The sequence below is a fragment of the Anabas testudineus genome, chromosome 21 (genome assembly GCF_900324465.2).
Source record: "Anabas testudineus chromosome 21, fAnaTes1.2, whole genome shotgun sequence".
NCBI classification, from domain to species: domain Eukaryota; kingdom Metazoa; phylum Chordata; class Actinopteri; order Anabantiformes; family Anabantidae; genus Anabas; species Anabas testudineus.
The window spans coordinates 14,313,191-14,431,714 of record NC_046629.1 but is presented as its reverse complement, the minus strand read 5'-3'; the positions used below and the strand labels follow the sequence as shown (position 1 = coordinate 14,431,714).

The 118,524-nt window shown below is 40.8% G+C and overlaps 11 protein-coding genes across 20 annotated transcripts; 7 read left to right on the top strand and 4 right to left on the bottom strand.

Moving 5' to 3' along the window:
• Window positions 1-559: 559 nt before the first annotated feature.
• On the top strand, window positions 560-10,190 carry trpm2 (transient receptor potential cation channel, subfamily M, member 2). The gene is made up of 27 exons (XM_026376567.1): window positions 560-729; window positions 1,036-1,204; window positions 1,291-1,471; window positions 1,593-1,759; window positions 1,857-2,037; window positions 2,144-2,205; window positions 2,287-2,487; window positions 3,130-3,232; window positions 3,908-4,029; window positions 4,252-4,630; window positions 4,825-4,943; window positions 5,036-5,165; window positions 5,262-5,407; window positions 5,564-5,676; window positions 6,121-6,219; window positions 6,461-6,686; window positions 6,858-6,976; window positions 7,058-7,190; window positions 7,358-7,529; window positions 7,669-7,849; window positions 7,945-8,126; window positions 8,480-8,612; window positions 8,966-9,053; window positions 9,264-9,348; window positions 9,437-9,594; window positions 9,681-10,029; window positions 10,119-10,190. The coding sequence occupies exons 1-26, from the start codon at window positions 560-562 to the stop codon at window positions 9,792-9,794; spliced, it is 3,933 nt and encodes a 1,310-aa protein (XP_026232352.1). The 3' UTR covers window positions 9,795-10,029; window positions 10,119-10,190.
• Window positions 10,191-10,307: 117 nt separating this feature from the next.
• On the top strand, window positions 10,308-11,700 carry LOC113173189 (transient receptor potential cation channel subfamily M member 2-like). Its single transcript, XM_026376569.1, has 3 exons — window positions 10,308-10,559; window positions 10,726-10,842; window positions 10,990-11,700. The coding sequence occupies exons 1-3, from the start codon at window positions 10,506-10,508 to the stop codon at window positions 11,101-11,103; spliced, it is 285 nt and encodes a 94-aa protein (XP_026232354.1). The 5' UTR covers window positions 10,308-10,505; the 3' UTR covers window positions 11,104-11,700.
• Window positions 11,701-14,549: 2,849 nt separating this feature from the next.
• si:ch211-45c16.2 (mitogen-activated protein kinase kinase kinase 13) lies at window positions 14,550-41,036 on the top strand. Of its 4 annotated transcripts, none has more exons than XM_026376445.2 (15): window positions 14,550-14,622; window positions 22,486-22,564; window positions 31,639-32,351; window positions 32,951-33,134; window positions 33,263-33,454; window positions 34,114-34,272; window positions 34,387-34,545; window positions 35,043-35,151; window positions 35,347-35,456; window positions 35,616-35,732; window positions 36,090-36,233; window positions 36,320-37,067; window positions 37,164-37,234; window positions 37,394-37,685; window positions 37,798-41,036. In XM_026376445.2, exons 3-15 carry the CDS (start codon window positions 31,709-31,711, stop codon window positions 37,897-37,899), a joined length of 3,030 nt encoding a protein of 1,009 aa, XP_026232230.1. In that variant the 5' UTR covers window positions 14,550-14,622; window positions 22,486-22,564; window positions 31,639-31,708; the 3' UTR covers window positions 37,900-41,036. The 4 variants fall into 4 exon arrangements, with proteins under 4 accessions (XP_026232230.1, XP_026232231.1, XP_026232232.1 ...); XM_026376446.2 differs by lacking the exon at window positions 14,550-14,622 and adding an exon at window positions 20,114-20,245; XM_026376447.2 differs by lacking the exon at window positions 14,550-14,622 and adding an exon at window positions 21,529-21,548.
• Window positions 41,037-42,076: 1,040 nt separating this feature from the next.
• pfkla (phosphofructokinase, liver a) lies at window positions 42,077-50,679 on the top strand. The gene is made up of 22 exons (XM_026376229.1): window positions 42,077-42,334; window positions 43,230-43,303; window positions 43,451-43,528; window positions 44,444-44,633; window positions 44,779-44,944; window positions 45,509-45,553; window positions 45,646-45,754; window positions 45,846-45,941; window positions 46,106-46,198; window positions 46,715-46,840; window positions 47,046-47,110; window positions 47,259-47,322; window positions 47,423-47,569; window positions 47,649-47,719; window positions 47,983-48,070; window positions 48,168-48,320; window positions 48,812-48,976; window positions 49,070-49,131; window positions 49,250-49,361; window positions 49,502-49,601; window positions 49,701-49,806; window positions 49,904-50,679. Exons 1-22 carry the CDS (start codon window positions 42,250-42,252, stop codon window positions 50,049-50,051), a joined length of 2,343 nt encoding a protein of 780 aa, XP_026232014.1. The 5' UTR covers window positions 42,077-42,249; the 3' UTR covers window positions 50,052-50,679.
• Window positions 50,680-50,819: 140 nt separating this feature from the next.
• On the bottom strand, window positions 50,820-54,547 carry LOC113173014. 3 transcript variants are annotated; one of them, XM_026376230.1, is made up of 14 exons: window positions 54,139-54,543; window positions 53,834-53,890; window positions 53,552-53,678; window positions 53,337-53,426; window positions 53,050-53,237; window positions 52,917-52,959; window positions 52,712-52,823; window positions 52,407-52,530; window positions 52,212-52,282; window positions 51,627-51,832; window positions 51,408-51,543; window positions 51,295-51,336; window positions 51,178-51,205; window positions 50,820-51,105 (listed from the first exon to the last, which is right to left on the bottom strand). In XM_026376230.1, exons 1-14 carry the CDS (start codon window positions 54,188-54,190, stop codon window positions 50,981-50,983), a joined length of 1,401 nt encoding a protein of 466 aa, XP_026232015.1. In that variant the 5' UTR covers window positions 54,191-54,543; the 3' UTR covers window positions 50,820-50,980. The 3 variants fall into 3 exon arrangements, with proteins under 3 accessions (XP_026232015.1, XP_026232016.1, XP_026232017.1); XM_026376231.1 differs by lacking the exon at window positions 51,295-51,336 and having other exon boundaries at window positions 54,139-54,547; XM_026376232.1 differs by lacking the exons at window positions 53,050-53,237; window positions 53,337-53,426; window positions 53,552-53,678 and having other exon boundaries at window positions 54,139-54,546.
• A 336-nt stretch (window positions 54,548-54,883) lies between these two features.
• tmem169b (transmembrane protein 169b) lies at window positions 54,884-58,556 on the top strand. Its single transcript, XM_026375803.2, has 3 exons — window positions 54,884-55,013; window positions 55,545-55,963; window positions 56,196-58,556. The coding sequence occupies exons 2-3, from the start codon at window positions 55,690-55,692 to the stop codon at window positions 56,828-56,830; spliced, it is 909 nt and encodes a 302-aa protein (XP_026231588.1). The 5' UTR covers window positions 54,884-55,013; window positions 55,545-55,689; the 3' UTR covers window positions 56,831-58,556.
• Window positions 58,557-59,425: 869 nt separating this feature from the next.
• xrcc5 (X-ray repair complementing defective repair in Chinese hamster cells 5) lies at window positions 59,426-66,825 on the top strand. 2 transcript variants are annotated; one of them, XM_026376374.1, is made up of 22 exons: window positions 59,446-59,491; window positions 59,621-59,679; window positions 59,826-59,939; window positions 60,240-60,423; window positions 61,015-61,063; window positions 61,174-61,296; window positions 61,727-61,906; window positions 62,078-62,192; window positions 62,609-62,747; window positions 62,831-62,943; window positions 63,034-63,096; window positions 63,188-63,325; window positions 63,413-63,500; window positions 64,128-64,258; window positions 64,462-64,658; window positions 64,925-65,015; window positions 65,150-65,219; window positions 65,353-65,462; window positions 65,742-65,838; window positions 66,015-66,082; window positions 66,186-66,260; window positions 66,404-66,825. In XM_026376374.1, exons 2-22 carry the CDS (start codon window positions 59,656-59,658, stop codon window positions 66,416-66,418), a joined length of 2,184 nt encoding a protein of 727 aa, XP_026232159.1. In that variant the 5' UTR covers window positions 59,446-59,491; window positions 59,621-59,655; the 3' UTR covers window positions 66,419-66,825. The 2 variants fall into 2 exon arrangements, with proteins under 2 accessions (XP_026232160.1, XP_026232159.1); XM_026376375.1 differs by lacking the exon at window positions 59,621-59,679 and having other exon boundaries at window positions 59,426-59,491.
• On the bottom strand, window positions 66,771-75,552 carry LOC113173085 (collagen alpha-2(VI) chain-like). The gene is given in 29 exon segments (XM_026376373.1): window positions 66,771-67,588; window positions 67,691-67,729; window positions 67,879-68,334; window positions 68,641-68,793; window positions 68,908-68,953; window positions 69,032-69,067; window positions 69,175-69,222; window positions 69,224-69,238; window positions 69,462-69,560; window positions 69,638-69,688; window positions 69,771-69,833; window positions 69,959-70,021; window positions 70,320-70,382; window positions 70,789-70,851; window positions 70,950-70,985; window positions 71,130-71,183; window positions 71,267-71,329; window positions 72,067-72,129; window positions 72,349-72,402; window positions 72,497-72,541; window positions 72,656-72,682; window positions 72,790-72,816; window positions 72,912-72,956; window positions 73,044-73,097; window positions 73,206-73,271; window positions 73,376-73,396; window positions 73,494-74,104; window positions 74,399-74,576; window positions 75,429-75,552. Coding segments are annotated over 28 exon segments (3,129 nt in total). The 5' UTR covers window positions 74,565-74,576; window positions 75,429-75,552; the 3' UTR covers window positions 66,771-66,986.
• A 5,004-nt stretch (window positions 75,553-80,556) lies between these two features.
• Window positions 80,557-92,636, bottom strand: march4 (membrane-associated ring finger (C3HC4) 4). The gene is made up of 6 exons (XM_026376472.1): window positions 92,471-92,636; window positions 90,484-90,843; window positions 89,388-90,114; window positions 83,946-84,101; window positions 82,717-82,909; window positions 80,557-81,113 (listed from the first exon to the last, which is right to left on the bottom strand). The coding sequence occupies exons 3-6, from the start codon at window positions 89,877-89,879 to the stop codon at window positions 80,701-80,703; spliced, it is 1,254 nt and encodes a 417-aa protein (XP_026232257.1). The 5' UTR covers window positions 89,880-90,114; window positions 90,484-90,843; window positions 92,471-92,636; the 3' UTR covers window positions 80,557-80,700.
• A 48-nt stretch (window positions 92,637-92,684) lies between these two features.
• On the top strand, window positions 92,685-101,728 carry smarcal1 (SWI/SNF related, matrix associated, actin dependent regulator of chromatin, subfamily a-like 1). 3 transcript variants are annotated; one of them, XM_026376468.1, is made up of 17 exons: window positions 92,685-93,444; window positions 93,537-93,885; window positions 94,388-94,438; window positions 94,558-94,818; window positions 94,916-94,966; window positions 95,053-95,236; window positions 95,414-95,564; window positions 96,353-96,514; window positions 96,630-96,695; window positions 97,609-97,749; window positions 98,248-98,466; window positions 99,248-99,318; window positions 99,521-99,623; window positions 99,751-99,933; window positions 100,244-100,344; window positions 100,565-100,661; window positions 100,757-101,726. In XM_026376468.1, exons 1-17 carry the CDS (start codon window positions 93,085-93,087, stop codon window positions 100,943-100,945), a joined length of 2,739 nt encoding a protein of 912 aa, XP_026232253.1. In that variant the 5' UTR covers window positions 92,685-93,084; the 3' UTR covers window positions 100,946-101,726. The 3 variants fall into 3 exon arrangements, with proteins under 3 accessions (XP_026232253.1, XP_026232251.1, XP_026232254.1); XM_026376466.1 differs by having other exon boundaries at window positions 100,565-101,728; XM_026376469.1 differs by lacking the exon at window positions 100,757-101,726 and having other exon boundaries at window positions 100,537-100,655.
• An 86-nt stretch (window positions 101,729-101,814) lies between these two features.
• On the bottom strand, window positions 101,815-110,303 carry nme9 (NME/NM23 family member 9). Of its 2 annotated transcripts, none has more exons than XM_026376470.1 (17): window positions 110,165-110,303; window positions 109,987-110,044; window positions 109,649-109,752; window positions 109,486-109,557; window positions 108,378-108,494; window positions 107,916-107,997; window positions 107,662-107,744; window positions 107,474-107,566; window positions 106,669-106,823; window positions 106,140-106,336; window positions 105,721-105,865; window positions 105,506-105,613; window positions 105,026-105,177; window positions 104,782-104,926; window positions 103,562-103,824; window positions 103,122-103,211; window positions 101,815-101,950 (listed from the first exon to the last, which is right to left on the bottom strand). In XM_026376470.1, exons 1-17 carry the CDS (start codon window positions 110,195-110,197, stop codon window positions 101,880-101,882), a joined length of 1,968 nt encoding a protein of 655 aa, XP_026232255.1. In that variant the 5' UTR covers window positions 110,198-110,303; the 3' UTR covers window positions 101,815-101,879. The 2 variants fall into 2 exon arrangements, with proteins under 2 accessions (XP_026232255.1, XP_026232256.1); XM_026376471.1 differs by having other exon boundaries at window positions 103,122-103,205.
• Between the last annotated feature and the right edge of the window lie 8,221 nt (window positions 110,304-118,524).

The following is a 118,524-nucleotide window of genomic DNA, read 5'->3' as shown; positions in this document are numbered from 1 at the left end:
AGTTTGTGGAGCCTGTGAAGCTGACAGAAGAACAAAACAGGGTTCAGTGCTTCTTTTGGCCATAGGGAACGGTTTCAGACACATGGTGAGAAGATATACTTACTGCCCAAAGGACTTTTAGGAGAAACATGAGCAGTGTTTGAAATTGTAAATCATTCAAACAACAGACATGAGGTGTTGATTTTGCATGAGAGAGGAGTCTAAAAATCTTTATATGAATAGTTAATAACTACAGTATTGTGGTGCAACCAATCATTTCAGTCTCCTGATGCACTGATGATGAGCTCCGCTGCTCTTTTTCCTTCTTTTCCTGCTGCTGTCTCAGAATAAGTGTGTTGTGTAATTACTCTGCTCTCAGTAATGCGATAATCGATCCAGAGCTGGTTCCTTTCTGTCTCATCACTGCGAGGTTTAGTTTGGGTTTCAGCAGGCTGCTCAGCTTGAGCTCTCCACTGTGACATCACAGCACCGCCCGCAGAGGCTCCCGTCTCCTCTCACGCTCTCAGTACTCAGCCTGAGGCAGAGCTGTCCAGCGCAGCTACCGCAGAATCCCTTTAGGATGGGGGAATCTGAGGCCGAGTCAAGTCTGGTTCATACTCTGGCGATCCATTCAGCCAGACCCTCTAAGCACCTTTCTTTTTCCCCTTCTTTCCAGCGCTGTGCCTTCTCCTCGTGGGTAAGGGAGAACATCTGCAAGAAGGAATGTTGCTTCTTTGACAAAGATGTCAGGTAGGCTGAGTTGCGCTGTGGTTTGTTATTGAAAGGCTCTGCAGTGATTTTAGTCGTTGCTGCTGTGCAGTGATACAGAAATACTGTGATACTGATACTGATGCTGATGCAAGGCGAGGCTCTGCGGTAAATTGCTGTGAGGGCAGTTGGATGATAACTGAATCTATTTGTCACTTCCAGTAGCACTTAGCTCAAACTGTCTCATAAACTAACACTTGTCATATGTCCTTAAAGTGGCACACACACACACACATACACAAAATCAACAAGACCGCAAATACTAATACATGTTTGTTTCTCCTCCAGAGAGGATGTATGTAAGTGTGGTCATTTAAAAACTGATCATGCGGCTGAAGCCATCAAGCCAGAGGACTACACAGGGAAGTCGTGGGACAAACACAGACATGTTCGGGAGGTGCCCACGGATGCTTTCGGAGACATCCACTTTGGTGGTTTGGGACAAAGGACGGGCAAGGTGAAACAATCCTTTCTCTCCACAATACCTTAAGTGCATTTAAGCGTGTGCCTGTGTGTCTTTATCCTCACACTTTCCGTTCGCAGTATGCACGAGTGTCCACGGACACCGACCCTGAAGTTCTGTACAACTTACTAACGGAACAGTGGAAACTTTCTCCTCCCAACCTGCTGATCTCAGTAACTGGAGGAGCCAAGAATTTCTATCTCAAGGCTCGTCTCAAGAACATGTTCCACAGAGGTCTTATCAAAGTGGCCCAGACTACAGGTTAGCCAGACGGAGAGGGGTGTTTGTGTGTGTGTTTATGTATGTTTCCAAAAATCAAAACACAAAATCAGACCACTTTACCGTAGATGATAGTTTATAACACATACTGTGTTTTCTGCAGGTGCGTGGATCATCACAGGCGGTACCCACGTAGGTGTGATGAAGCATGTGGGGCATGCTGTGAGGGACTACGCCCTGAGCAGCAGCTCCATGCAGGGTCAGGTTGTAGCTATTGGAGTGGCAACATGGGGAGTAATTCACAACAGGGACACACTCATGTCTCCAGAGGTACAACGTGTAACATGCCTCTTTCATGTAACAAGACTCCTCGTCTGGCCTTGTTGTGACTTCTTCCTCCCATCTTCCCCCTCCGCCTTTTCTGCAGGGTTGTTTCCCAGCTCATTATTCAATGGACAACACCAACCAGGGCCGACTGTCTTTACTTGATAACAACCACACTCACTTTCTGCTCGTGGATGATGGGACCCAAGGACTCTACGGTGTGGAGATTGAGCTGCGTGGCCGTCTGGAGAGATGCATTACCAGAAAGCATCTTGGAAACAAAGGTGCAGTCACTGCAAATGCACCAGGCCATTATAGAATAAGGTCTCAAATCCGCTTCTTCCTAGCTAATTGGATTTTAATATTGATTTTTGATTTTCTAACCTCCAGAAAGTGGCTTGACCATCCCCGCGGTGTGTGTGGTTTTGGATGGCGGACCGGGCACTCTGAATGTGAGTCATCTTCTTCTTTCTCTCTGTCTTTGTCGGTCTTTACTGAGTTTTTTTTTTGTGTGTGTGTGTTTCTTCCTTCAGACCATGTACAATGCCATGCTGAATGGTACACCGTGTGTGGTCTTGGATGGTTCCGGGAGAATAGCAGACGTGGTTGCTCAGGTGGCAGGAATGCCAGTGACGCGGGTCACTATCTCCCTAATCCACCAGCTGATGAAAAAGTTCTTTGGCCAAGAATACGAGACCTTTGATGACCTCAAAATCCTAAAGTGGACCAAAATGGTTTGTGAATAGACTGAAGACTTTTATGCTCATTTCTTAGCTATGAGAACTGTGAGGCAACCATTGGACATTGTAGATCGGTCCTTGAAATCAATCCAGTAATAGTCCATTAAATAATTGTAATTATAATCTAGATTTTTATATAAATTAAACAAAAGTTACAGTGTGTTAGTGAGCTTTCAGGTGCTGATACCTGGGTTTTGGTACCTTTAGACAGAACTGGACCAGCAGTTTCAACATAACTGTACTTTCACATTCACTGTACAGACATGAGGGTAAAGTTGAGTTTCTCATCTACATTAACTCACCTCCAGTAGAGGTAATGAGCATACATTTCGAAATGTCGAACCTCTACTTTAAGACAAAGTTATCTCTCTCTCTCTTTCTGTGTATTGCAGTAGGAAATGAGGCAACGTGGATCTTAACAAATTCATAGAAATGTAATCACATCACCCGATCTTGGATTCCCTTCACAGGATGCCAGTTAGTTTTCTGTTTTCTGACAAATTGTGCTGATTACAGTAAGGCTAAATTAGGTTTAGCCACCAAACACAGCTCTAAACTCTTGACCTCATGTTAGCAGCCTGGCTGGCAAAGTTTGATGGGAAACTTTGGCCACAGCCTGTTTGTTTTCCGTTACAGATTCAGGACATCATCAGGATGTCGCACTTGCTGACAGTATTCAGGGTTAGTGAAGACAATCACAGTGACATGGATGTGGCCATTCTTCAAGCACTTCTTAAAGGTAGGAATACGATTTCCTGGCACTGAGAATAAGACAGACAGGTAGTACCAGATCCTAGCGAGCATAATGTTGCCTCTCAGAAAGGCAAAATCTCAATCTAGTGATTGCTTTTTCTCACAGGAACACAATGATATCTATGATTGATCCATTTAGAAATTTACAATGCTTCTTGCAAAATGAGTCCGACCCATGATGGTTTAGAGAAAGAGTTGTGAAATCCACTTAGACCAAGCTTAATTCGTTTTTATAAAAAAAACACACTGAGTCTAAAGTGCAAAGTATTTGCTTAATACTGCCAGTGATGATCAATCATTCAAGCTAAACTGCTTTGCTTTCCCCTTTGTTTCCATTAGTGAACTCCACTGCAGTAGTTTAAATACATTTCCAGGCAGCTGTCCTGCCCACTCAGCTAATGTTAGACATCCACACAAATGCTGTGGCCACAAACTGCATTTGATCTGCATCTGTGTGTTTTTTCCAAGTCTTGGTCCATGGTGTAGACCAATAATTAATAGAGGGAAAATACATCAGAAAGGTTTTTCCTTTTTTATTTGGTGGTTTGTTAAGGCGACAAAAGAAGGTATTTAATAGCATCTGCCTGAGCTGTGGAGAACTGAGATTGTAATTATATATACGACATACAGTAATTGCTGTCAATGTAAACTCTGCCCTCAGCTTCAAGGACCAGCGAGTCACTGGGAGTTGAGTACTGGAAGAGGCAGTTGGAGTTGGCTATTGCCTGGAACCGAGTGGACATAGCGAAGACGGAGATCTTCACTGAGGAAAGTCAGTGGAAGGTGGGTTTGCTTGTGCACAATTACACAAACACCAGCAACAATCTGTCCCCGCTTCCCATCCTTTTCAAAACAGTAGACTGACTGGGGAGACAAGGAAAGGGATCTTTAATTTAATTTCACTATCCTGAAAAACCTGAATCCTTTCAATTCAATCAAAGCTAGTAAAACAGCACTCGTAAACCGGATGGTGTCCTGTTCCTCTATCTTGTTATTATCCTCTAGTCCAGTGACCTCCACAGGGCCATGTTCTCGGCTCTGGTTGGCAACAAGCCTCAGTTTGTGAGTCTGCTGGTGGAGAACGGTGTGAGTTTGAGGGATTTCCTGCAGGACGAGCAAACTCTGTGTGAGCTCTACAGACAGCTCCCCAGCTGCTTCTTTCTTCACAAGCTGGCCAAGCGGGTGCACGGGTCTAACCGCAGCAGAAAGCAAAAGTTCAGCATCGGGGCTCAAGGTCACTCGGGGCGAGCGGAAATGATCACCATGAGTCACGTGTCTGATGAGGTGCGCCACCTACTGGGCAGTTTCACCCAGCACCTCTACCCTCACTCCCCAGTGACGCAGCAGTTCAACATGACTACGGACAACGTATCCGTATCAGTGAGTATTATCCAGCATCTATTCATCAAACCAGAGCTGTGGCGAAGTGTATTTGAACTTTCATGAATGGAAATACAATTTGCAGGATGCATAAATGATGGACAAATTGGGCATCATCAAAGTATCAAAAGGTATTTCTGAAATCTGAAATGCAATATAACAGTTTTCTTCTACCCTAGATGTCTAAAAATCAGGCAGGTTCTCAAGCTCCACTGAAGGCTCATGATGCTGAAGCACAGAGGGACCCAGGCACAGACCTCTTCCTTTGGGCTGTCGTTCAGAGCAGCAGAGAGCTGGCTGAAATTGCCTGGGAACAGGTGCCGAAAACACTTTTTATGTGGTGTATGTGGCGTGTGAACGTGGCCCCGCGCAGCTTTCTGTATCTGTCTTGGTTTCTGTGTGTGCACAGTGTAGAGACTGCACATGTGGCGCTCTGGCTGCCAGCAAGATCCTGAAAAAAATGGCCGACGAAGGAAGTGACGTAGATGAGGCAGCGGAGATGAAAGAGCTCGCCGCTCACTATGAGAAACACGCCATTGGTACCACAAGCATGATTTCAAATGTCACGATTTTTACACAGCATTTAGCTTTATTGTGTATCTTTGTGTGCGTCTGTGTGTGTGTGCACACGCCAGGTGTGTTCACTGAGTGCCATAACAGTGATGAGGAGCGGGCTGAAAAGCTGCTGGTTCGCGTGTCACCATTTTGGGGAAGGACAACATGCCTGAGGTTCGCTCTGGAGGCTGATGATGAAAACTTCGTAGCTCACTCAGGTGTTCAGGTAGAACAACCTTCAAGGTTTTCTTTAGCTTGATCATTTTTGCCCCCAATCAGTGAATTGCACTTGATAAATGTAACTTTCATTTAGATTAATATATGATTTACTGCTATATGAATGTTAATTGACCCATTAATTGGCTGCTGACGTGTCTTCCAGGCTCTTCTGACTCGGACATGGTGTGGTCAGCTTTCGGTGGACAACCCTGTGTGGAGAGTGATGATCTGCATTGTGTTCTTCCCTCTTATCTACACTGGCTTTCTGGTTTTCAGGTCTGTCTTATTAGCTGTAAAATGATGAGCGGTGATTGTTATAGTAAAGTACTTTTCCAAAGAAAACCAAGCCCACATTCTATATTCGGATTTATTGTTTCCAGATATCTGTGTGGTCAATAATTCAAATTCCCTGTTGTAGAACAGCAGAGATTTGAAGCCCTCAAAATGTTCACATATTAACCTACCTTAGAGTGGTTTTATTATATTTGAAAGGCTTTTTATGTTCCTTTTAATTGCAAGAATAAAACTCATCTACGTCATAAGGATGTTTTGGCATTGCAAAGTCCATAACTACTCACTTAAGTTTCACATTTGTAATTCATTATATATTATAAAAGCTAAAAGCGAATGTTATCCCAATTCACATACATATTTACATATTTGTGCTACTGTCTGTACCACTCATGTAGTGAGAGTCAGCAATGTTGTTGTTCCCCCTAGACGCGATGAAGCCATCCAGAGAGAAACTGAGAAGAGCGAGAAAATAAAGACAGTGGAGACTGCGACAGGAAGTTCCCTTCGAACAAATCAACGCTCCCCGTAAGTACACATGCACACACGAGCTGACCCCGTTCACTGAAAAACCTGGATTCCTTCTTACTGTGTCATCACCTCTTGAGTACAGGAGACAGTATAGAAGAGTTTATAGACCACAGACTGTCTCCAGCAGGTCAGTTAGGAGAAAACAAGACATACGAGTCACTCAAGAAAAAAAAAAAAGGAAGAGTTTAACGTAACAACATGAAACTGCTTTTAATTCCAGTGACATTTCTGTCCACAGTAACCCCGGCAGGCAGCAGCACCTGAAGCCTCTGGGCAGGTGGTCCAGACTGGTCTGCCTCTACAGCTCTCCACAGGTCAAGTTTTACCTGAATATCGTGTCGTACTTCGCCTTCCTCTTATTGTTTGCTGTGGTGCTGATGATAGACTTCCAGCCTACACCGTCCCCAGGGGAGATGCTGCTCTACATATGGTTGCTCTCTCTGGTGTTTGAGGAAGTCAGACAGGTGAGAGACACACGTACACGTCTTGAATCAATGCAGTACTGGCTAACAAATATGAACTAAAGCAATAAGCTCAAACTTTAACAGATGTTTACATTGTCACTATATACACTTTCTATGACTTTATTACGTTTGACTCTTTTACATAGTAATTTGTCTTTTCTCTCATCTCAGCTGTTTCATGATCCTGATGGCTTCGGCTTTCATAAGAAAGTCAAGATGTACATTAATGAATTGTGGAACATTTTAGATGTTCTGTCCATCACCCTATTTATTATTGGCCTTGTGTTTAGGTAAGTCCCTTCCTTCCGGGACGACCACTTCAGGCCCCTCCACCTGCTGATCAATCAATTAATCATGGTTTTCTGCTTCAGACTGACATCTGAACTGTTCTATGCTGGTAAAATCGTCCTCTGCATTGACTTTGTGGTCTTCTGCCTGCGTCTCATGGCCATCTTCACCATCAGTCGAACCCTGGGGCCCAAAATCATCATAGTCAAGAGGATGGTGAGAGGGTTACACACAGCACAGATGTAATGAATGCTAACCTGATGTAATGTAGGAACAACAACAGAGCACAAAATGCCTTCATTTATCAGAAATAAAAGGTTTATGCCTCAGTGGATCGCCATCTGGTGTGTGCTGATGAGATGTACAAAACAACTCATTTCCAGATGATGGATATGTTCTTCTTCATGTTCCTGCTGAGTATCTGGGTGGTGGCGTATGGCGTGGCTAAACAAGGCATCCTCATCGAAAATGAAAGCCGGCTGGACTGGATTGTCCGCGGGGTGGTTTATCAGCCATATCTCGTCATATTTGGGACTTTTCCTACCGATATTGATAGTGAGTGAATAATGAGATTAATATTGCTTTGACTGAAGTTTAAACTGTTGTATTTTTCTCAGGTCATTATTTGTAAGGATGTCATGACATTAAACATTTATTTAATTTTACCACTAAAAAAACTCTTTACCTTTTGCAGAGACTACTTTTGACATAACCTCCTGCAGCATCAATGGCACCGATCCTCTGAAGCCCAAGTGTCCTATGCTAGATGAAAACCAAACACCAGTCTTCCCTGAGTGGCTCACCATCATTATGATTTGTGTTTACTTGCTCTTTGCCAACATACTGCTCCTAAACCTGCTTATAGCTATTTTCAAGTAAGTTCCCTTTACCATCATTTTATCTGTGTGAGATTCTCCTGATGAGTTATTGATGTTTCACCAGTCTATCCTCTGTTTGCTGTTTTCCACAGCTTTACCTTCCAGGAAGTGCAGGACAACACAGACAGAATATGGAAGTTTCAAAGATATGAGCTAATTAAGGAGTATTACAGCCGTCCTGCACTTCCTCCACCTTTTTGCATCCTCAGCCATCTTTACCTCTTTGTCAGGAAGATGACGCTGTGCGGGACATCCACCATGTCTAGAGAGTTCAGTAAGTCTTTCGAACTATTTATTTTTGCCTTTGCTGAAAGAGGATTTCATAATTGTGCACACTGCACGTTGTCTCTTTTAGCTTGATCACTTTTCATACAGTCATCATTCTTACTGGTTTTACACTGCAATAGTGTTTTTATAAGTTCCTTATAAAAAATCTGGTCCTTGGAGATGTAATAATGTCAGGTGTATTCCAAAACCTGCGTTGTTTTCATTGTTCCATCTGGAATAAGCAGAGATGTTATCTCCAGACTCTTCAAAGATGGTCTCTGGCCTCACATGTTAATCTTAATTGTATGTGTTTCTGTGTCTATGGGAACATGATGCTAAACATGTGGTACTATCCTACAGAAAACAAGCTTCCTCAGACAGAGGAAGAGGAGCTTTTGTCCTGGGAAGCTTTGATGAAGGACAAATACCTGCTGTCCTCACAGATGGAGCAAAGCCAGAACATGGAGCGTCACATCCTAGACACAGCCCAAAAGTAAAAAGTTTTTTTTTATTATATCATTATTATTATTATTATTATTATTATTTGTTTTTTTATTATTTATTATTACTGACCATATTAATGACACGTGTCGTATGTTACATCATTTCTATCTGAAGTCCTTAAGCTGGTGCAGTGCACACAGTGTAATACAATATTATTAGAGTTACATTCCTATTCGACTCTCAGCAACTTTTACCAAATATCTCAAACTAACTTGAGAAGTTTTTAAGGTCTCATGAGGTTCAGATTTTACTGTGATTAAATATAGCAACAATATGGCATCAAACACTCTGGAAGTGATGTCCAAACAAACCACACACTGTGTCCACTGTTATTTTCCTCAGGGTTACCACCATATCCGATCGACTGGAGAGGGAAGACGAGGCGCTCTCTGCTGCCATGGTGAAAAGACTGGCCCGACTGGAGGAACAGGTTGTGACCTGATTCTTTGAGTTATCACTAAGGATGCACCTCTGTCTGTAACATTCACAATTTGCTATGGGAGCAAAGCAAAGCACGATGCAGAGAAGTGATGACGCGCTTCTCGATGCCCCCATTATTTTCCAGAGGTCTCCTGTTATAAATCGCACATCTTTAACTTTAAATAAACAGTTACCACCTACTTTTATTTGGTCCTATCAGGTCGTCCAATCAACCAAAGCCCTGCAGTGGATTATGGACAGTCTGAAATCTAAGGGGCTTGCTACCAAAGAAGCACCATCAATGAGTGAGCAACCTTCCTTCTTCATTATTATTAATTTTTATAAATGTTTGGCTTCAATTTATAATTCACTCACTCCTGCACTCATTTGTAGTCTTCCCTGCAGCGCCAACTAAAACGGAGGAGACCTCTGACACCTTAAAAACTACATCAGAGAAAGAGGACGGATTCCACGTGAATGCCCGTCAGTTGCAATATCCAGGCAGCAAGCTCACGCGCTTCCCCGTGCCCGAGGAGAAGGTGTCATGGGAGGTATTTCACATCACCATCTGCTGTTCCTCAGGACCTCACCGTCTGAAACGACAGTCTGTTTTCACATCCTCTTTTTGTTTTTTCAGGTCAAATTCAGCTCATACATGCCGACATATTATTCTTCTGAAGACAATGGGGACCATGCGGATGGGTTTGTGTTCATTATAGGAAATTTCTGCATAATGTTCTGTCGCTATTAGGTGTAGTATTTATTTTATACAGTAACTTTCATTCAATCCATCCTGAATCAGTCCACAGAAAACAAATGCTCATAAGTGATCCTGCTTTTAAAATATCGTAACATAAACAGAAACTACAGTACAAAACAGCCTTTCAGACGACACCCACTATCTAAATCAAAGATAAGCTACGTCCTTAAATTTCATTTCTTCTTTCTATCCGCAGATCACAATCAGAAACCTCAGATAATTACAGGTATGACACCAGATAAGATGGCATCAAATGGCACTAACCGTAACCTTACAAGCATGTCTTGATGTCTGATACGAGTCTTCTTTCATTAGAAACCCAGGAGGGAGGACAGGCATTAGGGGACAGGGTGCACTCGGTCAACTGGGTCCAAATCTGCATTTAGACCTTGTGCTGACGCGGTAGGTCTCAGCTGCTTACAAAGCATTTTAAAAGGTTATTTAACTACAACTGGATGAGAACTTGATGTGAGACTTTGATATTAGGTGGCGAGACAGCACAAGATCAGTTCTGGAGTTCTTGGCAGTTTGGGACGAAAGCCAGGGAACCTTGACTTTACCTGGAGTGAGTCCGGCTGTTTGTTCACTTCATGGGTTTATTACTGTTGGACCAGTTCTTTAAAACACAGTTTTGTTGTTATTTGAAACTGTCAGGGACCTGTCCAGTCTGCTGATCACCTGCCCGTGACTCTTCAGAAAACCATGGGAAAGACACTGTATGAAAAATTAAATGCAAAAGTTTCAGAGGGAACAAAGGTAAGTCCGTTCAGCCTTTAGGTTTGAGCTTTAATGTTCCTAGATGGGCATTATAGTTTACAGACTATACAAGCAATGCTGTGCATAGCAACAATACATTTCATCATCAAACCACTAGTAAATAGAACATAGAAAATAATTTGATCATTGTGTGACTGTGATTTAGGTGCTTGAGGGTTATGTGGATGACTGCAGGAACACAGATAATGCCTGGGTGGAAACCACTGTCCTAAACATCCACCTGGACAGAACGCACCAGGTGATGGCGGACATCAATAGTACGGTGAGAAAATGATTTTATTATACAAACATTATTTTACGGTTACACAAAGAACTGAAGAACTGGACTGAATCATTTCAGGTCACGATTCCCCCAAAAGAAAATATAAAATTCCCAATTAGTGTGATGCAATCATCTCCTTGTTGACAGGTGAGCAGCCATGTCTTTCTTCGGTGGATAGAAGTGAGCAGCAAAACAAGACTTAGCTCAGACCAAAGAGACTCTCTGCAGCGGGTTGCTGAGCTGCACAACAGGAAGTTCTGATTTTCCCACATTGCTGTAAACATGCCTCCTCACACCTGTTTAATGGGGCCTTATGTAAATGCTGACATTGATTGATTTTGTTGCACTGAATGCACTTGTGCAAAACGCCTAAAGACAAGACACTTGTAAATCTATAATGTATTCATGCTATGAATCATATTTATGCCTCTGGGCTGGCGATAGCCAGGGCCGGTCAAAGGTCAATTGGAGTCAGTGATGAACTGATTAGTTTTTGGTGGCCAAAGGTCAAAGGCCAAGGTTGTAGTGAGCTCACCTTCATCTAAAACCTATAAACTGATATATGAGGAATATGTTGAGGGAACTTTCATGAACTTTTCTACAACTGTCCACTTGGACTTTATGATGAACTGATTGAATGTTAAGGTCACTGTGACCTCATGTGTGTCGTACGTCAATGCCATATCTCAGAAACAGTTGAATGAATGAATTTCAATTAATCTGTAACAGACATCTACTGGGAGCTATTAGAAAATGAGCTTAGACCAGACATTACTGGTTAACAGAGGTAAACAACCACAATGCAGTAAATCTCGTTAACACTTACAGTTGTGGTACTTCATACTTCTGCATTGTAGCCTTTCAGTTTCAGTAGTACTGTTGTACTTCATACTTGACTATATATATATATATATATATATATGTATATATACATGTATGCATGTGTGTGTGTGTGTGTGTGTGTGTGTGTGTGTGTGTGTGTGTGTGTGTGTGTGTGCACGTTGGATGCGCCGTTATGTGCCAAAGTCCATATGTATTGACATGAAAACATACGAATGCAAATCATTATCTCATAAACAGTACATTGTTACAGATACAAATGCCCACGTTATACTCGCTTCTAGTATACATTATCATGATGAACTGCTCAGGACCATACTGCAGAGTACTGGGATTGTTTTTGGTATATTTGCAGCTAACATCACTGTGAATGAAAGACTCTGACTTGCAATAGGTTATTTTCAACTTTTTGGCACTGTTGCTTGTATTTACATTTTGAAGTTGCTTTCCACTCCTGAACACTTGACCTGTTTTTATTTCCCTGTATGTCAAGGTGTTGGTCTGTGTTGCAGTTTGTGTTGGTGAGACTTTATAGAATCACTCTTTGCCTTTATAGTAATTAAAAAAGTTTTTTTTTCTATCACACAGTGTCGTGATCGCATGTGTTCTTCGAATTTGTCCTGCTCAGACATTTGAGAATGATTTAGCTCTAATGTTAACCTGTGTTCATTTTGGACAGGGTTTGTTTTTCTCCTGCAGACGAGCGCGCAGCTCTGCTTCAGTTTCGGAGCAGCCTGTGAGAGCGCTCATTGGTTCAGGCACAAGTGGCCAGACAGAGGAGTATCGGTTTCACACCCTCTTCATTCCCCTCATGTTTATGCTCCATCGGAGAAATCAGTTATCCCGATGACAAACAAATAAATTAATTCATTAATAAATTAGCATTTCCATGTTGGCAGTGTGCAAAAACACCCAAACTATAGTCTACAGGGTGATGATCTTCTTTTTACAGCTATGCGATTTATGGAATGACTCAATGCACTGATTGCCAAGTTTCTGTGGGCACACACTGGAGTGAATGTTTTTAACTGTAAACATTAAACATATACTTGATGTCCTCTTTATTTCTGACGTTGTGTCTCTATTATTCGTGTCCCCCGGTGGCACAGCGCCACTCAAAAGCGCCGAGAGCTATTTTTAACCACGGCGCCAGAGAGAAGGCAAAAACGAAGATCTCCCACTCTGCTCTGATTTCATGATCTCACGCGGTTTTAGTGCAGAGATTTGGTTAGCAACAAATTTAAGATGGTGATAAAGCAAAATGATTTAGTACCAAACAATTCGTTTATTTAACCTATGTGGAGACGCCACAGTTTGCTTCAATGACAGAACACATGCAACGTGGGACAGATTCAAACTTACTGTATGTAAACCTTTTTAATCAGTTCAGTTCAGCTCGGTTCATCTATATAGAACCAAAAGTCACATTGAAGCATGTAATGCAATGCAATGCAATGTAAGCTTTACGTACTGCTAATTTAAAATTTGAAACCTGACAGTCAATGGTGATTTACTGCATATTTTGATTTATATTTATTTATCATATCTCAGTTTTCCGTTGTCATGGTGCGGTTTGCCTACTGAGGCAACTATAGTTTATGTTCAGTGACAAGACAATAAGCAGTGGCTTGGAAATATGGACCGCCTGTTGTTGCACTACGCAGATAGTAGAGGCCATTGGTAATCTATCTACTAGGGTAATCAGAGGGCTATGATCCATTATACCTGTAGATATGTACATCATCTATATGTCATGTTATTTAGATGTAAGGGCTATTAACCATTGTACACACTTGTGAAATAATTATATATTTATTATAAATATTTTTTTAAAGTAAAAAATCTATCATTTTTGTGTAACAAAACAATCTACAAATGGAGACACTTTGGGACTGTGGCTACTCTACCAAGAAGTGGGTGGCCAGTCAAAATGACCCCAAGAGCACAACAAATACTCATCAGTGAGGTAAAGAAACAACATGAAATGACAGCCAAAGATCTGGAGACATCATTGGAACTGGCTAACATCTGTGTTCATGAGTCTACAGTAGGTGAAACATTGAACAAGCAGGGTGTCTATGGCAGGAGACCGTGATGGGAGCTGCTACTTACTGAAAAGAACATTGCTGCACGCCTGACGTTTGCCAAAGAGCACACTGACACTCCACAGCAGTATTGGCTAAATGTTTTGTGGAGTGATGAAACTAAATTGAACTATTTGGAAAGAACACACAGCACTACATTTGGAGCAAAAAAGGGCACTGCATATCATCATAAAAACATCATCCCAATTGAAAAGTATAGTGGAGGAAACATCATGATTTGGGCCTGATTTGCTGCATCAGGACCTGCCCAGCTTGCAGTGATTGAGGGGAAGATGGAAAAAGTGTATCAGACAATTCTTCAGGATAATGTGAGAATGTCTGTACGTCAGTTGAAACTATGTAGAAGTTGGGTGATGCTACAGTTATTGCTGCCAAGGGGTTCACATACGTTAACCACCAGCACTGTGAGGTTTTTATGGTTGTTCTCAATAAAGACATTAAAAGATCTGATTTTTTTTTTGTGTCAAAATTTTAGGCACATTACATTTGTCAATACTCTTGACTTAGATGAAGTTCAGATCACAATTTATGACACAGTAATGCAGAAAACCATGAAATTCCAAAACAAAGTAGCAGAAAGTAGAAAAAACTTGTTTGACAACAGGCTCCTCGCCCACTATAACAGATAGAGAGCCTGGCCCCTTTTTTTTTTCTGAGTCTGCAGGAGCCATCTCTTCTCTAGACGATCTTCGAGGCGTTTACAGGTGAACGGACCACGGCGTCCGGAAGTGACGTTGACGCTCACAAGACTGAACCATTATATTGGACAGTAAATAGATGAACCGAGGGAGAGAGCAGGCAGACGTCAGTGCGGGGCTTCAAGCGACATACTACGGTAATATTCCGCGTTTTCCGCGACATTTATGTGTTGAAATCTCTCTACGGGTGCGTAGTTTGTCTGCGTGGTTTCGTGCGGTTGCGGGATGAAGCTGTCAGTGAGCTGCGGTGCTCGGCGGAGGCTTTAACACGACGCTGGACGAGTGTTCACACTGTTTATGAATGAGTCCTCAGCCACGGACCAGCAAGCTAAAACCAAAGCTGAACCTTCAGCACCTTTTAAACAGCACATTTTAATTAGGTCCAGGTTTTAAAAGGCTGCTATTTATTTATTTATTATGTAACCGAGTGGACAGGTCTTATTGAATAGTGCTCTAGAAAAAGACTCCTGTGTGTTTGAACCAGGAGAAGGAGGAAATTACAGGCTGCTCCAGGAGAGGAGGCTAAATTATAGTGGTTGGTGAAGAAATGTTTGTTTTTGTCTTACTGTGAGAATGGGCTTTTTGTTGGGTTAACTTACGATTTTTGACTACGTGGCTAAAAGAGGGGACAGGTTTTTTTGTCTTCTGACAATAAAACACACATGCACATGATGCCTGCTATATGCTCAGTTTATAACCTAATGTAGTCAAACACAACAGACCTGCAGTAAAGCTTCACAAAGATGGTAAAGTTCACTTTCTGTGACTCTTCCAGATAAAATCTTCGGTTAAACTGTTAATTAAATGTCAATATTAGAGCTGCAGCAAGAATTGAAATATATGTTTTTACATCCTCATCCTATGTAAAAGGTGACGTGACCTTTGATGTGGGCATTTTATAGACAAAGCAACTGAGAAAATAATCTGCAATGATTATTTATATCTTGTGGTTTTGGGGTGATGTGCTGTGGCCATTATGTTTCTTCCTCCAGTCAGATGTGGGACAGGTAACATTTCACCCTGCACGCTGTCTGTGAACAGTGGCCATCTGACGCAAATCAGAGACGATCATTTGTCCATCTTTCACGAAGACTTGCTGTCACAACAGTGTTATGACTCAGCTGTGTTTCACGTCTGTCTCGCGTACTCCGACAGCAGACGGCAGTCGAAAGCGTTGCATGTGGGATCGGTGGATGCTGTGCCCTGTCACGGCAGCAGCATTGTGTTCCACCCTCATTGTGCTGAGTGGGACTTTTCCAGTAAGTGTCCACGTGTGTCACTAATGGCTTTGCCTCTTTGGCAACCGCCGCTGCACGCCTGTGGTGCAGTTACTGGTCACACTCGGCACCATTCGGCCAAATGTAGTCCTGCGCTATCACACTCGGGTGCGCTTTGTGTTCTTTGGCACAAAGACACAACAACAGGTTTACAGCAAACATGGGCAGCTACACATGTGGGTTCCTTAACATATTTGTTATGTACTGAGAATTCCTTAAATAATAGAAGAGCACTGACTCTGACCCCAGGCTGAATTTCACTCACCAAATAAATCATGTTGAAAAGGATTGATGGAGAGCCATAGAGCTTCTACTACTACATGTACTGTATGTCAGCCACACTGTGACACTGGATGACATGCTCCTTTATTACCACAAACATGGATACTGTTTATTTTGGCTCCATCCCGTATACACAGAGCTGGGGGGGGTGGTCCTGATGCTGGTGTAGAGACAGCAAACTGTATTTATGTAATTGACATGTGTAGCACCAGCATCAGTGTAGCCATGCATCTGGTCTGATCTCTTTAATCCCGGCTCTGGTGGCTCAGCTTGTGCGTTCACATTTACACAGATCAAGCTTGTCGCGGTGTTTCGCAAGATGAAACGCATAAAGTTTTCATTTGTCAAGTTTTGATGTTTTTGCAAAAAAGTGCACTGGTAAAGTGTCTCCTCTATCATTCCACATCCCTGTACCAAAGCTATAAAAATGCCCCAAACGACCCCCCCAAAAAATAAGTATCTCTCCGTTGCAGTGTAAAACATGAAATATATGTGTGTTTTTATGTGCTTAGGTGACATTATGAATGCCTACCAGCTGTTAAAAATAGACTTCATGAGGTTTTTGTGCTGAGTGTTCACATTACTTGCAGCGCTGCCATTGAAGGGCAGTTGAGTGGAAAAAGCCAAACGACAAATGCTGAAGGAGGCTAAAGGATGGATGTGAAAACATGAACGTGTTGGCCGCCTTCCTTTCTTCTTTCTCTCTCTCAATCTCCTCTCACGTGCTCACCCGCTCTCTTCTTCTCCTCCTCCCTCGGGCCTCTCATCCTTTCTTTTCTTTCTGACTGACATTTCTGTAATGACACTGAGCTCCACATGCCAGGCCTCCGTCGCATCCGCAGCTTACCGTGCACCACACGCAGGCCCAGCTTGTAACACCGAGATCCCGGTTGACTCGCCTCACATCTATATCGGACCACTAAATGCCAATAATGGCAACTCAGCTAACTTAGGAGAGTGAGCATCTCCCATCTTCCAGGCTCCTGTGTTCGTTTGCCACAGTTGCATTTGCCAAGGGGTTTATTGGACACTTTCAGACGCTCTGCTGCTCAGCCAGTTTGAGGATTGAGATTCTGTGGGTTAAGCCCTGCATCTCTTTATAGTTTGGGCAGGGGTATTACAGTTGTCACTGTGAGGAGGTTAGATTAACGCTGCAATGTTGAACCCCAAGACTTTGTTGCTAATGTTACACAGGCTTTACTTGGCATTTGCAGGTCATTTTAGGTCCACAGTCATCATATTGAGACTAGGGTTTAGGTTTTAAATGTGGCCAAACACCAGTTTACATGAGAAAGTGGGATCACAATGCAGCTTATTTTCTAGACGGCCATCTACAGGTAGTTTGAGTGAACCGAATGCATGCAATTTCACATGGCTTTAAATGTATTTCTATCTTGTGATGCGTCTGCCAGCTGAGTTTCTATAATTACCACAGCCTGCAGCGTCTCATGGGGAGCATATTAACACACACGAGTGGAGCAGCAACAATCATAGCACATGCAACTCATACAAGCTCTGTGTGTCAAGCTGTGTGTGTGTGTGTGTGGGGTTGCTTGTTTGTGTCTGCAGTACCAGACCTCTAATATATGCATCTATGTCACAGTATTATGTGTTTCTGTGTATCTATAAGCAATATTTAGTGTAACAGTGGTGATTTACTGTAAATTTACTGATTTAAATCAGTCATGTGATAAACAAGATAAACTTTATCTTGACTAATAACAGGCTTAATTAAGATTCAATTGATTAAGATTCTGATTGATGACACTATTGTCACTTACAGTTTGTGCTCGGCCCTGCCAGCCTTCTGGTGTCTTTGTACATCTGTGACCTCGCATATTTGGAGGTCAGAGGTCAAGGAGGCGGCCAAGTGTATGTGAACATGACATCGCAGCTTGTGTTTGTCTCCCCCCACTTTTGTAATTCTCTTAAATGAAATAATTAGAAGCCAGAAAACTGGAGAGCTTTCATAATGTTATCTAAGACCGGCTGCTGTGTTCTGCTTTATGGCTCTGCACGCAATCCCATAAATCACGCTCCGGATTACCAGGTGCGCAGAGTTAGGAGGGAGGACAGCGTAACCAGGCTTTCTGTTTGCTGCTCCTGCATTCGACTCTGAAGTTGTGATACAGAGAGAATTAGTGTCGATGGACTGTTGTTGTGGTGCGGGCAGAATCCTCTGGGAGCGTTGAACAGTCATTGTTATGTAATTTCCTCTGAGCACGGATTGGTGAGGCTGTGGGTTGTTGTTGGGCTCAGCGTGGTAATCACACAGGCATTATCTATCTCACAGAATCAGTGGTTGTTGTGCGCCTGCCTTTGTCAAATGCACAAGAGGTTGTCCATTGTGCGTGAAATCAGCATACTCAGAAATATCACTGGATATCAGCACTGACCTCCTGATTTGATTTGATTTAATTTAATTTGATGTGTTTTGTTTTTGAATCAAGTCCAGTCTCGATTCAGTTCAGGTTGATTAAAGCTAAATATCAAATTATTGACAAACAGTATAACTTTTATATAATAAATAGCATGTAAAACCTTCATTTTGCTCCCAGTCAGGTGAACCCTGACTTCTGGAAGTATCTCGCCAAGACACATTGTGCCAATAACAGACATAGATCCAATCCCAATGACTGAGCAAGGCTTTTGATGACAGTTGAATTGCTCTGCACACTGTGTACAAGTTTATGACATTCATTGAGTTAGAGGTTTCTAGTTTAATTTGTTCTGCAGAGACTATAACTGTAGTCACGCCTAACCTGTGTATAGTAAATTATGGTTCCGTACAAATATAAATATGGTTATTTGCATTATGGCATTTTAAATTCTTTTTTAAAATCCTGATAATACACATTTACATGTACGAGTACAATTTGTAGACACATTTATTTTTGTACACATTTATCTAGAAAATTTGTTTTCATGTCAAAACATGGCAAAATACTCAAATTGTAAATTTTGTCTAAGCATGAATTGTTGCATGAGATTACTTATAAAAACTAGTCTAAACTGGCAACACTTTCCCTATTTTTGCAGATTTTCAAACATGGAAAAGAAAACTTAAAATACGTATAGATCTATCCCCAAACTCTCTCTCTGTTCAGAAACGTACAAATCAGCTTCTTTTTTTTTTAATTAAGTGGTAGAGGAGAGCTTGATGTGGTGGCATTGTTATACTACTGTAAATACTTCTTCCTCTAGTGACTGTATCATCATTTCACAGGCTGCCGTATCATAGCCACATACCTGGCATGTCAGCATACTGGAGGACTGAGCAGGCCTCCATGGAAGTCTTTATTTATTTGTCAGTAATCATAGCTGAGTGTGTGGACCAGTGTGTCTGTCCCTGAGTGCCGCATGTGATAGCAGATTGGAAAGGTAAACCACTGTAAGCTTATGTGTGCGATGGTGCTTTGTCTCTTATTAATGCGGGGGACACAAGAGCTGTCAGTGCTGCTGTTCCGCTGCTGGTGAAATAGTAATGAGTGTGTATAACTGAGCTGAGCCAGTGTGGTTTACAGCTCCGCTGCACATGGAGTTGAGGCCAGGGCACATGGAGCAGTGACCGGCATCAGGTGCTTCAGGTCTGTGTGCCCTGTGATGGGGACACAACAGGACGCTTGGGCCACAGCTGGATTAAAACTAACCGAGGTCAGACTCTTTTAATATCTTTGATTTCGAAGTGATTAAAGATCTGGTCTGAGATTGATTTAACCACATAACAAGACTGGAATGGCAGTTTGTAATCTTATTTATTGATCGAGGAGCTTGGAAAAGGTAAATGTAAATAGTTGTTTGGAGCTGTCTGTCATGGAAACCAGTGCAAATTTGCAGCTCAAAATGTAGAATTGATTGAAAATTAATTTGAATTTGTCCTAAAGTGTTTGGATTACCTACAGGTTCGGATTTCTTTGATAGAAAATAATCAATTTCTGTTGGTTCTGTGCACTTTCTAGTTTAAATGACACATTTGTTTTGTGTTGCTGGACACAATTGTTGCTGGACACAATTGTGACTGGATGGTTATTGGTGATCACTTTCATGACAGGCACTGGTATGGTTAACCATACAACACGTCTTTGACCTGCACACTGCAAATAAACATAGTTTGGAGGAAACCAAGGCACAGCATAAGGGCAGAGTAAACTAAATCTGGCAGATGGTCGGCTCAGCAGAGGTGTGTTGAGAGCGCTTACATGTGAGTTATTTCTGTTTTGTTTTGTCATTATAGCTAAATAACTGTTTAGGAGCTCTCATTTAATTACGTACAGGAAAGCTGCTTTTTCCCTCTTTGGTTGCCAGATATTCTGCATTGCAAGGCAGTTGCTACCTGAGCAAGCAGTGATTAAAGTACAAACTGAAATGCTCAGATTTCAGCTGTTCTGCTTGTCACGCCTCCAAGATATTTGAAACTTTTAATTAAAGTTAAATGAATTTAATTCTCCTCAGCAGAATTTGGTACATGGAGGAATTCCAAAGAGAAAATTGAAAGAGAGAGAAAGGTCTGTTTGACATTATAAATTCAGTTGGATACACAATGTATGTTTGTGAAGCCTTTAGTATTTTCTCTATTTCTTTATAAATATGACCTAAAACATTGTTCTTAACATACTTATTCCAATTGTCAATCAACAAAGGAGACATAAAATGGCACTTACTTACTTCAGTAACTTAGTGTACGAGTACATATTTCCAGTAACTGTTTATCATCCCAAAACAACTTGAGCTCAGGGAAGTTGCTTAAGGTTTCTTTTTTTTATAGGATTAAAGACGGGACTTTTAACTTTGCCGTTCCAAAATATTGCATTTCTTCTGCCTCAACAATTCTTTGGTAGGACCAGTTGTATGTTTAAGGTTGTTGTCTTGCTGCATGATCTAGCTTGAGTTAAAGTTCTCAAATGGATACCGTCACATTTTCCTGCAGGATTTGCTTTACAACTCAGAATTCATAGCTCCCTTTATGACGGCACACCGGTAAAGCGGCAACGCAGACCCACGCCATGATATTTCTACCACGTTTCGTAGATGGCTCGTAAACACTGATATCAGTCATTGCAGGAGAAGTCTAGACATTACTCTGTGGTTCCTTGTGATCTCCCTGACAGTAGAGAAAATCTAAATTTTGTGATGAGTCAAAAACACATTCAACAACTTTTTTATGTAGCGTTACATTTTTATAGAGGCATTTTAGTTTGTATTAGGATGTCTCATACACAGAAATAATCATTTCTCCACTAGTCTGAAAGCTGATTAAATTAATCTTCGTAATACTCTGTATCCCGTGTTTTTATATTGTCACACTTGATGTTGGGGGTTTGCTGTAGTGGCTTTGACAGTTTTTCATTTCTATTTAAGAATAGTTCAGTTGGATTTATTACTGGTTTGTTTTTGTAATACTATGTGGCTTTGCTTGTTTCCACGTGAGCACACAGGCTCGTGATCTGCTGACCTTTGGAATTTGGACTATAGAGCAGAGCTTGATGTTCTCGCTAAGCAAACAGGTCAGATATTTGAATTCCAAGCTCCCAAGGTTATCTATATCTAATGTCACTCTGTGCGAGTATTTATTCAGAGCTCTATTTTTGGCAATCCCCCTGCTGTGTTTTTTCTGTATACAGTGCACATATTTGCAGGAGTGTGTGAGACATGGTAAGAATAACTACTCCCACTCTTGTCTCTTGTTCTCTTTGGGGTCAGAGTTATTCTTGACACTGTGTAAATTCAGGACTTTGCATCACAAAGGTGTAGTTTTAACATATCTTACAAGCAGACGGCACTCTCAACATTCCCTACTGTCATTTCCATTAATGCTAGCATCCTCAGCCATCTGCACCATGACTCATTTGACTGTCATTTCACGCCATTTATAGGCAGTGTTTAGACGCCTCCGCCTCAGCTTTGCCCCGGGTTGCCAGACCTCCTCCTCTGGCAATGTCCCCTGCCAGGGTGCGGCTTGAGGATGGAGATTGAACAAAGCGGCTCCAATATCCCAACCCCCTCACTTCCCATGCATCATTACCGTCCTGCTACTCAACCCCCACCAATCATCTCTCCCAGAGGTCTGAAATCAAAGACTGGGGTGGAGCATCTGTTCCCTAAGTCTTTCCTCGCACCCACAGACCCTCCCTCTCAATCAGTCTGTTTTGATACCCCCACTGGTAGTAGTCAGTCTCATTCCCTGCCGGTATCTCTCACACACACACACACACACTGTATACTATACTGTTGCACCCTCTTTCCTCCACAGTCTTTCGATTTTCTGGTGACTCAACCATTCAGTCTGTTTCTTAATTTAACCTTAAAAATATAGCAGATGGCAACACCTTAGCTAGCGCTGAATCATCTTTATATGTTGATGTCTTCAGTCTTCACAGTGTTTAACATGTCAATCACTCATGTGATCTCTTTCCTCTGCTCTGCGTGTGTATATGTTTGCAGGCGAAAAGCAAGATAGAGCCAAACCTGAGTCCAGATCAGACTCTGAGGACCTGTGAGATGCTCAGAAACCACCTGACAGGTCAGTACACATGCACACATGGACACATAAGCACATTTAAAAGGTGCTGAAAAGTTGAGTGACTGAAGAAACGTATAGTTTATAGTTTATCACTATCACAGTGACGGGTGATAGTGATTGATATTACCATTGGCCATGTACTATATGTATGAGTAGCTGGATATGACCTCTGTTAATCTGTTTGGTCTTTTTGAAGAAGTTACATATGCAGTGGAAATGCAGGTCACTAGACAAATTAGATTTTATGTGCTGTAAAGTAAATAATTTTCTATCTTCTTCTATCTAAGAAGGTCTAAAGGGTTTATATGTCGCAACTAACTAACCAACTGACTTAAAGGTATTCTGTTAATAGAAATAATAAAGATGTCTGAGCTCCGTTGTAGGTTAGTCATTAAAAAGAACAATTTGTTGGTTGCCACAAATATCATGTTATTTATATTATTACAGTAAGTTACAACTCATAAATAGTGCCTTGTATCTTGCACCGTGCATGTCCATCACTCCAGAGAAGACACATTTTGTACTGCCTCTGAATGTGACTACCAGATATGTCAAGCTAAGATATGTGGTACAATAATCTAAAGAAAGCTGAGACCCACTTGTGTTCAAGTTGACACATGACATGTTTTGTCACAATTGAATAGCTCATGCTAGAATATGGAAAGAACTGATTGCTGATTTATTACAAAGGGATTTTCTCCTGTGCAGAAACAGTCTGTCCTACTTACAGAGACACCACCGCAGCTTAACCTGCTGTTCCCAGCTGGCGCTGCTTTGAAATATCCCCCAAACCCGCCCCCCTCTCCTCTTTTCTCCTCTTCCCTTCATCTCACTCTGCCCCTCCTCTGTAAGTCTGTGCCGAAAGCTCCACCCCTGCTGCATCCATCCCTCCCCTCCCCTGCTCTTTGAGCTGCGTCGTCTCTGCGTCAGACAGCTCCATTCATGAAAAGTGTGACGTGAGCAGGTTTGCAGCGACCCGATGACGCTGTCGCCCACCCACTCACAGCACAGGTGCTGCGGGAGTTAGAGGAATTTCCGACAGTCTCCAGCCTCCGTCTCCCTCTGTCCCTGGGTTTCTTGCAGTTTTTTTTTTTTTTAGCATCCCGACCATTAGCTCGCTCTTTCTCCTTCAGCTTCTTTTTCTATCTCTGCCTCAGAGCTGAGAGAGGACCATGAATGTGAGCTCTGTCCGCTGTGAGTAATCTGCTAATGCTGTGTCTTTGCAGCAGTGTGATGTGGACATACTTGTCCTGCTCGTGTGTATTATTTGTCTCCGGTGTTTGGCAGTTCATCATCTGTTGTACATGTCTGCGAGGAAACATTATCATGTCTGTGCATGCATTTGTGCTGTTTGCATGTGGATCAACTGACGTTTGTTCAGTAACAGTGCTGCAGGAGTGTGTTGAGTGGCCACGCGTCGGTGCATGTAGGATCTATTTTAGGCTCAGCCATGATGCTTCTGTTCCTTTTTGATGCAGCACTTCTCTGTGCCCTCTGAAGGACAGGTTGAGATGTAGGTAAAGGTATAGACCAGCAGAGCCCAGCCTCCGCGTCTTCATTTGGCAACAAAATGAGACAAGCACAGCCTCTGAGGCATCATAACCCTGGTGGTCAGAGATGACAGACTTTCTAGGTCACACGTGTATTGTGCACAGCCACGGGCAGTTTATTACGTGCACGTACAAAAATCACATTCACCGTGCGTTCACGTTCTCTAAGTTACAGTATCTCTGCCAAATTCATTCTCTGCATTCCCTCTGCTTGCCTCATCATCTATGACTTTTCTCCCCTCACTTTCCATCCTCATCCATCTCTTTATTCAGTCAACAGCAGGAAAACTCTGTGTGCCCACCTCTGTCCTCTGCTACTAAGCATGTTTATGTAACTGCACAGGATGAGTAGCCGGTAGCCGGGCTTTGGAGGAGGAGGTGGGGCGGAGGAGTTGAGAGCTATGTCCTTCCATCCTTTTTGCATAGTGTGTAAAAAAAATGGCTGCATATTTATGTCCAAGAGGACTTTGCCATTTGCGTTTTCACTGGAGTGGCTGACTTTAGCTGGTTTAATATTTAGATGTACATGAGGTACATGTTGTGGTTATTTTAAGAGCAGGGATGAGATGAAGCTAGTAGCTAATAGAAGCACTAATGTGTATTGATTCTTTGGCAGTGGCTGTGGCGGTCTGTCTTCAAGCAGGAGAAATAACAGTACAACACCCACTTCGACTCATTAGACGCACATGCTCCAATCTTTGCATTGTAGCTCTCTGCATTTTCATATTGCAGCCATTAAAATTGTGTCAGTCACAGCCAGTCTCCTGCAATATGTGTGCTTGTCTGTTGTGTCACTTTTTGTGTATCTGTGTCTCTTCTCAGTTCTTGTTGTTGGCAAGCCGGCTAGGCCGTCCCTATTAAAGAAGTACAAGGGGGATTGTTGTGGCAGCAGCTGCTCAGTGTGCAGTGTTGAGTGTGTGCGTTTGTGCGCTGCTGTCTCCTGGCCGTGCAGGGTAGACAGGCCCAGTTCACATGGAGCCGGCTCCTCTTGTGTCCTTTGTTGTCGCTCTGGGAGTCTTTCTCATTGGAGCGTGGTTGGTACAGTATCGTGCCGTAAGCAGCCCCAGCAGCAGCCGCAGAATAGCAATTTCTCCTTCTCCTTTTTGTCTCTCTTCTTTTTTTCTCTCTCTGTAACAAATTTGCCTCCATATCTCTCTCATTCACAGCCCTTCATGTCCTTTTTCTGTCTCCCTAATCTCCTTTTCCTACTCTGCTTTTCTTTGAGCTATTATTTCCATCTGCTGTCTCCTTGGCCCCACCGTCCCTCTGTGTCTGTTTGCATTCATCATCTGTCTGGATGGATCTGGTTAGTACTCGTAAATAGAGCTCTGTAAAGCTTTATCATTAAACATCACTAAGGTACAAAGAGTCCGCTTGAGTGAAGAGGCTGATATTAAAGCTTTGTGAGCTTTTCAAGAGAGACTATTCGGGATTGCTGCAGATTTTAGGAGGCTGTGTGTCCTGGTTGCAGTGCTGGCTGCAGATTCACTGCGAGGTTGGGAAAATTAAGCTGGAGGGAGAGTGTGTGACGTGTCGATGGCGCACACTCTTTTCCTCACTTAGTTATTTTCTCCAGTTCTGGCTGTTACCGGCTAAGACTATTTGAGGCACAAATTATGTGTGTGTGTGCTTGGAGTGCTAATGATTGTCATCAATATTAACCCTCTATATGAATTTTACTGCATCCCTAGTGCAGAAAGTTGATGTAATCAGTTGTAATGAGCTGGTTTGAATTTGGTTTGTTGAACTCACTGTAAAACTGGGAAACACACAGTCAGAGATTGTGGTTTTGGACTTCAGAAGTGTTTTTACACGTTTTCATCCTCCTGTCAGCTCTCTCTGACAGTTTCATTCATCCACCTGAGCAGCACCACCTCCTCCTACTCCTGTAATGTCTTCAAACAACAAACCACGTATATCCGCATGATCCCACCTGGCACTTTCCCTGTGGCTTCGGCTGCAGCTTTGACCTTGTTCCTACTTGCCCAGCAGGCCGATGGGTGTGCAGGGATTAATGTTCTGTGGCCTGCTTTCCCCTCCAGCTACCACCAGGTATTTGAGTCAGTCCCAGGTGAGTCACCAGAGGGAACCAGAATATGAAGAAAGAGGGATTATAATGAAATACTAGCAATGTGACAGCAGGACAGATGCCTGAACACTAGGCCAGAATTTGTTTATTTTCCTTTCTGTCACAGCGCCTGCACCAGCAGATTATTACTTACACCCACCTATGCCAGGCTGTCCAATCCCCTCTGGCAGGACTGGCAGGATGGTTTAGGTTTAGCTGACTTAGACATCGCCCCACATCCTGACAATCAAATCAGGACGGGGTGGCTATGTTGGCAGAGTCATATTTCCGAGGTCTCTGAGTTTGATGTTCGTAATTTTATTTTAGCTACAGTGCCAAGAATGAAAGCTTTTCAGAATACTGTTTACACACACAGAGAACACCTGCCGTGAAAGTGCATAGTCTGCATTGACAAGGGGAACAAGTACAGATACCAGAGTGCAACTGTTCAACTGTGACCCAGAATAACAGACGGTCACATGTGCAGTTCAGACCATAGAGACTCCCGAGCTGCTGATGATAAGAGACTTTGTGTTTGTGTGGTCTCTTTTGATTTTATACTCTAAACTTTCCTGCTCAGTGGAGAAGTGCAGCTCTTGCACCGTTGAAGCTAAAGAAAGAGGGATTATAATGCTTGAACTATAATGTTTGAGCAAGGAGATCTGAAGCGGTGGAAAACGGTCTGTAACAGGTAGTTATTTTTTCTCCAATGAGCTCTTGAGCATGAAGCTATGGAATATAGTTTCTGTGAAAAGGTTTTATAATTCTACTGTTAAGGCACCTTCAAATAATACAATATTTAGTACAATCAATAAACATTAAACAATGTACTGTAATACATGCAAATAACTATTTAAGATATCTTAATCTCTCTTCACTTTGAAAATAGTCAAGATAATTATGTGTTTATTTAACAACCCATTTTGCCTTCCCTCTCTGACAAGCTTCAGGCGTCTGGGTCTTTCCAAACCTAAGTGTTGGATGAGAGTGAGTGTGACTCGTAGCAGAAGGTCAGGATGGATGCTGTGTTGACATGGTAACGTGAGAAGGATGAAGTGGGATAGAGGCTAAATTGGTTCTTTGTTGGTGGCGCAGCTGTCACCTAAAGGGAGGTTCCCCCTATGGAGCCCAGCAGGGAGTCCCTTAATGAGGAGCAGGATGATGGAGAGACAGATGATTCTGCTGCTGTTACTGTGAATCTGAGCATGAATACGTTGCACACGTCTGTCTGTTGACCGGTCCAGCTGGCTGAAAAGTGCAGTGTGTTGAAACACAAGACTAGACTACAGTTTTGCCGTTTGCTGAGTAGCACACAAAAAACTGCCTTCCCCAGTGCATTGCTGGGAGTAGTGGGATTACGAGAGACATGCCCCAGGCCTGTGTGTGTGTGTGTGTGTGTGTGTGTGTGTGTGTGTGTGTGTGTGTGTGTGTGTGCGTGGGCGGAGGGGGTTGGCGGGGTGGGGTAAGCATGTGTTTTCTCTAAACCTGATCCTCCTGCATCACCAGCTGCCATGTACACACATACAGACTGGTACAGTAACAGAATCAGTGAGATCTGTCTCTCCCAACGCTGCTCTGCTCCTTTAAGTGTGAAAAGTGGTGCTTGCCATAATGCATTCTGCTATTGGCCACTGACATTAGGACTCCTTTAGAGAGGCAAGAAATGAAAGGAAGTGCGTAGAGGATGTATGGAGGGGGAGGGCTAAATAGAGTCTGTGTTTGTACAAGCTTGTCTCTAGAGCCCTGTAGAGGGATTAAAGGATCAGCCCCTGATAATTTCTCTCTCTTGCTAGTGCTCGCTCTCTCTCTCTCTCTCTCTCTCTCTCTCTCTCTCTTCCTCTTTCTTCATTTCACCCATTCTGCTAAATATCTGCAATGTGTCCTCAGAAGCTATATCTATTTTATACAATTTCACATAGGGGATCAATAAAGTGTCATTATACATGCAACACGATGTTCTTTAACATCAGTGGAGTGGTCAGTTCGTCCTTTTGCCCAGTCACTTTCGGAAAGTCCTGTAAATGAAACCTTGGGTCCTTCTTTATTAAGCACTGACATTATTCATGGGATTCTATGCCCGTAGTGATCTTCCATTAGAGTTTAATGGGAAAGTGTGAGAAGTCCGTTGTCTGCGCTTGGTGTCCGATATAGACTCAGTCCACCTGTTAGGAAATTTTGTAGAGATGCTACAAATGGATGAAAATGGGAAAAGGTTCAAAGGCATCAGATTTTCTGTCAGGTTGTGCTGTGCTGGTTATTGCTCAGGCAAGATCATTTGAGTTTTAGTTGGGATTTAGAGGTTACTGTGCATGTTTCCATCCAGCCAAACACATCCACCCGCTGCGGCCCACGTCAGAAGCCCAGCTCTGAGAATCGTCCGTGGGATGGAATTACAGCGGGGGCCTCTACTCGTGCAGCTCGATTGTCTCGGCTGTGGAACGGACGGATTTATTGGATACCTGAGAGAGCATTCTCTCCTTCCCCTGCACTCTCAGCAACCTGCTTAGAGACAGGCCTGCATTATAGATGAGCTTCTGGCAGGCACCACACTCTCACAGCACTCAGGTTACCCCCAGTAGAGGCACACAGATACAGTACATGCATTTGCACAAAGATGGAAGCCGCATTTGTGTGGATGTATGTAACTGAACATCTCTGCTTTGAGTCCTGTCACGATGCCTGCCACCTGCCTCTCTCTTTTGAGATTATTACTGATCTTTACTTTAGATCCAAATATCAAAAGATGTCAAATTAACAAATGATTACAAGCAAAAGTGTGAGGTTCTGAAGCCTGGGATATGGTTGCATAGCCTTGCAGCACATTAGCTGCAATGTTATCTTCATCAGAAGGATCAGGATATTGGACTTAGGACATTGTGCTTTGATCTCTACCTAGTAGAAGGGCTGTGCATTCATGCCAGCACTTGCCGCAGAGGGCAACATAAACAAAGTGTTTTGATTGGACTTCCACGTAACACAACGCCAGCTCACTGCTCTGCTGCTCTGTCTCTTCCTTTGCGGACTTTGATCCCCTGTTCCCGACTGTACACACTGTACAACCTCTCATTATTTCCCTCTCTCTATGTCCCACACTTCTTCTTTTCTACTGCATCCTCAAACTTGATTGGATTGCTGAGGTTATGTCCTCATGGTTTACAGGGGGAAAAAAATTCAAGTGTCATTTAAACAGCAATTGATTCAGTGCTTTGTGCTGCTTTTTTGCCAAGATTGGTAAAGAAGCACAGTCAGACTGTGGATAAATGGCCATCTGTCTGTCTGAAAACAGTGCGTGCTACACTTGCAACAAATTAAAGCCCTCGTGTGTAGGATTGGAGCATTTCTGACTTTGGCAACTCCTGGTGACAGTGTTGAAAAGGGCTGTGGCAGATATCATCGCTCGCTGATACACCACCCCAAGCAAAGAATAGTAGCAGAACAAATAGAGAACAGCATGTGTCTTTAATATGAGAAACACAGCCGCTGTCGTTTATTTGGACTCAATGCAACATAACCATTCTGTTGCCTTGAGTACTCACTTTAGCACCAAGTGTGTACTAATTCACATCTGAAAATAGTTCAGCAAATGTACAACCTACTGCTGTGTGAATAACAGTAACTAACATTTACAGTGCCACTGGCAAGAAAACATCAAGACATCATTGGATTTTTGCACTGAGATGTAAAATATGAATTTGGGAACATTTAATTTTGCTGCAAGACAGTTGTGTGAGAATTATTTAGAGAAGAAAATAGCTGCTGGAACAGTCTTTGTGATGGCTTGGCCAACTCAATCACCAGATCCCCATCAAGCTGGTGTGGGAAAAGCTAGACTGAAAAGTTCAGGAACACGGCCCAACCAGCACAACAGAACTTTAGGAAGTTCTGCAGAAATCCTGGGAGGAAATCACACCTTAATTTCTGCAAAAACTGAACAGTAGAATATCATAAATCTGTTGGCCAGCTGTTACTGCTGACGGTGTTTTTTCTCCTTGATTAAACCAAAGTTTTACGTGCACATTTGATTTGACCATTATTCTGCATCCAGATATGTTTGAAGACTAATTGTCGATCATTTTTGTGATTAATTTACAACCATTTGAAAACATAATGGGAACCTTTGTGACATTGACTAATCCCTTGGTTGGTGTAAGTTTTGTACATAATGTTCGGAATAGAGCTGCAGAATAATGCCAATCTTATTCCTTTTAATGTTGATAAGTTGTGTGTTGTGGTATTCAGTCGTCATATTATATATATTTATATATATATTTCTTTTTCTCTGCTGTTTGTTGGTGATGAACTGCTAATGTCAACATACTAATAATGAGATTTCTTACTGTGTTATGATTAAACATGGAGGTTCATGCTTGATCTTGGGATCGGTATGCATGACAAAAGGATATTTGCGCTGTCAACCACATTTCATGGTCAGCGACAGTAGTCGAACCACTTGTTATCACATGATCACACTTGCACACTCACATGATGACACCTGATCCTGATAAAATAAAGAGTGTGAGATGCGGTTGGTAGTTCAGGAGAAAATATAGTAGGCGAACTTAAGCTCAGACTTGCAGTGGTGACATTTAGGTTTGCATGATGACGTTTAGGCAAATTTATCAGAGATTTCGATCTACTGTGTGAGCTTTCTTTTAATATCTTTCAATGCATTTGGTCATTTTAGGCAATGTTATTAGTCAATGACTTGATTTTTTAATAATATAGAATTGACTAGAATTGAAAATTCAAATTTACTTTCCATAAAGTTTACTATATTACAATTTATATCAATATACCAATACTCATATACCAACACTGAATTACACATGTTATGATAGAGATTCTTACCTGCACCACCTGCTCCTGGTTGCAGTGATATGCCATAACCTTTGCGTTTAGATGTGTCCCTCTTAGAAAGATGTGTCCCCTCTTTGACTTTCAGACGGATTAAAATTGAATATATTCTTTCTTGGAGATTGAGTTAATGAAGAAAAGAGTCACTGTTTTCTGAATGATTGTTATGGGTCTGTGTTACCAGCAGTTAACCAGTGAGAATGGTTTGTGTGTGCCAGATGTTTCGCTTATAGCAGTCCAAATACACAGCAAGACCTGTAATCCCTGCTATACTGCTACACAGAGGTCATTGTAAAGCTCCATTAGAGTGTGTGTGTGTGTGTGTGTGTGTGTGTGTGTGTGTGTGTGTGTGTGTGTGTGTGTGTGTGTGTGTTATATTTTAGCTCTCCAACACTGTGCAGTGTAATTCTATACTTTAAATATGATTTTTTTTAGGATTGCATTTCTCTTTGTAGAAACATTGTTATAATTGTGATTATATTGTCACAGGTATCTGCAGGGATCCACCCATGGATTTAACTTTTTATTTATCTTCTATGATCTATGTAATTAAGCTAACCTGTCTCTATTTGCTTTTTTCTTTCCCTTCTTCTTCTCTGCAGGTGATTCTTCTCAGCATTCAGACAAACCAGTGTGTTAGGACCAGTCCCGCTCGTTATTACTGGACAGCCCATGCACATGCATGACACTATGGGTAGCTCCCCCGAGGTGCTCTCGTGGACTTCTTGCCCCAGTCTACTGGTGGGCAAGCTGAAGGAGGAGCTCAAACTCACTGTGGTTGGAGACGCCATGAAGAAATCAAACCCGCCGAGCTGCCAACCTCAGCCTCCTCAGGCCCCTCCATCCAACTTACCTCCTCAGATTATCACAGACCTGGCCCCGCCGGCACACCTGCCTGTTCCCCTGCAGACGCTACAGCTGCCAGGCCAAGATGAGGACTCTGTGCTGGGGTGTATAAGCCCTCCAAACACGGCTTTGAGCGTGGACTCGACACGGAGCGAGGGTGGGCACTTTGAGAACAGTGTCCTCCAGCTGCAGGAGCAGGACCACGAGGAAGCTGGATCCCCGGCGTCCTGTGAGCACGGTGGCTGTGGCAGTGGGATGGAGGAGCAAATGGGAGAAGGGGACTGTTCCATGGACCACAGTGGAGAGGGGAGACAGAGCCACCCACATCACCCTGATGACATCAAGCTGCACTTCCACAGAGCAGGGCCTGGATCAGGTGGCTTCCTAGAGGGGCTGTTCGGCTGTCTTCGGCCAGTCTGGAACATTATAGGGAAGACGTACTCGACAGAATACAAGCTACAACAGCAAGGTTAGCTCCTGTTGTTTTTTGTTTTTTTTCTCTTTCTGCATGGCATCAATATAGGAAACTAAAAGCTCTGTTTAGTTTACATGTCACTGTCTCTTTAAGACTTCTGAGAAACAAATGTCAGATTCCCTACAGTTTCTCCTATTGAGTTACGAGCTGAAACCGTAACTCAATAGTCACCCCTAGCTTCACTATATTGCTGTTGTGGTGAAGCTGTACAGCTGTCAGTTTCTATTGAGGTCATGGTAAAGGTAGACTCACCTTGCTGCGGGACTGCCTGAACAGACTGGACACACAGGCTACAGGATACAAGTCAAGGTCAGACAGAACTGGGCTGGGTCATGGTGGTAAGGCAGCTAATGTTCAGATGTAGGGAGCTCGGCGAGCGTCTCCTCTACACTGTGTCCAAAATTTAGTAATGACGATGGAGCAGGAAATGGCTCTTTCTTACAGCTCGTTCCAAAAAAACATGAAATGTGACTGCACAAAGAGTAGAAACAGATAGGAGCGAGAAAGATTAGAATTGGACAATCAAACACAGAAACTACCATTATGTAGCTATGATATTGGCAAAACTGACCTGTGACTAATCTGTTTTTCAGATATGTGGGAGGTTCCGTTTGAGGAAATTTCTGAACTACAGTGGCTGGGCAGTGGCGCTCAGGGAGCTGTTTTCTTAGGCAAGTTCCGCTCTGAGGAGGTGGCCATCAAGAAGGTGCGCGAGCAGAAGGAGACGGACATAAAACACCTACGAAAACTCAAGCATCCCAACATCATCAGCTTCAAGTAAGTCTACAGCTTTACCATGTTTGGCAACTGGTGTTCTCCTATTGTTTCCCAACGAACCTCTGACCTTATGCTAGTGTGAATAATTAACAGACATTAACTTTATCTGCCTCGTTTGTCCAACGTAGGGGTGTGTGCACTCAGGCACCGTGCTACTGCATCATCATGGAGTACTGTGCCCAAGGCCAGCTGTACGAGGTGCTGAGGGCAGGGAGGAAAGTGACCCCCAGGCTGCTGGTGGACTGGGCATCCGGCATTGCCAGTGGCATGAACTACCTACACCTGCACAAGATCATTCATAGAGATCTCAAGTCTCCCAAGTGAGTTTCCTGAATATGTCCTCATGAAAAGAACAATATGTTTCCAGTTTTTTTACAACCCTGTGCTTTCACACGGCACCCACGGGTCACGTTCTTAAATCTGATTTGTAAAGCTCAGCTCTACAGCCTTTTTTAAGATTTCTTAACCAGTAGCATGAGCAACAATTCAGCCTTTCAGCTCTAAATAGTCTGTCAGAAGCTCAAATATGATTCTCAGAATGTGTAAAAGCCAGTTGCCGTACTGCAAGAGTAAAACAAAGTGCCCTGTCTCATCCTGCTCATCGTGTCTCGTCCTCGCTGCACACTGTAGCTCTGTTTCTCTAATCAATATCATCATGCTGCAGTAGTGCCAAACACAGTATTAGTCAGCGGAATGATAGCGGGCTGAATGTGCTCGAAAGGTCAATCTCATTCTGCTAATAGGGTGATTCAGATGCTTAAATGTTTTTCTTTAACAGCAAAGTGTTTTCGGCTTCGAGATTGATTTTAAATGCTGCAAAAACAAACTCCTACCCTTTAGAAACTAGAGGAATGTCACAGGAAAAACTTGGCATCAGTCTGCATAGTTTACCGCAATTCATCTGACCTGGATTAGTGTCTTTTCGTCTTGAGCTTACTAACACCCCAGTGTGTTTTCTATTTGTGTGTGTGTGTATTAGTGTTTTAGTCACCCACAACGACACTGTGAAAATCTCTGACTTTGGAACGTCCAAAGAGCTGAGTGACAAAAGTACAAAGATGTCATTTGCCGGGACAGTGGCCTGGATGGCCCCAGAAGTGATACGAAATGAGCCTGTGTCTGAGAAAGTAGACATCTGGTGAGTACTAAGGTGTAACAAATTTGAAACAATACATTTGTTTAAGAATTATAGTAAAGTTTATGTATATAAGCATAACTAGATGAGTAAGACCAGTGTATCTGTCTGTTGCAGGTCATTTGGAGTTGTGCTATGGGAACTGCTGACTGGAGAGATTCCCTACAAAGATGTTGACTCGTCAGCCATCATTTGGGGTGTTGGCAGCAACAGTCTTCACCTTCCTGTACCCTCCACCTGCCCAGACGGCTTTAAAATCCTCATGAAACAGACATGGTAAGTATGGACCAATTATTAGACAGATGTGTAAAAAGTACTTGTAATTGTTGTAGTCAAGTAAAAGTACTGTTACAGTGGTGAATTTGTATTCGAGCAAAAGTAAAATTACTTGTTTATACTCAGTTAACAGTAAAGAGTAACATATTTTAAATAAACTTAGAGTAAACATTATTTCATTACTTCCTTTGGTCCACTATGACAGTGGTTGCCATCAAACTACTTTATTTTAAATTGTAGTACATTTTTGGGGGCAGAAATTTAAGTACTATACTGTTCACACTCAATCTGTTAAATTTGGTTTTACTTTCATTAAAGCCAGACAAAGGAAAAATTTGCTGATATAGTGTAGTGTACTGTATATTATATAGTGTGTGAAAAAATACTTGGCATAAATACTTTTTATGGTAATGAGAGTAAATGTAATTTGTTAGTTCCGCACATTGTGAATTTAATCACATCTCCTCACAATGTTTTTTTTTTCTTGTTATTCTCAGGCAAGGAAAGCCCAGGAATCGGCCCTCGTTTCGTCAGATCCTCCTACACCTTGACATTGCTTCTGCTGACGTTCTTGGAACCCCTCAGGAGACCTACTTCAAGTCTCAGGTCTGCACTACACCGGAGTACAAACAACTTTCACTTTGTATGAGTCACAGGATTTTATACAGTTCTTTTGTAAAGCTACTTTTGCTATTGGCTCAGAAAAAAACATTCCATGCAAGTCCTGCATATTTGTTTATTGAAGATAACATTATTTTCTCAGCCCTAGTGTTGATAGCTGTGTTTCAATCCACATTACAGGCAGAATGGAGGGAGGAAGTGAAGAAGCATTTTGAGAAGATCAAAAGTGAAGGCACCTGTATCCACAGGCTGGACGAGGAGCTGATCCGACGCCGGAGAGATGAACTGAGGTCCACAAATTATCCCCAGTTTCTCCTGATTTCAGCTGTATTTTTCCATGTTAACATTTTTACGTGTTTATAGCTTTAAACTGAAGCAGAGGTTGTTGGAAATAAACATTCATGTGCATTTCCTGTTCTTCTCTCTTTCTCTTTCTCTCTCACTCTCAGGCATGCACTGGACATCCGGGAGCACTATGAGAGGAAACTGGAGCGAGCCAACAACCTCTACATGGAGCTTAGTGCCATCATGCTACAGCTAGAGGTCCGGGAAAAGGAATTGATGAAGTATGTATTAGTTTGCGCCACTACTATTTCGCTTGTTTCCTCATTATTTGACTTTTTCTAGTTTACCTCGGTACTTCTCAAATGCACTGAAGCATCCAGTACAAAATATTTAAAATTCTTTTGATACTCAAGCAAAATGGCAAATGTTCAGCTATTCAGAACAAAACAAATGGATCAGTTTCTGTTTTGGGCATTTTGTATTATTTAGAACAGTAAGGCACTTTGACCCTGATGGCATCAGTTTTTAGACTTAATATTATAATAATAGTCTTGTACACCCCCCCCACCCCAAAAAAACTCTGAAAATAAAGTATATTATAGTTGTGTAACTCCAAATTAATTCTGCCATCCCCCTAGGAGAGAGCAGGCAGTAGAGAAGAAATATCCTGGGACCTACAAAAGGCATCTGGTCCGACCCATCGTCAGGGCCAATGCTGTAGAGAAGCTCATCAAGAAGAAAGGGAGCATTTCCCACAAGCCCGGGATGCCTCCAACCAAAAGGTTGAAGTTTCATTTGAACACAGAATCAAAGAATAATTAATTTAAATACATCATGCTAACGTTGCTCAGTGTCTTTTTTTCTACAGGCCAGACTTGCTTCGTTCTGATGGCATTCCCAGTATCGATCCCCTCCCCTCCCCATCGCCACTATCTGCCAGCCCAAAGGTCGCCACACCTCCTGGCAAAACCCGCTACCGAAGCAAGCCTCGTCATCGTCGCGCCAGCAGTAAAGGAAGCCACAATGAGTTTCCTGGGTTGCTGAAGCCTATTGCTGGGGCACCTGAAGACACTCAGTCTCTCCAGGAGCAGCCGTTTCACCATCACCACCACCACCCACCAGCTGAGGGTCCCTTCCTCCCTTTGAAGGGCCGTGAGGAGGCCGTTGTGAACTGTGCCAACAACCTGCGCTACTTCGGCCCTGCAGCTGCACTCCGTAGCCCTCAGACAGACCACCTGCAACGCCGCGTTTCTGGGTCCAGCCCTGACCTCATTTCCACTGCTGTGGATGCAGACACGCGACAGCGAACGTCATCCTCAAGTTCCAATCCTGTCCCAACAGTTGGTGCTGGTTCTTTGTGCCCCTGCTGTCAGGCACACCCTTTCCCTGGGTGCCTACAATGTCAGGAGACTGTACCTGCATCCAGCCACCCAGAGCTGCCGCACTACTCGCTGATTAGCACCCAAGAAGGGACTCAGTCTTCCTTAGGTGCACCCATCAAAGACACAGCCTCAGATGGAGAAACCATGAAGAAGAAGGAACAACAGGATCAGGCACCCCAACCCACGCACACCCTGCCCACTGCACTGCCCCGCATTCTCAGACCACTCAGAAAGGCAAGGCCACATATAGAAGATTACACTAGTTTATCTGTAATGTGTGTTTGTGTTGAGGAAACTGTGAAAGATGATGGTTAATTGCTTTTTTTACAGGGTGGTGATGAGTCATCTGAAGAGGAGGAGGGAGAGGTGGATAGTGAAGTGGAGTTTCCAAGGAGACAGAGGTAAAGTACAGTTGGTTGTTGTTTCACAGACCATTTATGCTATTATAACAACAGTTGTCACTTGTAATACTGACTAGTGCCAGGTGAGTCAGGTATGAACCAGGCTCAAAGGCAGTTGCTGAAACTGGCATCAAAATTTCTCCTTCTTTTACCTTACAGACCTCATCGCTGTATGAGCAGCTTCCAGTCCTACTCCACCTTCAGCTCCGAGAACCTGTCGGTGTCTGACGGAGAGGAGGGAAACACCAGCGACCACTCTCACAGCGGACCCCTGGAGAGGCTGAGTGCCAGTCAGGAGGAGCATCTGGACGAGCTGCTGTCGCACACACCGGACATCCCCATCGACATCTCCACCCAATCGGACGGTCTCTCCGACAAGGAGTGCGCTGTCCGCAGGGTGAAGACCCAGATCTCTCTGGGAAAACTGTGCTCTGATGAACACAGCTTCGAGGTCAGTACTGTGCTGTGAAAAGATTAATTTAAAAAAGTAAAAAAAACTAATACCATCATCTTTCATGCTTGTTCTTTACTAATGTTTTGTCGTTTTATTTTCCTTAATCTAGAATCCATTACAGTTTGGAGACTCAGACTGTGATTCGTCAGAGGCAGAGTGCTCCGATGCCACAATTAGAAACAACAAAGTCGGAGCTCCTTCTTCATGGTGAAACCTGGGGCTCATTTCTAGTTTTGCCTGGAGGCCATCATGTCCTACTCTGCCCTGCAGAATATACAGCAATAAGAGGACGACATTGTAAACAAAGCTCCCTTTAGCAAAGCCCCACGCAGTCTCTCCCAGAACCTCCCCTTTACCTCTCTCCACGAACTACATTGCTACTCATCTTTAGCACAGCATCCAGGCAACCCATGGCAGGGATTCCCTTTTGAATGATAATGTACAGTAGATAGTGTAACATTCATAATTTATTTTTTTCTGACTTTCGAAGGAAAATTCAGGACCTCTGTATGTTCTCTGATCTGAACAGAGGGGAAAAAATGACATTTTGAAACTGAGCATGGGCTTAACTGAGTGTTGAGGAGAGACTGAGACTGCATGAAGGTGCATTTGATAATGATGAGAAGAAGTATGTGTTGAAGAGCTGGTCCATGTGAGACTGGCAGCTGCAGGAGGTTTCATCACTTCATGTGATTGTTGGTCTCTCAGGGGACCAATGACAAGGAGTGTCACCACAAGCCTTTTGATCTGGCTTTGGTTGCTCTTAGCATCTTATGGTTGACCCAGAGCCCGAAGACAAAAGGCCCTCTGTTCTTCTACAGTTTGACCACCCTGCTTTATCTTTAGTTTACAGTGTAGAGCCCCAGCATCTCGCCTCCTCCATTTCTATCCCATCCCCAACAGGGAACAGGGAGCTCGTGGAAACAATGAGAACACCAGCATGAACTACCTGGACTTTCTGCCCCTCCCTAATCATCATAAGTATCAAGGCATCAGGACCACCAATCTCACCCCAGGCCCCACACTGAACTGTCCAAGCATGCCTGTGCAGCTCGCAAAAGCTGCCAGAAGACTGCATGACAAGCTAGCAAGCAAAGATGAAGACTTAGCTGACAGCTAAGGAAAAACAAAAAATGGAGAATCTTCCTCTCCAACCGTGCTCCTCCTTCCTTGTAAAACACGCCAATGTCATCGTCAATCAGATGTCATGACCAGAGTTATTGAGGAAGTTGTCTCTGAGCGTGTTTGTGCGTATTTGTGTGTGTGTGTGTGTGTGAATGCAAAACCCTTTCCTCTCCATTAAACATTACAGTTTCAAGTCTCATCTCAGGATTGTTCGAGGACTTAGAGAAACTGGACTGGACCAATTCTAATCATATGTAGGAATGTTCTTTGAGTGGCACATACTATGGACCATGCAGGATTATTAAAAAAAGGACTTATGGATAGCCTTGATGTTCAACCCTTTATTGCTGTAGCGGACATTAATGTTGTGTAGACGCATAGAGTTTTAGTTCCAGATGCAGTATCCCATTTCATGAAATCACTCTGTGCAGCTTCTCCCATGTACCATTTTCTAGCAGGGTAATTTCTACTGTCTCATATGTAAAATCAAAAAAAATATATCGTTATTTTCTGTGCTGTAGGGAATTAAACAGCAATAATGCAGGTTGGCGCTCAGGTGAGAAAGACGTTGCTCGCTCAGGATCCTGGACGTCTAGCTGGCTAGACACAACACAGCGACCGGTGGCTAAAGGAGAGCATCAAGTGACAAACGACTTATCATAGATAGAATATTTTTTATTGTCCCGTTTTGTGAACTTGCCTTTTTGGGGCTTGGTGCTCAGGTTTTATGTTGCTAATTGAGAATAGGAGCAATATATGGACAGCCACTAGATGGTGACAGTTGCAGTGACTTACTTTGCCTTTGTGATGCGTAATTGTCCTGGCTCTGTGGTAATTTATCTGATGTTCCCCACGATTCCCCAAATCCAAGAATGCCAGCAATATGACATTTTTTGTCTGGTTGTCTTTGAAAAGGGATACTGCATCTGTGGGAGTTTTACTGGTATCCCTGTTTAAGTGTTTGTCATTCACCTTTATTGATTTTATGGCTGGAAAAGCCAGGCTTGAATTTAATGATAATGAAGTCAAGATGTCAGCTCCAGCGTATGCAGACGGCTGTGATTCTACGTAAGGAATATAAGCCAGAGTCAAGGCCACAGAGCATTTAAACAGCTCTTGGTTTTCAACAACCTCATCTCAGTGTTCGCTTCTCCTGTACATAAACATCTGTAAATGTAATGTGACCTGTTTTTGTCCCTCTGACTACACGACTTGACTTGAGAGGGAAATTCTGTCTCACATCAGTATTGAACACTGCAGGAAGGTGTGAGTCACACAAACCGGGTCACACAAAGTGCTACAGACACTTTACTGATGGATAAATAACTTTTAGTTTGGAAGCTGTAGAAAGACTTACACCTGATACAGAGAACGGCTGCTGCCTTTCCTTCTGCCTCCTTAGACCTTCCCTCTGTTTACGTTTGCGTGATATAATTGTAAATGTATTGTAATGACTGGAAAATCCGATCAAGCCGTTATTAACGTCTTTCTGGCATATATCCTATGAAGTATGATTGTTGTAAAATTTTAATTTAATCTTGATTCTTTTTTTCTGTTCTTTGTAGCTGGCCTACATGATTATGGAATTAATTTATTATGAATGACTGGTAAGGTGTTTTTATTTTTAGGCAGCTCTCTGATTTCTCCTGAAAAGTATTATTTAAAGGAAGCACAACAAATTGGGGTTTGGGAAGAGGACAGTATTCGTATGTGAGAACAAAAGCATGGTCATATCGTTGACTCTGCAGGGGACCATTTATCATCATTGCGGATGATGTATTGGTTTAGCAGACTTTACATCAGTAATTAGCAGCACCACATGTTCCTAAAACTTTTTTTGTATCTCAGCATAGTTTATAAGGAGTCACTTTTCTCTCAACCAAAAGTCAGTCGGTGGACTGTCACAGCAGGGTAAATGTGTGATGTCGATTTCTTCTGCAGTGATCCCTTCCCCTCATTTTTTAAAATGAAAACACCTGTTACTTACATCTGCATTTCTGTGAAATTGTCTCTAACTATGGACATGATGTTGCCTCATCCCTTGTGTCAGACATCTTTCTTTGTTACTGTCATTTCCAACTCTCTTTCTTGTAGAATGGCATTATGATCAACCAATCCTGTCCGTTTCCTGTAATATCCAGTGTACAGTGCAATGGTTATCTGGGAGAATAAAATCAGAGCAAACAACTGCATGGAATAAATGCTGATGTACTGTACCCAAAACACCGGGATCTCTGTCTTCTGTGACAAAGACGTTTTGTTGCTGTTTTTTTTATTTATTTCCTTTTTTTTTTTTTATCTCTGCATAATTTGTATTAATCAATGAACTAATTTATAGATTGTTGAGTTTTACAATTTAAATCCACATATTTATGCCTTAAGGCTTTAAAACCTTAAGTCTGTAAATGATATGCAATCCATAAACAAAATATGAACATGTAGCTAGTGTTTTAAACTGACAAATCTTAAAAATGCTGCTACACAATTATTTGATTTAGTTATTTAAATAGCCATATTGTAGATTATGTTCAGGATAAGCAATGCAATTTTATTGTGGAAGTGACATCAATATAAATAATTATCAGCATGCACACAAGTTTGTATAAGGCAATACAAAACACATAAATATTTAATTTAAATACATATTGAGTAATAGAAAACTTATTTATGCATTTGTATTTACAGCTGCAACTCTTGACTCACGGTTCTGCATAGTTCTTCTAGTTTTGACATGCTTCTAGCTGAAGTATTAAGGTGTGAATGAAGAAGTGAAGCATCTACTTAAACAGTAGTAGTAATAGTAGAAATCCATATCTATAGTAATTGATGCATTAATGTGCAGGCATCATTCTATTGTTGCAACATGTAAACTGGGTCTAATTTCATTCACACCATGCTGTCCAGCTTATTACAGTTCCTGATTTAACTGTTGCTCATGTTTTGCATTAGTAAACTGAATCTGCATTAACTACGAAGCTGTAATATAAAAGTATGAGGTTAGAAGTACAGTAAGTAAAAGTTGATGTTCACCGCAAAAGGCGAGGGTGGGGTTGTTTGGAGTGTGATCAGTGCCAGAAATACCTGCAGACACAGCTCTGCACACGACCTGAGGGATGCTTTCGTGGCGTACGTGTTGTTGGTCCTTGTTTCTGTTTCAAACATCAGGGTTCAGCGTGTGGGCGGTGTTTATACATTTATAAAAAGAAACGCGCATGGAGATAAACGCAGTCGCCGGACGGTGCAAGGTCTTAAAATAAACGCACCCTGTATCCACCGAGCGCTCCTTTGGACAGGGCGGAGTCCAAGTGTGTTTTTGCTGCATGTTTAACCTCCGACCAACGAGGAAGCGACTGGAGCAGCGTACAGATCTGCGGCTGGATGGTCCACTTTGTCTTTTTTCTGCACACTTTGGAAGTTTTAAGCCGCGCAGGTCAACATGTCCTCGATGGACCTGGAGAAGCTGAAGATGACGGGAGCTGGTCGGGCCATCGCGGTGCTCACCAGCGGGGGAGATGCGCAAGGTGACGGGGAAACTCCGCCGACACGTCCCTGGAGCGCAGTTTGCAGCAAGTTTACGTGCACGCGAAGTGATGCACATGCAGGCTTTTTATTGACATAAGGAGGGAGTTATGAGCGAGTGGTTTATAGAAAGTTGAGTGAATGTGATTAAATCACAGCTGGACGGTGTCAGCTGTTTAACCTTCATTCTGCAATTAGGTCAAAGGTCATGTTTGGGCAGCACACACCAGGTACCTGTATTGCATGTTCCAGTGCTGGGAAGTACACCTACTCAATAACTGGCACTTTTGAAGTACTGCTTGTACTGTCTTTGAGTCTTTCAATGGTATGCTATGTTAAACACATGACAGATTAATAATAAATAAGAGAATCAATTATGAAATGATCACAATTTATAAGTTAGGATAAAATTAACATGTGAGATTAAACTGGATTAATGCAGTAAAGGACTCCACCGTTATGTGATCTACTCATTTAATCTAATAATAATATACATTATTCATACACATTAATATAGACTATTGTCACTTGAGTGCTTTAATGATACTAATACCTCTGCACTTTATTTATTTCTAATTATTTATTACGACTTACTGATTTTGACTGCATGACCTTTAGCTGTAACAGAGTATTTTAAACTGTGTTTGTGTAACTTTTTTGTGTAACCAGTATTAGACCGACAACTCAAACAGCGTGGCCTCTGCGTGCCGGGGACTGTTAATAGCACTGTGGTTACTGTGACCACAGAGTGGATGGCACCTTTGCCCAGTTACTGATAATGCAGTAATATTCACCGCCACAGTGTTTGATTTTCCTCACGCAGACGTGGAGCAGCACCTTGTGTGTAATGACTGAACAGGCCGAATAATTTTCTTTGCGTAACTGTTCTCGACTCAGGGATGAATGCTGCTGTCCGAGCTGTCACCCGAATGGGCATTTATGTGGGGGCCAAGGTCTACCTTATTCATGAGGTAAACACGCTATTGCATCGTGTTGTTAATAATGTGAAGCTATTGACCTTGCACACTGAATTAGACCTTCGACAGGGGTCAGACCACTTGTTCTTGTAATAAGTGATTTATTGTTATTTAACATAAGATTTGGAAATTACTTTTTAGGGATACCAGGGCCTGGTGGATGGAGGAGACAACATCAAACTGGCACACTGGCACAGTGTGACCAACATCATCCAACTGGTAGGTAAAAACTGTCTTTAGTCACTGTTGACAGTGTAATACAATTTAGTAATATACTGAATTTACACAGTAGTCATACGATACAATTAGGTTTTATAGCTCTGTTCTTTACTACCTAGATATTTTTGTTCACTCTCCAATCTGTGAAAAATACCTTGTGTGTTTAATTTTATTACGTTTAGGATTTTTGTTTTGTGCTTAAAACTCTCTTCTTTTTTTTCCTCCTCTTTCATGGTTTGTATTATTTCATCCATTTCTTCTCGTCTGTTCCCTCTCTGCTTGTCTAATAGTGGTAACAACCTGGTAAGGGGCCTGGCTGCATGTGCTTCAAAGTGTATCAGCTGAAGAAGCAGCAAGCTGCACTGTGCACAAAGCAAATAATAAGCACTCCCTGTTTGCTGTTTGCATTAGGTAGTCTTAAATTCGTGTAGCGAATGAATGAATGGCTTCTGAAGCTGTTTATTGTTGTGTTTAACTTACATCATTATATTCTTTATCTAGATAAACTCTGTATAGTGATGGCTCCCAACCTTTTTGTTTTAGCCTGGTTTTTGCTAATTTTGTGTATCAGAATATAGTTTTTGTTCTAATTTAATGTTCTAGTAATTATATCACAGCTGTTAAATGCCACCCACATGTTGGCTTCCACTGCTGTATAGATTTGTCTGAGGTGAACTGCAGTTTGCATTTAGCATCAAGTGCCTCATGAAAGTCTGACCTAGTGTGCTGTGGTTGTGTTTTATCAGTTCCTGCTCACATTTGATTTAATCTGACTCTCAACGCTGACATTTGATGCATCTAATAATCAGAATCCGGCCAAAAATCAATGTTTCCGTTATTTGGCATAAGTTCCTGTATGCCTCAGATGAACTGCTGCGTGACGTGTCACGATGCTATATGATGTCTCTGTTGCAGGGTGGGACTGTGATAGGCAGCGCCCGATGCAAAACCTTCACAACCCGTGAAGGCAGGCTGGCTGCTGCCTTCAACCTGGTGAAAAAAGGCGTCACCAACCTGTGTGTGTGTGGCGGCGACGGCAGCCTCACAGGAGCCAACATCTTCCGCAGCGAATGGAGCGGTCTGCTGGCGGAGCTCGTACAGAAAGGTGAATCGTCGAGTGTCACGTGTCAGTGTTCATGTGTCATATCATCCACCAAGTCACTATTTACATTTGTGACTAATTCTCTAACTTACTACTACTACTACTAAGTCAATAGTGCATCACCTAAAACTCATTTGTGCCACTTCAGGAAGGATCACAGACACTCTGGCCAAGCAGCACGACCACTTGAACATCGTGGGCCTTGTGGGTTCCATAGACAATGACTTCTGTGGCACCGACATGACAATTGGAGCCGACTCTGCTCTGCACCGCATCATGGAGATAATTGATGCTATCATGACCACTGCACAGAGGTCAGAGCCTGGCTGATATTAAACAGTGACAGCGCTGAAGCAGCTGGTGCTTCATCAAAGGGATTATCGCGGGTCACAGATGAAAGTAGTCTTCATTTGTTCAGTAATTATTAGAGGACATGTCACAGAATGTGAAGATGAGTATGGACAGACGGGTTCTTCACTGGAGAAAACAGATGCGGCCTGCAGTGTTTATAACAGCAGTATACTTTGATGCTAGTGTCAGACTGCACTTGAAACATTTGGCTGAGTGAAATCATCATTAGCATATTGATTTAAATGTGCTAATGAAAATAGTGATAATGAAAATAACTGATAGTTGCAGTCCTACATCAGTCTTATCTTAATGTGTATTTATATTTGCATAATGTAATGATTCACAGTTAGAAGGGTGCAGCCATCTAAGTCAGATATTAACTCCACTGTAATCCTGCCCAGACTTGCTCTCGTGCATCTCAGCGTGCTGCCACAAACTGTAGATTATCTGTGTGCATTCTCTCTTAGTTGCAGGAGAAGCTTTTTTTTTTACCTTGTTTGACTCTAAATGTTACGTCCATCCTACAGCCACCAGCGTACTTTTGTTCTTGAAGTCATGGGGCGCCACTGCGGGTGAGTAAGACTTGAATCCTTTCATGCTATAATTTAAAGGCTGCCGGTGAATTAAAAATATATATGAATGCCACTCCGTGCCGTCATTCTAGATATTTGGCTTTGGTGTCAGCTCTGGCGTCTGGCGCAGACTGGCTCTTTATTCCAGAGACTCCTCCACAGGAAGGATGGGAGGATCTTATGTGTTCCCGTCTAGAGGGGGTAAGTAGGAGGAATATGGACATGCCCTTTGACCTACAGGCATGTCAGAAATACAAGGCTAACTTGTGTGTGTGCATTTGTTGAACTCCAGAGCCGTGTAAAGGGGTCTAGACTCAACATAATAATTGTCGCAGAAGGAGCCATTGACATAAATGGCAAGCCCATCTCCTCAAATTACATCAAAGACGTAAGTGACTGGCTGGACTGTTTATAACAGTTAAATGCAGCTTCCTGTCCTAAAAGACTTTCCCCAAGTAGATTAATGTCAAGTATTAATAATATTTTTAGAAGACTGCCTAATGACAAACCTTTAATACACTACACTGAAATGCTTCCTTTGTCTGCTTGAAGCTTGTAGTAAAGCGGTTGGGTTATGACACCAGAGTGACTGTACTTGGCCATGTTCAGCGAGGAGGAACTCCCTCAGCGTTTGACAGAATACTGGTGAGTGCAACAACTTACTTTCTAATATATTATTTGAGTCAGCCGAACAAATAGCCGATGTAATATAAATGGCTTATATATCAACAATATTTAACAATATTCAACTGTAGAAACAGCTCTGTATGAGAATTGTACCATTTCAAAGGACGTGACCTGCGTCTGACTGGCTGCCCCGTGTCCATTCAAAGATCTGGTCAGCAGTTTAACTTTAGTTGTAAATCAGTATGCAAGGTTAACTATTGCAACAGTACTTCTGCTTGATGCTGACTGGTGAATTAGATCTAACACAAACCTTACTACAGTTTTTACGTAATTTCTCCTTTTTAGTTTTTTGTAAGTTGCAGTTGTATTTATGTTGTAATACACAATAAAATGAGCTGACATGCAACAAGCTCAACAAATATTTATTACATTGGAAAGCCTGGTAATGTTTTAACCAAGTTTTAACAATGTCTTCCTCCTTTAACATACTACATAACCTCCCTTGACTTCAGATATGCACTCTTGTGTTTTCAGAGCACTAAGTTGGGTGTGGAGGCAGTGATTGCCCTGTTGGAGGCATCTCCTGAAACTCCAGCATGTGTCATCGGCCTGTCGGGTAATCACCCTGTTCGCCTGCCTCTAATGGAGTGTGTGGAGATGGTGAGCCTCTCTCCTCTATTCTATGATTGATTTTATTTTTTTATGAGTTTATGACTGCCGGGGACAGTTCCTGTCAATGGCCCCACAGTTAGCCAAGAGGCAGTTTTTTTCCATCTGTAGTCACTGGGCAGATGTTCCTAATGGACGCACACACAATTAATGGCAGGATTCTGTGTTTGCTTTTTATTTTAATTATTGTTTTTAGACTAAGTTGGTGCAGACGGCCATGAATGAAAAGAAGTTTGATGAGGCTGTCAAACTGCGTGGAGGGTAAGAGCTGAGATTTAATCACGTGTATTACCTAATTTAAATATACCTCTATTCATATTCATTTTATCATGCCCACAATTTAATTTACTTATTTTACTGTTAATAACAAACAAGACAAAGCTACAACTATTCTTTTTTGTTCTTGCAGGAGTTTTGAGAACAACTTGAACATTTACAAGCTTCTTGCCTACCAGAAACCTGCTCCATCTGAAGTACGTCCCCTATTAACACGAACACACACGTATGCAAGATTTAACTCCCGAGATCAGACCAGGTAAAAATGTTCTTATTATTAATATCTGATCCCATCAGAGCAATTTCTCTTTGGCTATTCTGAATGTGGGAGCTCCAGCTGCAGGGATGAATGCAGCTGTGAGGTCAGCTGTGAGATTAGCGCTCGCTCATGGACACAAGGTCTACGCTGTCAATGATGGATTTCAAGGACTGGCCAATGGAGAGGTACATTGTTTCACCTTTACTGCTGTTCATCAGAGCGTGTTGAACTGTTCTGTATGTACTCACACCTGTCTGTTGGCAGATATCAGCAATAAATTGGCATGATGTAGCTGGATGGACGGGACAAGGAGGCTCGCTGCTGGGGACAAAGCGGTGAGCAACTGGACCTTTCATTTCAATAAAATGAGTGGGTTAAACTATTGTGAAGAGCGCTCCAACTGTTTACCATTGTGCTTTGATAAAGATGTGAGAACTACAGGAGACAAAGCAGATGCAGCAGAGGATATGGTTTGATGTGTCAACCTAACATTTCCAATTTACAGGCAGCAAATGATCTACAAATTCCCTTTGACGTGTAAAACTGATGGATTGACCCTTTGAGTTATTTCTAATATCTGTTTCATATCCTACTTCAGAACGCTTCCAGACAAGCAAATGGAGAAGGTTGTAGAAAACATCACCAAGTTCAGCATCTCAGCTCTGCTTGTAATTGGAGGTTTTGAGGTGAAGTATTGGTCGTGTACATGAAGAGTATTCATTTACTGGGGCGTCAGCGTTACATCACGGTGGTTTTCACTATATTTACACTGGTGACTTTCAGGGGTATGAAGGTGTGCTGCAGCTGTTTGAAGCCCGGTGTCACTATGATGAGCTCTGTATTCCCATGTGTGTCATCCCTGCCACCATCAGCAACAATGTTCCTGGAACTGACTTCAGCCTGGGAGCAGACACCGCTGTCAATGCTGCCATGGAGGTAATGCTGAGCAGGTGGCACATTAACAGTGTGACTTTGATCTGTTGGTTTAAGTGGGACGGTGACTGAGCCAAGTAAAAAATATCTAAAGTTGCCGTATTATTGAGCTAGACTTTGAACTCATTGCCAAAACAGAGGTGACAAATATTTTTAATGATTCTAAAACTTTGTGAGCGAGGTCATTTAGACAGGCAGCTCTCTGCTTCACCCCTGTGATCCCGTATTAACCACCACACATGGGAAAAGCACAAGAAGCCAAAAGGTCGACCCAAAAAATCCTTCCTGTGTGAAGCACCTAACGTCTTTTTAAGGTGCACATTTCTGGTCTTTTGCTCTTCTTCGAGGCTACATAGTGAGCTCCAAAACCTAAATACAGTTAAGGAATTAAAAAAAAGGATTTAAATTTCATTCTTCATTTTTACACCTACACGTTTGACTCTGCCTTCTATTGCCACAGACTTCATTTGACACTGTTGCGATCTTCTCAACAGAGCTGCGACAAGATCAAGCAGTCTGCCAGTGGCACTAAGAGACGAGTATTTGTGGTGGAGACTATGGGTGGATTCTGTGGCTATCTGGCAACGTCTACCGGTATAGCTGTGGGTGCTGACGCAGCCTACATCTTTGAAGACCCCATTAATATCCATGACTTAACTGTAAGTCTTTTCCAAAAGAAAGACCAACTTGTGTTGTGACTTGTTTTATTCTTAATGTTCACAGCTTTCTGTATCTTAAATTGTTTGTGACAGACCAATGTGGAGCATTTAGCTGAAAAAATGAAGAAGGACATCCAGCGGGGTCTAGTACTGAGGTACATAACACTTAGTCATTCATAATCATGGCTGAAAAAGAGTCACAAAAATCGGATGGAGGCATCGTCTGTTCAACAAGACATTTTTCCTTGTTGATGGTTTTGTCTGTCTAAACAGGAATGAGAAGTGCCATGAAAACTACACCACAGATTTCATCTACAATCTGTATTCATCCGAAGGGAAGGGCATCTTTGACTGCAGAGTCAATGTGTTGGGACACCTTCAGCAGGTGTGCAACCACTGAATGAGCATCTTCCACTTAATGACTAATTATTTCATTTACAATGGCAATATAAGTGAAACATATTTAGTGAAGTGACTGAGTCTTCATATTAATATTTATACTCAGTTTGTGTGCTTGTGCTCTAGGGAGGAGTACCTTCTCCCTTTGACAGAAATTTTGGCACTAAGTTGGGTGTGAAAGCTGTCCAGTGGATTTCAGAGAAACTGACTGAAACCTTCCGACAAGGTAGAGTTACTGTGTAAAGTCATAGTTTATATAAAATAATGATCAGAAACCCATATGTAAGCCACAGTGATGCAATGGTTCAACTGCTTTTCCTACCAGGCCGTGTGTTCGCAAACTCTTCAGATACAGCGTGTGTGCTTGGCCTCAACAGGAAGGTTACCTCATTCACCCCTGTCACTGAACTGAAGGATGTGACTGATTTCGAGTAAGAAAATTCACTTTTTTATTGTTCTGTTTATTGATGACAGTGTTTTTAATCCGTCTCAATAACACGTGAATTACTGTATGTCTGTGTTTTTCAGGCACCGGATGCCCAAAGTCCAGTGGTGGTTCAATCTGCGTCCAATGCTCAAAATGCTGGCCAAGTACCAGACGAGCTTTTGTGAATATGTCCCAGGAGAGATCGAACATGTGACCAAACGCTCCATCAGCATCGACTGTGGGTTCTAGACTCTATGAAACTACAGTACACGCTGCACATTTTAACCCTTATCTGTCCAGCCTTTGTTTCTACAGACTACAAACTTTTAAAAATATTTTTCAGTTCACTACTGTGTTTGCTTTTAAAGTGAGCACTGATCTCAGTGTCACAGTTGCTACAGTATATTTAATTATGCCAAATGTACTTCAAGTATTCATTTATCAAATGAGGTATTCAATATAGAATGTGTTGCTGTTCCCTGTGCCAAAAAACCCTCTGTTAGTTAAAAGTTAAATCACTGCCATAAAGACAAGTGTGCCATGAAGCTAAAATTATATGAATTTATTACTAAATGTACAAAGCAGATTATATGTAGTGTGATATGAAAGGTTTGCATCCAAAATCACGTTCTGATTAAAAAGCCCAGAATGTGACTGTAAGACTCAATGTGGGAAGATTTCCTTTATATATACACACTGCGTAGGACTGAAACACTGCTTCTGTTATTAAGTATTAACAGCAGTTTATTATACTGTAAAAAAAAAACAAAAAAACTTCACAATCACTGCTTTTACATCAGTGTAAAATAGCATTACATTGTGTATTATTTTACTAATGCTGTATCTCTACCTTCAATAAACTCTTATTGAACTATAATAGTATAAAATAATATGTTCAGTGCAATGTGAATAGTTATTGAAAATAAGCTATAAGAATCAGAAATACTAAAGCTATTAAGCTAAAATACAACACAAACATTTACATCTGTCAATTTCACATTTTTAACTACTAAAATTTTGCAACTGAGTTACACCATAAACTCTTAACTTTAAATAATGAGCTAGTGAAAATGAAATATGTATTTCCACTGCGCACTAAAAGAGAACATTACCCAAAGACAACATGCCAGGAATTTAGACGCTAAAAGCTAAAGCATTTCACATGTTTTTCTTAACTCTCAAAAGTTGAACGAAAATGGAAACTCATCCCTGTTATCTTTGTTGGTTTCTGGAGGGCTCTTGTTTGTGAAGGCAAACTGAAAGTCTTCACCTTGTTCTGACTGGGCAAAGAGAAACCCAGGGCCTGCCAAATCAAAAACACACCTGTAGTTCAAAGCAGGACACACATCACAAGAACAAAGATATTAATACTTACAGCTTGAAGACTTTGATTCTGTGGTTTTCTGAAAAAAGACAAAGACCATAGTTTGGTATTTGTGTTCTAGTATTACTATATGAAATAAACTGAGGTTACAGCAAAACAAAGCAGTACCTTCTCATTAAAGAATGAGCCGGGGAAAATGAAAGATGAGTCCTGCAAAGAAATATAAAAATAATAACAAAGGTAAAAAACACAGTGACTAATTTGCTTTCCTTGTCCCTCACCTCATCCTGTGATGAGCCCATGTCAAATCCAAATCCAGAAAAGCCTGTGGTGCCAGAATCCGAGTTCAGAGAGAACAGGAAAGCTGGAGATTTCCTATCAGAGGTCCCTTGATGTGGTGAGCTGGCGGGGCTAAAGCTAAATGAACACAAGACAAGACAGTTCTCAGTAGTTGTCTTGACAATGCTTTAAAGAGTTTAACACCTTATAAATAGACTTACTTAAATGAAAATGTTTGGGTTGAAGATGCTGCTGTCACTTTTGCTGGGGAGGAGAACTGATTAATTTCTTGAGATGAGGACTGAGAAAAAGCAGCAAATGCCTCATTGTTGCAGTTGCTTGGTGCCTGAGCTTCATCTACAGATACACTATTCTCCCCTTCATCCTCCACTGGTTCGTCTATCTCTGATGAAGTGGTTTGCTGTTCCTAAAACACATAGAGTCTGAAAGCAACAGCAATAATAAAAAACCTTTGACATGGCATTTACAGTGTAGGTGACAATGGAGCTGTGTCATTATTGGATATAACAAACATTTACTGAAAAAGTAAGGATCTCAAAAGTTTAATGAGATGCACCCTAACTGGTAAACACCCACTTTACACTGACTCACGATGAGAAATTGATCTTAACTTGTTTAAGTGAAATGTCCCTGCACACAATAAATTTCACCTCCACTGTTTTGGGTGACATGTTGGAGATGTCAAAACCAATACCCAAAAGACACACTAGACAAGGTACCAGCAGAGTAGCAGAGGGGAAAGTGGTCATTTTACAGTCAATCTGGTTGTAGTAGACAAATATTACTATAGCCTGGTCCTGTATTGCAGTTTCCTTGTCGTGCTCAGTGGTGGGGATCTCAATTCGCTGTCTTTGTTCTGAGGAAATAAACATCGTATTAGGTTTAATAGGTTCCTAAATAAAACAAAAAAGATGACATGTTGTGTGTTAAGGTGTTAGTATTGCATTCACTGAATGCACTTAAAACTCTTCTCTAATTACCATCCAACTTTTCACATGACCACAGCTCATTGCTTGCTTCTTCTGGGTAAAGGCTAGTATCCTGAAGCTTGTTTTCCTCATGAATATCTCCAGCATTAACCTCTACAGTTACTTTATGACCATTCTGCAACATCATGTTTGGCAAGTTATAATATGATGTTTAAAGAACAGCTTCGATGTACTTTTCACTTTACATAACCAGTGTTTACAATGAACATACAGTTGCATTATAGAAGTATTTTACATTAGCTAGAATTTGGGCTACTTTGAAATGCCATTAGTTTTGACGTAAGGCAGCTGAGTACCGTTGTCTGGTTGAGATGAACAGAGGAGATATCAACGGAGGAATCACTGTCCTCCTGTATCTGAGGATCTGATTGTTTCTCAGGTTCAGTCGCGGGTTCCTGGACAGATACACTATGAAGAAAAAAACAAATAAATCAGGAAAAAAGAGCTTAGCTACAAGCTAATAGTGTTTATATTGGATTTAAAAGAATCACTGAAAATTACTTCTCTAGTGGTTCCTCAGTGGAAGAAGAAATGGCAGCTGGACCTGGTTAGACAGAAATTAAACACACTATAGAAAGATCTGTAAGCAGTTAGGCTCGACTAGAGTATGTAGTGATATAAAAATGTTTTTTACCAGTGAGATGGTCCAGCTCTTTCTGTTTAATTGTAATTTGCTCATCACAGATCTTAATCCTACAGTCAGTCGCCTCTTTTTCAGCCTGCAGCATGAGCAGCTTTTGAGCCAGAGGATTCTGGTAATAATACTCTTTATGTGACTGGAATATCTTTCTGTAGCTTATAATTCGCTCTTCATAGACCTCCCTTGTTAGGTTGAAAATAAAGAACAACTCAGCTTTGTTTATTACAGAACTCAAAATGTGGCATTACACATGATTACGTTCCACAACTTGCTGAACTTACATGTCATGGTTGTAGCTGGCTTTTCTGCTTTCTAATTCTGCTTTTAGCATCTGCTCATACTGAAGGAGCAGGCTGTTTGTTGCCTTCATGCTAAAGATACATAGATGAGAAGCTGTCATAATGTCCATGCTAACATTTTACAGCGTTTCCACCAATTATCCAATATTATGATTATATGTCACCTTGATTCATCAAGTACTACCAAGTGCTCATACCTTTTTGCATTTGCTTTATTGTGTTTCACAGTGCTTTGTTTTATCCTGGTTTCCTCCTCAAGTTTCTTTATATTTCTCTGCAGTGACTCAATGTAAGTCCTCCTCTCAGCAATGTCAGCTCTGCAAACTGCAGACGTAAACACTTGAAGAACCTTATTTAATATGACCAAATGCTTTTGGTTTTGGTTTGCATATTTTAGTTGGGCATGAATTGTTTCACTGTTTAGGTAGCTAGTTAGTTATTTCATGCCACAGTCATTCTTTTTAGGTATGTATACAAACCTTTAATTTGTTGCTGGAGTTCATTCTTCTTTTGGGAAAGCTCCCGAGTTTGAAGAGCTATAATGTACAAAATGATCATAGCGTTAGCTACTGTAACAGCTATATAGAAAAGAAGTTTTAATTTTTTTTTATCTTAGTTATATATGAGTAACTAATCCTGACCTTGCCTGGATTAGTTTTCTACTGACATAGTTTAGCCAAGCAGTTAACGTTAGCTAATATTAAGCTTTAGCTACCTAAGCTAAACCAAGCAAATATATATAATTCCAGGAAAAGTCTAACAATTACTTAAAAGCAGGACTCACCAAACTGAAAGAGAAGGCTGTCGATGTTACTAAGTGAGAGTTGGTCGCTCATTTTCACACCTAGCTACATTAGCAAATTAGCTAACTAAGCTAACAGTCAAACAGAAATCTGCTGCTGTCAAGAGCTCAGAATTTAAAAGAAACTGTTTCACCTGCACACGGCTTTAAAACGTGTCATTACTTTTAGGTTGGAAGAAAACTCCACTAGTCTATTTTAATTAAGAGAGCCACAATACGTTCGCATTAGTTAGTTAACGATTAACATGACTTTTTTTTCCACTAGCTAGCTAGCTAAGTTAGTGCTAACTCTGAACTAAAACGGACGTTAGTTAGCTTAGCGTTAATTAGCTGTTGATACGTCATTATGTTGACGCTATGTGACGTTATACGTCACCAGGTCATAATTAAAAAACTAAATTAGAAACTACACATAATAAAACAATTTCATATGTGAACGTTTAGTTAAGCTATAGCGATGTTTGTTTCTCTGTTGATTAAACATATAAACATAATATTTCAATCCTAAATGTTGCCCATTTAGCTACACTAATGTAATACTTTATAAAATCTGAAACATATATTTGCACTTCCTTTCGGATTGTATTTCTTTTTTGAACCCACACGGTGGATTACCCCTTTTTGGTGTGAAATGACGGCAGGATGAGGAGATGGCATCATGGATGGTGTGGATTGGTGTGACACAGTTTCCAGGGGCGGGTTCACTGCTATTCTGGAAATCATTTTGCGTAGCGCATCTGTATCTGTAAAACACAGCCGTGTGATGTGTGGGGCCCTGCAGCGTGTTTGACAAATTCAGTGTTTCATTCTCACACTGTATAGTCTCTATACCCGGGTGCTCGTCCACACAGTTTAAGGTAAGAAAACATTTGACTTGCCAATTCCAGTTTGTGTTGTTCGCCGGCTGGCGTCTGCAGACAAAAGAGTGAGCATGGGTGGGATTTAAATGGGAGGGGATCAGCTGTGTGAAGAATGGGTTGCTTTGTTGATTTCGCCCTCGCTTTGTTTCACTATGCATTCTTTTAGAAAATACCACAATACGCCCGTGAATGTGTTTTTTTCTTTGGATTATTTGTGTAAGGAGCAGAGGATGTTAAAAGCGCATCCACTGAGAGCAGCCTGTGCCCGTGCGCTGTCATGCAAAAGAGGGACAACCCCCCTGTTTTAAACAAATCTGTCATGCTTTGTTCGTCTCTGACTGTTCAGATGCGTTGATGCCATTAGATCAATAATGTGACATTTGGTAGATTTTAGTAGTCATCCTCCAGAATATCCGACTCTGCAGCATGTAGGCCAGGATGACATACAGGATTAAATTATTGTGACTGTGCAAAAGCAAGCATGCTTTTAATGGCACTCTCTGTGTTTGTGTGCTTTTATCACATTAGGCTGTTAACAGAAATCTTCCTCAGACAACATAAACACAATGACTGGACCTAACTTGCACTGCTCACAATTTTACTATTAGTCTCGATATATAAATAATCAAAAAGTAGACTAGGAGTTATATAGTTTACTGGATCAGACGAGAACATGGCACAGGCGGAGGAGCCTCAAACTGAAGGGGAAGGGAGCCCCCAGATGATATCCTTAAGATCAGACGTATCAGGGAACCATGTGGATGATGGAGAAGTTGGACACTCAATAAGGAGGAAGAGGAGGAAGAAGAAAGAGCAGCGTCCAGAGTCCATTATTGTGTACCGCTCTGAAATAGAGAGGGCATCTGGAGACGACCAAGGCGGTGAGGAGGGAGCAGAGAGGAGCTCTGAGGAGGGAGCTAAATTTCTCTGCACACCTACAAGCGAAGGTGAGAGAAGAGTTATACAGTACAGTTATACAGCAGTTATTATCATGAACTAATCTTGACAATTCAGTCATGTGTTTGTTATATTCTAAGACAAAAAGCAGACTTTGTGGGATGTTGGAGACACTGTCCCACAATCTCCTGCTGTGTTAAATAGGAAACACAAATGGTGGTTACTGTATTTTTGTTGTCTGTCACATGAGAAACTGTCTCACGTCACAACATCTCTTAACAGGAGGGGGCTGGAACCTTCCACCAGACAGTCGGTACGTGACCCTGACAGGCACCATCACGCGGGGCAAGAAGAAGGGGCAGGTGGTGGACATACATGTGACTTTGACAGAGAAGGAGCTCAGGGATCTAGCCAAATCCAAGGAACGTCTTGATGCAGAGTGTGAGGCGGGGGAAGGCTCCAAACGCAGCTGCAGCTTAGGTGTGTGCCAGGGACCTCACGTGGTCCTGTGGAGCATTTCCTGTGCTCCTGTGATTTTTCTCCTCTCCTTCATTACCTCCTTCTACTACGGCACGCTCACCTGGTACAATGTCTTCCTGGTGTACAACGAGGAGCGGACGTTCTGGCACAAGATTACAATATGCCCCTTCCTCATCATCTTCTACCCCATGCTCATCATGCCCATGGCACTGTCCCTGGCTCTGTACTCTGCTGTGGTTCAGGTTTCCTGGGCCTTCAGTGAATGGTGGCAGTCTGTGCGAGATCTGGAGAAAGGCTTCTGTGGCTGGGCCTGTGGGAAGCTGGGACTAGAGGACTGTTCACCCTACAGTATAGTGGAGCTGCTCGACTCTGACACTGTTTCTGGCACTCTGCAGAGTAAGGCCCCCAGTGAACTTGCCCAGACATCTTCCGTGTGAACCAGGGTGATGCTGAGACCCATATTGACGATGGCATAAAAGTTGCACACGCATGGTGATTTGACAAAAGCTCTTATCTTGCGGTGGACTTAATTGACTTTACTGTGCATATTCTGTTACCTGATGAAGGCCTTGGGGTTTTGCTAAAAGCTCCAAACAACAAATTCAAAGCACAATTTGATAACATTTTTCTGTGAACATAACAGCAAAGTATTTGGCAGGTGCAGCACTATGCTTTTCTGTATATGATAACTTATTAAACACTGCCTGAACTCTGTAGGTGCTGAACTGTTGCTATGTGTAAACCATTGTTAGACTGTGCATGGGAGTGGCTATACATCTTTTTTTTTTAACCTACAGATTGTTATGTCATCACAGTTACCCTCAGATCACTTGATGGCCACCAGTAATGACTGAACAGCACTCTGACCTTTTGACACAAATAACACAAAGTGACTGTAGACACTAATACACTCATTATTGGCAGTCTGTGAGCTCAACCAAGTTTCATTTCATCTGTAAATATCTGTAATTAAATGTATGTGATCACTGTGCTGTGCACTGATATCAAAAATAACATTATTTATTTCAAAGCAAAGATATAATTGACATTTAAAGAAAGGCTGAAATAATAACTGGGAAAAGTTGTCAATTGCCCCAAAAAATATAGGGTTGGGAATATTGGGAATATGCACAACAGAGCATAACACTGACTAAAACATGCATCTTTAGGTGAACAGTGTTTTGTGATAATTAGTATTTCAGCCTTAAACTTGAAATATAACAGAGATTATTCTGTATTTTACTGGTAAAGGTAAGAAGACTGCAGACCCATCCTGTGGCACTCAACCCAAAGTCCATTAGATGTGATATGAAACCTTCTTAAGAGGACAACAGACTTTAGTATTTAAAGTGGTGCGTTGTTTCCTAATCTTTTTCTAGTATTTGTGAGAAGGAACACATAACATTGCCATCCCTATGTTTTAAAACACCCATTAATCCAGGTGATGTTATGCTTACATTTATGATGCATATTCCTAAACAGAACAGAGTTTCATTAAGTGATCACAAACTGAAACACATTAAGCTCGAGTACAGGAAGTATTCTAGCATACTGAGTACTTGTTGGTTTCTAGGCCTCAAGGACTCAAGTATAACTAAGCTGTTATCTCTGCTATGTGCTCAGATGTACTTTGAGTTGACAGCGTGAGGAAGCACTATAGGCCCACAGATCTGTCAAGAACCACTAGGAAGTAAAGTCAGCCATCACTACAAGCCACAGTGAGGACAAGCTGACAATCAAGCATGGCTTTTGTTGGTTTATGATTTTGTTTTTTGTAACATTTTTAAATGTTAAAGGCACCGTCAAAACAGATGTTTGTGATCATAAACTACCTGTAATGTCTTTAAGGTTTTGCTTTAATTTATTTTAAATATTTAATGCTTGTTCACTTTCTGAAGTTGATAATAGCTAGGTGTTTTATACTCTGGCAGAATTGAACAGCTATTGTAAAGCGATTGAAATAAATAGCTGTGGGGTTTGGTTTAGATATTACAGATGATTCAAATATTTGGTGATTCAAACATGACTGGGAAAATTAGTGACATTTTATTTTCATACAGATAAATACATGGGTCAGTGGTTGTGGATTGAGTCAGTTATCCACATTACATGTTGTGAAATCACAGGATGCAAACAAAAAAAAAATACACATGACAAATAAAGAATTTTATCATTACACTGCAGCCGTGTGCAAATGTTTACATTTATATTTTGCATATCAACATTTAATTTCATGTTTGTGTAGAGCAATGCATATCAGGTGACTAGTTTATGTGGTTCTGTAGACTCAGTCATAGTGTTTCCCTGCTAGGTGCACAGAAATACAGATGGTTAACTTGGGTGTGGGGGCTGATTAATGGCACCCTGGTGTTAGACTGGAAGGCTTACTGAAGAAAATCCATATGCTCGAATGCAAGCTCAACAGTGTACCAAGTATGTTAGAGAAAAGCACTGTCTGGGTCAATGCATATTGACTTGTACTGGCCTCGTTGACTTGTACACACTCCCTTTTTGTTAAATTAATATAGATAATATAGCTACATAGTTATAGTTAGTTAATACAGAATATAATCTACCTTTGCCTAGCTTTAAAATTAGAATTAAAAGAAAAACACAGTAAACTCTCTTATATAAAAATAATAAATATACATTTATAGTAACAGCAATTACAGTAATATTAAAATATAATTAATAAAACATCTAGTTTCCTTTTTTTATCTTAATTTTTTATTTGACCTCAAATTATGTTTACAGCTGCATCATAATTTCAAGCTGCACGATGCCACTTAAGACGCTGGAGGGCGTTTGACCTACATCTTCTAATCGCATTTTAATGCACGGACTCTCTCTAACCCCTAACGCCACAAAAACAGTATTACAGTTTTATATGGGTCCAGTGTCCTTTTTAAAACAGGTATATCGCTGTTTAAAGTGAGCAGCCAAATGTATAGATCAGTGAAACCCGTTAAAAATCACTGCGGAACAATTGTCACTGTAAACAGGAACCTCACTGGAGCCGGGTTCCAGTTTCTCTCCGGAGTCATAACAGAGTGACACGTTGTCTTAGCAGGAGGGAAAGTAAGATGGCTGGGGCAAGAGTAAGTTCGTTTCTCTCGCATTTCTTAGACCACTTTATTAAAATATCTCAGTGAGCAGCATTGTTAGTTGACATACGATTATAAATTGTGTTGTTTGCAAATGTTCGAAGCTCTTTTTTTCTGTTTTAGTTATAATTATAAACAAGGAAGCGACATGTTGAGACATGTTTAGACGCGTCACGCCCCCTGTTGAATGAATGGCTCTTGTACTAGTTTTAACAACATGAGAACAAATGCCCTTGAACTTCACATATGCAATATTAAATATGAATATATTTAACCTCCAATGTGTTAAACAAATAAGTCTCTGATGTGTATTGTTTGTTCTCTGCAGTCAGCGTTGGTGCTGTGCATGGATGTGGGGTTCTCCATGTCCAACTCGGCTCCGGGTGAAGAGCCTCCGTTTGAACTTGCTAAAAAAGTCATTCAGAAGTTTGTCCAACGCCAGGTACATGCACACATTTATACATCGGTGGAAGAAATACTGAAAACCTTAGTAAAAACAAAAGTTGTGCTTCTTAAATCTTATTTCAGTAATAGTACACAATTTGATACAATTTTAATGGCATATTATATTTTTTGTATTTTAAAATCTTAATTTGAAGGGTAACTAGTACTTATAACTGTCAGATAAACTTAGTAGAATAAAAGTAAACATTCAAGTATAATAAAATGTAAATACTCATGTATAGCAAACGTCCCTGTTATCTTCAGCATCGCCTGGACATGTCTTGTGTGTTTTTGACAGGTTTTTGCTGAAACTAAGGATGAACTGGCTTTAGTTCTGTTTGGCACCGATGCTACCAAAAACCCACTGGACCGGGACGGCCAGTACCAGAACATCACCGTCCATCGACACCTCATGATACCTGATTTTGAGCTTCTGGAGGAGATTGAGAATCAGATCCATCCAGAGAATCAGCAGGCTGATTGTATCATTTTGCTAACTCTAACTTAAGTTCTGAAGGCATTAGGATTTACCTTGTATTGTGTCAGGTATTTAACCTTTAAGATTCTAGAAAACTATAGGATATTCATGGATGCTTGGTTCATTAATTAAATGGAAATGGATTTTCAAGGAAAAAAACTTTATATTTACATAGGTATGTAATTAGATAGGTATATAAAATCCCATAATTTCGAGGATTTGTAATAACACACTGACTACAGGAATCCCCTCAGTAAACCAGCAGGTATTTGTTCTAATTGTACAGACTCAATTAATGACATTACTCATTATTGTTCACCTGAATGAAGTCTATACACCTATATAGTCTTGAACAGATGTCTAATAATGCAAAATAATTGAAAGCACTGGTGGTGACTGCGGTGTGTATGGGTTTTAACATCTTCAAACTGTGATTTATTCTTAACCTTGGAGACACACACGAAGCTATTTTTGCAGATTTTCCAGAGAATTATATTTCAGATTTTTCTCATGCTTGTCAAATCCTATTTGTCTACACTCTCACGTTCATAATGATGTGTAAGAACATTTTAGTTCTTTAACTACTTTTCGACAGTTCTGGATGCTCTTGTTGTCTGCATGGATCTCCTTCGAACAGAAACCCAGTAAGAAGCTGCCTGTATCTCTAATACTTTCATATCAGTGTTTAATATGATGAATTGTTAACTGGGTGTTCAGTGGGGTGACTGAAACTATGTCTGGATTTAATTTTCAGAGGGAAGAAGTATGATCGCCTCAACATTGCCCTCTTGACTGATCTCAATACCCAAGCAAGTGTAGATAACCTGGATGTTATTATTGAAAATCTGAAACAAGCTGGCATCACCTTGCAGTTCTTGTAAGTTTCAATTTTCAAGTCTCATTGTGTAATATTAATGCGATGTGTAATACAACAACAAAACCCAAATTTAGCGAATTCATTCTGCTGATAGTTGATATTTATGTTTTTAAAATGTGCATTTATTGCTTTAAAAGATTTTATACATATTATTTTATAAAGAAAATCCTATTTATTTCAGTTATTCAAAATATCTTTAGAGTACATAATATGTACTCATATACATTTGTTTTATTTTAGCAATTTATTCTGTGTACCTACAACATTACGCTTCATTTCACAGTTATTGTGAAAGTCACTGCAGAATTGGGTGCATCCTAATGAAGTATAATTGTTATGTTAAACTGACGTCTTGGAAAGTTTAGTCACTTGTGTCATACCTTCTGCCATGTGTTTTTGTTTATATCACCTTTACTATAATTGCTTCCAGTTTGCCTTTCACTGCAGAGGACAATGAGGAGGGTGGAGGAGATGCAGACAGAAGAGGCCCTGGACACCCAGGAACAGGCAAAGGTCTGTCGAGGGAACAGAAAAATGGCCTGGACATGGTAAAACACATCATGCTTAGTCTGGATGAGGAGGATGGCCTTGATCAAATATATTCCTTCAGGTTTGAAGCCTTCTATTAAATATGTGTAATGTATGATTTTTCTTTTTCATGTTTTCAACTTTTTCTGTTTTTTTTCTATCTGAATCAAACTGATCTTTCTGCATTTGTTAACACTCTTGTTGAATGATGTCATACAACTTGTTTTTTCTATGCACTTCCCTCCTGGTGTAGAACTGCACTTGAGCAGCTGCATATGTTCAAGTGTATCGAGAAGAGGCCCATGGCCTGGCCCTGTCAGCTGACCATTGGCAGCTCTCTGTCCATTCGAATTGTTGGGTACAAAGCAGTAAGTTGACTAGGAAACTATACTACATTCTTATTATGTAGCTTTCTTGAATGATCTGTAGCTGGTGAACACATCTTGACCTCTGTCATGTCTGAATTATGAACCACTTGTCCACATATATTTATGCCTGTTTTAACTTTTTTTGCTTTCAAAATCAGATCTGTTAGTGGCACCTTGTGGCACCAATTGCTGTAAAATTACTTGTTTTCTGTATATGTTATCAACTACTTATGGACTATATTTACTATATATTTTACCTTATATAAATAAACCATTTGTAAACAGATTACTTAAGTGTATGTAAACACAGTGATAGATACAGGTTAGGTGTGTTTGCTCATTCACTGACCAAATGTGTAACGTGACAAAGTCAAAGGTTTTCCCATCTACAAATACTACCCCTCTGTGTCCACCAGGTGACAGAAGAGAAACTAAAAAAAACTTGGATGACAGTTGATGCTCAAACCACAGAGAAAGATGACATCAAGAGAGAGACTGTCTACTGTCTGGATGATGACAATGAGACAGAAGTGCAGAAGGATGATACCATTCAAGGTGAGGAAGTTGTTCGTTTACTCCTGAAGCTACAGCCACTGTTACCACACACAAACAAATTAACTCATAATTTCTGTTCATAGGTTTTCGTTATGGAAGTGACATTGTTCCATTCTCCAAAGTTGATCAAGAGCAAATGAAATACAAGCATGATGGGAAGTGCTTTGCTGTCCTAGGTTTTGCCAAACAAAACATGGTACTCTACTTTTTATAAGTTATAAGTGTATTTGAAACGCATTCAAGTAAAGTATCTAATGTAAATGTAAAATTTATTGTCTGCTTCTAGGTACAACATAATCATTTCATGGGAAATCAGGTTATTAAGATATTTGCTCCCAGTGATGATGAGGTAAGTAAGAATAGAGAGAGCGAGTATATTGCTGGTTAGTCCCTTTTGATCCTGACATGCTACAGTCGATTTCTTCACACTGTCTGAGCAGCATGCAGGAGTGGCGCTCTCAGCCCTCATCCGGGCGCTGGATGAACTCAAAATGGTGGCCATTGTACGTTATGCCTATGATCGGCGCAGCAACCCTCAAGTAGGGGCAGCCTTCCCTTGCATCAAGCAGCAGTACGAGGTGAGACACTTGACGCTGAAAGAGTCTTTGTTCATGTTTATTCACTGAAGAGCACCGGGCTAACAGTCCATCTCTCACACTCCACAGTGTTTGATGTATATCCAGCTGCCCTTCACAGAAGACCTCAGACAGTTTACATTTCCTTCTCTCGACACCAAGAAGTTCACTCCATCAGGTACAGTTTCTGCATATCATATTTATCCAAAACAGATACCAAACTTTTACATTTGTGTTTACCTGGCTGCAGATTTGCCACAATGGCATTATTTTCTATTATCATACAAGTCTTCCACAACAAGTTTTTAGCTGCTGATGTAAACACATCCATGTTCCCTCCTGCAGGTGCAAGTAAAAGATGCTAAAAACTGTCAACGTCTTGCACAGAATTAATACTGTAATACTGATACTAAGTGGCAGTGGTGGAAAAAGCTATTGCGATATTACTTAAAACTACTTATACCACAATAAAAGCATTTATGCATTATACAATACTTATCAAGGTTCTCATTTTCTTTACATATTTTATATGCTATTGGGTTGTTTTTAATAAATAACAGTATACTATTTTATAAACTGATCATGAGTAAAAAGTAGAATATTTCCCTCTGAGTGTAAATTATCATAATATGTTAATACCTGAGTAAAATGTAAGTATTAGGCTTTTTCGCGATTTGCATCAACAGGATTCACCAGGACTGGGATTTCATCCTGATCCTGTGCATATTTTATGTTAAGAGAATAATAAAACTGTGAGTGACAGAGGAGTAGGCTTGAATAGACATTGAGTGTCTGATTTCTTTAGATGCACAGTTTTCTGCTGTGGACTCTCTCATTGACTCGATGATGTTAATGGAGGAAGATGAGAATGGAGAACAAAAGGACATGTTGAAGGTCCATAAAATTCCCAACCCTGCCTTCCAGAGGCATTTCCAGGTACTGCAACACAGTTTTTATTTAAGAAATAACAGTAATTCTATTACTTCTGTACTGGGTTTATGTAGATTACAATGTTTTGAGGAGCAGATTGTCATTTCCAGATCATTAGCTCCAAAGGCAAAAAGTGTTAATCTTTCTGACTAGAGCTTCGCCAGACAGTGGCTGTTTTTTTTTTTTTGTTTGTTTGTTTTTTTTTTTAGTGCCTGCATCATCGGGCGGTAAATCCAGACACCCCTCTTCCACCTATGGAGCCATGGCTGAAGGCAGCCCTAGAGCGTCCTGAGGTCATTAATGAACAATGCAAAGCGCCACTAGAAGAGATAAAAAAAAAGTTTCCCCTCACAGAAGTGGAGAAGAAAAAGAAGATTAAGACTAGCGCCCAAATTTTTGGCAAAGAGTAAGTCTGAGTCAGTTGACTGACTTTTTGAATGTCACAGATGAGGCTGTGAATCATGCATTGAAATGATTTGTGTAGTCCAGAATTTAAACAGCAGAAATTGTAGACAAGCTGTTATAGTGGGTGGAATTATTATTCTTTTAAACATTGTAGCTTTGTTTGGGTGTGTTTGTGAATCACTGATGTTTTACTTCTTTACTTTCTACAAAAGCAATGGTTTCTAAAACTGTTTCCAGTATTCTTACTGACCCTACTGTGGTTTACAGCTCTGAGGAGCCAGATGCCAAAAAGGCAAAAGGAGACAAAGAAGAGGAGGAGTATAACCTGGCTGACATTTCTGAAGGCTCTGTTACTTCGGTGAGGGAACCTGGATGACACCAAAATAGGAGAACCGCTTTAGAATAAAATCAGCTTCTTCAAATAAAGTGCTGTTTGAAGAGACATACTTATTATTTTACTTCAGCCCTCACTAATATTAAATATTTCACCAGGTGGGAAGTGTGAATCCAGCCCGAGACTTCCACACTCTGATCAAGCAGAAGAATCTTCCATTTGGAGATGGTGAGGTCTATTTATTTATTTTCTGGCTAATGAACGTTCTTTTCTGGTTTTAGTCCAAACTGTCAAGGTTGATGTTCGGTCCTTGTAATCGTGTTTATCTCTTTGGTTATTGTGACCCCTGTGTCATCCCTAGTCTGTCAGCAACTGACTCACAGGATAGAGCAGTTGCTTGGCAACAAGAACACACACTACTACATGAAAAGCATCACCTGTATCCAGGCGTTTAGAGAACAGTCCATTAAGGTAAATAAACATTCACTATCTTCCAGTGGTAAAAGGCATGATGATGTGGCGGGGGGGGGGTTCTGTTTTAAAATTCTAAACCATCACACTGCATAGTTGTGGCTTTGCTGCAGAGATTGTGAGTCAACTCAAGTCAAAGATGGGTCTGTTTCATTTCTGGCAACTTGAACCAAGGCCGGGATTTGTGCAAGTTATGTGCTTATGTGTCTGAACACAGATGTGAGCTTTCAGGAGGGTCACAAATGGATTTTGAGGTGTTTCATATCTTTCATAATTCAGCTGGGGAACGCTGATCTGTATAACAGCTACCTTCAGTCCCTGAAAAGGAGCATCCCGAACAGAGGGCTAGAGGTCTTCTGGGACCTTCTTGTTCAAGGTATGATAAGCAGCTTTACTTAGGTCTGCGGGATTTCTCTCAAATCATTCCTCCCTTGAGATAAGATGAAATGTTTGTATAATTTCCAGTGAAAATACATTACACAAAAATGCAAGCTGACTAATGCTTGAAAATGTTCTGCAAACGTTTGTGGACTAAGTGTTTCTGCTCGACAGATGCCATAACTCTGATAAGCAAGGACGAGGTTGAAGGAAGCACCGTGTCCAAAAACGAAGCTAATCAGGTGACTTAGTGAAACCGCTCCTACTGAACCAGCTGTTGAGGAATGAGACACTCTTTTTTTAAGAACATTATTACTGACAAAATGCTTTTTTTCTTTCCTCCAGTTTCTGGTTGCTGAGGGGAAGAAAGAAGAGGTGGCTGCACCGCTAGCTGAAGATCCTGGAGATGTTGATGACTTGGTAAGTGTTCATTTATCTCATGTTAAAACCATTTCCTGTATATTTGCAGGATGGGCCTGATTGTGTGTCTGTTGATGGACCTAGCCTATTGAGACCTTTAATATAAACTCTCCAATCTTACTTTCCTCTGTTTTCCTGTGCAGCTGGACATGATGTAAGAAGGGGTACAAAGGGGACATGCAGAGCAATGAGAAGAAAGCTATCATTCAGCCCAGCCAGACCAAAGTCAGCCGTCCATTGTTTTTCTTCCCACTTTGTAACTGTAATTCACAGAATTTGACTTAACTGATGTTTACAATGGAAGACTACTCATCCTTAGAATTTACACAAATTATGTTAAAGGCTTTAGATGTGTTTTGTCCTAATCTTTACTTGGTGTAAATTGAATATGTCGATTGTTTGAATAGCCCTGGCTTTTCAGAGTAATGCTGGCTACAGTGGGTGGTTTAAATGTCAAGATTTATGAGCACTAGAAACCTTTGAGCCTTTACAGAAGACAGCATTCCAGTGTCCAACAAACTACATGTTTATTATCTTGAATCAGTAAAGATTAATGGTTGAAGAATGTTTGACTAGTACTGTTTTTGTATATCAAAATACTGAGAATGAATACAGTTGCAGTGCCATCATTTGCAAATTGTACAGTGCATAGTAGAATGATAACCTGTATTAAAATGCCAGCAGTAGCACCAGAATGATGTCGGCATCCACATGAGCCTGGTCTCTCTAACATACCCACTCAATGAAGCGGTCAAATAAACTGGACCGGGACAGATCAGACAGGTCTTTTCCTTTAAAAATGGCCTCATGGTCACCCATGGCCAGCTTTGTTAACACTTTTTGATCAACATCAGTTCCTGTAGCGATCACTGTGGAGACAACCTGTGCCCTACGCATGGCACTAACCGCCTCCTCCAGGTTCTTGGTGTCAGTGATGCCATCTGTGATGAAAACAAATGAATTTTCTGCGTAACGCTTTGTTGGGCGTTCACTTGCCTTAACCAGGATGTTGTCTATGCTGTACAAAATGGCATCTCCCAAATTGGAGGAGGTATCCAGATACGGCAAGCTTGCTATGCCATCAGCAATAACGGAAGCATTGTGCGTCAGAGGAAAGGCCACGTGGTTTTCATTCTCCTTGCCAAACTCTATTAGTGCCAAGCGGGCCCGCATAGGATCCACCCTGCTCCGAGCCAGTACCAGTCTGTCTGCCACCTTCTGTACTAACTCACGGACATGTCGGAAGTTCTCTGTTCCAAGGCGCTCTGAGCCATCGAGGAGAAATACCAAATCCACTGGCCGCTGAGAGCACGGAGCTACATCAGGTTCTGTAACAAAAAAACAAACAAAAAAACAATCAAAACCTTCACTCACTGAAGTGTGCTCCATTAAAAATCATACTGGTAATCCTAAGCATGATTGACACCTACTGCTTTGACAGGGGAGGTCAGGGCACACAATCACTGGTTCTGGAAGGAAAGTCAAATAGACATAACTTAGACAAGTGCTGATTCTCAGTTCCTCTTGGGTATTTTAAGTCTGTGGACAAGACACCAAAACTCTATAGTAGCGCCTACATGTACATGTGTATGTCATGATCATTATTACTGCCACTTACCTGGACAGAGCACCGTCTCCATTGTTTTTAAGAAGTCTTCTGCCACCAAGTCAGTGTATCTCCTCATCTGAGTGACTCGTTCCTTTTTGTCACATGCTATTGACCCCAGGATCTCATCGTCCTGTTCCTTTTTAAACATGTCACCGACCCCAATGGCGTTCACGACCACACTGTCGTCATCACACAGGTACTTGAGTAGATCCTCGTCGTCGCGAGGGTCAAAACGGCCGTCTGTGATCACCACCACGGATACTCTAGCTCTGGCTCTCTTGCTGTCCCTGATGAGGGTATCATAAGCAAACTTTAGAGCCGATGGTGTGAAGGTGCCCCCAGCAATCCACTGCAGGTTCTTCACTGCAGTTTTAAAAGTAGACATGGAGTTTATGTTGGGATCGTCAAGACGTATGGCCTCAAAGGTCCCGTTGTGACTGAACTGAACGACTCCAACTCGTGTGCCTAGAAGAGGTAGACACACGATGACAGTGAATTTCCAAATAAGTGGGTTCAGTCTTAAATGAAGGCAGCTTTTTATTCCACTAGTATATTTGTGTTTGAATGTGTTCATAAGTTGCTTCATATTAACCAGTGATTCTTGTAGGTGACTACATGCAGCACTGCTACGGTTGGTGTTAATGTCGTGCACAGTGCCAAATATTTTTTGGCTCTAGCTAGTGATGAGTGATTCATCCTTGATCGTCTTGTTATTTCAAACTGTCTAACAGAATTTACAGGTTCGTCTGTGTTGTTTGTGGTTGGCTGTACCGGTAGCTGAGGCAGGGTCGCTGGCCATAGATCCCAGTCTGTTGATGGTGTTGATAACAAAGTTCTTTTCCATGGTGAAGTTTGTCAACCCGACACTCTCTGAGCTATCAATTACAAAAACAATGTCCAGAGCTCCACAGCGCTTCTCACAGTCTGAGACAAAACACAAGAAGAGGGTTACCATGTTAAGACAGACAATAACACTGTGTGTGATTTGTCCTTCTATGGACTGTATTACCATCATAATGCTTGTCTGTATTTGCTTACCGCAGCAACCACACGTCTCCCTGATATAAGTCATTACATCACAGTCCTGAAGTGACAGGTATGCAGCTTAGAAACAATACAACCAAGAAATTATACATAGATACAAACTGTAATATTTACTCACAGTGAGCCCAGGATCGCCCACTGGTCCTGGAGCTCCCTGCAGGCGTGGACACACACACACACACACACACACACACAGTGCGATTGGATCTCAAATGTTATGCACGGTCAAGTCATTATTTGAGTGGTTGTGCTGTTACTTACATCAGTCCCAGGATCTCCTTGTGGTCCTCTCGCTCCTTGTTGACCCTGGTTCACTTGGTTCCCCCTGAAAATAAAACTTGCATTTTCTTGGTTTGGAAGTGACTCACTTATCTTATCTACACGGTTAGACATCTTTAAAAGCAAGAGCTCCAATATTTTTCATGCACACTTTGATGGGATTTCTATGTCCAAAAGTAACATGTGCTGCACCAGAAATACACCAACATTTATTCTGATGTTGAGATACATGTCGCCACATATTTGATTGTTTGGTTGATCAGTCTTACAGGCTCTCCAGGTTGTCCTTTGTCTCCAGGATCTCCTTTAGCACCACATTCACCTCTGCCCCCCCTCGGTCCTCTCCTGCCTGGGTTACCCCTGTCTCCCTGGAGCAGAGATACTTTAAACAGATGTTTAAATCAAGATCAAGCACAAATTTCCTAAGGTAATCTGAAGACTGTACCGTGGGCCCTCTTGGTCCAGGATAGCTGAATCCTGATCTTCCTCTGTCTCCCTTTAGAAAAAAAATCATGAATAAATGTAAAATGTCTTTAACGGTAAACATGATCATAAGAAAGCTGTAGATCTTTGGCTACCTTTGGTCCAGGGATTCCAGAGTCTCCCCTTACTCCAGGATCTCCAGGATTTCCCCTGGTGCCCTGCAGTAACAGAAGACAACAAGATGACCTCCAATAAAAGGTAAATGATATGCAGCAGAAACTCCAGCAATGAACAAATTGTGTGTGTGTTGATGATTTTAATGTTCTTGAAAAAACAAACATACATTAACTCCGGGCTCCCCTGGTGCTCCTGGCTGACCTCTTGGTCCTGGTAGTCCTTGGTCTCCCTGGAGGAAAGAGGTTTAAAAGGAAAACATTATTGAATATCACCGACTGTCCAGCCCACATAGAATTGCTTAAACTGATGTGAATTTGGCAGCACATAGTGCTGGACAGGCCCGCCTGTGCTCTTACACAACTTCCCTGGAAATGTGTTTTCATGACAACACACTCTGCTCGGGTTTGGTTTGGCAGAGGATGGGCGAACGTTAATGTGTACAGTAAGTGTACACACCAGTAAGAGTTCCTATGAAGATGCTGACTCAGCCCAGCTGCCAGAACCCACCCACGGTGCGATCCCCTCACCTTTGCGCCCTTGAGTCCGTATTCGCCCGGCTGACCCCTGCTTCCCTGTGGCCCTCGTTCTCCCTTGAAAATAAATGAATGTGTCAGGATTTGCACCACATCGTTAATCATCAACTGATGTATACAAAACAAAAGCCGTGACTGAGAGGCGGCGATTCTTTATTTTCCAGAGAATCTGTTTAGGAGATTGTTTATGACAACACAGAGGCAAATTATTCTGGGCAAGGAAGTGTTTATGATCTTTCTCTGGAAAAAAGAAAAATAGATGAGAGATTTGAAACACATGGGACTAAAAATGGTAAAGAAAGTAGGTTGATACTTGGCTTTAAAGTCACTGTGACTGCTCTTTTTGCCCTCATGTTTTCATCTGCATTTTCTTTTTAAAACAAAACAGTAAGTTTTAGGTCATATTTGAGGTGATATTGTGACATCACAGTATCTGATGTAGCTTTCTGAGCACTGAACTTACCTTATATCCCTTAACCCCGTCACTTCCCTGTGCTCCTTTTGTTCCAGTGCCTCCTCTCCTTCCCTGTTAACAGTTTTATTAAACATAATTTATAGGAAACTACTGTAAATTTTCCTAATGACGGCCCTTTATTCCATAAAATAAAAGTAAAATAAAAATACCTCAGCGCCTTTTGGTCCAGGTATGCCTTCAGACCCCTGTGAGGGTTAATAGTTTGGTTTCAGTCAGGTCTGAGTTTTCAGAAGTTATAATTATAAAAATATATATATATATATATATACAAAAACAAACAACAACAACAACAACAACATACAAAAACAAGAAAAAACAAAAAACTGTACCGGAGTTCCTCTTTCTCCTGGGCCCCCTGGATTTCCAGGATATCCTCTTTCGCCCTAAAGAACAGAGACTCAGTTCAGTGATTCTGTTTTAAAAGTAAAGAAAAGTATTTCTTTTTCTGATTTGATTTAAACGTTACCTTTGGTCCCCGTTCACCCTCTGGACCTGATGGTCCCATCTTTCCAGGGGGGCCAGGGTCACCCTGAGCAACAAATAAAATAAGTGAATGTATGATGAACACATTTAAAAAGTCTACATTCTCATTAGATGGAGAGGTGATTAAAAAACAACATCGGACCTTAGTCTGAGGTTGGATTCAGGAAAAATCAACAGGAAATATATATAAAAAAAAACTTCAGAAACTGAATTTGAACAATAAGATTCAATAAACACTTAAAACAGTGATATTAAAATGTGTGTTACAGCGTGTGGGCAGTCTCCCAGACTTAAATACCCATGTGGGTGTAGGCCAAGAATTTGAAGGTCTGAAAAACCCTCACACACATCAATAGTTTATCTTCCGTGCAGGGACTGTTTTAAAAGCTCTGACAGCTTGTCACACATAGTTTAACATTCATCTAAGCTGGAATTGTTCAGTCTCAGCTGCTTTGGGCCACGTTCGCGTCATACTGCTTGTAATCGCTGTCAGCTGAGTGAGAAAAACATTCATGTCGGCCTCTAACTTGTACTTCCGGGTCAGAAATGAGGGCAAACCTGGCAGCTAACATCTCACACTTGGTGAACATAACTATAGAAAGCAGTATATCGTGCCTGTCAACACGTGCTGCAAAATTAGACCCCCCCCCCCCCCCCCCCCCCTTCGAACAGGTCTGCACTGTTCGATCACAAAAATAAAAATCTCTTTTCAGTTGACAATAAGCTGCTAACATTTTCATGGTGATCAAATAAATACTAAGCTGGTTTTGGTTTCGTACAGACCTTTGAGCCTTTGTCACCTGATGTCCCATGGTCACCAACTTCTCCACGGTAGCCATCTGGTCCCTTTTAGAGAAAAACGATGATTGTGAAATTAACACAGTCACACACATTATTTAATCTAAACTATATTAATAAATAAGTTAGTTAGAAAATAACTGGACATATTGATGATCTCACCAAAGATACAATAAATGTAGCAGCTGTTGTACATGATCGTAAATACCAGAACCAGGAGAATATGTAAAGTAATTCAAAATAATTTTGTGTAAGCAGTAAACTTACCTTATCCCCTGGGTCACCTTTGCAGCCAGTAGCTCCAATCCTGCCAGTTTTACCCTAAAGATTTCACAGAGACAATCTTACATCAGTCTGCTGATCATATCGGAGTCTCTTCAACCTGGACATTTTGCTTTGCTGGATGAACACTCACCTTCTGTCCATCAGTTCCGTTCCTGCCAGGCACTCCTGCCCCACCCTGAACATTCAGACGTCAGTAAATACAAACATGAGCCACCATGTATAAATCGTGACCGTTTGATGTGGTACGATCTAAAATGTGTGCATGCACAGCTTTCCGACCGTTATTAACCTTTGCTCCAGCTGCTCCGATTTCACCCTGTCAAGGTAAAACAGACCCTGTTAATCTCAACAGCATCTCATTCAGTATATGACATAAAGAAAAGAAAGAATATAATAATATAAACATAAATTTTTATTTCTCACCTTGTCACCTTTCAGGCCAATTTCTCCCTATGTCACAACACAGAAGAACAAGTTAATAAGACGAAACAATAACACATAATTATGTTGCACATTACAGCATCAGTCAGGGAGCTCAAACTAACCTTTGAACCGTGTTGACCGATCGGACCTTCAATACCAGGATCACCCTGAAATATAATAAAGTGCGCTTGTTGTTAAAATGATGATACAGTATTTTAAATGATGATAAAGATTAACTGTTTAGTTCCATCTACCTGTTTACCCTTTTCACCTTTCGGCCCAGTTGGACCAGTTTCTCCTTTTACACCCTGTAAAGATATTGAAATGTCGAATTTTTAACAAAATAATCTTTGTCACAAATTGAAACATATACAGATCACTAACTCCATATTCATGTTTAGTTTGTTATTACTCACTTTTGGACCTTGAAGCCCTTTTGGTCCAGGGATTCCACGAGTCTCAAGGCATTTATGTGCATAACACTACAAGATCAATGAGGAAATTATAACAATATCAATGTGGTAAGACACTGAGGCAGAGAAAACAAGAGCGATTTGGTCCATCATAAAAACATATTTAAGCTCACCTGTGAGTAGGCTTGATATTTCTGTAAAGACAACACAACATTCATTGGAAATATCGCAGTACGTGATGTTTTAATTCAATCTGAATCCAAATATAAGCATTAAGAGAAGCAAGGTCACCATGGCTTTGATGATCCGATCGATGGATTCCTCCTTTATTTTCGGTCGCCCATCAATGATGTCCACGGCTATGTAATCATCGCGGTACAGTTCGGAGGGAGAGTTGGCTATCTCCCGCATCCCTGATTCATCGATGGACCTGGACGCTGCCACCGAGAAGATATGGATCCCTTGCTCCCTGGCAGCTTCTGCCATCGCCTTGATTCCCCCACATGGGTTTCCAGTCACGTGGCCGTCAGTTATAACCACAGAGAAGAGGGCGGCCTTCGTCCCTGAGAAGTGGTGGGTCAGCTGGTAGGTCATGTTTTTCAGGGCGCAGTCGATATAGGTGCCTTTGCCCAGATATTTGATTCCACCGAGATTCCTGATGAAGTTTTCCTTGGTCGTGAACTGACTGAAGACCACCTGTGTCTGGGAGAAGTGCAGGCCACCTATGGACCACATGATCTGGATCTGACCCTTGTACTCCTCATCAGCAAGCTTCTGGACAAAGATCTTAGTGAACTCCTTAACGTTTTCCACCAGGATACCCGGCGGGGACTCTTGTAAGGCGATCGTCTCTGAGGTATCAATGGTGAAAAACAGCTTGATGGGACAGTCGATTATTCCAGCTGCAAGAGACAAGAGTCATTCAGTGTAAATACTCTGGCCACAAATTACACATTAACCCATTTCATGCACTGGTGAAATCTAACTAGGTACATTTCCTTTAATATCTTAGATTTGAGGTATTTGTACTTGTGTTGAGTACTGTTGTCGTGATTTTACAGTACTACATTTCTTTTTAGTTTAATAAAGGATCTAATACCTTCTTCATGTTTAAACAGACTAATAATTGTGAAGCTAATTCAAACATAAATTCTTATCATATTTTATCCAGCAGGCAACTGATCAGTGAAACTCACTCTCACAACCTTCAGGCCTTGGCGTAGGCTCAGGAGGGAGTGGAGGCACAGTTGGCTCTGGGCTGTCACCTCGTCCTTCTATGGGCCTGGGTCTACGAGGGGTCAGACCCTGAGGAATTGCAGCCTGGAGCGAGCACAAAAAGATGAACCCTAAAAACATCCCCATTTTTCCTGCAACCTGTGAGAAAGACAAGACGGCGAGAGATGAACGAGGCAGCTTTTGAATGTTTACTGTTTTTAAAACTCCACATCTAAATGCAGGAAATAGCTGTCAAATCTTCTGAGTCTTCACAGGAGGCGTCTCCACGGAGCGCAGGAATGTTTATCGCTTATTTAAACATGTCAGTAAATACTGTGTGGAAGAAGAGGACAACATTGAAATAGTAGTTGGAAGGGGAATTGAGCTTGTTCTGTCCCAACTGTTGAGGGTGTCTACTAACTATTTAATGTCAGGAGACCCAAACATTTAAAAATAAAGAAGCTTGGCTGAGAGCTTGTGAAATAACAACCAAGGGAAGTTCAGCTGATAAGGGAGTGGTGAGGATTACTTCTATTAAAGGGAAGAGGCAGAAAATTCATTGAACCCAGCATCAAGAGCAAGAAATATAATAAAAAGACACAGCTGAAATGGTTGGTTCAGTGACACCTCAACCCAGCACAGCAGGTTTCATTTGGTCTGAACATAAAGTATAATAATAAGTATAATAATAAATCCAATAAGTACCATTACATATCAGAGGTGTCACAGTAAATCACCCTGCAGTGCAGGAGCCTACACACAACATTCAAACACCACATGAGTGCAGGATGTTTACTTGTCTGTAACAGCTGATCTTTCATTAGTCCACGTTAAGACGCGCTGGTTCCGCGTCGACGCAGCGGATGCTCTGGGATAATTTCACCTCACCCTGCCGGATTTTTTTTCACCTTCACACGAGTCAGTTGTGAAGTCAAGAGGAGATAACCAGCTACCCGGTGTCGGCGCAACGCACGACGCTGCGTAAAAAAGTGAAAGATCCAGTGAACTCACCGCGTAAATGCGACAGGAGGCAGGAGTCTGTCAGGAAACTCGCGCAATTTCCAAAGACTGTGAACCACAGATACTCATCTGAGGCGCGAAGTTCCCATGTCTAAGGATTTAGTCAGGGTCAGGTTCTGGCCCAGTCGGGGAGGAGGAGGGGGGGCGTTTTATTCCTAGATGACGCGCCGGCGGGTGCGCGCGCTGACGCACGGGCAGAGTAACCAAACGTTTAGATGGCTGTCTGCTGGGTGAAGCAGCAGCTGGACTCAAGGAACACGAAGAAGCTCTCTTGTGGAAAATAAAGCGCTTTAGAATAAATACAACGTTCCGTAAGAGTCTATTTGTCTGCCCGGTTTGACAGAATCACTGAGAGCGACGCTCCAAAGAGCCGCTTCACTGTCTCCATACATGGACAGACATCCACTGTCTGTTTATGTTTCAAGGCCGTACAACAGTAGAGGTGTCATGCTGGAATTTAACCGCAGGAGGAATCCAAAAATGTGCAGTTCACACAGAAATTATTATTATATTGCTTAGAAAACCAAATTCCAACCTCTCTCCATACATACAGAACTAGAAAAATAAGGGGACCCTGTCATTTCCTAGTTTTCTGCCTAAAGTGATCATGATATGTGATCTGATAAATCAGCTGAAGCCACATCTCCGTTCTCATATCACAGTTTTTATGAATGATTTTCCTCTGATTTCACTCTTTTTACTTTATACTTTCACTCCTCAGCATTTGATGCTGCAGCAGCAGGAGCTCAGCTCTGACTGTGACAAGAAATCAAATCAATTTCTCATTGTCTCTTGAAGGACGTCTTTCCGTTCAGATTCTGTAGATGGATTATTACAGGCGCCCTGCCTGTCTTTTCATGCCTCCATGATTTTATCCATTTTTTTTTTTTTTTTAATGAATCAAGCACAGAGACGGGTCCCCTCTGCAGTAGCTGTGCCGAGGTCATTCAGCAGCCCTGATGAATTCAACTTTATGCTTCATTTAACTTGAGTGTTTATAAGCAAGTGCCATTCTAAAATATGCTCTGGTGAAAACTGACTCTGGAGCAGACCAAGGCCTCTCACCATTGAGATGAATCGATTATGTTTACCCACTGTGAGGCGTCAAGTGCTGCGGCACAAAGACAAAGCTTGTTGCTGTGATTATCCATTTTTTTAGAAACACGGCAATTTAGTAAAATAGACCTGAAACCATCATTTGTGTGACCCCCCACTTACTGTAACAGTTTTATGTTCATATAGTCATTATTGTTGTCAGCCTCATAAAATGTGAAGCTCTTCAAATATACAATGGAAATCAGGAGTGAGAGCTTGGAGACAAGGACATGTAAGGACAGTGGATAATAGATGAGAGGAGGTGACCCTCACAAAAGCCACCTCTTTATCTAGTTCTCTGATCACACACGTTATGTTTGGTGGTACTGCTACCCCTGCTTGGGAATACCAGATCACTATCAGTAACAATAAAGAAGACACAACGCTCACAAACCAGCGGACAAACATTAATAAGATGTGGAAACAGAACGAAACCAAACCAAACTGGAGTAATGCTGCAGCTTATTTCCCAGATTTTACACCGTAAAAGTACCCAGAGTGCTCCCAGTGTGTGTGTGTGTGTGTGTGAGAAAGAGGTTTGCTTTTTTTTTCTGAAGAGATGCTGAGTGAGCAAGTGAGGGATTAGGAGGGAAGCAGGCAGCGTGAGAGTCTTTCTCCAGGGCAACACAGATTTAAATGTCTGCTGCATCCAGAGGAACATTTACAGGAGGATGCACTGTGCAAGATTGGTCCCGCTGAACGTTTATGCATTTATGACTCTTGGGTGTTTAAAAAGTGTTTTGCTTAAGTATAAGTATCGAAACCACCTGAAAGCAAGTTAGATGATTTTTTATAATGTAATATAAATAGAACACAAATATCTTATGATAACGTAAATGCAACATGTAATTGCTTAAATTATTAAGCAATTACTCTGATTACAGTGATTGGGGTGAGGGGTAATGTCTGTAAACATTAAGATTAACAAAGAAATATACTAAAGGACTTTTTATGAGACATTCTGATGCTACAATATTGTTTTTTCTTGAGCTGGTCCCACATCTACAATCTGCTTAGTGAAGGCTGAACCTGCACCTTCAGTGTAAACCTACATGTCCACAGTGTGTAGTACATGACTGAGCCACCAGGGGGAGAACACAAGCTGCACAAATGTGTCAGAGAGACTCATTTCTGTTACTGATGATCACTTTGGACAAGTGAACAGAATGCCTCTCATGTTTTTTAGCCGGTTCGACTCTTGTAAAAGTCTGTCTAAACATAACGAAAGATCAGAGACAAAGTAATGATCCGAGTGTTTTCCGCAGAGTCACTATAAATGGAGGTGGTGAATGGTGGCTGGGTGTGAACTTCAGCTCTAGGTCTCCTGCGTGTGAAAGGTTTCCTCTCGCCGTCCACAACCATACACAGATCAGCTGAAGTGGAGACTCCTCGATGACCCACATGTGTCCGTCTGTGCTGATTTACCCACTGGAGGCGGCATCATGCTTCTGCAGCCTCTGACCCTACACAGGAATACACGGGCACATCAGAAATAGAAACACATGTAAGCCTCTGCATTCAAAAAAAGGGGACGTGCTAAAGCTGCCTGTCCTTTAATTTCACCCGGCATTGTCGCTTGCTCTCTGTGCTTCTCGCCTCTCTAATACCTGTCGTTTCATCTCACCTCAACAACAACAACAACAACAAAAAAACGAGCAGCTCTTCAAAAATGTTCCTTTTCATTTTCAGAGATAGACAGATTTCTGCCAGCGTGATTCAGACTTCAGATGACCTGCTTGAATAGCACATTAGCTGTATGCAATTTACTCGGTTTCAAAGGTTCAGTGTTCCATATAATCTGCAAAAAGTCCTTTTTGGGTCAATTTTCTGCAGATGAAAGCAAAATGTACAATGACTTTATCACACTGTATACCAACCAGGAGAAAGACAACCCTTCTGAAATCACTGGCTCATATGAATTTCACACATTCACGCTTCACAAAGTGCCTCAATTATTTGATTTAGCTCAAGTGTTGGGAATGTTAAAAGCGTTGAAATTGGATAGAAAATCAGATTGATGGGTTTCATGAAAGACTTCAGTGTTGTTACAGTATGATTCCAAAATCTGCCTTAAGCCGGTCTGCTGCTTTTTTTTTTTTTTTGTGCTCAAAATGTGGTTATTTGTGGAGAGAGGTGGGGTTATTCAAGGACTCAATTCGAAAACACTGTTGTAATGTATGCAGGGACTCAATCCGAGCAGTGTACAGTGAGCGTCACAGACATGAAACACATAAACTTAACAAACAGGAAGAGTTCCATATATAAACAGATGGAGACGTCTAGTGTGAATCACATTAATCCTGAAAGAGCACGTTCAGGTAATGCATTTCTATGCATCTGGGTTTTTTTTTTTTTTTTTTTTTCCCTTTTCATCAAAGCTCGACGTGCGAGCTTGTGAATTCAATGAGACAACGTGTGAAGAGAACTGAGACAAGCAGATTCACGGTGAACTCTGTGCAACCTCTCAAATGTCTGTTGCTGTTTAGTTGGTTTCATACAGCAGCTCCCACCCGTGAATATCAGCCCTTAAATAATTCAGCAGAAAACCACAGTGCTACCTGTGATTCTTAATAAATACTGTACGTCTGAGGTTTAATTATGATTAAGAATAAAAAAACACATCCACTCTACTCTAAAGGACAAAGATAGTAAAGGCAAAAAGAAAGCGAGTAATGTTTTTAGTCTGAGTTAGAGCGTTTTGATATAAGGTCACAGTATGGCACTACCGCTTTGGAAAATCAGAAAGAAAATCTACAGGAATAAAAATAAAAAAAGAAATACAAATCATTCCTTTGTGATGTATTTTAAGCTAATGATGTGTTTTATTATAACGTGCATTGGAAAAAGCTCAAACGCATCTGAGGCAGAGCTTCTACCAATGACTTCACACCAACGAAGTCATTGGTAAATGACTTTAACTGTCGTAATGGATAATATTAGCATGAATATGAGCTCAAATGTTTTTGGGAGACTGTGTTCAAATGAGGAAAAAAAAAAAAGGTAAAACAATGCAGGGCAAGAAAGGGTAACATCAATAAAGTGGCCTCCATCTCTGCCCCGCTATGAGCATGTTCTTAGCAGCGCGTCCCCCCTCCCACAACACGCTCTAGAGATCTGCTCTCCCCTGGGCTCAAGCTGATCTTTCATGGGCGTGAAACAAGAGCAGCGAGGAAATATCAAACAGCACATCTGAATCGGAGAGCCTTGAGACGGGGAAATCACTGGCTCCGTGAGCCAAATGCGAATCTGATCATGTACCTAATGGACTGCAAGCGGCACGCCAGTGCTCTGGAGCAGAGATGTGTTTTCATGCACGGGGGATACGGGCAGAAGCAATTAAGCAGACTAGCTGATGACTGTTCTTGTTGCCGTTTTTCCTCCATTGTTCAGATGCACTGTTAGAAATAATGTAGGCGGGCTCATTTAGACAAAAGGTGCTCCAGAAAAGAGAAAATGTATTCTCATGATTTGCTCAAAACTCCTCATGCAATCAACAATATCACAAAACGGTGCCTGGAAATGCGGCAGCTGTCTGAAAAGGTTAGATGAATTAATTTCTAGGTAAGAGGTTAAGAGTATGGCTTTGTTTTTGTTTTACAAATGTATTAATAATTACTCTTTTAACTAAATACCCCAATGTAAAATAATCTGGATGTTTCTCTATCACCACTGTTTGGGATTCAGATCAGCATGCAGATTACAAATTTCCAAACATCTACTTTTGTACCTTTTTTAGTTCTGTTATTACTTTTCTTTACAAACAGACGTACTGTAGGTAGAAATATTTATTTATAAAATATAAAGTAGAATGAAGAGAGTGGAGGAAGGTGTCTGCTGATCAACATACTGAGGATGCAGGTAGAAGCTTTAAAGCTTTTGTAAACCGACTTGTGAGCTTATATCTCCTCCACCATACTGTTCCCAAAGATCAAGAACGAACATCCATGCTGGCATCACACAAATGATGAAACTACCAAATTTGCAAACAAGCAACAAACAAACAAACAAACAACTTTGACTTTTATTCAATCCATGTAAGGACATCAGAAATGTGTTTTGAAACGAGAACATTGTAATAATCCAGTGCAGTTAAGATCAGACTGTTTTCAACTGTCAGCTGGTTCATTTATCCTTCACCTCCATGTGAGATAAGGCCTCAACAGACTAATCAGACTGTAGTGACTCTCATGACCAGCTCTCGAGTGCTATTGCTGGGTTGGCTGCGAGGCTCCGGCTGCCTCAGGTGGCTGAGGAGGTGGAGGATGTTGTAGGGACAGTGTTGGTCTGGCACTGTGGTGCCACTGTTGGGGTCCACGTGTGTTCCAAGTCCTCCTGCGGCCGTCACCACGGCTGTAGAAGTGGAGCCAGCTGCCGTGGAGGCTACCACCATTAGCGAAGAGGTGGATGCAGACACTCCTATCCCAGTCTGATAGCCCTGAGACACAGTCCTGTCCTGTCCAGCATCCTTCAGGTCATCACTGTCCATAGATTTATCGTAGTTCAGGACCTTCCACTGCTGGTTCACAGCCTGCCAGCGGTGGAAGATACGAAACACAGAAGGTCCCTCATGGACAATTAGTGCTGTGGAGATCAGAACATCAATTAGACAATGTCACTGTCTAGCAGCAGACTTAATAACCCCATAAAGTGATACATATCTCTGCAGTGGTAGATTCACTGTGTTAAAGCCTGCAGAAAGTATTAAGCTGTGGGAGTAGAAGAACAAAACAACTCATTCTTTAAGTATCGCACCATAACCCTGAGATAAGATCTTTATTTCTTAGAAAAATTGTAGACAAGGCAAAACTTATGACAAAGCAATACTCTCCATTTTTAGATTTAGGTTAGCAAAAGCAATCTCTTCTCCGCATCTGTTCTCTGGAGTTCGATAGCATCTTATCACAGTTTAAAATGTCTTATTGATTCGTGTTCATTGAACTGAGTATCTGGCAAATTGAAATCAATCTGTAACAAGAGATCCTTGGACCTAAATTTTGCTGCATTTTTAGTAATAAACTCATGTAGTATGTTTAGTCTGTTTTCTATTAGGTAACTTATTTGAACCCCTGTTTTAATATCTACATTAGAACACACTACAAAGTAGCAGTAAGGACATTTAAAGCATTGTAAATGTTTATTAACACATTTCTCAACAACTTTAACTTCTGTGATGCATCTATAACTGGATCTTATATAGTGTATGTAAAGTACTTCATTACAGCTATGCTATAATATTGTCCTCACATATAAAGACTTTTGTCAAGCTTATATATTACAGTAACTACACTGGTGTCTATTATGGACACTTCTTCTATGTACAGTATGTACAGAGTTTACTGATAAAATCCTGTCTCTCCTCTCAGTTTCTTTTTTCAACTTTGTGGATAAGAGAGAGTCAGGTCTTTGCTCTTTTAAAGTCTGCCAGGTGACAAGTTAATCTCTGTGAAGTGCAGAGTTAATGACTCCACAGTCAATCCTAGCCACCAAACCGGAGACAATCAATCTCCTCTTCCTCTTATCCTGCTGTCTGCTGCAGAGGCAGTTAGAGATTTCTTAATGTGAGATGCCATCACACAGTCATTCAAAACACAAGGACCCTCAGGCTGCAGAAGAGGACACCAGGCAGGGGATGCTTCAAATTTCAATTTTGACACCCACAACAAATTCAGAAGAGGGGTAAAATGCTTTAATGCACCTCTAGTCCATTCTGGTCTTCAAAGTTTACCTGAATTTTTGTCACTGCATGCATTTTTATGTATTTAGGGAAGAACACTTCAAATGCTTTTTTTATTTTGAACATTTAACATTCATGTTTAATGTATTAGTAGGTTTGACCAAACATTTCACTAACTTTAAAGAAGAAACTGCATTACAAAGATACTAATAAACAACTACGTCAATATAAATAATGAATATAAAAGTCCACACACTAAATATTGATTTAAAGTTGGTGACTAGCATTAATTAACTGTATTAATTGTCAATAGCATAAACTGTTTGTGGCATTCACAACCATTTGTGTACAGCCAGTGGGTATTTGCTGATTCTGCTACACAACTGTGATATTATGTTTGCCTTTGCCTGCTGAATACACACCTGCTGAATAATAGGACCAGACCAGGCACAGTGGTATACTAAATTGCACTAATAAATAAATAAACCAGCATTAAATGTAGCACCTCACCAATGCAGACGACATCCATGAATCCGTACATGCCGTAGCAGATCTGGAAAAGCAGATCTTGTCGCTGCCAGCGGGCCGAAGGGCTGAAAGATGACCACACCAACCAGGAGATACTGGCCATCAGGAACAGGGATCCCAGGATGGCTGCTGCTATCTGCACTTTCTCTATCACTGTCAGGGAGATGGCCTGCCACTGGAAAAAGACACAGACCACAGTACAGCTTAATTGTTTGTATTTGATTCCTATTTTTATTTTAACTTTACTCAATAATTGGGAAACACTTGTTAGACAGGAGCTACAAGAACATTCATAAAGATAAGTCCAGAGTCGGTGTCCCTGAGTACCATCATTAATTAAAAAAACAAAACATGTACAGTGAGGGAAAAAAGTATTTGATTCTCAGCTGATTTTGTACATTTGCAGAGAATTACAGTTTATAATTTTAAGCTTGTTACCTGTATAAAAGACACCTGAGAGCCAGAAATCTTGCTGATTGATAGGGGATCAAATACTTAATACTCATTATTGTTATTATTATTATTTTTTATTATTCCACTCATTAAAATGCAAATTAATTTAAAATAAACCTACCATTAAAATTAGAAACTGATCCTTTCTTTGCCAGTGGAAAAGAAAAACAGCAGAGGATCAAATATTTTTTCCCTCAGTGTAGGTTGATGAGGCTCATGTTGAGATTTCAAAACTATTCTCCCAAAACGAAAGTGTCAACCTTGCTACAATACGCTACAATGGGTACAGTATATAAAGAAACAAATCACAAGGCAAATATCCTCTACACACCTATGATTCCTGGAAGAACCATAAAAAAGGGCCACTCACAAATGACCCTAACATATTAGTCTAAAACTGAGAGGAAGTTGTTTTTGAATTCTTTCTGTTGGGGTTAGGGTTAGGAAAAACTCATTTTTGGCTGAATGATGTAGTTTATCACCAGAGGAGAACTAGAGTGACAGTAACAATGGCAGTTTCAATTCCATTTGAACTGACATGGACTGAAAACCAAAAATGCATTTAAATGAGTCTTAGAGGAGAAGGGCCAAGGGGAAAGCTACCTGTATCCTCAAAGATCGCACATATTCTCCTACTGAAGTTGCATAATGACACTTTAATACTGAGTGTTTTGTGTAACCCTGTCTCTTACTACAAGAAGCTATGATATCTTGGTCATTATCTGACTTTTATACTGTTTTTGATGTTTACAGCTCACCTGTAGTGGGTTCTTGGTGCTGATGGCAATAACCTGATATTTGTAGTAACAGAGCTCACAGGCCCAGGAACCTCTCTCACTGATCCATTTGATGAGGCAGGGCTGGTGGGTGCAGCGTACTGATCCACTGCACCGGCATGGGCTCAGGAGCTCCCCCTAGGGGAAAGACAAAGAGACAGTCAGAAAAAAGAATCATCCATCCACCATCCTAACCGCTAGTCCTCTCAAGGGTTGCAGAACTGCTATCCCAGCTGTACACTATGGACAGGACTCCAGTCTGTCACAGGGCTGACATACAGAGACAGACAACCATTCACACTCACACTTATTAGCAATTTAGAGTAACCAATTAACCTGAGGTGCATGTCTTTGGATGTTGAGAGGAAGCCGGAGTACCCAGAGAGAAGCCACACAGACATGGGGAGAACATGTAAACTCCACAACCTAGCCAACCCCTGGATTCAAACCTGGGTCTCTCTTGCTGCTTTGTATAAATATGCCATGTGTTTTCAGTAGATGTCTGCTGCTGTTGAAACTAAATTGTACTTTTCAACCAGAGATGAAATCTAATGCAGTATGGTAAAGAAATCAATAAAAATAAAGTCCTCCACTGATGGGCCTGAGTTACCAGCTTAAATGCAGGTTGTATTAAATGGTGATTATTTTTTTGTCTGTGTCTCCCTACAACTATCACTGAGTGACAGACTAACTTGGGTTTTCTCACCTTAACCGCCTTTAACATGTAGCACACTGAAGATTACACTATCTGTACCTTTATATTTCTTTGCATTTTTTGTGTTGGCTTATTGATTTTCTTAGAGATTTGCATTCACAGCCAGGCCAACATGCACACACAACCACAAACAAACAAACACACACACACACACACACAGCCCATAGCACTGTCAAATTACAGCAGAACACGAGTTCAGGTGTGAAATGAAAGCTTTGCCTTACACTCTGTTGACAGACAACATGCTTGATTACTTCTACTATTGAAAAGTTGAGGATTAGTCACCGAGGCTGCTATCAGAAGAGCAAACCGCAACAAAGCTGAAAAATACTGCACTATAAGTAGAATGTTACCGCAGCACTTACAGTATACTGAATAGCTGTCTTTGTCTCCTTTACTGTTCCCCTTCCTTTATGATCTCCCTACAGCCTGGTCTTAATTAAAGAGACAGCAAAAAATCCATACAAATCAATGCAATCTTCATTGTACAGAAGACTATGAAACTCATCTGCTGAAGTGAAATTTTCGAATTCACAACTTGACATCATAAAGATTTCACTTACCAGCAATATGTGTTCAGCCATATTCTTAACCCATTATTATTCTTAAACTATATTCAGCCTGAGCAAATGAGGGATTTGTAATCTTTCGCCCTGGGCCCCAAGCTCATTAGAACATATCACTAGTCCTGTCATATTGGATATAGATGATGACCCAAAAGATGTAGCCCTGTGATCCCTTTTAGGTCTTGGCCTGAAGTTTGGGAAAATAAAATTCAAAGCCAGACCTTCTTGTAGAAATGTTTTAATCTTAATGGGACTGAACAAAAAGTCTGTAGTGAATGAAAAAATAAATTATCCAAGCTGTTCTGCAGAGAGAGAGCTCTTCCCCTCTCTAAGCTGAGACATTCAATTTCTAAGTCAAGGTATTGTCAAATCTGTATTCTGTATTCACCGTCTCTGTCTACCATGAACATGGCACTGAGATTGTAGCAAGGAACGCAAAATCCAGTGAGTTTCCAAATGACTTCTCTATGCCATCATTGTGCTGACATCTCTGACAGACGGAGCAGCACCCTGGTTGAGGAGAAGGGAGTGAAATGTGGGGAGATAGAGGAGAAAAGGCCCATGTACAGATGGCCAGGGTGGGAGTGTATTGGCAGTAGCACCAGAACACTTCTACCGTGTCCAGTGGGACTCAGACCGCTCACTGTTACTGGCCTGATCGCAGCCAAGAACAAAAACCTAGATCACTGCAGTACAACTGAGTCTGGAGAGAGAGCAAGAAAGACCAATAACAAATGTGGCATTAAAGCCCACGCATACACAAAGTGATACTAAATGTCCTTTTGTTGATCAAGCAACAACTATTTAAAACAATGCATAAAAAATGATAAATCTGATCGCTTTGGCTGTGTTATTACATTTTTGTGCTACATTATCCTCAAAGCCCTTCAGTGCACCTAATTTTCTCCTAATAAAATTGGATCTTCTCCCAATGTGTATAATGACATGGAACTCAATTAGAGAAGGCAATTCACATTTCTTAAGGGTATGGAATCAATGCAAGGGAACTCCATTAACTCTAGGCAAAGGAAAATTGTGGCGTAATAAGCTAACTCCCACAGAAACCGAATGAAAACAATTTTACAATAGCCAATGACATACAGGCCACAAGCATTTCTTTAATGAAAACCTGCAATACTGCAGTCATCTGAAAAACAACTTCATATATGCATTTAACCATATTCAACAAATTAGAGAGAAGTGAAATCACTGAAAAACTGAAATTGAAGGCCATTTCCAGTAATGCAAAATTTATTTACCTTTAATGATTACTCATAAAACATATGCTGGGGGAAATTTCACTCATTGCTTATTGTACAGAAACCATTAGGGCTACAGTGACAGTTAATGGACCCTATAAAGTAATTGAAGTAGAGGAAGTTTATAATTTAAGTTAATGCTTGTGTCTATAGACTTCAATAAAACCCCCCCCAAATTGAAGTGCTTGTTTATATCCTATTCCCAATGAATGGCACAGGAGTCATTTCACATATGATGTTATACAAAAAACTCAGCACTGTGGGGCCATATGGAAAGAATGATGCCAACCTGACCCCTCGAGGTATCTGATTGTGCCACAGACAAATATTCTGTGCAAGTGCATTATCTGTGTTATGATTTAGGAAAGGAAGACAACAGTATTTCTAAGCAGCAGGGACTCCCATATTCTCAACAAGACAGGAGAAGCATTAGCCTCAAATGACACATCTACACTATGTAATAGTACATGTCACTTGAGGAAATAATTTTTTACATACAGAAATATTTAGTTACTTCTCTTAGGATTTAAGATTTACCTGTCCCTTTAACGAGTTTGTATACCACCGGAATATTTCCTGAAACTCCTTACAATGTGGAAATCAAATATTAAACTGATTGTTTGAGTGCCTAGGCTAAAATCAAGTCTGAAAACACAAGCTTGAACAATGCAAATGCTACATCCAAGTCCTCTGCAAAGTTTCTGTATGAACATTAGATGAATAGAGCAAATGACTGGATTGAAATATATGTCAATTTAACTGTATCTAAGAAACCTGAATTATTAAGGTAATGGAGATTAATTTAAACCTTTACTGCTTTAGCTGTTCTTTGTACTGCACCCTTTGTGTCTGGGGATTTAAACTTAGTCCGAGAATTATTGATTGCTGATTCACTGAAACTGTTTATACTGGCCATCAAGAGATCCCTTTCTACTAAGAGATGAAAAACTAAATCTACAACTCTTGATCTATAGAATAAACAAATGGAAAAATACTTATAAACATTTAAATGTTCATCAGAACATTTAGGTATACTCACAGATTACAGATTTGGAAAGAAAGATTTGAACATATCCTTTAAAACAGCAGGACTTATAAATCACTAAGGGCACCTTAAAGAAAATGGCACCAAAAACACTGACATGAATTCGATTGCACAGACTTATTACATTGTTCTTGGTCATATAAAGTCAGATTACAGTCATTCTTCAAATTGTTGCCTTTGTCAGACACTCAAGGCTCTTTTCCAGTGGGATACTTGGGGAAAGCTATATCTCTTCCTCCTTCTTTACACTGTCTTGAGTATCTCAGCCTTGGGGATGGAAGTGTTTTGGAGGTGGATTGTCAAATCAGATACTGGATGCATTGGTCTATGTGACATGCTGGAGGCTAAGAGAGAATAGAGGATAACTAATGTCTCCACTGCCTGCATCACACAGTGACACACAGGCAGTGCACTCATCTCTCTTTTCAAATCGAGTCTCATTCTCCTTGTACCCATTTACACCTCAGCAGATCCATATCTGGACTTCACCCAAACCAACAGTAGAGACGACAGGACAAGGAAGGCTAATGATAAATAAGAACTTGCATAATGATAGGATGGCATGAAATCAAGTGCTATTGACTTGCTGCAATATATCTAGGAAACACTGATGAGATGACTTGGAGGAGACCATGGGAAATAGTGCAAATTTTGGAGGTGGTACTTGATATGCATTGCAGACTGTGCGGACTATCTGTGGACTTCTTGAAAAAAGAAGCTTGATGCCTTGTCTCCCAATCTCATAACTACCCCCATGTCAGCAATAATTACAAAGTCTGAGCTCAGAAGTGGAATGATGCACAAAATTGCTGTTGGAGTAATTGGTTAGTGATACATATAAAGATTAAAGGCCATACACGGTGCAATGACCATGAAATGATACAGTTAATCTGGATCAAAATGAGTACACGGTGTTGGATATAAAGTTGTGTTCTACACACCAGTTATCTTGCTTCACTATTTTTTCGAACTTCTCTACCTTCATTACAATTGGTGAGGTGTGACATATTTGTCAATGTGGTTCTGTGGTTCTGTCAAACAGTGAAACTAATGTGTCTGCAAATTGCTAAGTGTCTGCATCTCTGTTATAATTTAATATTATTTATTATAGCACACCTTAGTCGTTTTCTTTCACAATTTTCCTCTCCTGATTGATGCATTGTGGCATTATCATCAATGTGGCCCCATATGTGGAGGTATGCAGTGCGATTAACTGAAGATACCTACCTTCTGTTCTTTGAACATATCTTTTATTTTTATGCAGTTTCCAGATGGTGTAAGTCAATAGCAGAGTGAAATGTATTATTTGGTTGTTTTTGTACATGTAGTGTCTCAAGATAAATTCAGTGTTTGGCAATAATTACTTGTTACTGCATTGCTGTGTATCCTCCACACTTGTCAACCATGGGATCTTGGATCTTTCATTACCCTCCCACTGCTAGCCCATAGCTGTCTTCTCAGGCCACACAAATGGAAGAGTGCTGGATGTCGTGGGATCCCTGCTCAGATAACTCTCCAACTGTGGGCTATCTTAAGAACACACTAACAATGAGTTTCCTCACTGAGAGGAGCTTGACCACTGAATCTTCTTGTAACAGAAATCTTACATGTAACAAAGGCTCCTCCAGGAAGGGGTAAATCCTGGATTTAAATAAGCAATCCTCACCAGGTCCTCAGTTAACATGTTTTCTTTGTGTGAATGCAAATTTGGGGGAGTTCATTCTAAAATGTTTTAAACCATTTTTTAACCTTAAGAAATGTAGAAGATAAATTGATGAATGTATTTTCTGTATACTGATCTACTAATTAGGCATTAAGAGGAACATTCTGTTGACTTACATGCTCTGGTCCTTGGAAGCAGATCCTGCACACTGGCGTCCTAAAGCCACTTTCCGTATAGCTGGTGAGGGAGAACCTCTCCTCCAGTTTGCTCTTTGAACAGTCATCAGAGGAGCTGCTGCAACCGCGCAGGGCCGCCGACAGCTCAGCAGCATCAACCCAGCCCGCCACCTGTCTCTCTCCACCCGGCGGTCCTGTGGCTCCTCCTGCAGGTGGTGTAGTCCGGTCCCCTGCGTACTGATGGCTCCGCGTTAACGTGTTGTTGTTGTCGGGGACAGTGACGCTTGTCTCATGGCTTTCCGTAGTTTGGCCGCTCATGGGGGTCAGCGGAGGCAGCTGTGTCGGCGGTGCCGGTGGCCCCAGCAGGAGCACCCTCAGGTCACCGAGCAGGACGCAACAGCGGCTCTTCAGCATGCCCTGGCTGCGCAGCATCAGGCTCTCTCCGGCCAGAAGCTCACAGCACCGAGTAAAGGTGCTGGAAGAAAACAACATGTACTGTATGTGTCCCCGTCATCAGCAACAGTTCTTCATATGTCGTGAGGTGGGATGGTGGGTACAGGGCTGCGTTTTCCAGCGTGCGTCGGGGGGTAAAGCACCCTTGGACTTTCCGTATATTGAAGCTGAATGTCTTTTATTGTGTTCCGACGAGGATGTAAATCCAAAAGGCAAATAAATCCCATCGATGCAAACAAGTGTCTGAAGCCATTAAGTTCAATAAAAGGAAGAGCTAAAAGAGGAAAGTCAAATGTTAGATTGATGGGAATATGCATTCAAATAATAAGGCTATGGCCTGTGCACTCAGTGTCCACTGTCGTTTCATGGTCTTAATAGTCTGTCTGCTGTGTACATCATAAACTATCTAGACAGGCTTCTCTCTCCAGATTCACGACGAGGGCAGAAACCAATATCTAATCTGCCTTCGGTACAATGGACTGAAATAGACTACAAAACAAAACGTCAGCGCTAAATCTTTACATTCAAATATACGGAAACCACACTTTAAATCAACAGAGCTCACAATCTAGTCGACGTTTAGTGAGGTTTCCAAAGCAAATCAAGTCAAACGACGGCGTTTAGGAAGCTAAAGCTGTCTTACCTGGGGAGCTACACCAATTTCTATCCGACTCACAGTTCCAGGGATTTTTTTTTCCCTACAGATATCCAACAAGGCTGCAGGTCGCTTCCAAGTCTGCTTGAAGCTTACATGCCCAATTATCGCATCCCGATTTCAGAGGTTACAAGCCGATGGGTTTACATCCCTCCGTTAAAATCCAACACGATTGTCGGACCGTCCTGCTCCGGGTGGAAGGAACCGTAGCCCTGGATTCTCCTGTGATCATTGGCTGCTGAACTGGTGCTGCGGTTTCAGCACCATGATTCCTGGGACAGCTCCCAGACGCCACACGTCACCACCGCACAGTGATGCAAGCAGCCAACCAATTACTACAACTGTGGACTGAGACAAATGGTAAATTGTTAATTGCTTGTTTTAGGTCAGACATCCATCATTAGAGGAGACATTAAAGGTGACATTAATGTTTTTTTTTCTAAAGGGGGAGGAGTTTACTGCCTTTCATTGTGCAGGCTAGCAGGAGGAAATTAACTTGCAGATTACTCCTTAACTACCAACAATTAAACAATTCCTTTATCGAGTAACACAAGACAGACTAATTATTCCTAACAGCTCACACAAATTGTAGAAAAGTGGTTAAACACTTAAAATGATCAGTCGGTAAGAGTCAAAGGAGAAAATACCATAGTATATTATTAAGTTAAAGTAACCAGGCTGAAACTAACTCAATACATCAGTTTGTAGATTGCTTGATTATTTCAGTGCATTGGTCTCTACATGTGAGAAAACGTGCCCATACAATTTCCCAATGGGAAAGGACCAATACCTCAATGCCACATACTGTATTACAACTGCAAAGCTTGCACTCAGAAGGAGAATGTACTTCAAAGGTAAATGAGCTGTGTCAAAAGTACAGCTATGAATAATACAATGATCTATTCATAAATGCCATGCATGGTAGTAGAAGTGTTTCTGCTGCATCAACAAACAGTATGGTAACTGTGTGAGGTTAATTAATTCAATTACCTTAAATATTCATGGGTTGTTTAATTTCTATACACATAAGTCCTTCAAAAATGAAAGTAAGTATTTAAATATGCTTGGTTAACATTCACCCTCAAAGAATCATGCTGGCTTTGGAGACATTTGATAAAAATGAAAAAAAGGTAGCCGATTCTGGAAAGAACAGAAAGACACAGGGGAGAGCAATTAACTGGGCAGTCAGGGCAGCTATAGCTTGAAATGAACACACCTGTGGACCGTCTCAGCCAGCAGAGGAGGGTTTTCTTTTTGATCTGGATTTATAAGACTACGCTTAGCGTAGTGACCACTGCCTGTGATCTGACACATTAAACATATTTATTTATTTAAATCATCTCAGGTATAATGTAGGCTACTGCCTTATTAAATAAGCTAGGTTAGTTAATTATTGAAAATATATCCCAACACATTATTTTAAGTTAGCTAACTCAAAAATATTATACTTTGCTACATATTCACTTCAATGTGAAATGTAGCTGATGTTAGTAGGACAAAAGTATTGAGTAGCACAAAATGGGAACAGATTAATTGATTGATTATTTGACAATCTAACACATGTAACACATTTAGGTATGTTTATCCTCGTGTGGTTAAATGTGCGTGTGTTATTCTACAGTGTCATGTGTGCTTTTTTGTTGGTTGAAATGCGGGAATATGCACTTTAATTGACAGCTGATGTTAAGCTAGCTAGCTGCTTAGCCTTAACCTAACCAGAACAGAAACATGTATAATTTAAATCCAATTAGCTAGCTAAAAGGCTAACTTACTTTACTTTTTCTAAAATCTAACGTTACCTACTTTTTCTTTCAGGCCATCACATCACAAAAGCTACATTTACCAACTCTTAATATTACAAAGTATAATGTGAATGAAGTTTTATTGCTAATATTGACCGTTACTTTCTCTCTCCATCACCAAGCAACCACCACCTACTGGTGCCTGAGCTCTATTGTTCCATTATAAACTTTACCTCAATGGAAATTAATTGCTCCATCCAAAGATACTTTCCTGCCACAAAAAAATTAAATAAAATCTAAACAGACGTCTACGTTGACAATACATTCATGCTCACAGCAGCTAACTAAATGCTAGTTCAGGTACCACCCGCCATTAAAGGCCAAAGGAAAAGCCCACGAGTATCTACCGCCTCCTCCACGTGCCTGCTTGTTTTTCTACGTCACTTCCTGCGCGGCAGAGAAGCGGATCATCCCAACTATATGAAGTTGGTACTAAGTACGCGTTTCGCACTTCTTTATTCGTATGTATTGTCGTATACTTGCAATCTATCTTTCTTTGACTGAATATCCACACGTCTATCACCGCCGTGATGCTGCTGGTACATTTTGTTGACAAGTTTTGACTCTTGACGCCCAGGCTAACGTCGTTAGCTGCTACCGTTAGCATTTGACGCTGCGGTGCAGTAAGTTTACATAATTTCAGAGTCGTACACTTTTTAAAAGTCCTGTTGGGTCTATGTGGATCACTTGTGTGCAGGTTACTAGAAGTGCTGCATAGCTCGAAATGTAACTGATGTTGCTAAGTGGTACTACTTAGCGTTAGCTTCTAAGTTGCAAAAAGTACGACATGCCTAATCAGCTGACTGCAGAACAGCAGCGAAAGATTGAGGAGAACCGACAGAAGGCGTTGGAGAGGAGAGCCCTAAGACTTGGACAATCTGTCAGCACCAATAAACAGACCCCAGTGGGATTCAACACTGCTTCAGTGCAGATTCAGCCTCATAAACAGAGTATTGCTCCGGACTGGGCTGTCATCACAAATCATGGAGACACGAGCATATCAGGTTCTGCACCAAAACTGTTCGTTCAACCCTTTAAAAACGACGCACAGTCCTCCAACATCCACAGTCGGGGACTAAAGCATCAGCAGTTTTCTAGCAATCAGATTGGCCAGAGTGCGCACAGCAACTCAGCTTTTTCCAGACAGGTGAGATTGGAGCATACGTCGTTAATTATATACCGTTGGAGCCTAGATAAAATTTAAGTGTTTGTAATGTTTTGTGTCATATTTCGTCCTAGATACAAGTTATTGACGCACTTCCTCAAACAAAAGGTCCACACACAAACAGCCCTGTCCCACCTGGTGGAGGAAGTTTTTCTGTGAACCCAGCTCAGCCCAAACCTAACCCCATCTCTGGCACTGCTGGTGTTAGTTCATTCTACAAGCAAGCAACTAGTAAAAGTGCCCAAAGACCGGCAGTACAACATCCCTCGAACTCATCCAGTTTAGACGCCGCACCTGCGAAAAAGCCTGCCATCTCAGTTAGAGGAAAATGTGTACCTTATACAGAGGGCCGCTTCAGAGTAGAAGTGGGTTACCATGCAGAGCTCATTGCTGTTTTCAAATCCATTCCCTCCAAGAACTATGGTAAGTGTAGTACATTTTACTAGGATATGTTGCATCTGACTCCTTTTCATCCGCAATACCTGTTGGAAACACAGGAAGACACATTGAAGTATGAGTATAAATAAATAAAATGACACAAGTTACTTACTGTATATACACCCTGTGATTCAAAATTGAAATAGAATTTAAACACAATATTCAGCACAGACAGGAGTTGAAAGTAGTGAACAGTGAACTGATCTGATTTTCAATGTTACTGGGTTCATTTGTTCAGATAGCCTAAAAGACATACTAGTTATAAACTCAGTGACTTAACCCTTCTCTACAACAGCATTATAAACTTTTAAGTATTAATTAAGCTTAAAACTTATTCTTTGTTGAGAAATACAGGTACGCAAATCTTTCATTGTCAGATATAATTTCTTTCTTAAATGCAAGTTATTCTGACTTATATGTTCATCTCAATGTCTGTTCTGTTGTCTGGGACAATAAATACTAATAATATCATATCATACTATTATAGAACCTGCTACCAAGATGTGGAACTTCAGCCTGATGGACTATCAACAGTTAAGTATGTATTAGGGGAATATTCTTGGAAATGTGCTTTTTGGAAGTAGTTTAAATTTAAAGGCATGACAGAGTATTTGTCTCTTCTGGACTGCTGCTGCATCTATTGACTCTGTGTTGCAGTGGAGCAGGCAGCCTCTATTGCTTCTGTGTCTTTGAGGCCTCTGGAGGGAATGGAAGCGGTGGACATTGCAGCAGCCACAGGCCAAGCTCGTGATGGTGCGGCACTAGCAGCGCTGCTGAAGCTGTGTAATGGCTGGCAGAAACCTGGAGCCAGTCTGCAGGGCCAGTGCATCCTGCTGTCTCAGAATAAGTTTGAGGTTGAAATTGGTTATCATGTTGATGTCATTGCAGCATTCAAGCAAATGCCGACAAAAAACTATGGTAATAGTGACTGTGATTAATATCCTCTTTGTGCAGTCATCTATCATGTTGGATTTGCATTTTATGGCCCTGATAACATTTTTTGGTTGTTTGGCAGACACTAAAACAAGAAAGTGGAGCTTTTCACTTGAGGATTACAAGAGACTCAGTGAGTAACAGAATTCGAGGTGTATCTCTGTGTTTGTCTCTGTTATATTTGCCATCTTGTCTGACCGTGCTGTGTTCCATACCCAGTGGATCTCCTCAGTGTGATAGCAGCAGTAGAGGTGGAGCCTCTGCCCAGGGCAGTAATCCAGGCTTTCTCTGCCAGGTTCGACGGGACTGAAGCCAGGTCTTTAGATGTCCCTGAGGCAGACCTTTCCAGCATCGACCCCTCGCTCACCCGCAGCCTCATGCCCTTTCAGAGGGAGGGAGTCAAGTAGGTGCTCTTTCTGGATGGTGTAACCAATAACTCAATACAAGAAAGCAGCTATTTATCTACAGTTGGCATAGTCTGATGCCAATGAAGATATGCTTATCATAAGAAGTGAAAATCCAATTTCTCTGTGTTATCAAATTATAAGACTGCTGCAGTGGTTTCTTTGTCTCTCTGTAGTTTTGCAGTGTCTAAACAAGGCCGCCTCCTCCTGGCTGATGACATGGGACTGGGAAAGACGGTACAGGCCATCTGCATAGCAGCCTACTACAGGAATGAGTGGCCTTTACTAGTTGTGGCTCCTTCCTCTGTACGCTTCACCTGGGCTGAGGTAAAAACATTCAATTGTTTCTTTTTTGTGCTTAGAAGGGAAAAACTCATTATGTTAAAGTTTTACTCTGTTTCTGTTTAACGATGTGAATATCATGTGCAAGTCATGTTAAGTCAGCCGGCAGCTTCTTAAAGAAATCCTCGTAGCCCCTTTTTGGCAATAGCTTTGCCCTACACATTATAATGCTAGTTTGCTTCTTAAAACTCTTTGCATTTGAAGAATGTTAATACTGGTCCCCAAGGACTGCTTGCACTCTGTTAGGTACTTTATCTCCAGTAAAAGAAGATGGTGTTATTGAATAACATGCTTCCATTTGTGGAAGCAAATGCTAATTTGAATTGTGAAACATTGCTTTATCATAGAGGTGCTTACAGGGCATATTTTTTTGCCTGCTTTTTAAAACCCTGTCTCGCTCACATATGTGCTTTTCCTGCCATTAAAGCTTGAAATATATTAATGTTGCAAATATTTTTCAATTTCTGCAGAAAAGTTGTCAATATATTGTTTTGTCTATAATGTGTCACCACAAAAAAGGAAAATACCGATAATAATTCATCAAAACCCAACTGATTTTTTTTTTTTTTCTGTTAGTTTACATTTTATTAATAGTGTCAGTGATTATAAGTTCAGGCAGCTGTGTGTGTGTGTGTGTTTTTAAATTTTTTTTTATATTAATTACAAATTTCAGAGATTGAAAACTCTCAGTGGTTATGAAAACTAGCGCTGGTATTCAGATGAATTTTGGTTCACTCTGCATGTCTTAATCAAGTAAGTCTCTATGTCTGCAGGCCTTTAGACGCTGGCTCCCTTCCCTGAGTCCTGACAGCATCAATGTGGTTGTGAAGGCAAAAGATAATCTGCGGTCTGGTTTGGTCAACATCATCAGCTACGACCTGCTGAGTAGGATGGACAAGCAGCAATCAGGACGACCCTTCAGTGTTCTCATCATGGTTCGTTGTGTAGTAACAGTGTTTTATTTATGAATCCATAATCAGTCAATTAATGAAATCAAACCATTTTACCCAGGCAGTTATGTTGTAATCCGTATTTTGTCTCTCGGTGTAGGATGAGTCACATTTTCTGAAGAACATGAAGACTGCTCGTTGTAAAGCAGCATTGCCTTTGCTGAAGGTTTGTTTGCTTTCATCTAACTTTGTATTTGGAGTCATAATTTAATCACCTTTATATATAAACTGTTGTTGGAGGGAATCTCAAAATATCCAAAGAAGATACCTAACTGTAGCTGTTCGAAGAGGCACTACTGAAGTACTGAAGGATAACTTTGCATGAGTTAAAAGTTTCTTGTAAAAGTTTCCTTTAGGTCACAAATTAGATTTCATAGTGTTCCAGATTTTGTGAGCAAAATTACTCATAATTCATTAAAACCTTTGGAACAGACCCCAGATTTACATAAAGTTGGCAGTCAGATAGATCTTAGGCCAGATGAACAATTGATTTGATTTTCACTGCAAACTAGATCTGGGATTTCTGCCATGAGACAATAATCTTTTTGGTTTTAACTTTAACTAATAGATGCAGAGGTTGTAGTTACAATATGTGAGTAATTAAACCAAAACTTGAACAAAGGAAAAAAAAATTCAAAAGTATACAAGAGGGTTGCGTCATGTCTAGTTTACAAAACCTAAAAATGAATATTAAATGGTTCAAAGGATTTCACATACACGTGGAACAACATAGTTTCAGCTTTGAGAGAGGAACACCACTGCATCTCCTGTAATTCAGAAAATCCATATTGGTGAATGAGAATGAGTGACAGGCATCAGAAACAACAGCACGTTAGAGAATAGTATAGAGGGTGCACTGAAGACTGAGCCTTTCAACTTTAACTTCCAACATTTAAATGATGTATACATTTATTATAACTAGCGGATTCACTTTTTGATGCAATCCCTGTACAAGTATAGGAAGACTAAAGAACAAGCCAACTGTAGTCAAAACATTGCAGCATTGTCCTGTGCTTTGGTGAATTGTCTGGTGATTGGATATTTGTCATGCTTGATTAGAGTTGTTTGTCCATCCCCAGGCAGCAAAAAGAGTGATTCTTCTGTCTGGGACCCCTGCCATGTCCAGACCTGCTGAGCTCTACACCCAGATTTTGGCTGTCAGACCTACACTCTTCCCTCGCTTCCACGAGTTTGCTTTACGCTACTGCGATGCCAAACAGGTAGCTTTAGTTTAAAGATCCTTGTCTGTTCAAGTGTGAAGCTTAATGGCACTGAGCTGTAATTCCAGGACGACTCGGAGAACAGGTGTGGGATTAGTAAATATTTATGTGCCTCACTTGCATAGTCTTTTCAAGGCATATCCAGTGTGTGCACTAATGTGGGAAATTTTGACAGCTCTTCTGACAAGTTCTGAACAATAGGATTATAAAGGGAAGCTAATGTGCTTTAAAGCCAGACTGTGTGTATACAGATTTTCAACTGGGCTTTTAGGTGCCAAAAGAGTGCTAAAGCATTTTATTTAATTGTTTTTTTCTGCTTTCATTTTCTTTGTTAATCTTAGTGAACCCAAGTAAGGAGCAAGATTCATGATTTAAAGGTCAAATACATCCTTAATTTGGCTATGATGACTAATTGTGTAGACTGAGGACTACTCTTTAAAATTAAGTTTAACTTCAGTGACCAGAATTCCCTCTGTTCCACATCCCAATGCTCTCTAGATGACTTGGGGCTGGGACTACTCAGGCTCCTCTAACCTTGGCGAGTTGAAGCTCTTGCTGGAGGAGTGTCTTATGTTGCGCCGCCTCAAGTCAGACGTCCTCTCCCAGCTTCCTGCTAAACAACGCAAGGTTGTTACAATCACCATAGACGGCATCAACACTCGAACAAAAGCTGCACTGTCAGCTGCTGCAAAGGATTTAGCAAAGGGACGCCGCAACGTAAGTTAAAAGTTTTCCCACGGTCCTAAGAAAAACTGAAAATGCTGGATAATTATTTAAAATATAAAGAAAACAGAAACTTGGGTTTTGGTTACCTTTTTTGGACAATCGGTCCATAAAAACGTAGTAACATAGCACCTGTTCATTTTACATTGATAGTTTATTAGAGGCAGATCCGGCCCTCAAAATAATTAGGAAAATTTAAACTACTACTGATACGTTCAGATTTAATATAAATTGTACAAAATACAATGGTTAAAAAGAGTTGAATGGTATTTAAAATAAAATAAAACACATTGTATTGCATATTCCATACATCCTACAGCAAGTCATCCTCAAAATAAAATGCAACAGTGTGTTCCACTTAATAAAATGGATTCTGTGATCCTGTTCTCTTCATAAGTCCTTTCAGGCCTTGACTAATAACTAATTAATTTTCTAAAGTTATGGTAACACCTTTTTTTTTTTTTTACTATTACTGAGGTTTTTATGGTTGTTATCAATAAAGTAAAATTTTTTTTATTGCTTTAGGCACATTATATTTGATTGTATTTTTGATCAGATCACATTTTATGACAAATTAATGGCGAAAACCATGAATATACTTTTTCTTGCCGCAGTAAGTGCTTTTAAACCTACCAGACATACTCATACAGTGAGCAGAGTTGCTGATCTTGATTGTGCCTAATCATACTGCTCCTCAGAGTAATGGCAGTCTTATCAAATGATCAAACAGAATCTCTTGTCACTTATCTCGTGTTGTTCCGTTTATCTCTCTTAGAAAATAGAAGAGAAGGAAGCCCTTCTCGTCTTTTATAACCATACAGCTGATGCAAAGCTACAAGCCATTATGTAAGTACAGACACTTTAATGGTGGGGATCAGTAAGTCAGATCAGCTTAGTTCTGACGAGCACTGAGATTTAAAATGAATCAGAGTCTTTTGTCAGACTATTGTGAATATGGTGGATGTGAGATATCTTGAACAGTGCACAATAAGACTGAATATTTTAATGTACTTCTTTGTAATAACTACGCTGTGCTTGTCTGCGGCAGGGAATACATCACAGACATGCTGGAATGTGGGAGGGAGAAGTTTCTAGTTTTCGCTCACCATAAGTTAGTCCTGGATCATATCACTTCTGAACTGGGAAAAAAGGTGAGTGCAAATGGCTGTATGTATGCAAAATAATGCAACTGTGACATAAATGAGTGCATTTTAACTTTAAATTGTAATGGATTTGCAATGGCAGAACTGTTAAAAGTGCCTTTCACTCCCTCTACAGAGTGTCAGTTTTATTCGAATTGACGGGAGCACTCCCTCGGCTGAGCGACAGCAGCTCTGTGAGAGGTTTCAGTACTCGACCAAGACCTGTGTGGCGGTACTGTCCATCACTGCAGCTAACATGGGTCTAACCCTGCACTCTGCAGACCTGGTGATCTTCGCTGAGCTTTTCTGGAACCCTGGGGTAACCTATGATGCCATAGTCATGACATAATACTGTATATTCCTATTAACTAATTTTTTTAGAGGACAGTTTATACTGTTTTGATCAATTTTCATGCTCAACTAAAAAGGGATGAATCCAAGACTACACAGCCTAGCTGTACAGTACAGCTTAATTTCCAGGAGGAATATCAATTCTGTGTTCATTTTAATTTTGCATTGAATTATACTGTATGCCTGACTATCAACTTTTCACTTACTTAAATGTTTTTTATTTATGTATTTGTATTTTTTTTTGCATTTGTTTAAAAGTTTTTTTTTTTCCCTTGCAGGTTCTCATTCAGGCAGAGGATAGGGTTCACCGTATTGGACAAACCAATAATGTGAACATCCACTATCTGGTTGCCAAAGGAACCGCTGATGATCACCTGTGGTATGTGTCAATCAGTGAGAAGTACTGTATGAACCAGCTATGCATGCCTATGCAAACTGTGTTTCCTTCTACATTCATGATTGTTTAACTACTGTCAGCAGCAAAAGTAAAATAGCTGCAGAACAAATTAATGTAGTTTGCTAGTATGCACTTTTTGACAAATAGCAAATGTTATTGAATTTTCTGCCATAGACAAACTTTTTTTCATGCATCGATCCAGGCCGATGATCCAGGAAAAAATGAATGTTCTGGAGCAAGTGGGTCTGTCTGAGTCAAACCTGTCAGACAACGCACTGAATGCCAGCTTCCACTCCAAGGTAAATTTTGCATGTGTGTGTATAAATGAATCACATTTAATGCTGGGCCTTAACGTGTGTTTGCAGATTCAGTCTGATCATTTGGATTTGTTCAGGACCCTAAGCAGAGGAGCATCATGGAGATGTTCCAAAGATCTTTCAACGCAGATGATGACATTGACGAAGCCGTCTTATTGGAGGCTGCAAACGACTGGGAAGACACTCCACCTGAAGACGCTCCCCGTCAGCACAAGGTCGGACAAAGCCCCAGCAAAAAGAGCATCAAAGACTATTTTGGCAGATGACATTGGAAAATCCCTTTTCTGTACAAATTATTCTCAGAATTATCTGTTACTTTTTGAAAAGGAGCCTCAGTTCCTAGTTTATAGGCGATCATGACTAATGTCAACTTATTTTGCTTTGATACTGTGCTTTTGTGGAACAATGCTTTAGTTATTTTCAAAGATGTAAAATAATAGTGAAATAAATCTGATTTTATTTGCTAAAAAGAGAAAATATCCTTCGCTGGTTAAGTTTAATTCCTAAATCTCAGTTCGACAGATCCACCAGTATGCAGGTATTGATACCAAGAACCTTATGGTAGAGCTTGAATAAGAACTTATTCTAATTTAACTAGAGCAATTTATCCTCAGTTGTTAACAAAATCATGTCATTATTACGCTTGCAGGAAAATGTCGACCAACACTTAATCACTCTTGTCACAGTGTGGTAGTAGTTACATTGATGTTGACAATTTATTGTAGACTGAACTGACAGTGACACAATTGTTCTCTGAACTCAGCAAAGTTAAATGTGAACAGCTGCTTTGTGGTGACTGTATGATCCTGTTCTTAGTCATGTACCTTACAGCTGCTGCTGTGAGCCAAGACAGTCTTTATACCATTAAGCGCTATCAGCAGCATTAGAGAACTCAACGGCTGTCTACAATTACCCCTTTTCACTGGCTGAATATGCACCTACCACATTTGAAAGGTGTAAATGTCAAAGACAGTGGTGCTGTAGCAGCTGTGAACCCTCCAGAATTGTCTCTATTTCTGTATAAAAAGGCCCAGAACTACATAAAGGAAACAAATGAACAAGTCACTTAATCATTAATTTATTGTGGAAAATTGTTCAATCTTACATATTTGTTTGTGGTAAAAGCATCATGATGCTCCCATAATGTTTCAGAATAAGCTAATGATACATCAGAAAATGGAAAATGCTAGGTCTGCTGATTCAGTTACAGTTCTCTGGCTCATCACTCTCTCCTGTCTGTGGACTGCAAGGATTTGAATCATGTGGGTCACCTGTAAAATAGAGGATGATGATTTCATCAACTCTTCTGAATGACAAGAAAAACACATTCTGCAAGCAACACAATGATTAGAATACAGGCGTGGACAAAATTATTGGTACCCTTCTGTTGAATGAAAAACACACTTTTGGTAACTTGAAACTGCCAAAAATAATAATTAAAAATGTATTAATAATTAACATTGCTTTTAAACTGTGGTTTAACAGAAGTGTCTTAAAAAACAAACAAATTAAACTGACCTGGACAAAAATGATAATACGCCTAGAAAAGATAGAAAATAATTTGACCATAAGGACATGTTGAACTAAGGTGTGTCCTGTAATCTTCAAACTTGTAATCAGTCTGCCTATTTCAAGAGTGAAAAGGTTTCATTGTGTGTACCACAGTGAACATAAAAGCTAAGGAAAGAGTTCATTCAAATTAGAAAGGAAATTATGGACAAACATGTTAAAGGTAAAAGCTATAAGACCATCTCCAAGCAGCTTGATTTTCCTGTGACTACAGTTAAACGTATTATTTAGAAGTTTAAGGTCCATGGGACTGTAGCCAACCTCCCAGGATGGTGCCACAAGAGGAAAACTGATGACAAATTGAAGAGAGATAATATAAATGGTAACTAAAGAGCCCAGAACAACTTCCAAAGAGATTAGAGGTAAACTCCAAGGTCAAGATACATCAGTGTCAGAATGCACCATCAGTCACTGTTTGAGCCAAAGTGGACCTAACAGAAAACGACAGAGGAGGATTAATGGAAGCTATATGAATTGTCTGTATTACGAGATATATGTATTCCCTAGTTACTCTCAATTTCCAGGATATAATGTAGCAATTGATGTGTCTGTCTGATTTTGTCTGGAAATAAAATATAGCCTCACACATAGAAAGTAGGGGTATTTTGAAGCAGTTCACACCTAAAATAGAACATTACAAAAACACTTCATCATTTTTAACCTCTGAAAAGATTTGCCAAACCAATGATCATTGCCTGTGGCGCGCAGTGGATTAAAGAATACAAGGAATGCGGATGCTGGTTGTCTATAATTTGTATATACAGTATTTACTCTAGAGATTCAGACTTTAAAGGATAATGGCCTTGTATTGGAACCACTGCTATGTTGGTGAAAATCTCTCTTTCTCATTCCACGTTCTTACTCATTGCATACCTTCATGCTGTTGATGGTTGTCAGACATTTCTTCAGTTGGAGATTTTGACATTCCTGTGTTTTCACTTCCAGAATTGTCATGCTCTGTTGCTGAGAGACACTGATCTTTATTTCAAGCTTATGTTTATACAGTATGTGCATAACATGCATGTGCATACATTTTTAACAAACATTGTTCCAATACCAAACTCTGTCAACCTCAATATTAACTCTATAATCAATTCCAGGGGATGTATCCTTGATATCCTTATCCCTTGATCCCTTGAAAGAGAGTGTGGTCTCAATTGAGGCAAACTGCAGCATTTGTCATTTCACTCATATAGCATAGATGACAGATGAATGATAGATGGAATAGAATATAAAACCAATAAACAATAAACATTAGAACAACCAGATGGTGTGACAGATGGAAATGACTATCACACACATCGAATGATTACCTGAAATGGTTCTGTCAGTCTCTCGATCACCTTCGAGCTCAGCATCTGAGCTGATGTCACCGAAAATAAACTGGATCTTCTCTTTTGCGTGCTGCTCATTGGAAGAGCCGTGGACTGAGTTGTGGAGAATGTCGGAGGCAAAGCGGGCTCTAAGAGAGTTTGGGGATGTCACTTTCGCTTGGTCAGGGTCTGTAGGACCCATCATGTCCCTCCACTCCTCCACTGCATTTTCCTTGGTCAGGATGAGCATCAAACAGGGCCCCCTAAACCAAAAACAGGATGTTAAATAACATTAGAATACATACATAAGATAATATTGAACAGGATCATTTAAGATTTATGCAAATAGGCCTTAATGTGGCTTAGTAGTGTAAATAATATTGCACAGGATAGTAGTAGTTGCATAGGATGGATAGGAACTATACAGATGTGCATATAAGTACCCTGAGGTCACATAGTGCAAGTTGGCTGTTATGTGGGGTTGGTGTAGTGGAGTAGTGCTCCTTACACCGTGCAAGTATTAGTCTACTAGGTAGTATTAGGCTACTGAAGGAGCTGAATATTTTCTCCAATGACGTGCAGGGCATGGAAGGTGTTGTCCATAATTGATGGCAGCTTGGCTTGGCCTATGCCCACTAACCTTCTCAATTGAGTCCATCTGACAGTCTAAAACATGTCTTATTAGAACCTGTTAGGTTCTGACAGTTTCAAAATGAGAAATTATAACCTTTTTAAACTAGAATTCATAGTGGACTTGCTGTATTTGATTATATTAGACTGTACAAGTGTCCCTAAAGTGGCCACTGAGGATGAAATTCCTTGATGGAAAAGGGATTAAGCACTTAAATCAAGGGGTTATACAATCTGGAGAACATATAGCACCCTCAGTCTTTAGACCCTTAACTTGGATAAGAAAAACCTCCTCCCAAAAAACCTTTCAAGTAAAAAACTGTGTCCAGGCAGTTATGTAATTACCAAGTGAAGGACTAATCGGAGCGGAAGATAGCTCTAAAATCTAGATTAGATTTTTTTGTTCTAGTGGAACATAGAATGAAATTGAAATGGACTTCCTAGCCACTCGCCTTAGGCTCTCTTGATTCTGACCTTCTCAGATTACTGTTAAAAGTGCTGTTAAAACTTGTAATGGCCACAGGAATTGGGGCAGGTCTGCTGTGGTCCCTATGCCCCCCTCTTGTGGCTGCATCATGTGATAGACTAACCGACACATAAATTCCACCAGCTGGTCGAAAAAGGGCTTCTCCTTGTGCTCTTTGTAAATCTCCTCGGCCATCTCCCTCGACAGCACCATCTCCTTCAGCTGCGTGACAGAGAAACCTCTGCCATGGATCTCCTCCAAAATACTCTCTGTTTGAATGAACAGGAGAAATATTAAAAGGCAATATAATTATGTGCACGTCTAAATAAACAACTGCAAGTTTTTGAATTTCTATGTTCTTAAAGGACCTCTGTGTTGCTCCATGGCATCAGGTTTGATCACTGCTAGGGTCTTTTGCTGAGGGAAGAAGAAGTTGATCTCTCGTTGTGCCTCTTCATGGCTTGCACTGCCATGTAGCTGATTGATGGGCTCATTCTCCACAGCAAACTGAGCCCTTAGACTGAAGTCAGCATTACAGGCATGATTAGACCATGCATGAGAGAGACTACAATAACACTGTGTCACTATAAAACTGTTATCTAAGTGAATTGTTCCTTTGCGATTGTTGAATGTTAGTGCAAAAAAGTAAGCCTTTCCTCTCTTTTTATTGTACAATAACCTGTAAAACATAGCAAGATTAAAAAAAGGGGTCAGAAGAGGAATTCCGAGTTCTTTCTTACAAGCTTTCAGATGGACTAAGAGTGAATCTTCTCTGTTGGTTATTACAGCTCAGTAACTTCTCTGGACTGACTTCAGTGTTTGAATAAATAGGACCATACATCACTTACCAGTCAGGACTCTCTTCTTTGGCTTTATTAATGTCAGAAGGACCAATGATTTTCTTCCAGTGATGGACAGCTCCTGTTCTGGCCAGAGCCAAAGCTAGCACTGGACCACTAAAAATATGCATGTTATAAACCTTTGAAGTAAAATGCTAATCTTTAAATATTTGTTCTTTAAATATAAATATCTTTAAATATTTCACAATACATGTGTAAATTACCTGGTCATGCTTCGGAGCAGTGCTGGAAAATAGTCCTCCTCAACATGTTGGGAGTAAAACTGTTTGACCTGCTCCTCTGTCAACATCACCTCTCTTTGAAGAGCCACTGTGAAGCCTGCTTTGTGGATTTCAGCCAATATATTTTCTGTAAAACCATGAAATAAATAGTCAAATAAAATATCAGTAGTTTAATTTAATAGCTTTTATTGTGTATTCCCTGCATCTGCATTATGTCTGCAAAAACTGACCAATGCAACAAAAGTTCAGCTCTAAAAAAATCAACTGCACCTGTGTCATTCAGCTGGTTTGCGAAAGAAGTCAATGAACAGTCTCACTATGTTAATATGAACCACCTTTATGTGTGTGTTTCTGCTCACAAACGTGTGTACTTGTGCTTGTGTATTTGGCACAAGCCCCACCTCTGTTCTCTCTGGCAATGTCAGACCGGATAAGAGCCAGTGTCCTCTCCACATGCTCTTCCTCACCATCCTGCTCTGTTATCGAGGCCGTCCTAAAGTTGGGGAAGAAGAAGGCAAGCTCCCTGCTGGCCTGGTCGCTGTCCTCACTACCGTGCACTGCATTGAACAGTGTCTGTGTGCCGTATTGTGCCCGCAAACTGCAGGAAGCCAGGGGGGAGAAAGGAGAGGAGAGCAGATGGTTGCTCTGCTGGTGCTGAACCAGAGAGAAGCAAAATGTTTGGGTGTGTCTGACGGAGCTGGCGAGAATGTGCTACTCATTCTCTTTTCCAGACTTTGGGCTAAGATTGTTCCAAATTGTTAAAATCAGTGGACATGACTGAATATCTATACTATAAACAAATGTTTATTTTGACAAAGACATTTAATTTTATCATTCTGAAGCTTACAGTTTACAGTGGTTTGAATGATGTTGATATTTTCTAAACTCTATTTTTAAATGTAAGCATATGTATAACTTTTAGTAACTTACCTTTCTGGCTTTTGATTCTTGGCTTCCTCTACATCTGCTGGGCCAATTAACTCACGCCATGCTGGCACAACATTGGAGGTGCCCTCTACTTGAGAGAGTACCAGAATATGGGAGGGACCACTTGACATAAACTGCACCAAGTCCTCAAAACCAGCCTACAAACCACCACCACATGCACACAAGCACATACAGAGACAAACAGTATGTTAGTGTAATGAACATACTGTAGAAAGCAGGACTTGGAAACAGGTTGTTTTATGTCAGTCCATGCTTAAGATTTGAGAAGTTAGCCTTTACATTTACAACGTGAAGAGACAAGAAAATTAGAATAAACTCATTGGCACATACAACAAGTATACTACATTTTTTCATGAACATTGTTGATTCACCTGGCCCCCTCTTCTCACATATTTCTGAATCTCTAATCATGTAGTCTCATCACAAATAGCGCAATAAGCAAAAAATTTAATAAAGAAAAAAAGCTGCCTACACAGCAGCTCTATTTTGAGCCATGCACAAAAATGCAGATGGCAGTGTGATGCATTGCAAATTAATTGGAATGATTTTTGCGACTGCTCTCCCATTAGGATGTTGACTCAGAATTCAAATTACCCCGACTAACCTTACAAACCTACCGTGAACCCATCAGCTGTTTAATTAATATGTACTGCATTAACCTACAAACGTGGGTGTCTGTGTCTGTCAAATCTACTGTCTTGATATACTGTACATGTGAATTACATGTTTCTGTTTGCTGTAACTAAATAATGTTCTTTTCTATGCCATTAGGCTAACTACACCATACCTCTGTTGCTTTATGCTGGTAAAAATCTCGAGCCTCAACCTCAGATAGTGTGCGTTCATCATGGGCCAGAATCTCAAACCCAGCATCTTGAATCTAGCCAGGGGAGTACCACAGCAAATTAATGCAAGCAGGAAGGCTAGAGACAATAATGTTTTCTCAGAATATGAGCTGACTTAGTCCCTGTGTACCTTCATAATGATCTCATTTGCCTTGCCATGAGCAACAGCATCTGGTTTGATGATGGCAACTGTGTAGGATTTACTAGCAGGGACTACAGGAGAGACAGCACTGTGAGTGATGTAAGACTGATAAAATGCAGCAAATGTTGCAAAGAAGAGCTGGTAAACAGTGGTAATCACATTAACAGAAAATAATAAGGCCAATAACAATAAAAGACCCATAAAAGATAGCTGCAAATGTGATTATATTGTCTACACAGTACCAATTATGCTTTCTCCATTTTCTGACTGCTGGGGCGCCTCCTCCTCTTTCTTCTCATCATCTGCCAGATCATCGTCTTTAACCTTGCAGACACAAGAAAAAAAAACTGCTAATCCCTAAACATGCCTATATATAAATACCTGTGCACATACTTATCTTATAGTGCATCTGTTGATGAACAGCATGTGAAAATGAAATATACATATGAAAAGATGTAAAAAGTGCATCTGATTTACAGTTTTTTACAAAATAAAAAAAAACAAACTAATTTAAATTCAGCTTGTGCCTGAGAAACAGCATATCCAGGGTCCTGTTACTATGCATGCTGGCTCACTGTCAACTCAAAACATCTCACAACACTTAAATAGAACAGAGCCATCATTATTGTGTCCATTGTTTCACCTCTAGAATTAAAATACTGTATGAGTAAATGGATAACAGTAGGAGAATTTGTGTGTCTCACCGCTCTGCGTTCACCACCTTGCTCCAGGACCAACTTCTCCTTGGTCAGTTCCTCTACAATCAGCCTCTGAAGCAGAGGAGCGTTAGCACCTCGCAGCACAGCCACCAGTTCACCACCCTGTTCATCCAACACAAAGATCTTATAATTAAGAAACAGTGAAATGATTTGACTACAGAGGTCAATGTCAGCAAACCACAACAACAATACAATAATGCTATGAGTCAGCAACAACAATAAAATAATAGTACAAGCTGCCGAATTAACATGTTTCTAATAACAATTAAAATATAATAATGGATAATCATCACCTGAGAGGTCATAACTCTATGCAGACTTATTTCCTAGTTTACATCATTAGTGCCAGTAAGCATTATAGATTATATATATATATATATATATATATATATATATATATATATATATATATACACACACACACACACACACAAAACAACAACACACGATTCAAGATTCATTCATTCAAGATTAAAATAACTTTATTAATCCCAGAGGGAAATTGTTTTGCCTTGTTACAGTTGGTCTCAACACAAGTGCAGATTTATGAGCAAGACTTTACAATGCACTGGGCAATTCTGCTTGAATCAATCAAACACATTTACTGCCTCCTGCTGGAATTAAAATGTAGGTACAGATGTTAAAGACACCAAACTTCTAAATAAAGCCCCACTCTTCTATATTTCCTTTGACGTGTAATAATAAGGTGTCAATGAGTGGCACCACAATGTCTATTTTACATTACAGAAACACAAGAAGAATGCATCTGGTCTGTAGTGATATTAATATGTGGCTGTTCTCCACTTCTTTAATCTTGAGTTAATTTCTTACACTCTATCTACATGCAAGTACCATTGAGGACAAGTAAGTTATTTTATTGGTGCCTGGCTCTTACAATAAAATTCAACATTAACAATGGGTTGTATTATACAATGTTACTGAAATAACTAAGAAATAGTTTAGGTACACAAAAGACAAAAAAAAACAAAGGCTTAGTACATTGTTCAAATATGATATATTTTATGAGCACACATTTACTGTGCAAACATGCATGTGCACAACTTATACAGTACCAAATATACTGTACACTTACCCCATAGAAAAGGAAAGTGGGTTCACATTTTCCTTGATACCGCTCCAGAGCATCGATGCTGTCTGCCTCAGCCTGCACCGCACACAAGTACAAGTTTACCCGCTTCCTCACAGATTTTAGTTTTAACATGTGTTCTTTAAATGTATATCCAGTCAAGGCTTACTGTGGCAAAATGCAACAGGTCATCACCCAGTTCGTTCTTTATCTTTCGAAGGAGACTAACCACAGCTCGACAAGGACCACACCACTGCTGGTACACATCTACAACTAGAGAGACAGTGTGTGTAAAAGAGAAGAGAAAAAGAAGAAAGGATAAGAGGCACATTTATGCAATCTTGCAGTTTTCCAAGTGAACACAGTGGGGCAGCAGCATACAGTGAGTAAAAATACAAAGAGACAGTTTTACAACAGTATTGGACAAATACTTAGTGTTGTGAGGCTAAGAGAGTATTAAGTTTTAATAAGGCAATTCAACTACTCTGTTACATCTGAAATTCCTACCTGTTAAACCTTTAGTTGCAAGCATCTCTTCCCACTGCTCTTGATTTGTGACAGACGTCTGGAAAAGAAAAGCTAAATTAAGTTCAACTAACTCAGAGCTTCCTAAAAGTAGTTAGCTTAAAACACAAGAGGTAAGAAAAAACACATCACATCACAGAAACCACGATATTAGGCCAACCTGCAGACTCGCTTCTTTCTTCTTCCCAGCCATTTAATTAGTACGTCAAATGAAACAGGGATAACGAAATATAGCGGTTTAGAAAACGCTAAATGGTGTACTACAGATAATTTTAAGTAGCTTAGATGCTAATTAGCAGTTTGCTAATGTCACGTTATGGAACTCCTCAAGTGCTACGCTTGTTTGGGCCCTTGGTTGCTAAGCAACGTCACCTTCCGCTTTCCGGAGCCGAAGCAGCAGGTTGATTATTTAGGTTTGTTTTTTTAATTAATTTATTGTTTGTTTGTTTACTACTGACAACTACAACTACTGGTGTGTATTTTATTTAAATAGTTGTAGTACACACAGTCAGTTAAAACGCAGTCACGATCTTACATGTCTTTATTGGACACATCCATTAAACATACAGAGTCCTAGTGGAAAAAGTTTTTTTAATAACTGGTGAAACCCCCTTTGGCAGCAATAACCTTGATCAAATGCTTCCTGTAGCTGTAGATTAGACCTGCACAATGTTCAGAAGAAATGTTGGACCATTCATTCTCACAGATCTGCTTCAGCTCAGCCCTAACCTTGGGACGTCTGGTGTGAACATCTCTCTTGAGGTCATTTCACAGCATCTCTGCAAGCTTCAGGTCCGGGCTCCGGCTGGACCACTCCAAAAGGAGGATTCTGTGTCTCTGAAGTCATATTATAATCGATTTATTCATGTGTAAGGCCATTGTCTTGCTGCATCATACAGCTTCTTCTGGGCTTTAGTGTGAAGACATCTGCTGCAGCAGTGACCTCAAACAAGCCGGTAGCTACTAATGGTCCTGAATGAAGCTACCTTCACTCAGGAGGAATTGTGGACCATTCTTCCTCACAGGCTTCAGCTCGTCCATGTTCAGGGAAGTAGTAGATTTACTTTCATTTTCAGAGTCATCGTCCTGCTGCATCACCCGATGACAAGCTGTTGAGGCCCAGAGACAGTAAAGCAGCTCCAAAACACGACGCTTGAAAAAAAGTAAATAAAGCATCACAGAAGAGGCTTCACTTCAAATGTAACATTTAATTAAATAGAGAAATAGGTCCTCCAGAATGATCAGACCACTTTTGTGCGTCCTTCGCACAGGAATATCAATGAACTGTTGCACTTAAGTGGTTCCGCTTCACAGCCCTCTCTCTCTCTCTCTCTCTCTCTCACAGAAAGTGGGCCTTAAAAACAAGATGCAATTAGAGCAATTTTGTAAAAGGACAAATCACAGTACACTGTGACAGTCAGTGAGAAAAGAATTATAAAATGGAAGACCCAAAAAAGAAATGTCATCGTCCTTTAGGTTCTTCACTGCAGCTGCTTCCATTGTGCTGTATGTCCCATATGACATGTTTTTATTAATAAACATGTGTCTTACTCCGAGCCAGATGGGAACAACAGTCACCTCCATCAAGGCTGCAGCGATAAGGTCCTGACACAGCTGTTGCCCACAGAAATGAGATTCATACAGTGCGTAATGTGCAGCCCTCTGTTTTTGTGCAACTTGAGAGTCAGAATCAGTGAGATGCAACGAAGTGATTGCGTTTGCTCTATCAAGTCAATGAGGAACGTTAATTTGATGTTTTGTCCCATGTGTCCAATTCTGATATTGGCCTTTGTGTCATCAAATGTCATCAGTAATGATTGGTGCTGCCTGCTGTTGACTGCACGCTGAACTGATACGCTCATGCAAACTGATATGTGATTTTTCTGTTCCAGGGGAATGCACTGAGAACTGGAGGATATTTTGATGAAATGTTTCTCACAATGAATCAAACCATTAAGCTCAAATGATCAATAAGTCACTGCGACTACGTGAGGAATAGGTGTATACACATCAAGTTAACATATTGCAATGTCTATATTTAGATAGGTGGTGAGAAATTATGTCTTCGGTGTTCTTATTTATGTTAAGAATATTCTGAATGCAAAGACAAATTGGATTTAAAATATATCATGTCTGACTCATTTGCATTCTTCATTACTTCTACTGTTATACCTCCAAGCAAAGGCTTTTTTTTTTATTTGGCCTTAAAAAATTTTCTGCAGGATGTGAGGGTCTCTGCCACAGAACACTTGTTTCACAAGGTTTGAAGGTCTTTGCTTTTCAGTTGGTTACCATACTGAGACCATATATGTTAGAGGTTTCCATGGTACAGTGCAGGTCATTTCCTAGTCTCTCAGTGGGTCGTTAGTCTCTGTGTGGATTTGAAGAAACCACTTCACATTTCCCATGGTGCTCTTCTGTTAATCTCTCCTCTGCAGTGAGAGACACACAGAGGATTTGAAACTATGACAGTGGTGAAGATTAATATCCATTAGTACATCTTAAGCACAGAAGTCATAAAAAGAAGAACTCCATTTGTTGTGTTAATTTTTTGCAAGAGGTCTCATCTTTTTGTACCATCCTTGACTCTAAGCCCCAGAGGGCATCAGTGTAATTATTCCAGAACAAATGTTGGACAAATCCCAGCTGATCTGTTGCATTGTTTGAGAAATTGTTAAAAAGAAAGAAAATATCTAAATTTTACCTCCCATCGCACTGCAAATAACAATTGGATTCAAAAGATCAAATAAATTGCAAATGATTTTCTGATTCATAGCTTATTTTGTTAGAATGTTAACAGAGACAACAACAAACTACCAAAAGTTTAAGATATTTAGACTATACCAATATAGTTGCTGAATATGTTTCTGTTAATAGTTTAAAAGTTTCATCTCTAGATTGCTGCAGTGAAGCGTCAGTGCTACCATAGGAGTTAAAACAGCAGACTAAATGTGCACAAGTCAACAACTCACACAAGATTTCTCGATCACTGCGAAAACATATTATTGATATCATAAAATCTTTTCACAAATATATTTGATTTCACTCGGCACCAAAGAAAAGTATGTTTTGTGAGAAAAGCTGTTTCAGCACATTTGCAAATGCTCATATTTTTTATGTGTGCACAATATCTATGGTGTGTTGAACAACAAAATCGTGTAAGAAGACAGTAATGATCCAACAGCTGAGGCTGATGCTTTTCTTGTCCAGAGGGCACTGTTGCCTCAACATTAAATTGCCCTCCCCACCTCACTCCTCCCTACACACACACACACCCATACCAGTTTATTTAATAGGAGGAAAACCCTGTGCTTTCAGTATGCTGGTTGAATGCTTATCAGCTCTTTTGGCCCTAAAACTCATCCTGTAAGCAATACAGCAGTTGAATACAGAATAGCTTAATTTCTGCTGGTATTTTTCTCAAAAGTCGGGGTGTGTAATGTCAAGCACTGTGAAATTGAAAGAATTAGAAACACTATGTCATCTTACTACTCTACCAGGCTGTGTTTAGGAGTGGCAGCTATGCTTTTGAGTGATACGGTGCTGGATGTGATGACACATAAACAGTTTTAACCCTGTCAGTATATCTCAAGTCAACTTGCTTCATTTTTCATACATATCATGACAGCCATGACCATGTGCCTTCACACACATGGATCAGGACAGCAGAGAGACAGTTTGTTCACTTTTTTGCTGCGTTAATGGTGAATTTATACAGAACGAAGGGGAAATAGCGTGAGTCAAGGAGGGTTGAGAGGACAGGACGATAGACAGGCAGTTGGTCTCAGATACAGCTAGACAGCAGCAGTGATTGACTGTCAGTCTGCAGAAACTGGAGGGAGCTTTCGTCTCTTTTCCCTGACAGGCAGCTGTAAGAGTGACAGAGGAAGCCAGTATGGAGGAAGTCATCTGCATCTAAATAAAGACCGCCAATGGCTTTGTCAGAGTCCATTAAGCAAATTGCCATATTTGATAAATGCATCTACCATCTTTTTTCCACCCATTTGTACAAATCAGCCTGAAGCAAAAATGGCTTTTGTTTGCTTTCCTAAATAGGGAGAACATGCAGTGACACGCGAGAAAAGATTCCAATGAAATAAAATTTTGATGCAGATTATGATTGATTCGTACATTGTATGATGCATGAGATGAGTTTCCTCATATCAGGTGCACAATGAAAGAAAATTACTCTGGGCTATACAGACCTGTTTTGATTGAAATACAGAAATGCGTGATTACTTTTGCATGGATGCCACAAAGACATTATTGTTATCATTTATTAATGATATAACTTTTTATCTATTTTGTTAGTTTACACGAGCAGCTGATTGATCCACGATGTGGTTTGAATGTTGGTCTCATTTAAATAAGACAGCTAATTATTTTCAATTAAGGCACAGGATTGCTGCTTTGACTCTGTAGCATCATTAGAGGCAGGTCTCTGTTATCTGTCAAAGCTAAAACAGCTCGACATTAATGGCTGCAATCAGTCAGTGTACATTTTCAGCTCAGGTGCTTCTGGAAAGCCTCATTTTCTGAATGTGCTGCCTATATTAAAGATTTAGAAAAGGTGTTTATTCCTTATAGACTGTTTTTTTAAAAACAGTGTGACATAGTGTTACAGTAGAAGTGTTACATAAAAGAAGATTTGTCCAAGGAGGAAGATTAATCAACATTTATTTAAATAAAATAATAATAATAATTCTTAATAGCTTAAGAAGAAATGCCACAACACTTGATGGTTGATAGTTCTAGCATTTCAAAGATAATTGACTTTATCTAAGAAAAGCAAAAGCACAGAGGTGCATTAAAGGTGTGATACTGAACAGCGTATCCAATATGAAAACTTACCTTTGCTCATCTCACCTCCAAAGCTGTCATCAACACCCCCCCTGCACATTATCAGGACCTCCAGGAGATTGGCCAGCCTACTATCTATGATGCGCCTTCAATACTGATAATTCAAATGATACCTTGTTCTGGATGGAGAACAAAATGCCCGTGGGTAACAGTGGTGGAAGGGGAAAAGAAAAAAAAGAAGAAGTCAAATCAGACCCATTAAGTGGATTACGAGTTATCTGCAGCACAGCATGTAATTGGTTTTGTGTTATCGTTGTAACGTCAGATAGGTGCTAATTGAAAAGCCACATTATTAGTGGGTAGACAGTCTTCAGGGGGTTGGGCTGTGGTTTAAAGGTCTTGTTTCATATAGCCTCCCAAATGATTATAGATAATAGACTGCTCCTACTGAAGCTTGCTGTCCTCCCAGATGTAATTCTCCTGCCAGTTTTCTGCTGATTTCATTCTCCTTTGCCCGCAAGTCTTATGAGAATAGAACTCAATATAGTGGTAATAATATGTTTCATTCTGAAGTTAAGATTTTATTTGTACTATCATCACACGCTTCAGCATTTTTTATTGCTCTGCAGGCTTCTTACACCAGTGGTGCTCTTAAAATATGTACTTGACAAAAGTAATCTACGTGAAGCCACTGTGATGATGAACCGTTACAAATACAAACACACTGCAGTCCCTAAAATTTATTTATGTGGGACATTTGGTAAAAAACTATAGAGGCTGATGACAAAGTATTGTCACTTTTATTTATCTGCTGTTTGACAGGTGTTTTGAAGAAGCCATAGTGTTAAATAAAGGAAATTTCATACAGAGAGCACAGACTATTTACTCTAATGTGGCCAAGTCCTCAGAGTTTTGATGTACAGGCTTTGCATGGCAGCGGTTGATTCACAATAGCCACATCTATTTGGCCATGAGGTGCACAAAGGAATAAAAGATGAAAAAAAAAAAACTTTCAAATCTCATAATCCTAAAATGTCAGAGCTGCAACAATTCTGCTTTGAGAAACAAACAAAAATATGTGAAGGTTGCGGTAGATTCTGTGCCGGCACGTCCCACTGTCAAACTGCAGCTACTGATCGTTTTTATCATGGCTGATAACACGTAGTTGGACACGCGCACAGGGACTTCCCGGAGGTCTTTCAGCATCGCAGTAAAGCATCTCATATGAGCTCTGTGTCCTCAGAGTGCTGCAAAGGGTGGCACAAAATGAGCTGTGAAAATGTAGCGTCGAGCTGTGATCTTTGGCATCCAAATGCACAGAGAGCTGAGGTGCTTAACTACCAGCTCTGCCTCAGTCTTTCATCTCTCCTGTCTGTACATCTCTGCTGTCTGCTCATGCCACAGTAACAGTGAGGGAGCATTGTATAGTTGTAGGGGAAATCTCTATCCTGCCATGATGTGCAACAAAATCATCCAATATAACAGAACTCCGTGGTAGGCAGTGTTCACTTTCTGTGTGTGTGGGCTCAACTTTTTGTTGGGATGTTGTAGAACTACTGTTCCTCAGGCTGCTTTTTTCAGTGTTGATGGATGCAGATGGGGTGCCCGCAGTCTGGCTGTGAGGAAAACAAATACCATCGAGACTTCTGCATCCACTGCTGATGCATGCGGCTAGCTACCATGCATTATTCAGAGACTGAATGCGGTAAAGATGATGTGCCCGACTTACACTGGAGGATAGACTGCCACTGCTCTCATATTCAGACCTTTCCCTCGACACTGCTCTGATGCCTTCCCTAATCAGCAATGGGAAGCTTTTATTTGAAGCATGAGGCTGGCAACTTTCTTTATTTTTGCAATCCTTACGACATCCAATTAAGAGACTAAAATCAGGAATGAACTTTATCTACTAACTGCATGCTGGGATGCAATTTATTGTTGGTTTTAGTCTTTTCATGGGACCTCATATGGAAAACCTATGGGTTTGTGTTTCGCTTTCCACAGGGAGGATCTATTGTCTCGCTCTCAGCAGCAGATGTCAGCTACTGTTTACAATATATATGAAATATGAATGAGTCTTTTCTGTGAATTGGAAATTATTGTCACATTCACTTAGAATCTGCTCGGTGTGCTTAAAAACATCAAATATTGTTATTGCAGCACATTGATCATCTGTAGGCTAAGCTAATCTTCTTTGCCTCACCACTGAAAGGTATCCTTACAATGCATGATCATTTCAGTGCTGACATTTTAAATGGAAGGATTCGCTTGGTGGATAAAACATGTCATCCCTGTTTGAGTCTGGCTACAAACAGCTTCTAATCAGTTGCACAACAAGCACAACAATCTGGGCTCACTACGTACACGTACAGCATTCAGCCTCTGTGGACCCTGCTTGCCATTTAATACATCTATTGTCAAGCCTGAATAATCAAGTAAACACATGCATCTGTAGCGATCACAAATAAGTCTTTTAGGGAACCCATTTGAGAAAGTGTGTATAATATGAGCCCACTTTTTACAACGTACTTTAAATGAAGTGTGACGCTATAAGGTTTTATAGCATTATAGATAATTATATGTGTCATTCAAAGACAAGAAAAGAAAGAGAGATGAAGCCATCCTGCTCTGCCAGAAACATAAAGAAAGGGTTATTGCATCACTGTATAAATAGAATTGCCTTTGTTGTCATTATCATGTATACAATGAAATTGGATGAGCTCTTGGTGCAAACAATACAGTATAAGTATATAAATCCTAAACATGACAGACATCCTGCCTTAACAGACAAAGCACTTTTGTTGACCTGAAAATTAAACCACCAACCCTGGGGTAAGGAGAACCCACTCAACCTCTTACACCACAGCCACATCATACTGCAATACTAATCAAGAAAACGTCTCCATTTATTTGGAGTATATCAGACTCCCCAGCTGCCTAATGTTCTGCTCTCTTCACCATTGTGTCATAACTTTGTCTGCCTGCTGTTTAATACTGAGCAGGTAATGTACATCAGGCTTATCAGAGCTTTGTCGGTGATACAGCTGCCTGCTGTGTGTGGAAATAAGATTGATGATCTCAGTGTGAATCAACCAAAACAGTAATGTTGCAGACACTCTATAGAGCTGAGGTGGGTTTTATCTCTCTCTAGACGACTAGTGAAAGCTTTCACATTACAAACTGTATTGTAACTCTATCTATTGTTTAAGCCCCCCTCCACCGAACATCTTAAAAGTGTCATAAAGTTTTGTCCATGAGATGAATAATATTATAGAAAACGATTGTTCAGTTGACCTCTGTGTCTACACTTGATTATGAAGATATTCTGTACTATCTTTCTGCAGCTGAAACCTGCTTACCACAGTGCATTACATCTCATTACTAATGATACATTTTTACTTTTATGCTCACTACATGATAAGTGTGGTTGGACTTCTTTGATGACAAGAAGAACTAGTCGTCTGCTTAAACTCATATATTAAGCCTCATTATTACAGCTCTTAAACTACCTCACATCTCTTCTTACATTTAAATCCTGTAATCACGATGCATGTGGTGGGTTTTCTCTCCCACAATTCAAAGACATGCAGTTAAGTTAATTTATGGCTCTAAATAGTCCACAGGGGTGTATGTAAGTGTGAAAGTTTGTCTGTCTAGGGAGGACGCCATATGTAGGCTGGCGACCTGTCCAGGTGATCAGGGTGTAGCCTGCCACTCGCC

Bases quoted from the DNA above. Each gene is read 5' to 3' on its own strand.
- trpm2 (XM_026376567.1), top strand. From the start codon at position 560: ATGGGGGAATCTGAGGCCGAGTCAAGTCTGGTTCATACTCTGGCGATC. The intron at 1,205-1,290 runs GTGAAACAATCC...TTCCGTTCGCAG, and splicing joins TGGGACAAAGGACGGGCAAG to TATGCACGAGTGTCCACGGA. The intron at 7,530-7,668 runs GTGAGTGAATAA...TACCTTTTGCAG, and splicing joins TTTTCCTACCGATATTGATA to AGACTACTTTTGACATAACC.
- LOC113173189 (XM_026376569.1), top strand. From the start codon at position 10,506: ATGGGAAAGACACTGTATGAAAAATTAAATGCAAAAGTTTCAGAGGGA. The intron at 10,560-10,725 runs GTAAGTCCGTTC...ACTGTGATTTAG, and splicing joins AAGTTTCAGAGGGAACAAAG to GTGCTTGAGGGTTATGTGGA. The intron at 10,843-10,989 runs GTGAGAAAATGA...CCTTGTTGACAG, and splicing joins TGGCGGACATCAATAGTACG to GTGAGCAGCCATGTCTTTCT.
- si:ch211-45c16.2 (XM_026376445.2), top strand. From the start codon at position 31,709: ATGCACATGCATGACACTATGGGTAGCTCCCCCGAGGTGCTCTCGTGG. The intron at 33,455-34,113 runs GTGAGTTTCCTG...TGTGTGTATTAG, and splicing joins AGAGATCTCAAGTCTCCCAA to TGTTTTAGTCACCCACAACG. The intron at 36,234-36,319 runs GTTGAAGTTTCA...TTTTTTCTACAG, and splicing joins GGGATGCCTCCAACCAAAAG to GCCAGACTTGCTTCGTTCTG.
- pfkla (XM_026376229.1), top strand. From the start codon at position 42,250: ATGTCCTCGATGGACCTGGAGAAGCTGAAGATGACGGGAGCTGGTCGG. The intron at 44,634-44,778 runs GTGAATCGTCGA...GTGCCACTTCAG, and splicing joins GGCGGAGCTCGTACAGAAAG to GAAGGATCACAGACACTCTG. The intron at 49,132-49,249 runs GTACATAACACT...CTGTCTAAACAG, and splicing joins CAGCGGGGTCTAGTACTGAG to GAATGAGAAGTGCCATGAAA.
- LOC113173014 (XM_026376230.1), bottom strand. From the start codon at position 54,190: ATGAGCGACCAACTCTCACTTAGTAACATCGACAGCCTTCTCTTTCAG. The intron at 53,679-53,833 runs GTTTGTATACAT...TTACGTCTGCAG, and splicing joins ACTCCAGCAACAAATTAAAG to TTTGCAGAGCTGACATTGCT. The intron at 52,531-52,711 runs GTACTCAGCTGC...ATGATGTTGCAG, and splicing joins TTCATCTCAACCAGACAACG to AATGGTCATAAAGTAACTGT.
- tmem169b (XM_026375803.2), top strand. From the start codon at position 55,690: ATGGCACAGGCGGAGGAGCCTCAAACTGAAGGGGAAGGGAGCCCCCAG. The intron at 55,964-56,195 runs GTGAGAGAAGAG...ATCTCTTAACAG, and splicing joins CTGCACACCTACAAGCGAAG to GAGGGGGCTGGAACCTTCCA.
- xrcc5 (XM_026376374.1), top strand. From the start codon at position 59,656: ATGTTTAGACGCGTCACGCCCCCT. The intron at 63,501-64,127 runs GTACAGTTTCTG...TGATTTCTTTAG, and splicing joins CAAGAAGTTCACTCCATCAG to ATGCACAGTTTTCTGCTGTG. The intron at 64,659-64,924 runs GTAAGTCTGAGT...TGTGGTTTACAG, and splicing joins GCCCAAATTTTTGGCAAAGA to CTCTGAGGAGCCAGATGCCA.
- march4 (XM_026376472.1), bottom strand. From the start codon at position 89,879: ATGTTGTTTTCTTCCAGCACCTTTACTCGGTGCTGTGAGCTTCTGGCC. The intron at 84,102-89,387 runs GTAAGTCAACAG...TCTTTCCCCTAG, and splicing joins GCTTCCAAGGACCAGAGCAT to GGGGAGCTCCTGAGCCCATG. The intron at 81,114-82,716 runs GTGAGGTGCTAC...TGATCTCCACAG, and splicing joins CATGGATGTCGTCTGCATTG to CACTAATTGTCCATGAGGGA.
- smarcal1 (XM_026376466.1), top strand. From the start codon at position 93,085: ATGCCTAATCAGCTGACTGCAGAACAGCAGCGAAAGATTGAGGAGAAC. The intron at 93,886-94,387 runs GTAAGTGTAGTA...ATACTATTATAG, and splicing joins CATTCCCTCCAAGAACTATG to AACCTGCTACCAAGATGTGG. The intron at 99,624-99,750 runs GTGAGTGCAAAT...CTCCCTCTACAG, and splicing joins CTTCTGAACTGGGAAAAAAG to AGTGTCAGTTTTATTCGAAT.
- nme9 (XM_026376470.1), bottom strand. From the start codon at position 110,197: ATGGCTGGGAAGAAGAAAGAAGCGAGTCTGCAG. The intron at 108,495-109,485 runs GTAAGTGTACAG...TTGGATGAACAG, and splicing joins CCACTTTCCTTTTCTATGGG to GGTGGTGAACTGGTGGCTGT. The intron at 105,178-105,505 runs GTAAGTGATGTA...TGCTGACTTCAG, and splicing joins AAAGAAGAGAGTCCTGACTG to TCTAAGGGCTCAGTTTGCTG.